We start from the raw sequence: 138,475 nt of genomic DNA, 5'->3' as shown, positions 1-138,475 counted from the left end.
CCTCCTGCCACCATAATGCTTGGAACTGGGTGAAAGCCCACTGCTGTCAATCTGGGGGATGCAGGTGAGGACATAGTGATGGTGGTTGGGGAAGAGTCCTGGCTTTGAACTTCTCAGTCTGTGGTCACTCCACTAGAGAGGAGACGGGCTCACGCACTCATTCCTTCATTCCACAGAAATATACGGACTGTCTCCTTTGTGCCAGGAACCACACTAAGTACTAGAGATAAAGTGATGGGAAAAAAACAACGGTGGGGGTACCTGGTGGGCAGTCAGTTGAGCATCCAACTCTTGGTTTCAGCTCAGGTCATGATCTCAGGGTTGTGAGATCCAGCCCCAAGTTGGGGTCGTGCTCTGCTCAGAGTCTACTTAAGATTCTCTTTCTCTTGGGTGCCTGGGTGGCTCAGTGAGTTAAGCCTCTGCCTTCAGCTCAGTCATGCTCTCAGGGTCCTGGGATCGAGCCCCAAGTCGGGCTCTCTCTTCAGCGGGGAGCCTGCTTCCCCTCTCTCTCTCTGCCTGCCTCTCTGCCTACTTGTGATCTCTCTCTCTGTCAAAAAAAAGACTCTCTTTCCCTCTCCCCGGCCTCTCCCCGCCCTTTCTCTCTCTTGAATAAGTAAATAAATCTTTACAAACAAAACCAAAAACAAACGAAAGGGCATAATTCTTGCTCTTGTGGTGCTTCGATCTACTGAGTGCGGTGGAACTAAACCAAGCAGGCTGCCGGGAGGAAGAGGCAGGGTTCCGCGGAGGAGGGGTAGGGATGAGGAGGCCCTGCGTGGACCGTCCTTGGACTTTAGCATCTCAGGGGAGTTCACTTGCTAGACTCTCTGCAAGGAGCAAGGAACAGGCTGGCTATCATCACAGATGACCCCGACTCTCATAGCTCAGACACTAACAGGTCCTGGATCATTCCAGAAACGAGCCACCTCCATCTCCCCCTGACTGGGATGACCATCAAGAAGGAAATGAGTGGGGCACCTGGGTGGCTCAGTGGGTTAAAGCCTCTGCCTTCGGCTCAGGTCATGATCCCAGGGTCCTGGGATTGAGCCCCACGGCAGGCTCTCTGCTCAGCAGGGAGCCTGCTTCCTCCTCTCTCTCTGCCAGCCTTTTAAAAAAAAAAAAAGAAGAAGAAGAAGGAAATGAGTTTGCCATGCCCAGATGGTGTCCACTCATGAGCACTGCAGATGGCTCTGCAGGGTGGCATCCTCAGTGTTCCCATCTGAAAAGGGGGCACAGTTGGGCCGGTTCAGATTATCTCTAGGCACCACTATCAGGGACATTCTGCCGAGTCCCTGGAGGCTGTGCTCAGACTGTGGTTTCACGAGACGCTGCTGCCACTTCCTTCTCAGGAAGGAGTGAAGGGCAGGGGCCCGTGAGCTCCACCTCTTTGCTAGCCCCTCCCCTCCCTGCCCTGCATCCCACCTCACTCATCTGTTTCTGGCTCATTCCTACCACCACAGGTGCAGATGCAGCCCAGCTCATCCAGGAGGCTGTTCTCCTTCCCTCCACAGCCACCTGGAGTGAAGGCCGGGCAGTGGCTGACAGTGACGCTGAAGAACCACTGGATCTTCAGGGCCTTGCAGCAACCCGGGTAGGGAAGCTCCAGGAAGAAGGTGGGCCACAGGCCTGCGGGGTTGCTGCTCTGGGTCAGTGCTGAGGTGTCAGCACAGCTCCGTCTGCACGGGGCACAGCTGAAACAGCCAGCATGTCTCCAGATAGAGAGTGGAAGGGGATGGGGAGGGTGAAATGTACAACCTCCATTCGGTGGCCTGGTTTCTAGGGCATTATTATTGATTTTGTTAGATGTCACAATGACATGGTGATCATGTAAAAAATTATATATCCTTAATGAGGTGTTTATGAATTCATTGGCATGATGCCTGAGATGAGCTTTGAAAAAACTCCAGGGGAAAAAAGGACATACATAAGCAATATTCTCCATATGTTGATAATTGCTGAAGCTGGATGGTGGGTGTGTGGGCATTTATTATACTATTCTCTGTATTCCTGTGTATGTTTGAAAGCTTTCCCTGTTTTAAAAAAAAAAAGTTTTAAAAGAATCATGCTGTAATGAAAAAAAGCATGGAAGAAAGCATACCAGTGTGTTAACTGTGGCTGTCCCAAGGGGTTTAGGAATAATTGGATATCAAGGGGGTGTGATGTTATGATATATAGGAAATAGATATTTGATCATCCTCCTTTTCCTGGCACAAAGCTCCTAAAACCCTTGGATTTCCATAAATGATGGAGCCATAAAAGTGTCTTTCACTACCTCAGTGAGGTAACTTTTGGAAAGCCCCTAGCTAACCAAGAGAGAGGGATTCCCCTGGCAACAGTGTGAGGGGAACCAACAGTGTGATTTAGGGTTGGAAATGTCAGCCCCTTCCCCTGCCTTAGAGGAGGGGGAAGGGGCTGGATATTGGTTTAATCACCAATGGCCAATGATTTCATCAATCATGCTATTGTGCTGAGATTTCTATTTTAAAAACTCCAAAAGGACAGGATTCTGAGAGCTTGAGGGTTGGTGAACACATGAAGGTTGGGAGAGTGGCATCCTTGGAGAAAGCATGAGAACTTTGCACCCTTTCCCATTACCTTGCCTGATACATCTTTTGTATCTGGCTGTTCCTGAGTTCCATCTTTTTATGATAAACCTGTAAGGTACTAAGTAAAATGTTTCTCTGATCCTCTGGCAAATTAATCAAACCCAAAGAGGGGATCATGGGAACCTCCAATCTGTAAGTAAGAACGGGTAAGAAATACAGGTAACAATCTGGACTTGCAGTTGGCATCTGAAGTGAGAGAGGAAGGTGTGCAGTTTTATGGGACTGAGAATTTACCTGCAGGATCTGCCACTATTACCAGGCAGACAGTGTCAGAGTTGAGTTAAATGGTAGTACACCTAGTCAGTATTCACTGAGAAATGGAGAATTATTTGTTGGTGTTGGAAAAAAACAAACTCTTACCAGTGGAGGGTTCAGAAAAAGTCTTCCCAAAATGTGCCACTTTGACATCTGGTCCATTTTAAGTTCAAGGCAGCTGAGACCCTGTGGGGTCAAGAAATTTTTACACCTCCCTTAACTACCTAGAAGAATCTAAATTGGGGATCTTTTACAGAATAAGAGTTAATACCAGAGATAACTTATCTGCCTAACTCATCTGTATGACAGGACAAACATCTAATTACCAAACATCTGCCCTTCCTCATATTGTCCTGTGACTTGCCCTCCTCCCTCTTGAAGCCCTGGGCCCTTATCCCATTCCTTAGCCCAGGAGGGCCTACAGACCTCGTTTTGCCTTTTTGTCTTTGAACTGTTCATGGATGTTGGGTTCCTGTAAATACAAAATTAAATTTGATTTTCTCCTATTAATCTATCTCATGTCAATTTAATTCTTAGGCCAGCCAGAAGAACCTTTGAAGGACAGAGGAAAATTTTTCCTCCCCCACACTGGCGATGGAGTCTTAAAACTTTATTTACACATCTTTATTTCCTTCCACTAGTTATAATAAGCATATATGACTTTTATAGTTCAAAAATAAAGAAATATTTAAAATAAATATGCCACATTTTTTGCAACAAATAAGTAATATTGTAGAAGAATATTGACATTGGGAAATGGCTGCAGGATATTGCAGGTAAGAAAACATGGCGTCCAGCGACATCCTGGTATTTTAAAGAACAGAATATGTGCTGTGAGGATGAGGATGCCAATTCTTTTTTGTAGCAGATCCCTTCTCTCAAATGAAATACTACTGAAAGAAATCTGTCTGGTAAGAACCTGGGTGTGGGGTCTGGAGTCCCATCTTCAGCCCTCTGACCATCCCCCACCTTCCCACTCCTTCTTACCCCAGTACCCCCAAGGCTCAAGGAGCCTCTTATACAAACCGGACTTCATTTTCTTTAAGAGTTTAGCAATTCCACTCACGGGCTGTGTGATTTTAGGTTAGAAGATTAACCACTCTGAGGCACAGTAGCCTAGTCAGTGAAGTGAGCAACCTCATAGATTTGTTGAGAGGATTAGAGATGATGTCTATGAAATAAGTGACAATGAATCATATTCAGTGTTAGTTATGTGAGTAGATATTCAATGAACTTGATAAATTCTAATTTAAGGCTCCTGGTTGATATTCAAGCTATAAATAACCCAGGACAAAATTGTCCATGAAAAGCCCTTGAACCTCACCCCAACCCATCAAAGCACAATAGACTCATCCCCAGTGACCCTCCACCCAGAGACCAACACAGCCAGATTTTCCAATAGTAGCGTAATGGTAGGATGCTTCTTTTTTTTTTCTGCATCAGATTAAGTAAATGGCTTCCTTTTAAGGATTGCTATATATAGATTTTATTTTTTTTAACCCACACACATATTATATGCCAGCTAAAGTTCTAAAATGTATTATCTATTCAGGAATCAGAAAAATAATTATCATATATTTTACATCTGAGTTATCAAAATGTATCTTTTTTTTTTTTTTAGATTTTATCTATTTATTTGAGAGAGAGAGAGAGAGCATGAGAGGGGAGAGGTCAGAGGGAGAAGCAGACTCCTCACTGAGCAGAGAGCCCAATGGGGGACTCGATCTGGGATCATGACCTGAGCCAAAGGCAGTCGCCCAACCAACTGAGCCACCCAGGTGTCCCCAAAATGTAATATTAAGTCCTAAGTCTGTATTATTCAATGTGTTTATTTAGCCACAGACTTTTTTTTTTTTTTAAGATTTTATTTATTTATTTGACAGACAGAGATCACAGTAGGCAGAGAGGCAGGCAGAGAGAGAGAAGGAAGCAGGCTCCCCACTAAGCAGAGAGCCCAATGCAGGGCTCCATCCCAGGACCCTGGGATCATGACCTGAGCTGAAGGCAGAGGCTTTAACCCACTGAGCCACCCAGTCACCCCTAGCCACAGACTTCTTAACCCCTTCAATAAACTATCAAGTCAATAGGGAGAAATTTCCTCTCCAGAGGGCAAAGGGAAAGCTCTCATTTATGAGAAAACATGTACATCGATTTAGAAGTTGCTTTCGTGCACATAAGGGACCACAATTCTCTATTTAAAAGATTTTTTTTTTTTTTTTGACACTGGAAATCAAAATCTGATAAACATCTGAACTTGAAATCGGGAATGACTCCTATTCAGGTCTGAATGGAAAACTCTTGGGTCTCAGCGGATCAGGGCGGGAACTGGGGTGAGGCAGGATCAAGCAAGTCCAAGGGCAGCTCTTGTGTTTTTTGACAATGTTGATACTTTCTTCATAAAAAGCTTTTGGCATTAATTTTGATTTTTTTAAACTATTGTATTCAAAAACAACTTATCTGGATTATTAAGCTTTTTGGCTTCTCTTAGATTCTGTGTGAGAGGCAAGTGCCTCCCTCATCTCACCTCTGGCCCAGCCCTGCTCCTGAGGTGAAGAGTAACTTCTCTCATGGTGGGTTTCATGCGCTGCATATTCTTCTGAGAGTGACTTGATAGGGACCTAGAGGGAAGGCGGCGGCACCGGGTGCCTGGTTGTGGGGGCTGCCCGGCAGAAGAGAAATAAGGAAAGGTTGTGGTTCTAGAGGACAGCCTTACCTGCTTTGTGGCTCTGCCTGCCGCTGCTACTGTCCCCCCTTCACCTTTTGATGAGTGAATCAATTCAGTCACATCCAGTAAGAACTCAAAGGAGAATGGTTTATCTGCGATCTTTAGGTCATAGGGTTTGGAAATCTTTATTTTTTTATATAAATTTTTATTTTTTATTAACAGGTCTGTGAATGGCCAGGTTTACACACTTCACAGCACCCACCATGGCACATACCCTCCCCAATGTCCATAACCCCACCCCCCTCTCCCTAGCCCTCCACCTCCCCCCCTCCCACCGCCCCCCAGCAGCCCTCAGTTTGTTTTGTGAGATTGAGAGTCTCTTATGGTTTGTCTCCCTCCGGATCCCATCTTGTTTCATTTATTCTTTTCCTACCCCCCAAGCCTCCCACGTTATCTCTCAACTTCCTCATATCAGAGAGATCATATGATAATTGATCGAAAATCTTTATTTTTTTTCCTGATTTTCTTTGTCTTCTAAGTTTTCTGTAATGAACACATTACTGCATTTATTATCAGAAAACAGAAAAGGAAAGACGTTTAATTACTCACTTGAGGAACAGAATCATTCCCAACTAAGCAAAATACTTGTTTTATTCAGGAGAACTGGATAGACTGAGGGAGTCACGTATGTCCACATTCCATCACTGTTCGCCTGGACTATTGCAGTATCCTGCAATATATGGTCTGCAATATATGGTAATATATCCTGCAATATGGTCCCTCTGTCTCTGCCCTTGGCCCCACTGGACTCCACTCTCCACTGCAGTCAGAGGGATCTTGTTATCACTTTAGAAGTATTGGATTGCTCCTACATCCAAATGCTTAGCAACTCCCTGTCTCTCTCTTAGAGCCAAAGTCTGAGTTCTTATAAGGTCCTACAAGGCTCTGCACGACCTGCCCACAGGACCTCTCTGTCCTCATTACGTTCCACTGTCCCACCCCACCCGCTCAGCTCCAGCCACCCTGACCTCCTCACTGCTGCTCAAACACACCAGGCAAGTTCTTCACACCTAGTCCGCTTCCTGCACAGCTGGTCACCTGGCATGCTCTCATTTCCCCCCAGCTCTGCTCAAACATCTTTTCACAGAGGGTTTCCTTGACCCTCTATAGTACTGGCATTCTTTATCCCTGTCACTCCCTATCAGCAAAACACTAGCCCTGGCCTGCCATCTGACCCTCTTTCTCTATTGTCTGTCTCCCTCCTGCCGGGCAGGCTCTTTGTTGTGTTTGGTTTACAGCTGTGTCCCCACACCAAGAACAATGCCTTGTAGGTACCTGACAAATATTTGTCAGATGAATTCATCTCCCATCCCCCGTTCACACGGATACACGGCCGCTGAACGGAATGAATATAACGAGATTCCTGTTAATAAAATATCTGTTTGATCAAGGGGCACCTCTGTATAATTAGGAAGCTAGCTCTAACATTCTGTATCCTCAGAGGATGACAGAATAATATCAGACACGGGTGCACAGAGAAGGGCCTTGGGTTATTTTATTACTAATTTTCTAACAGGCTGGGAGAAGCCCAGCCTTCGCCCTCTGGGCAAACTCCCCGGAAGCGCTGCATTTCTTGCTCTCTGTCTCCTCTTGCCTCAGGCACAGCAGAAGCTCTGTTCAGCGGCTCCAGGCCCTTCTGTTTCATTTCAACAATGGAGAAATAAAATCATTGTTTGACACCTGACTTACTTTTTCCTTGGGGAAAGGAGACAGGTAGACAGTCTTTCAGACTAAGACATTGTAGTGGATAATGGACATCATGGGCCATGAAGCCTTACTAAATCTTTGTATTCATGGTTGGTAATCTTTTCAAAGAAGCTGTGTGGCAGGTACCCCCATACAAAGGTGAAAAAACTGAACATAGGTGACTTGCCCAAAGTCACATGGCTATTAAGTGGTAAGGTCAGGACAAGATCCTATTCCAACCCAACCCCTATAACAAAACCCCCGACTTCTGTGGGAAATTGTTAAAATGCAGATAACTAGTAGAAATGCAGATAATAGGACTTTGAGGGCATTGCTCACACCCATTATTCCCCTGTCCCTGAGCCTCACCCCACCCACCAAAGCACAGGGATTAGTGAGTCTGGGTTCTTTCCCTGGCACCAAAGATGTGCTGTCTCTACCAACATCAATCAATTGTCCAACACCAACTGGGCGTCCTACAAGTCTCTTCACTTCTGACGCTAAATCTTCAGAGTTAGTACAGACCCCACAGGTTAAGGGCTCAGTCCCACAAGACTGCCCCCTATTCGGGTGCCAGTCACAAGTCCCTGGGATGACCCATAGTTCTGACCAGCCAGCTGTAAATTCAGAGCTTCCTTGACCACCGGGGGCCCAGGTTCCATAATTCATTAGAACGACTCACAGAACTCAGGAAGGCACTTTATTTACCATTACCAGTTGATGATCAAGGACAAAACTCAGGAACAGTCAAATGGAGGGCTGTATACGACAAGTGGGGGTGGGTGGGAGGACTCAGAGGGTCACCCTCACAGCACCTCCATTTATCACCAACCCGGAAGCTCTCTGAACCCTGATATTGTAAGGACCTATTTAGCTAGAGGCTTCCATCCGGGTTAAACAATAACCTTGTTGTTTAACCCTTAAACTGTCCCTGTCCCCCTTCCCTCAAGGGACTTACTCAAGAACAAGTCCCTGAAACCAGCCCCAGGTAACAAAGCCCAGATACAAGGGTGGGTCAGGCCAGATGGAGACATCCAATCAGCGGGGGGATGCGTACTGTCCCCTAGCTACCAAGGAGTATGGGCCCCGCCCTTTGGGAGGCTTTTGGGTGCCAGTTCTAACCAAGGTGATAGGCTAGGTCAAATGTCTACTATAGGGTAAATTATAATTCAATTGGTCACTTAGGTGTGACCTAACATGACTGTGGAGTTTCCTCTATGTGTTACAATCTCATTGGCCACCTGTGCGTGGCCAGGCCCAACCACATGGCTTTTGCCCTTACAAGCTAGTCTGTGAAATAGAGAAAGGTCGCTCTCTCTTGTAAGAGGGGCAGCCCCAAACGTTCCATCTGATTCTTGATGCTTGGCGCAGAATGAAGCTTTGCTTGACCTTAGCTTGATATCAGTCTCGCTCCTTTAATCACGGACCCATTATTGGGAGATCTAACAATATGCAGGAATTTTTGTTGAGGGTTCTTTACATAGGCATAGTTAGATCTTTGGCCATCGGTGACTGAATTCCCTCAGGAGGCTCCTCCTCCTCCTCCTCCCCAGAGGTTGGGTGAGGGTAGGGGCTGAAAGTTCCAACCCCCTAATAACATGAGTGGTTTTATGGGCCCTAGCCCCTCCAGAAGCCATCCAGGGGCTCCTGCCTGTGGCCATTCATTAGCATCCAAAAGACAGTACATCCCAGGTGTTTCTAGAGTCTGGGCTGGAAGTGGGACAAAGATCTAAGAGCTTTTGTTTCATTACACTACAGTGGGGTTCAAGGGGAGAGGCAGAAACCAGGAACAGAGAATCTCAGAGATGAGGATCAGGTTCTGGTCGGTGAGCATTAGGCAGGATAATGTTTTAAAAGCTGAAAACGTGCCGATTTACTTTTTAGAGTCATGAAAAGTCCCTGCCATTAAAACTTCCTACCTTCCCTGAAGCCATGCAGTGGTTTGGCTCCCCTCACAGAATTGCCCTCCTTTCCAGGTCCCAGCCTAGAGAGGACAGGCGAGCAGGACTTACTTGGGGAAGAGGTACTGATTTCATCCCCCTGGGGGGTGCTGGCTACCAGGGGGCTCAGAAGAAGGAGGAGGACTGCAGGGAGGCAGAAGGAATCATCTTCAAAGCCTTCAGAAGGGCTCCTAGGGAAACCTAGGGTCTGACAGAGCTTTTCACATCCCAGCAGAGGGGTGGGGACAGCCGGGGGAGAAAGGGGATTGGGAAAGGGAGAGGATTGGGGAAGGGGAGAGCCTGGGGTCAGTCCTGTTCATTGCATAACCTCCCCACCTCCCCAGGCTTCTGCCTTCAGGGGACAAAATGCTCAGTAAATAGCCTTCTCAAACTTTATCACATCTGTGAGTCACCTGGGGATCTTGTTGAAATGCGGATTCCTTTCAGCAGGTCTAGGGTGAGGCTGTGAAGGAGAAGCTGCATTCCTTATGGGCTCACTGCTATAGGGTGGCCCCAGCTCCAGTTTCTTCCCTCTGAAATGGTCATCAGAACCACACTTGGGTTAATCGATTAAGAAGTTCTGACTGCTTTGACCAATGGCACATTAATTCTAAGTAGGCTCAAGTCATAAAAAGCCTTTAGGGCAACTTCCACTTTAAAGAAATCTTCTTGTGCAAGGAATAACAGATCAATAGCAGATGGGAATCTCTGATGCCAAAGCGGGAAAACTGGTGGGCGTGGGCCAAGCACCTTCGAGCTGTGAGAATGAATGCTCACCACCTAAATCCAAGGTTCCTGTTTGAGGCTGAGTTGGTCCTGCCCATGTGCCTGACCACAGTAGAAACCCTAGACACTTGGTCTTCAGCGAGCTTCCCTGATGGGCAACACTTCAAATGTGTTGGGCTGGGGAAATGAAACACATCCTGTATAACTAGGCTGGGGGAGGGAAGCCTGTGCCTGGTTTCCTCCATTCTTCTTCACACCCTATGCTTTTCTCCTTTGTTGATTTTAATTTGTATCCATTTGCTGTAAACTTAACTATAACGACTTCTGAGTCCCATTGATGAGGGAGCAGGAGGCTGGCTGAGGACAAAGCAAAAGCTGGCACCTTGCACCCCCTCTCCATCCGCTCCCCTCGGTAGTGTGTGTAGCATTCCTCAGGCACCCCTGACCGCCATAAACAAGAAACAAATAGTTCCCCTTGGTTTACAAGTGTCCTAGAGAACTACAAAGAAGTTACCTTGTGCTATTGATAATTTCCAGAGGCAAATAACTCAGTTCCTCAAGCCCTAAGGTCGCCCTCCCCTCCATATACAAAACTGAAGAAGGCTGAGGTAGAAGGAAATGTAAATATAGTTAAATCTCTTCTGAACCTAAATCTCACTAACAAAGATGCTTGATAGCAGGATTGTGACATCCCACCAGGAATCTCCCAACTATCTTGATGTTCATGGCTTGCCAAAAGACAACAGTGTTCAAGCCAGGAAGACCTCCCGGTATCCCCACCCCACCCCCCACCCCCACCCACCCCCCACCCCACCCCCCACCCCCCCCACCCCACCCCCCGCCCAAGACCTCCAGGAGTATTCCCGGCACTCTGTAGGCCCTCTTTAGCATATGAAAACTCCTTTGAAGCCTCCCTTCCCCTCACCTTCCCCCAACCACGAGGTACATAACAACCTGCCATCCCTCATAACCTGGGGCAGCAGCTCTTTCTCCCCATGGGTCCTGTCCCTGTGCTTTAATAAACCACCATTTTGCACCAAAGATGTCTCAAGAATTCTTTCTTGGTCATCGGCTCCGGACCTCAGCCCACCAAACCTCACCTAGGTTCTAGAACTTCATCACCATGAGTCCTTTTCATGAGTTGAATCTGAGCATGGTCTTGGGGACTTCAAACACAAGGAGTTTCCATTCTTTTCTCCAAATAGAAACTGAAGTCCAGAAAGGTTAAAGAGATGGGCAGAGGTAGCACAGAATGTGAGTGGAAACGCTGATGTTTAAATTTGTCTGTCTCCGGTGGCCATACTTTTAACAAGTACTAGAGGACAAGTGAAAATAATCTGACACAATTCATGCCTCTTAAGTAGAAAACTCAATAGTAGGGACAGAAAATTTATTAAAAGCATAATAGAAGAAAATTCCTTGCCCTATCCAAAATCTGTGTGGCAACTGTATGGCTCAGTGTGTTGAGTGCCCAACTTAATTTCGGCTCAGGTCTTGATCTCAGGGTTGTGAGTTCATTGGCTACATCAGGCTCCATGCTCAGTGTGGAGTCTACTTGTCTCTCTCCCCCTGCCCCTCCCCCCACCTCACACTCTTCCTCTCTCTCTTTCTCAAATAAATAAAACCCTCTTAAAAATTTGTAGATTTGGGGCACCTGGGTGTTTCAGTGGGTTAAGCCTCTGCCTTCAGCTCAGGTCATGACCTCAAGGTCCTGGGATCGAGCCCCGCGTTGGGGGTGGGGGGGTCTCTGCTCAGCAGGGAGCCAGCATCCTCCCCCCTCTGCCTACCTCTCTGCCTACTTATGATCTTTCTCTGTCAAATAAATAGATAAAATCTTTTTTTAAAATTTGAAGATTTTTAGCACTCCATGTCCCATTACAAATAAAAAAAGGAAGCCTGGGTGGTTCAGTGGGTTAAGCATCTGGCTTCAGCTCAGATCATGATCCTGACATCCTGGGATCAAGTCCTATATCAGGCTCCTTGCTCAGCAGGAAGCCTGCTTCTCCCTCTGCCTCACCCCATGTTTGTGCTCACTTTCTCTCTCTCTCTGGCAAATAAATAAATAAAATCTTAAAAAAAAAAAAAGATGCAGAATGATACCAAAATAACATTGTTAATTTACTGGATCTCAAAGAGAAGCAAAGAAGTCTTTAGACATTCAGGTAGGAAAAGAGTAACCCCTAAGGGAGAAAAACTTTCAGGCAACGTCTTAGCAATGTTCCATGGCAGAACTCAGTGGAGCCAGGTCTGCCCAGGTCCCAAGTTTTGGGAAAAGAAAACATAACCTAGGATTTTTTTTTTTTACCCTATCAAATTTTCTTTCAAGTATTAAGGCAATACGCAAAAATTCTCAGAAAATAATACCTGCAAACTCTAATAGTTACTTTATGTGGTGGAAATTCATTGTCCAATATGGTAGTCACTAGCCACATATGGCTGCTAAGTATGCAACATATGGCCAGTATGAATCATGAGGTGCCACAAATGTGAAATACACACCAGATTCCAAAAGCTTAGTATGAAGAAAAGTAAAATATTGCATTAGTATGTTTATTACATGTCGACTGTACATTGCAATGGCAATATTTTGGATATGTTAAGTTAAATTAAGTATTATTAAAAGTAGTCTTGGGTACCTGGGTAGTTCAGTTGGTTCAGTGTCTGACTTATGATTTCGGCTCAGGCTGTGATCTCAGGGTCGTGAGATCAAGCCCCACATCAGGCTCTGTGCTCAGGGAGGAATCTGCTTGAAATTCTCTCTCTCTCTTTGCCCTTCCCCCTACACACTCTGTCTCTCTAAAATAAATAAAGATTTTTTTTAAAAAACTAGTCTTACCTCTTCTTTTTAGTTTTTTAAATGCAGATACTAGAAAATTATACTGGAATGTATTTCATTATATTTCTGTTGCACAGGACTATAGTAGAATTTGGGGAGGGATTTGCTTCTTTTTACTATTCACTATAGCTTGATCTTTTAAAAATAAGTATGTTGATTTATATAAAACAATAAACTCATTGTTTCTAAATTAAATAAATAAAGCAGTGAACAAAGAGCTATGTTTTCTCTCCTGGGATGTCGAGACAACTAGCTGGAAGGATCTGGATGGGAACCAGTAATAACAGAATGGAAAACAGCTAAGTTGGTTTCTTAGTGACTGTGTTGTCCAACCCACTTATTTTACAGATAGGAAAACTGAGGCCACCTAAAGTCACTTTAGGTGACTGAGGCCACCGGTCCAAGCTCACACAGGAACTCAAGTCTGGAGTAGATGAGGCTAGGGACTGGCATTCCAGATGCTCCAGAAACACTGACTTAGGACACTTGCCCAGTAGCCTCCAAGAAGCCCTCCAAGCCAAGTGGCAAGGCCTCCAGGTAGACACCCACTTCCTCTGGGCCCACACTCCTTGCCCAAGGTGCTTCCTTTTCCAGGTAATGAAAGGCCAGGTACTTCTCTCAACTCAGAGGAATAGGGCCCTTCTGCTTCAGTTGCAGGTATAACTTTAGCCTCTGGCCGGACCCTAGAAAACTCGGCTACTGGCACCATGAAGTTCAGACCGCTCCTTGTCTTCTGCGTCCTCTTCTGCGTGGTGAACATCACCAGCTCAGGTGAGCTGAAAGGTTAAGTAGAGGGTCCCTGAGACCCACAGCCTGTGACTGGGGTAGGGGAGGTATAAGGTGGGGAGGCTGGCTCTACAGGGCCACCTGGTCACTTCCACCTCAGGTGGAAACCAGGGCCTAGGCTCGGGAAGAGGCTTGTCTATCTGGAGTCAGACCTCACAGATGTCTATTTGATTGAATTCAATCCTCACCAAATTTAATTTTTATTACAAAGCAATACATGTGTTGGTCTTAAAGAGACAAACAATATGGAAATGGGTGAAGTTAAAAATGAGCCTCCTATTTTACAGAGTCCAAATAATCCTCCTTCTTCTTCTTCTTTTTTTCCAAATAATCCTTCTGTCCAGAATCCTGCTCCCTGGATTCTTATGAGAAAAATAAATCTTCATACTGCTTTAAAAAGGAGGTCAAGTTTTGAAACTTGGCTGTACTCTGGAGTCACCTGGGGGCTACCTGGGTCCCACGTTCCCAGAATCTGATTTAGTCTTGGGTAAAACCTGGGCATTGAAAAGGATTCTAATGTTCCACCAAGATTGAGAATTGCTGCCCTAATGAAAGACCTTGAATTCCCTTCCTAGAATTCTAGCTTAGGGTTCTCCCAGGAAATGCAGCATGTCATATCAATTGAAGATTCTCAAAATGGTACCAGGGAGCAGAGTTGACACATGAACTCATTGTCTGAGGGATGCTATCTTTGTCAGGGAGTGTACATATCAAAGCAGGGTGTATTGTACCCCATGAAAGGATACATTGGGATCCACAGCCAATTAGTAGGTAAGGGTATGTGTGTGTGTGTGTGTGTGTGTGTGTGTGTCGGATAAATCACTTGTGATAACCAGAGCCAGATGTGAAAGGAGTTAAAATAACAGGTGATTCGGTAAAATATATCCATTTCTTTATTTTTTCATTATTCATGGAAACTGAAGATTTTTTACTGTAAATATCTTTTTCCTAGTTATAAAAAGTGATATTTGTTCATTGACATTTAAATACACTAAAAATAATTAGAACATAAAAATCATTTGAAATTCCACCACCCAGGAAAATTACTACAAATATAGTGGTGAACTACCTTCTAGTCATCACTACATGGGTTTATAGCTGTATTTTACATCAACAAGACCATTCTCGATCTTGTCTTTTGAAATTTGATTTTTGTTCCACAAAATTATGAACCTCCCTCCATTTGATTAGCACTATGCTTATCAAGGACTATATGTAACCTATCAATCCCCTGTTGATGAACATCGATATCTTTTCCAAATTATATGTTTTTTTTTGTAATCATAAACAAAGCTACCTCAACTATCTTGAGTCAGGTTATAAGAAACTGTAGCAGGCAGAACCTGGGACTTGAAATCAGAACTGGGTTTAAACCCCAGGCCTCAGGGCGCCTGGGTGGCTCAGTGGGTTAAAGCCTCTGCCTTCGGCTCAGGTCATGATCCCAAGGTCCTGGGTTCGGACCCCGCATTGGGCTTTCTGCTCGGCGGGGAGCCTGCTTCCTCCTCTCTCTCTCTGCCTGCCTCTCTGCCTACTTGAAATCTCTGTCTGTCAAACAAATAAATGAAATCTTAAAAAAAAAACCAAAAAACCCAAGCCTCAGTGATTGGTTTTATGAGTTTTGGAAGATGACCAAACCTCTCTGAAACTGTTTCTTCATTTGTGGGGCAGGGACAGTAATGTCCGCTCCAGAAGGTCACTTAAATCATGCAAAAAAATGGCAAGCACTAGCACAGTGCTTGGCGTAGAAGGTGTGCTTCTAAACAAAAAAAACTAACAGCATGTGTCAGTTCCTTTAAAAGACACCTAAGTGACAATACATGTCCTTCCTCACCCCTGCAGCCCATCTCAAGCAAGGGGCTCCCTGGGAGCTGTCCCAAATTCTGCCTGCCCTGTGCCAGCTCCCCCCAGTGAGGGGCCCCTGCAAAGGCCTCTTCTACCGATACTTCTACAACGACACGTCCAGTGAGTGTGAGCGTTTTCCCTACAGTGGCTGTCAGGGCAATGCCAACAATTTTGAGACCACGGAGATGTGCGTGAGGATCTGCAAGCCCCCTGGTGAGTCCTCTTGTAGAAACAGGAGAAGCAAGGCTGGTGACTGGGGCAGGGTGTGCTCGCGGGAAGGAAGACAGTGTGGTGGAGGATGGTGGTGATGTCCTGATGATATTACTGTGAGAAGTGATGGGGACGGAAATAATCAGATGCATCACTGAGAGGCACCTGCGTGTTTGGCAATGGGGGTGCTGGGGAGGAGACAGCAAGGATGTGGTTGATGGTGGTTTGGAGGGTGAAAATGAAAGCAGTTTTGGTGAGGAGTGAGGCTTTTCATGAAAGTGGTGGTGTTGGCCAAGGGGAAGATAGTTGTGTAACCTTCCAAGGGGACGATGGTGTTGATGGAAATGATGGTGTTGGTGGCGGTGATCAAGGTGGGAGATGAGATAGCTGAGGAGGCTCCCAGGATGGTGTTTGTTGAAGGCGGTGGCTAAAGAGTCCAGCTGATGGCTCTGGCCCTAGGTCACCAATATGCCGGCCAAGAAAGAAACTGACTGCCATCTCCATTACAGAGACGAGGTAAAGGACAGCTGAAGACCATGCCTGCATCCTCCCAGCCTTGTCTGAAAGCTACTGGGCCTCCCTTCCTGGGCTTGGTCCCTGCTTGGAACCCATCCTGTTACCCTCCAGGCCTGGATCAATAAAAGATTCAAAGTTGGTGTGACCTGAAGCTTTCCTATGAGGGTCCTGGGCCTGTCCTCATGAATTGCTCACAACCACCTCAGCTCTCAAGGGTGACCAAACCTGCCTCACCCCTCCCCCTACCCCCTCAGGTCCTCATTGTTCTGTGCTCTCAGAAGAAGGCTAAGGACTGGGGTGGCTGGGTGGCTCAATTGGTTAAGTGCCCAACTCTTGGTCTCAGCTCAGGTCATGAGTTCAGGGTCCTGGGATCAAGCCCTGCATTGGGCTCTGTGCTCAGCGTGAAGTCAGCTGAGATTAACTCCCTCTCCCTCTGCTCCTTCCCTGTTTCTGCGTGCTCTCTCTTTCTCAATAAAATAAATTTTAATAATATTAGAAGAAGAATGAGGAAGAGGAGGAGGAGGAGAAGGAGAAAAAGAAGAGGAAGAATAAGAAGGGGGAGGTGGTTCAGGACAAAAGACACAAGTTTCCTACCACCAGGGAGGCATGGAAGCCAGACTGAATGCAAATTTGGGGACCTTGCACGTCTGTCTCCAAAGCCCGGCCACCTGTTCCTTGCTGCCTGGGGCTCTGCTAATAGGTCTACCTCTACTCTTCCTGTCCAGCAGATTATCCTAGTGGGTGGAAAGGGCTAGAAAGTCAGGGAATCTTGGTCACCCAAATGGGAATTTCCCTCCATGTAGAGGGATCTCGGAAAAATGAAGATTTTATATGTTCTTTTAATTGTGGTAAAATATATACAACATAAAATTCACCATTTCAGGGCAGCTGAGTAGCTCAGTCATTAAGTGTCTGCCTTTGGCTCAGGTCATGATCCCAGGGTTCTGGGATCGAGGCCTGCATTGGGCTCCCTGCTCGGAGGGAAGCCTGCTTCTCCCTCTCCTGCTCCCCCTGCTTGTGTTCTCTCTCTCGCCGTGTCTCTCTCTGTCAAATAAATAAATAAAATCTTCAAAAACAAACAAACAAAAAAGCACCATTTTGCCCCTTTCCAAGTATACGATGGAGTGGTCCTAAGTATACTCACATTGTGGTGCAAGCATCGTGACTATCCAGTTCCAGAACATTTTCACCTTCCTAAACTGAAACTTTGTGCCCATTAGAACTAACTCCCCTTCCCCGTCCCCTTCCCTAGGCTCAGGTCACGGCCATTCTACCTTCTGTGTCAATTAACTGACTACTCCAAGTACCTCATATGAGAGGAACCATACAGTAGTTGTCCTTTTGTGCCTGGCTTATTCCAGTCAGTGTAATATTTTCAAGGTTCATCCCTGTGGCAGCCTCTGTCAGGATTTCCAGAATATTCTGGAAAAAAAAGAATATTCTGTTGTTACATAATTTTTGGAATGCTGGATGGCTTCTTCCCTGACCATCGCTGCCACCACCTTCCCCCGCTGCCCTAGGTGTAGTCCAGCCACTTCCCCTTCCTTGAAGGAGACAGTGCTGCCCGGGACCAAACAGCAATACTAGAATCCAGAACCTGGGATTCCCAGACTAGACCCCTATCTTTGGTGATATCATTCGTGTCCTTGGTGTGCCCATCCCAAAAATATATCTATTTGAGAGAAAAGGTAGGTTTCCCCTTTAATTTCCCCATTCTCTTTCATGTTCTTAACTATCTGAGAGATTGAGGTCTGGAAGACTAATTGAGGAGAGCCTTTGACTGGTATTTGAAGTTGTTGTCTATGCTCTGAAATGTAGACATTTAAAAAATACTATTACAAATAATTTTAAAGTAAAAAATATAAATACACGCGCGACTCAAGAATTTAATCAGTTGCTCAGATCGTCATGGGATGGGACAGTAACTGAGCACCTTCGTGCAAGTCATATTAACCATGCTTTTCCTCTCCCTTCCCTGGGTTTCCTGGATCTCAGCACTTATTCCAAAGTGTTTTAAGTGTGTTTGTTTATCTCTGCCTCTGGGCCATGAGCAGCGCAGGGACCGTGTGGAATGCATGTTTTGTAAAGAACTTAACATATAGTAAGCAGTTAACCAGCAAGCACTGAATGAATAGTAATTTGTGACTTCATTCTTGACTGCATGGGTTCGTAGAAACCACATGAAGCCACACCCAATCCAATGGTCTGGCCCAGACTCAATCACCTTCTCCTGCTCTGCTGGGATCGGTCCAGTCTGTGCCTCCTGATACTCCCACCTCCTTGCTGGCCTCCCAGTGTCCGTTCTTACCTCCCACAGCCTGTTCTCTTCACAGCAGCCAGATTGATCCTTTAAACAGCAAATCCTTTGCTACCATGTGCTAGTTTTCCTGTTGGAGGGTAGGTTCCTGAGTCCTTACTGCACCGAAATACATGGATGAGTAGGTAAGTAACACACAAAACGGGCCACACACGGACCAATGATGAGAGAATGATGAAGCAAGAATTAGTAACCTAACCTGCATCAGAAGGCCAGAAAAGTACATAAGCAAATAAGCAAATGCAAATCTGATAGTGTCCTTGCCTCCAGGGGTCTCTTCCTCCTGCCCCAGCCAACCTGTGCAAACTCACCCCAACCACCACCACCTGCCCCCATCCCCAGCTCCGGCTACTGGGACTTCCTTGTTTTGCAGACACACTCAGTGAGCTCTTGCCACACAGAGCTAGCTCTTGCTCTTTCATTGGATTTCATGTGATTTTCTCCTTCACTTTGCTTGGATCCCTGATCATTCTTCACCTTAGAGGTCTTGGCCATTCATTTCCTATTCCCACTGCTTTCCTTTTTTTCGGGGCCATAGCGCTACAAGGACATAGTGGGATTACACTATATACCTTTTAGGGCAGCCAAGCTTTTGTCTGCCTCCCTAGCTAAACTGTAAGCACCACAAGGCAGGGGTTTCCTTTCTTGTTCACTAGTGCCTAGAGGAGTCCTGGGCACAGGACAGATACCTGACATGTATTTGCTGAATGAGTAGACAGATGGATAATAGAAGTGCCAGACAGACAGGTCAGAGGTTTAGGTGAGTGAATGAATGAATGAATGAATGAGCATACAGCCTCAGTGAGGAAGTGAAAATGGCCACAAAAGACTTCATGGAAGGAGCTCGAGGTCAGGTACAGAGGCAAGGAGGCATGAAAGGGAAGAGCAGGCGCTGAGGCAGGGAAGTCGGAAAATGCAAGGCTGATTGACTTTACCTTCTCCCGCTTGCCAGCACCCCTAGCTCAGGGCGGGGGGCTCCGTCTCTCAACCCAGTTCTCAGTGTGTGAACAACATGCCTGTCCCACTGTGGGTCCACAAGGCTGAGGCCTCCCTGCCACCTCTCCAGATCCTGGTCACGGGGGATGGGGAAGGGGGTCGGGATCTGGGTGCCCCACTGCTCCTCCCTGAGCCCTCGGAACGCACCAGGCAGGCAGGCAGGCCGTAAACCTCTCCGGGCAGCTGTTGCCAAAGCCTGCCTGACCCCCAAGCCAGCTGTCTCCCAGCCTTCTTCAGAGAGGACGGGCCCTGCCGTGTCCCAGAAGTCTCCCAATCCATGTGCAGTGACTGAGTGATAGTGAGTAACAGCGATAGTTGGTCACAAGGAACTGTCCCTGGTGTTGAAGGAAAACTGGGAAAGGAGACTAGTTCTTCTGGTATTTCTGCTTGTGCAAATCTCCTTCATTTACTCACTCGCTCACTGCTTTCCCCGAGGGAGCCCTCAGAGGACAGAAGTTCCCCTTTCTACCCCCAGTGCTATGCCCACGGCAGCTCCACAGACAGCCTTGTGAGGGGAAAGCAGACTTCACAATGCCTGGGGGACCCTGACTGGCCTGGCCTTCAGCACCTCTGGCCCTCCCCCTGGAAATGCGCAGGCCCTGAGTGCATGGACAAGGGAAGATGGTCCTGGTGTGGGCACAGCAAGAAGTTCAGGGCTCAGAACCCCGATGTTTGGGTGACCTGGCTTGCTTAGCAGTCAAAATACTGCGTGATACTGGTACATTCATGCACTTGTTCCCTCGGCAATTACTGGAATGCAGACCGCATACCAGGCTCTGTTACAGACACTGAAGCCGCAAAAGAGGCTGCAAAAAGCAGGTAGGCAGGGGGGTAAATGAATCTGGAATTCAGGGAGGGGCACGAGACGTGGTGTTGCCAGCGCACAGATTATGTATGATGTATGACATATGTCGCGGCAGCCGAGGTGGTCCCAGTGCCTGCCCCGCTGGGGGTATAAGGCACAGCCAGGCTCCATGCTCTCTGGGCATGGCAAGCATCCTGCTCTGTGCGGGAGCCTCGGATATCCACCCGCCCACCACATGCTCATCTCATTTGCACCCTGCCTATTCGTGCCTGGAAGAAAAACTCAAGTGAAAGCATCTTGACCAAGTTGCCTTTGCCTGTGGTCTAGATGAGCTTATCACCTGCTTCCTACATACACATCCCTCATGTGTCCTGGGAGCTCTTGGAAAACCCTCAGAGGCGACCTACCAATCCTATCTATACTGGCTGTACAGACGTCGCCAGTACTATCGTGCTCAAGACTCTGCCCTCATACTCGTGGGGTTTCTCGGTGCCCCCTTGCCCTTCCCATTCCTACCCTTGAACCCCAGATCCCAGGCCAGAATAGCCTGTACCCAGTCATACATACATAATGTCCTGAGCTGGATCCGGTCCGATGGAAGAGACAGCCCCTGTGCCTCCAGGGAGCTTAGAGTTCAATGGAAGTTAAAGAACAAGAACAACGAGGGTGAAAGGAACCTGTAAAGGTTAAGTCCAGGGAGCTCTGGGAACAGAGGGAAGGGGCATCTACAGCAGCTTGGTGTATCAGGGAAGACTTCCTGGAGGAACTAACTCTCTGGTTTTTAAGAGTGGCTTTAAGAGTGAACCAGGCAGTAGAGGACAGTCTCTGGTTGGGGGGACAGGACATTCTAAGCCAAACCGTTCCGATGGGAGAGCTGGGAAAGGGACGGGCAGATGGCAAATACTTATTACACTTAATGCCAAGTGTGCCAGAGGCAGAGACAGAAGATGTGGGCAGGGAGGGGCATCTGCCTAAGGGCCTACCACAGGAATCCAGGGTTTTATAACCAGAAGGGGAGGTGGGCAGGGGCAGGCCTTCATCCAGTGGACCTGGCTTCAAAGCCTGTGGGAGGTCTAAGGAACCACCCAGAACACAAGCTCATGAAAAGCCTGACAGAAACTCCAAGTCTGGGCTACGACTGAATTCACGGGGTCTAGACCCCAGAAATCTGCATTATCTTCACAAGCATCTCAGGGGATTCCAGGGCACAACAGAGAAAACCAACACATGAAGCTCATCCCCCTCCTCACCTCTACCCCTGGTGACAGGTCACTGGTTCCCAGGGCTCCTGAGAGGCAGGAGGATGGTTCATGGTCATGGTCATGGATACACTTCTATAAATACTCCCGGCCAAACCCAGGGAGCTCTGGGAATCACCAGTGAGGAGGAAGCAAGAGAGTAGAAGAAATTTTTAGCAGGAGGAAGAGGAGCTTTGTCTGTTGGGGTTTTGGAGGGGGCAGTTTAGGAAGTCTTATGCAGGTGCTCAGGAAACAAACCCTAGCTCCCTCTTCCTGGGCCTCAAGGACAGGAGGCAAAAACCAAGGAAGCCGCTTTTATTCCACAACCGGTAAGTCCCAGCTACCACAGTGATACGAGTTCTTCACAGCATATCTGGGTCAATGCTGTCCTAGAGCTTTCTGCCGCGATGGAAACATTTGTCCACACTGTCCAAGAGAGCAGCCACGAACCACTGTGGTTACTGAGCACTTGAAATATGGCTGGAATAGCAGAGGAAATGAATTTTTAAATTACTTTAAATTGAAATGCCACACCTGGCTCAAGGCTACGGAACTGGACAGCACAGCTATGCCCCAGCCTCAGGCAGGGCCAGTTTGGTTTACAAGCCAACTCTGGAGAGAGCAAGTGGCAGAAAGAGCCCTTGGGGCCATCAGCAGCCCTCTCCAGGGAGCAAGAGCAGCCCCGCTGTGCAGGGGGCAAATCTCAAAGTGGGGGGACACCACGGGCACGCCGGATGAGGTTGGCCAGCCGCTTGGCCAGGCCGCCCGTGCTGGGCTCCTCGATGTGGAAGGTTCTGGTGAGGAGATTGTAGAAGGAGCCATAGCACACGGCCACCACAGTGCACGTGAGGCAGATGACGTTGTAGGGCATGCTGAAGTCCGGCGTGGGCAGGTTCACCAGCAGCGGCTCCGTGTACAGGCGCACAAAGTAGCTAGAGCTGTCGGAGACCGGGTACCTGGAAGTCAGGAAGGAGAGGTAAGCGAGACAGGCCTAGGATGTCCCCGTTGCCTCTCCAAGCTGCACCGGGCCCATACCCGGTGGGAAGGGCATGCAAAGCCTTGTCAGCCTCAAAACCTTTTTGACAGAAGACATCTCAGGTCAACACAGAAACACGAGACAACACAGGAACCTGATCAAAGACGAGCAGCCTGTGCTGAAGGGAGGGATGGGACCCTGCCTTTGCTCGCTGCTTCTTCCTTAGCCTCTGGTCTCTGCCTCGAGGCTGTCTCCTCAGAGAAGCCCTCCTGGATAAGGCCCTTGATTACTTCCCAGCACCCCTGGCCCCATGACCCTAGACCAAAATCTCCCCTTCAGCCTCTTTACATGAGCAGGAGAGGGGCAAAGCTGTTCTGTGTCCTGTGAGACACCCAGTACTCTCTGAAGAATTCGGTAAGCGCTCGGTGAAATATTCGTGACGAGAAACAACGAATACGTGCCGGCTCTAAGTACAGCTCTTCTTGAACCACTTCAGAATCATTTCCTAGAGTCTGGACAAATATTATAGACCACTAGGATTTTTTACTGGGATTGAGTTAACTCAGCACATTGCTTTGGAAGGGGCGACACCCTGCCTTGACCTGGTCACCCACGTGACTGCCCACCCCGAAACCGGCCACAGAGGTCACACTTACAGGGACGTGAAGAGGGGGCTTTCCTCCCAGTCCACGGGCTTGGCTGCCACCATGCTGGGCACAAGGGCACTGAGGACAGACGGGCTGTGGAGAGGCAAACAGGCATTCAGTGTGTGTGGCTCCCTCATTGGGGTGAGCGGCATGGCGGGCGGCCAGGAGGCTGGGGGCAGACTATGAGGGGAGCCCACCTGACATAGAAACCGTGGTTGGGGTCCGGGGTGTACTCAGTCCACTTGAGCAGCGCCCGCTCAAACTGAATGGAGACCTTGGTGGCTGAGTTGGCCGGCAGCTGGATCAGCATCTCCAGGAGGTGTGGCTGTAGCCGGTCCTGAGCCGGCTGGTAGTGGACGTAACCTAGGGACAGACAAGGATCACCCACCCCTTTCTGCGGCTGTCACTCTACCCCTTGAGGCCTGAGGCTCTGGGTCACAAGAGCCAGGCAGGTTCAGGGAGGGGAGCAGGGTCTCGGGAAAGGGCAGCTGTCCCAAGCGCATGTTCAACCCAGTTAATCCTTCCATCACAAAAACTGGGGCGCCCAGCGTCAGGCGCCTCATGTGGCGCAATGGGAAGTTCACAGAACCACCAGGAAGTTTCCTGGCCAAAATGTGGAACCCGAATCTAATCAAGTTTCTTGATCTAACCACCAACACCCAAGAAATGCAGGGGAGAGAAGGGCCCATTAACCACAGGCCCAAGGAGAGATTCAGAATGTAGAACATTCCATTCCATACAACAAATGACCAAGTTTCTTCACAAACAGATTCAAAGAGAGAGAGAGAGAGAAAGAGAGAGAGAGGGAGGGAACTGCTAGAGATTATGAGCCTTAAGAGCAAACAGCCCAATGCAAGATGTTGCTCGTGGGAACCTGAGTGGCAGGAGAGGGAAGAGGACACGAACTCTCTGCTTCTGTTCGGTTTTCTCTAACCCTAAAACCACCCTAAGAAAATGAAGTCTATTAACAAGATCAAGCAAATGCAATACGAGGACCCTGTTTAGATTCTAACTCAAATGAACTATCAAGTGTTACTGTTCACTGGGGCGAGTGGGCGTGCTAAGGACCGGCGGTGTTTTGGGGAGACCCTCTCCCTGTTAGAGACGTAGACCGAAGCACTGAAAGGTGGATCTGCATCTAGGATCGAAAGAAACTCCAGCAGAAAAGTAACAAAACCGAGAAAACGAATCAAGGGCAGAGATGACACACGGAGCGGGGGAGCCAGAGACGGAAGCCGGCCCCGTGGGAATGTGTCACGCTCCCTCAGGTGGGTGTGTGCTTGACACTTTTCAGAGCCAAAGGTTAAAAAACAAAACAGGAAAGCCTACAAAATACAGGCGTAAATGTTCGAGGATTCTGAAGGGGACGCAAACAGTGGTGCTGAAGGTCAGAACAGCCCGGGTCAGAACGTGCAGACAACGATAGGGGTAGTCACGGACGGTGAGTCTGGATGTTTGGAATGTGCCAGAACCTCCTCCTGACAAGTCTTCGGGGTTAGGTCTCCCACCACTCCAAACCACAATGGCTTTAGTACTATGCTAAACTCCTCTTCAGAAAAAGCGTGGCAAATAAAAATAAATTTTTAAAACGCCTCTTTACCCCTCCCGAAGAGGCAAAAACCATCTATTCCAGCTTTATCTTTTTGGTTTCCAATACCGTTTTCCTTGCTGCTAACCCATTCTCCACTGCAGGCCTACAAATCCGCAAAAGGACATGTCCGGGGCACCAACGAAGAAGGGGCAAGGAAATAAAAGTCGGGAAATCACTGCTCTCACAAAGTCCTCTTAAGAACCACCAGTCCTGGGGCGCCTGGGTGGCTCAGTGGGTTAAAGCCTCTGCCTTCGGCTCAAGTCATGATCCCAGGGTCCTGGGATCGAGCCCCACATCAGGCTCTCTGCTCAGCAGAGAGCCTGCTTCCACCCTGTCTGTCTGTTGCTCTGCCTATTTGTGGTCTCTCTCTGTCAAATGAATAAATAAAATATTTTTAAAAATAAATTAAAAAAAAAAAAAGAACCCCCAGTCCTGTGTGTTTTAATTATCTCTGCTTTATAAATTACTTCTAGGTCTGGCACAGTAAGGCTACCCTCCCCACGTTTCAAACTCTTCCAAATTCTGCCTATGTGCTTTTTCAAGGTACGTGAGGAATCACTGCCCTGAGAAAGGGGGGTCTGGGGGACCTGGAGGGAGAATAAGACGGGGCAGGGGAGGGGTGGCGGCTGCGGGCCTTGGCTCTCACTCGGTTTGTTCTCCTTGCCCTTGGAGGTGATGGAGAGGGTATGCACATAGAGCCGCAGGTACCAAGGCACGGTGTCCAGCAGCAGCACAGGGAAGGCCCGGTACGGGTGAGTGTTGTACAGAAGCGTGTTCAGCTCCCCGCTCTGCAGCCCGTAGCCGCTCACGTATCGCTGGGCGTGCAGGAACGGCGCCGGAGGGGCCTCTGTGAAGACAAGTCTACAGTTAAGAGCTTCTAAAAGAAAGGGTCACTCCTCACCCACACTTCCCTGGTCATGTCCAGAGTCTCACAGCCAGGGAGGCGACGGGGAAGAGCGTGGCCTCCAGACCTGGGAAGCGTGCATCCCGGGATCATTCCTGTCTTCCCCTGCCCAGAGCACGACAGAGTCGCTCTTCTGTACTAAGTACCCATATGTGCCGAGCCCTGCGCCTCCAACCCAAACCAGGTGCCCTCATGATAGTCTGCACTTGGCCTCAGGAACAATGAATGCGCTAATTGTTTCAGACCTGCCTCAATTGACAGACATTACGTCTCCTGAATGCAGGGCATCTTCAGTCTTCAAAAAATATTTGCTAATAATTAAATGAATGTGTGAATAAACTCTGTGTTTTGCATTAATAATCTCATCCAATCTGCTAGGTAATTATGTCCCCATTTTCTAGATGAGGCAGTGAGGTTAGGAACCTGCGCAAGGTCATAGAGCTTAGAAGATGTGGAGTTAGAATCAAGACATCGACTCAGGACCTGGGTCTAACCACACGCCTCGCATCCCAAGTAGGAGTCTCCCCTGAGACGGAAAGCCCCGTAGCCCAAGGCCCTGCTGGCCCATGAGTGCCCACCATGCTCGGGAGGGCTCCGCCACTTGAGCTGGAGATTGAGGTTACGGGAGTTGTTGATCACGGCTGTGTCAAGCAAGTCGTAGACGGCGTAGGTCTTCCGGGTCCCCAGGGTGACATCCTGGTATGTAGTGGTTGGGGGCGGGTTCACCTCCAACGTCTCATTGTCCTGGGGGCACAAGGGCAGGGCTGTGAAGTGAGCAGAGGCACAGACTGGCCTTGGGTGGAGGGGAACGACTGTGATTGGAGACACGGGTACCTGGTTGTGGCTGGTGATGTCCACATAGACACGGCTCTCTGACGCCAGGGGACAGGGCTCTGTGAGGGTTCGGGAGAACATCCGGAAGAGGGACCAGTCTGAGGAGCAGAGAGGAGGGTTGAGCGGGACTGAGGATTAGGCCTGGTCCGCAGACATAGGGTGGGACCCGTGACGGTGGGTACCCAGCAAGTTGCTGAGGCAGCCTACCTTTCTTCCCCTGTCCTGTGATGAAGGCATCGTACACCACGGAAAGGGTCTGCCTCAGCTCCCAGGAGATGCTGGTACAGTGCGCGTTCTACCAAAAGGGCCAGACAGCAGCAGTCAGGACGCAACCCTCCCCACGCCACCACGCACCGCCCCAGGGACTCCCACCTGGGCTTGTCCCTTGTCTGTCGTGTACCCTCCCACCCACCCACTTGCTTCCGTTCACTACTGAGCATGCGGCCCTGTGCCAGCAGGGGGATGTGCACCAGCCAGAGAAACCGCCACCGCCACCCACAGGCACTGGCACTCCTGTTATTCTCACTTGACAGATGACGAAATCAGGCTCAGGGAAATGAAACGATGTGCTCGAGGTCATGCCCGCTGAGTGACCGGGCTGGCCGCTGCGCGCACAGCTTTGTCCTCCACCACGATGCCCCATGACATGGATTTTCTGAACGCTTGCCAGGCAGCCACTGCGTTTCCACGGTGTGTGCCAATGCCCCAAACAATCGGGATCCCAGCTAACGCTTTTGGCGCGGCCCGCAAAACACACCGGACAACTTCATCGGCACGTTCTCTTGGAATCGCCTGAGGGCACCTGCCCCCCAACCCATGACTTACTCTGCACACAGGACGGATGTGCACCGCCTGGGAGTGGTAGCTGGTGTGGAACAAGCGGTCAGCCTTCAGCAGCACAGACAAGCCTGCCTGGAGGAAGCAGGAAGAGAGGAAGAGTCAGGGCCCCTCACCGTGGGACACCTGTGCAGGGGCCTGGAGGTCAGGCAGGGAAGCGGCGGGTGCTCAGAGCACTCTGGCCTCACCTTGGAGCTACAGGGCAAGAGCTTCTTCCACGGGGTGAGGTTCTCCGTGCAGACGACCTCCCGCGGCAGCACAGCGTAGCGCAGGAAGGAATGATCAGTGCCTGAGGGAGACACGAGTCTGTCTAGGGTGGGCCCTGTGGCCCAACAATTCAGGACCCACACTCCTAAGACAGTGGGAGAGGAGCCCCCTCCTGCTCGCCATGCAGCTCTCCAGTACCACCACCCTAATGGTGCCAGCTGGGGGTGCCATGGGATGATGCCCCTCCCATCCTTGGGAGAAGGCAAGTTAGAGACAACATGGTCTCAGGAAGCCTTCCTCCCGGGTCTGCACACCCAGGGGATTTAGGATCCGGCCCAGCTGAAGGAGGAGGAAGCTGAAGATAAAAGGAGGCAAACGTTCGGGCAAGAGGGAGAAGGAAAGGGCCACGGGGCTATCTCACCATTGGCCAGCCCCAGAGGTTTGAAGGAGGCAGTGGGAGTGACCGTGTTGGTAGAATCGATGAAGTTCAGAGAGGCGCAGAAGATCCCCGAGAGGACATTACTGAGCTCCTTCCAAGATTTATCCACGCTGGATGGAGACACAAACCCACTCACTGGCGCGGGGCTCCCTCTCTCCAAGCCTGCACTTGACAGACTGGCTAGCTGATGCAGCTGCCGTGTACCCCCTGTCCTGCTCAGCTGCCTCCTGGGTCTTGCCCTACCCACCCCTTCCTCCTTACTCTCTTCATCCCGGCATCCCCAAAGGTCTGCTCAGGCGATTCCTCCTCCTGCCAGGCAACACGCTACTCGCCCCTCTCCACCCACAGTCAAAGAGGCTCCCTCCTCTAGAAAGACTTTCCTGCCTTCCACACCCACAGCCTCCTCCTGAGCTGCCATCTGACTAGCTGAGCCTCTCCTGAGGTCCCTCCTGGGACATGGTGAGGGAGCGGCAGCCTCTTGTTCTAAGCATCTCTTCTCCTCCAACTAGGCTATGAGCAACCTGGGCATGGGGAACAAGTCTGGGTCACCTATGTATATCCCACAACACCACGTAAAGTGCCCACATCTTCAGAGGCTTAGATCAGCCTGCTGATCCACTCTGAGGTGTGCCCAGCTAGGCAAAAAAGACAGACTTCCTGGTGCACACACCCTGGCCATGAGAGTAAGTCCTGCCTCTACCCTCAGAGCGGGAAGTCCTACATCCATAAAGGCTCACTGAACAAGGGAAAACAACCATTCTAGTACCCTACAAAAATATCAAATTGGAAAGAAAAGTATCACAACAGATTTGCTCTCCATATTAAGAACAGAAAGTATAAAATCAAAATTCTAAACACCAGCTCCATGTTATAGGAAATTATGAGCTGAGGGGAGACAGTGATAGCCAGGCAGAGGGGGGCACTGGGGGGAAGGAGGGACAAAGGAGTTAGAGTTCAGGCAAAAAAGAAAGACTCGGCAAATCTAGAAGTCACTGCTTGCACCTTATTTGGTAACATCTTAGCATTGTCCTGGGGTTTTTTGATAACCCTCCGTTCAGAGCTTTTCAATTGCCCCAATAGTTAAGACTCATGTAAAGACTGCAGAATTGAAGCCTGAAAGCTCTATACAAGCTGTAATCATGTTTCACGTGGTGAGCACAACACTGACCCACGCCGCTTTTCTTACATTTTGAAATTACTGATATTTAAGTTTGCCAATTTTCACACTAAAATCCAGATTTCTGGCATCTCTTGAAAATCAGATTACCTGATGACAGTAAGCCTCTATTCCCAGATGGCCACAATCCACTGGGGGTGAGTGACAGCTGTCCTCTCAAGCTCTCTAGCCTGCCACAGTCCCCACCACTCCCTATTATGTCCCCCTTTTAAAATCATGTTTGTCCTACAGATTTCTCATAGTGGGATTAAGAGCAAATTGTGGTACAGCAGTGGTACCTAAACCTGTCCCTCTCCCAAACAAAAGCCAGTCCTCCAATGCCGAGATCTGGGATCCTGTAGGTCAATTCTAGCCCACAGATGTTTTGTTTGGCCCTCATGGTATCCGTATCATCATCATCATCATCCTCATCATCATCATTATGTGAATGTCTTTTAAAAGGTCACCCAGTTTGCCACAGACTTCTACTGCCTTATATCCAAGTAAGCTTCAAGTTACTTGTCACCTGTCTCTGTAGATACATCCATGTGCCATCTCAGGTCTGGAAGCATCAGGGAAGTGAAAAACACCAAAGTAAAGAATGCCACTCAGTAATATGGTAATATCGTTTCTTATTTCCGATGCTACCTTTACCCCTCAAGGAACTGCTGTCTGCTGGAACTGCTGCCCCCCAAGAGCAGTGGCAGGATGACAACACCGGCCACTGCCACATTCCCTCCATTGCCTGCAACAGGACTCAGGGTGGGCACTCACTCAGTGACGGTGTCCTGGAACCAGACCCAGAGTTCTGCACCTGATGGGGCCTGCAGGAAAGGTGGCCCCCAGTACCGCGTCCTCCAGAAGCCTTGTGTGAATGACAAGTGCAGCTCTCGAAGAGAATACTTGGAGATCAACTGCCCCAGGGCTTTGGGAAACAGCCTATAATGAGACACTGGAAAAGGGGAGTAGGTGAGTGATGATCCGGGAGGACGGGTTCTCAGCCACCCCAAAGCAGCAACAGACCCCGAGCTCTGAGGCCAGAGAGATCTGAATGCAGGATGAAACTGCCACTCACTAGCGATGTGATCTTGACCAAGTAAGTGCCTTTATCTGTCTACATCTCCAACTTCTTCCTCACAATCTCTTACAGAACTTAGCTCTGTGCCTAGCCCCCAGGCTAAATGGCAACAGCCAACAGCATCATCATCGGTGGCATTGTCGACAAAGGGTTCTAACTAAAGGAAGGGAGTAGCAGCCCGGACCTGAGGAAGGAGCACCGGGTCTAGGAGTCTGGAGGAGTCAGCGCTCCTCTCCGGGCCTTAGTTTCACCACCAGTACAATGGGGTTCTTCAATAACTATCCCATCTTCCCCAAATAGCTAGTGTATCCAGCCCCAGGCCCAGGAGCCGGAACTACCCCCCCACCCCCCGGGACCAGGCTCCGCCCCCGGGATCCTGCCTCCACGCCCCCTCCCAGTAGGTGCCACAGCTGTCTTTCCCCAGTCTCATCCTCTCACCTTCTTCCCGCTGCAAATCCGAATCCCACCGTGTGCGGAACTGGAATGTGGCGGCTACGTCCCCAGACGGCAGCGGGGTGATAACGAGCTCCTCCCGCAGGGTGTCGCGTGGGGGCTCTGCATGGCCCCTGCCCCCCGGCCCCAGGAGCAGCAGCACGAGCACAGCGAGCGGCAAGGCCGCCGCCATGCCTGCGGCTGCTTCCGCCTCCCAGCGGTGCCCGCCCCCACGAAGGCCGGCCTCCAATGGGAAGAGCGCAAGAGAAATGACTTCCGGTGCTATCCCGGAAACCGGGGCGAGGTTACCAGAGAGGCGGCCGGGCTGGGTCCCTCAAGGCGGATGGGTTTGAGGGGGCACGAGGGGCGGTGGACATCTGGCTCGACTGGGGGCTAGATTGAGGACCCCCCCCCTTTGGGGTATTCGTGTCCATTCGAATGTGCTTAATAATACCGAGCGCCGCCGCTGCCGCTGTGCCTATGTGATAGTTGAGGAAACACTGAAAAAGTCTTTCGCGCGGGTCACATGGCAGGGCTCGTGCACGCGGCTTCCTCAGCTTCTAGGTGTGTCCATTCGCCCAGTCCTAAGCCGGATGCAGGGCTTTCCTGTAAAACCCCCAAATAACTGGCCCCTTTACTATGAAAAATGTCAAACATCAGCAAAGTTGAAAGAATGAACACCTGTTACAATGAACACTTATTTCCCCATCACAGAGACTCCCCCATTAACATTTTACTATACTGGCTTTATCACATTTTGGTCTGTAAGTCCCTCAATTCCTCTTATGTTCTGACACATGTCAAGGTAAATTGCAGACATAATTACACTTCTCCCCTAAATATTTCGGCATGCATGTCACTAAATAAAGCTTAATGTTCGTTTACATTTTGGTGTAAAATTTATACACAAATGCACAACTCTAAAGTGCACATTCACGGAGTCTGACAAAAGCATACACCTGTGTAAACCAAACTCCTATCAAGATATAGAACATTCCTAAAACCCCAGAAAGTTGGTTAATGCCCATTGCCAGCTGATCCCTGGCCCCTCATACCTTCCATTCGCTATCCATTTTTCTCCACAAAATAATCTGTTCTAGAGGTTCATGTGAGTGAAACCATCATATAGAACATGTATTTTCTTGTGTAAGAGTTCTTTCACAGAAAGAATGTTTCTGAGAATCATCCGTGTTCTCGCTTGTATCAGCAGTTTCTCTTTAGTGCTACGTGGTCTCACATTGTAAGAATACACCTCAGGGGCACCTGGGTGGCTCAGTTGGGGGGGGTCCTGGGATCGAGTCCCGCATCGGGCTCTCTGCTCAGCAGGGAGCCTGCTTCCCTCTCTCTCTGTCTCTCTGTCTCTCTCTCTCTGCCTACCTTTGTGTCTACTTGTGATCTCTCTCTGTCAAATAAATAAATAAAATCTTAAAAAAAAAAAGAATACACCTCAGTTTATCCATTCTGCTGATGATCAACACCTGAATTCTTTCAAGTCTTTATTATGAAGTCGGTTGCTGTATACCTTATTGTCCGTTGGGTAAATAGTTAGGAGTGGTCAAAGGTCATAGATAATGTTTAACTTTTTAAGTAACTGCCGGATCTTTTTCCAAAATGTATCATTTTATACTTGCACCAACCATATATCAGAGTTTTGGTTGGTCCACATCCTGCTCAACTTTTGTTTTTAATTTGAGGGTACTTTTTAGCTTGAGCCATATGGTATATGTAGTGGTATCTTACTGTGGTTTTATTTTATTTCCCTGATACCTAATGATGTTGAGCATCTTTTCATATGCTTATTGGCCATACATATATTTTTTCTTGTGAAGAGTTGAAATCTTTTTGTATCCCCCATGATTTATATTGGCTTGTTTGCCTTGTTACTGAGTTGGTGGAGTTCCGATGTTAAATTCCTGCTTTGGTTTTTCCAGATGCCCTATGAGGAACACATTCATGAAGGATTTCGCTCATAGTCTCTTGGTAAAACTCACAACGATACTTCTACAGAGAGTCAAATTTGGTTTTGGACAGGTCTGCCCAGATATACCCCAACCAACCAAAGAGGAAGTGTCAAAAAGATGTCTTTCTGTCATTATGCCCTCATTCTACTTCCAACTAGTGTTCTTCTCCCACTCGACATGGAATAAAGGCCATGAGTTTAGATGTCAGGAAAACCCCCAGACCAGCTTTTCATCCACAGGAGCATGAGCAAGCTGAGGATTGCTTTTCATCCTTAAAATGGATGAACCTCCTTTCAGGGTCGTTGTAAGGACTAGAAATTATGTATATGTAGGACCTAGAATGTAGTAAGTGCTTAATAATATCGACCATCATCGACTCAAACAGTTCTTGGAGGTAGGGTCTGTGATCTCCATTTTGCAGATGGGAAAACAGGTACAGAAACTCAGATGTTGCCTAAGATCACAGTCTGTCGTGAAGCCAGGACCAGAGTTTATTCCATCAACCTCAAAAAAATAAAATAAAATAAAAATAAAAATAAAAGAGGAGCTGCCATCATTATGATTATTTTATATTTCTATGCTTTGTCTTCTTTTGAAATTGCCTGTCCTCATCATTGAAGACCCAGTCGCCTCCAGACTTAGCTTCTCCCTTCATACTGTTTTACAGTTTTCTGTGCACTTCTGCTACAGCCTGTGTTCTCTTTCTGTTATCTGTGGCCACATCTGCGCCTAGGAGAGCTCCTGGTCACCTTTGTATTCCTGTTGCCTAAGCAAGGAGGCCAGCACAGACCAGGTGCTCAACAATGTGTGGATGAACGAGTCATAGCACAGTTCATACTGTCCCCACACTGCCATGCTGTTCCCAGTGTCAGGTTCTGTGCATTCTTTAGGAACTAGTGTGCACCTTCCAGGGAATCTTCTCCCAAGCAGCGGTCCCTCCTATTTCCTCCATAAATAGGATTCTATGGGATGAGTCTGTCTTCTTCCCTCCGCAATAGCCACACTGTGGCTTGGAGACTGAAAGCTGGGCCGCTTGCCTCGGAGCTGGCTCCAGATCATCCTCTCCTCTCCAGGGGCACTGCATGGCCTCAAGAAAGTCAGCTGGAGCTGCTGGCTCTGAAGGCTGGCCAAGCCCCTGTGGTTTGGCAGAAGAAGAGATCATTGTCCAAGCAGGAAGTGGTCCTGGGGTCTCTGCTGACCCTAGACTTTTCCAGGCAGGGCTAGGGCTCATGACAGCTGACCTGGAAGCTCCCCAGAGGCTCACACACAATTCTGCTTCTCCAGACAACTGGAGATCCCTGTCCCCAGGCAGGCACCCTGCCCCAAACCTCACAGATCTTAGCATCACGTGCCTGGAGTACTAAGAGATTTGTCGACATATTGACAGCAACCAAGCTAGTCTAGCTTCCCGTCATTTGCCTTGGAGGGGAGTAGGGTGATCCTGGGAACTGAGAAGCCCGGTAGAACAGAGTCACGGACTTCACAGGCTGCAGCCCAGAGAAGGCTCAGCCACAGTCAGACAGGTGGTTGAGCTTTGCTACTCCAAAGGCAGGGAGAAGGCACAAGGACAGGGCCAAGCCTGTTATGTGCAGCAAAATCATAAGCAACCCAGAAAAACTGCAAAATTTCACACGAGACTGAGCCCCGGCCCAGTTTAGTAGATGATCTCAACTTGGACACAGAGGTTTTTAGACAAAAGGAGCACAAAACTCCCACAAGTTTCTCACCAGCGCTAGGAAAAGCACTTCAGAGCTGTCACTTACAATGGCCTCCTACAGGGGTGGAAGCAGGCTGGGACTATGGGAAGACTGCAGGCCTGTCACTCACTCAGCCTGGGTGGCACAAAGAACTTTGGGATTTAGGCTGGAGGCCACTGATCCCATGGGTTGTGTTTGATGTACAAAGGGAGGTGGAATGGTTTCTTTTTTCTGATGTGAGAAATGACTAGATGCCCTTACAGGCTGGGTCCTAGAACCCTCCTTTCTCCTTCCACTCCCCCTCCCTCCCTGGGCACGCACACTCTCTCGCTTACCACCTACACACTGGTTGCTCCCATCTATTTATTTTCTCAGCCTAATCCTCTCTAAATCCAACACTCCGAGTGCCCACCCAACATGTCTTCCTGCAGGTCTCAGAAGTACCTCAAGTTCACCATGGCCAAAACCAAACTTGCAACCTTCTTCCAAGACTTGGCTCTGCCCAGCACTCCCCATCTGGGAGAACAACCCTCCACATCATCCTGTTGCACAAGGGAGAAACAATGGTGGCACCCTGACCTCTTCCTCTCACCTACCTGTCAAATCTTTTGGAACCTGTCCCCTAAATCTCTCTCTTCATTCCTTCTACCTTTCTACAACCCGTCCACCTCCATGCTAGTCCATTACCCCGCTATGTAGCTGCCATCCACTCCTGGTTCCCAGGCATCCAGGCTGGTGCTCTCTAGTCAGCACTCCACAAGGAGCCTCCCCCCTCCCCCCTGCGTCCCTTACTCCCCTTCCTTGACTCCTTCTTATCCTTCAGGGCTCAGCTCAGATGCTACTTTCTCAAGGGAAATGCCCCATGACTCCTCTTAATAGGTTATTAATTCCTTCCTCGCACTGGTCAGAGTTGCAGTTTTGCACCTGGACCCCCCACTAGACTCGACTCCCATAAAAGCGGCACTTTCTTTTTTCCACTCTACATTCCTCACTCAATGTCTTACAGATGTTTAACACTGACATTTAATTTAATAAATATTTATAGAATGAATGTCATTTATTTTTTATAGCCTGCCTCAACCCAGTCAAGCTGATCATTGTCTCTCGCACGGGAGTATCGTGTTAGGTGTCTGTCCTGAGCCTGTCCTCCTCCAGCATATTCCCTACACTGTGGCCAGAATTACCTTTTTAACAAGCAAATGCAACCACTTGTAGTCCTTCATTACCTCCCATAAAGTTCAGATTCATTAACGTGGACTCTAACGTGTAAAGTGCCAGTTACCTATGCAAAGACTATTGTCCTCTTGTTCCTTAGAAACATAACCCTGATTTTTATCAACACAGCAGCGTGCTCTACTAAAGCCCCATCCCGACCTCTCCAGTAGCCATGGTGCTTCTGAGAGGTTTGAAAGGTAGGACAGAAATCAGATGCACTGACTCAAAAAGCTTATTGTCTTTCCAAAGGCCAGAATTTTCTTTCTTCCAGGTAACATTGTGTCCCTATGTCTATAAAACATCTGTGAGACGTTGCTCACATTAGCAAGCTCTGGTCAGTGGGATGAAAGTGGACGCCACTGGTTAGAACTTCCAAGGACGCGTCCTGAAGCGGAAATCGACAGCAGGCTGTGCTTTGCTGGTCCCCAGTTTCTCTCCCACTTTCTCCTGGTTTCAAGGACACGATGGGCAAAGCTTCAATAGCCATCTCAGACAGGAGCTGTCAATGGGAATTCGAGCCCTGTGGCTGGGACAGCTGAGCAAAAAGAGCCAAAAAGGACCTCGGAGCAGCCACATACCCCTGCACTTTGGACTTCTTTTATATGAGGAAATAAATTAAGCCTCTGACCTTTTACTAGCAGCCAAATTGAAACTTGATATAGGCTTACAAGTATTTCACGAGTAACCTTGGTCAGTGTCCCCTCTCTCACCTACCTCTCGTCCCGGGTTGCCACAGTGCAGCCCCGCTGAATGTCTCTCAGTTCCTCAGAGCTATTTCTCTCCATTTACCGTCTGCCCAGGCTGCTCTTTCTGCTGGGATTACAGCCCCCACTTGGCAAACTCCTACTCAGCCTCTGGATCTCAGCTTAAGAATCAGCTCTACGGTGGCCAAATGAGCGATTTTCTGATACCAGAGTTGTTCTTCATCATGCTACTGATTACCCCGTGAACCGTGGTGTTTACCTGGTTTTCTCCGCCAGAGAGAGAGTCAGGTACTGAAGGCAGGGGTGCAGACTGTCTTGTTCAGAACTGTTTTCCAGGGGCGCCTGGGTGGCTCAGTGGGTTAAAGCCTCTGCCTTCAGCTCAGGTCATGACCCCAGGGCCCTGGGATCGAGCCCCACATCAGGCTCTCTGCTCAGCGGGGAGCCTGCCTCCCCCTCTCTCTCTGCCTGCCTCTGCCTACTTGTGATCTCTCTCTCCATTGAATAAATGAATAAAATCTTAAAATAAAGAAGAAGAAGAACTGTTTTCCAAACGCCCGGCACATGTATTCAAGAACTATTTCCTGAAGAGATGGAGGGACAGCGTTGGTTGGACAGAGTGGGTCTGAGATCTCCGCAACGTGACACAGGAAGGGGAGCGGTTGGTGGATTATTTTTTATTATTTATACCGTGCCCTTTTCCCAAACAGGATGTGGGGGAGCAGGACGGCTGGAGTACCACTACTCAGGGCGTGCTAGGAGCTCACGTCCACTTAGAGACACGGGTTTAGGAGACACTATCAGAAGACGGCAGGATAGTGTGGGGGAGGGAGGGGTGCTAGGGAAAGCAGTAGCATCTTGTCCTGCCTCATCTCCCATCTCCTCGCCTGTAAGCCCTACCTCCGGGGAAGCCAAAAACTGGTGGGAGGGAGGTGGGAGCCAAAAACTTGTAGCAGGAAAGGTTAGCAGGAAAGCAGGAGGGTTAATTCCCAGAGAGGGGCGTTATCCCACTGTCCTTGCCTCCCCCCTGGTGCCTACTCCAAGTAAAGAGTCTGGTCTTCTCTGAAGGGCTCTGGCTGGGCCTATGGTCTCCTGTGGAGAAGAGCCGGCTCGGTCAGTCTGTACAGGGAGGCCCACCGCTAGCTGCAAGCTCCAAGCTCTGCCCCTCCATCAGCCCCATCCTCTTCCTCATCAGACTGTGCCAAGGGCGTGTCTGCCCCGCCGTCACTGGGATTTGGGCTGTGCAGGTTGGTGGAGTCGTCAGAAGATGAGGAGGACGTGCGGGATGCAGTCCTGTCTGGCGTCGGCATTGGAAGGCTCAACTCCTCTGGGTGCTCATCCAGCCCTGCCCAGAAAGAAGAGTTGGTCAGGTCCACAAACGGGGCTCCAGGGCACTCTCGGAGATGGTCTGGCCAGGAGAGGCTGAAGTCCAGAGAAGGGCAGGGGAGTGACCAGCCACTGAGCCAGGCCACAAAGAGCCAGGTCCCCGGACTCCCAGTTCCTTCTACTTCACTGCACCATGTCTGGGCCCTAGAGTCGGGTCGATCAATCCGAGTTCAAGCTCTACCTACGTCACCTACTTGCAACTCAGGGGCTATGAGCAAGTCATTCTCTCCCTCAAAGACCATATCTTCTCTAAGAATGCGATATGCACCTATATTCCAGAAGAGTTTTGAGAATAGGGGCGCCTGGGTGGCTCAGTGGGTTAAGCCTCTGCCTTCGGCTCAGGTCATGATCTCGGGGTCCTGGGATCGAGCCCTGCAGTAGGCTCTCTGCTCAGCGGGGACCCTGCTTCCCCCTCTCTCTCTGCCTGCCTCTCTGCCTACTTGTGATCTTTCTCTCTGTCAAATAAATAAATAAAATCTTAAAAAAAAAAAAAAGAGTTTTGAGGATAAAATTGAAGAATGAGTATAAAATATCTGGCATGCAATAGGCCATCTATAAAGAGCAGCAGTTTAAATAAGAGAATACCTATCCTACAGGCTCAACAGATGGGCTTTGGACTGACACAGCCATGGTCTGAACCCAGCTTTTCCACTTTCTGGCTGTGTGACAACATCTGAGTCAAATTTCCTCCTTTATAAAATTGGAGTAATACCACCTGCCCTAATAGGACATTGTAAGGGTTGAACTAATGGACCATTATATTAGCAACCTTAAAAAAAAAAAAAAAAGTGCTCAGTAAATACTCATACAAAGATGGCTAAAATGGTTTAAGTTATCTAATATAAAAATTTATATTTTATATTATTTTAATTACATGAATTAATCAGATTAATTTCACAAATGCAAAATTAACAAAGCCTAAATGGGGCTGGGGCATTCCCAGAAATTTTAGATTGGAAATCTGTCACCCAGTTCCCCTTGGGATCAACCTCCCTAAAATCAGAACAGACAGCTGTTTCACTGGTAGAAACACACATTTCAGGGCACCTGCATGGCTCAGTGGGTTAAAGCCTCTGCCTTTGGCTCAATCATGATCCCAGGGTGCTGGGATGGAGCCCCGCATCAGGCTCTCTGTTTAACAGGGAGCCTGCTTACCTTCCTCTCTCGCTCTGTCTGCCTCTGCCTACTTGTGATCTCTATCAAATAAATAAATAAAATCTTAAAAAAGAAGAAACACACATTTCTAGCCCGTATGAGTACACTTCCCCAGCCCTGCCTTGCAGCCTCACTCCAGAGCCTGCCACTCGGTTCTGGCTAACTGGAGCCCGAGTCCTCAAAGCCAAGAGCCATACCAGATGTCTGGGAGGCTGGTGGAGGGTCCTCACAAGGCAAGAACACATCTGCTCCATCCTGGTCTCCAAGGTCAATAAGTTCTACCTGCTCCAGGGCATCCACGTTCACTTCCATGGAAGAGATACTACCTATGGGGGCTGTAGATCAAGAAGGGGACAAGTCAGGAGGAGGCAGGTCAGAATCCCTAGGATGGTCAAAGGTATATGTCGGGTCCAGAGACAGGAGTCTCCAGGGCCAAAAAAACAAAGGGAAGAGGTTCCCAGGATTCAGGACCTATGAGACCTATCCCCCCACCCCACCCCCATCCCTCTCCCCAGGACTCAGAGCTTACGTCTCTGCGACTCGAGATGCAGGTGGGACAGGGGGAAGACAAACTCTGTCTCCGGCTGTAAAATTTCCTCAAAGAATTTCTGCCGCTCCCGAAGGCGGAGCTGCTGGCGCTCCAGGGCTGCCCGAGGATTCGGGTCCATGTCAGCTCCTGGAACGTGGAAGAGCACATACAGCTATGAAGTTGAGCGGGAATACAATGGGGGCCTGGGTTCGGGGAACCCCTCTGCAGCCAGCATCCTAGCGTTGTAGCCTGGACGCCACCGGACTTGGCCACCTCCTTCCCTCCCTTGAAAGAAAGTCTGTTACTACAAACTTCAAGTCTCAGAGAGAGGCAGGGCTGAGCCTGGCTCCACAAAGGGGATGCTGGTTCCAGGCACGGCAAAAGAAGCTCCTCTGTATTCAGGGAACCGGGCCAACAGCCAAGTCTCACTATCACGGCCTCGTGAGAGGGGTTGGAGGGATTGGTCCAGCCTCAAAGAGGGAGGCACTTCCAACAGACCCAGCCTCCCCTCAGAAGGCCATGGAAGACAGTCAGATGGGGATGTCAAGATGCTCAAGTGTTGCAACTCTGGTTCATGCCCAGCCTTCCAAACCCAAAGACTAAAGCAGCCCCTCTCCGGCCCACACCCCATCACCACCATCCCCTCCAAACCCTGCCCTGAAGTCACAGACCTGACTTCCAGACTCGGCTCTGTCCCTAAGGAAATCATCTTTCCAGCCTCAGTCTTCCCATCCGAAAATGACTTAATAGTCCTACCTGCCTCAAACACAACCCAGCGGCTGCTGGAGCAGGTGCTCTGTAAAATGTAAAGCCCAGACATTGTGCTCTTTCGAGGCGGCCACCCAGCCCCCTCTCTTTCTTCTCCCTACTCTCCAGCCCTTTATTTGAGCATCTCTCTCCCCTGACACATCTCAGGCTTCTATCCCCATTAGTCAGTGAGTAGCAATTGGAAGGGCGGGTCCTGGGTCCAATTTAGACCAGGCCCCCGGGTCCCCATTGCGGAGAGCTTTCCAGAACACCAGAGCTCTGGGCCAGCCCAGGCCCTATACATCCACTCGCAATCACTCCATATCCTTCCGGCGCCGCGCTCTAAGCCCATCACCAGAGGCAAGGGAGCATCTGGCTTGAGGACCAGCTCGTCATCCTCTTTAGCCTGCCTCCCTTGATTCATGGGACTCAGTGTCGGAGACCCCGGCCCGCGCCACAAGGCGCTGCTGCGGACGGCGAGGGATTCAAACCCAACTGGGCCAGCCAGGGCCAAAGACAGTGTGCTGAGACCGGGTGGCCGCCGGCTGGCAGCGCGGGGGAGGGAGGCGCTGACGCCGATTCCTGGGAAAGGCTCTCCGAGCTGCCGCCCAGGTCACAGCGCTAAAAATACCCGGGGCCCCTGGGGCCGTCTGCTCCAGCGGCCCAGCGGGGAAGGGAGAGGACGAGGGTGGGGGCACCCACGGGCCGGGGGTGCCAGGACGCCCCCTCTCCCCCTCCCCCTAACCCCATCCATCTCCCGAGACCCGAGGGGCTGTCCCCAGGAGGGCGCAGAGCCGGGGCTGGGGAGAAGAAGGGAGTTGTTTACGCGACGAAAGGCGCTGGAAGAAGGGAGACGAGGTCTAGGGAGCCCGGGTAGCCCCAGAAACGCAGAGCGCCCTGCCAGTCTCCGCCCCACTAGCCCTGGATCCGCGGGAGCGAGAAAATTCCCTAAAAAGGGCCAGGGCGCGCCCGCGGCCGGGGGAGGAGGCAGCCGAGGGCTCCCGGGCTTTCAGCTAGTGCGGCCGGCCCCCGGCCCTGGTCTGCCCGCCGCCTCTGTGCCCCCGCCGCCGAGCCCCTACCTGCAGCGCCCCGCACCCCCGCTGCCTCGGTCGCTCGGCTCCGGCGAGACGGCGGCGGGGGCGTGGGAGCGAGCCTTGCCGGCCGGGGTGGGGCTGCGCCGCCGGGGCTCCCGCGGGACGGCCGGGCCCTGGGAGCCGGGAACGAGGAAGCGGCGGGCGGCGGAAGTGGGGGAGGGGCGGTGGCGGGCACCCGCGCTCGCCTCCCTCCCGGCGTCCTCGGGGAGCCCCCTCGGGCGCGGCCGCTCGCACTTCCAGGCCGGGCGAAAAGTTCCCGGCGCGCATCGTTGCCCCGCAGCTGGCCGCGCGCGTCCGCACTCCGCCCGCCGCCGGGGCGCTCGGCTCCGCACGCTCAGATCCACTTGCTGCACCGCGCTCAACCGCGCAGCCCCGCCGCGGGGACACGCGCGGGTTCTCGACCCACGCGCACTTGTTCCTCGCGACTCCCGGGCAGCCCCACGACAAAGCACCGGCACCCGCACCCTGGGCGAGAAGGCACGGCGGGGAAGGGGACCCGCTGGAGCGGGGAGGGCACTGACCCGGTGCCGCCCATCAGGACAGGTGCGCCGGGGCGGAGGGCCCGCCTGACCCTGGGACTCACCCGGCAGCCCCGGGTTCTGGCTCCGGGACCGCACCGAACCGCCGCCCAGCCTTCCAGCGCGCTGGGCGGGGTGGGCGCCCGGCCGGGGCGGGTCAGGGCTGCAGGGGTGGGCCGCCGCGCCGCACCCCGAGACGCCGGCGTGGAGCCAAGTCCTCCAGCGCGCGAACTGGGGCGCCGCGCGTCCAGGGTGGCGGGGGTGGAGGGACGAGGTGCTGACTGCGAGTCGACAGAGGAAACTCTTGCCCGCCTCTCCGCGCCTCCTGCTCAAACCAGGGCCAGAAGTGTCTAATCTGGCAACTACTGTACTTAGATTCTGTGCCCATTCTTCTCCTCCTCCCTCCCACCCATCCACTTGTGCTCACAGCTCCAGAAGCCGCGGGAACAGGACGGGGTCGGGGGTTTCTGTCGGGAATACTTCTAACATGGGGTCATTCGTTCATTCACTCAACAAGCATCCGCGAGCAAGCCAGGATTCCTCCTTAGCACCTCCCTGTCCTATGCTAAATATTCCTCCATTCCTTGTCGATTCTCTGCCCTAAATAACTTTTCAATCCACCATTCCTCGCCGTTTCCACCACCCTCTCTCCCTTGGCTCCTCTGGTAGCCTTCGATCTGGGTTTCCCGTACTCGCTCTGGCCCTGCTGCATTCCATCCCTCTCCCCTCCCTTCTCCTCCCCGCAACACACAGCAGTCACCATTTCAAAACGCGTCTGCGTTCAAAACACTACCCCCGGCTTAAATCCTTCCATTGTTAGAATGAAATCTAAGTGCTGATATCTGAGCCGAGTCTTCAAGAAATGAGTTCAACAAGCAGAGAAGGGGGGGCGGATGGGAATGTGCAAAGGGATGGAGCCATGACACATGCGAGTTCCCTGTCAGGGGACCAGCCCTGTACAAATAGCCAAAGCACTGCTTCTTCTATTGTTAGTGGGATCTCAAAACAACCCTGTGAGAGAAATACAGCAAACAGCGTTCCCACTATTTTACAAGCAAAAAGTTTAGTTTGTGGGAGGCAAGTGGTTAAGAGCACGGGCGTGGTAGTCTGAGCCTCCGGGGTTGCAAACCTAGCTCTGCATCTAGCCAGCTGTGTAAACACTTAATTTCTCTGTTCCTTGATTTCCTTACTTATTAGGTAGGAATAATTAATCCCTACCACTTATGAGATAATTCATATAAAATGCTTAGTCCAGGATGTGGGTACTTTGGAGATGGTCAATAAACATTAGGTGTTTTGATTGTAATGGGTTCTGAGAAAGGGAGGAAAGTGTTTTCTTCCTTGAATTTCTGAAATTATAGGAAGTACACCCTAATAGTTAGTACTTCTACAGAGTTTGTTAAATATCTGTTGCTTTTATAAGTACTTTGCATATATTAACTCTTTCAATCGTCTTAACAGCCTTGTGAGGTAAATACTATTATGATCTCCATTTGACAGATCCAGAAACTGACAGATGGAGAGGTGAAGGGACTTGTCCAAGGCCATACAGCAAATAAGTGATAGAATTCAAATCCACGTAGGCTGCTTCCGGAGGCTATGCTTGTCACCACGGCTCCTAACCTGTTCCCCTTCTGTCCTGTTGCAGTTTTCATCTCCCAAGAAATGTTTTAGTCAGTTGGATTCTTATTCCTCACTAATGGATGAAGTAGATTCTTGGTCCTACTTCCTAGCACAGAGGAATGAGGCCAGCTCAGTAGGATGGTGGGTGAGAGCTCAGCTCCCAAAGCCACTTCCTCTCCCCATTCCAGGCTTATCCCTAGGAGCAGAACTCCAAGGATTGTTTTGATCTGTCCTCAAGATGGTGACAGATTTGGAACCTCCATCCCTTCTCTTTGTCCGATAGTTGCCACATGAAGGGGTAGAAAGGGAAAAGCATCCAAGCTAGAGATAATTCAGGGGGCTAAGCTGGAAGGGCATCAGGCAAGAGAAAGACCCAGGTAGCAGCCTTTGGAGCAGATGGCAAAGAAAGTGGAGGGAGCCACGGCGAAGTAGATGGCGGAGACTTCTGGCTTCCATCCAGGATGCAGAAAGCTGGGAAGAGCATCATTGCCACACTGATCACAATTTTTAAAAATTGTTAGGTAGTCTATAAAATTACAACTTTCGTCAAACCCATCAGAGAACTGAGGCTGTAGAGCAACCAATTAACCTGAATTCCAAAGAAGGACAGGAGCCTCCAAGAAGAAATGGGACGCAGGCACTGGCCCACTTGTGAGGTGGGAGGAAGACGGGGCCTCCGTGCAGAAGGGTAAGAAAAGTTCATTTCCTTATATAGATCCAGGTTTCTCTCTGGTATCATATTTTTTCTGCCTCCAGAAAGATCTACATAAAGAAGTAAAGATCTCTGGGAATGAACAGGTAATAAATAAAGGTATAATAATAAAGGTAAGTACATTTATTGTGGTGAGCATTTTGTAATGTATATAATTGTCAAGTGACGATGTTGTACATCGGAAACGAATGTAAAATGGTATGTCACTACACTTGAGTTTTAAAAAGTAGCAATAGGTTGTGGATAGATAGCGTACACTAAAGTAAAATGTATAACAATAACAATAAAAATGATGGGATAAGTAACTGGAAATAGGCTGTTGAAGGGTCCTCTGCTATGTAAGAAGTGGTAATAACATTATTTGAATATTGACTTTGATTAATTGAAGATATATATTATAAATGCAAGGGCAACCACTAAATTTTTTTTTTTAAGTATAAATAACAGGCCAATATGGAGACAAAGTGGGATAATAAAAATATGGGGAGGCATTCTCCCTGAGCCTTTTTTTTTTTTTTTTTTGACAGACAGAGATCACTAGTGGGCAGAGAGGCAGGCAGGGAGAGAGAGGGGGTAGCAGGCTCCCTGCTGAGCTGGGAGCCTGATGAGGGGCTCAATCCCAGGACCCTGGGATCCTGACCTGAGTCGAAGGCAGAGGCTTAACCTACTGAGCCACCCAGGCACCCCTCCCTGAGCCTTTTTGTGTTCAACGGTGTCTTGCTGACTATGTCAAGATTGCAAGGATCTGACTTTTCTTTCACCTGGGCCCTTGCCCAGGGTTGCTGATTGTTTATAGAGCTTGAGAGATCAGATCATGTCTTTCTCAAATGAAGGCAGGCTTGCTTACTACTTGCTATAAAAATTCTGGGTCTGGCTCCTCAGCCAGAGTGTAAACCCACTGTGTCTGTCTTGTGCATCTGGGACCACCATATCAGTTGTCGGACTTGGGGCCAAAGGAACCAATGAACACACAATTGTGCCTCTGTTCATGTTGCTTGGTGTGCTATGAGTAATCAGCTGTTTCGATCAAATGCAATAAGTCTTATTATCTATTTTTGGTACCCAACAGATGGATGTTTTTCCCTGAAAAATGTAATTATTCCAAAGTAAGGAAGAAAAAGAGAAAAAGTGAGGGGAAAAAAATGTTAACTATAAAACAAATAGCAGGATATATGTTTTTAATCCAACTGTCAATGAAAGACAACCAGTTGAAAGACAGACTAGTAGAGTGGGAAGTAAAGCAAAAGGCAATAATGTACTATCTACAAGAAACCCAATTTAACTATATAGAAATATATGGGTTGAAAGTAAATGAATGGAGGGGGCGCCTGGGTGGCTCAGTGGGCTAAAGCCTCTGCCTTCAGCTCAGATCATGATCTCAGGGTCCTGGGATCAAGCCCCACATCAGGCTCTCTGCTCAGCGGGGAGCCTGCTTCTCCTCTCTCTCTGCCTGCCTCTCTGCCTACTTGTGAACTCTGTCTGTCAAATAAATAAATTAATTTTTTAAAAAAGTAAATGAATGGAATGAGATATACCATACAAACAGTAATCAAAATAAATTGGAGTGGCAATATTAATACCAGACAAATGTAAACTTCAAAAAGACTATTGCCAATGATGAAGAGGGATATTCATAACAATAAAAGGTTCAATTCACCAAGAAGACTCCACTATTATAAATGTAACTACATCTAATAACAGAGTTTCAAAAATAGATGAAGTAAAAACCAATAGACCTAAAATAGAAAGACAAAAATCTATATTTCAGTTAGAGAATGCAATACTGCTCTCTCAGTAATCAATAAAACAAGTAGGCAGGACAGAGAAGGGAGCATAATAGGAAGCTTGAACACTATCAACTGACTTGTTCCAACCGATACTTTTAGAACACTTTACTAACAACAGTAAACATTCTTTTCAACTGCACATAAAACATTCACCAAGATCCATCAAGGTTTAGGCTACAAAACAAACCTCAACACATCAAAAGAGTTTAAATCATATAAAATGTTGATATGACTATACGAGAATTGAAATATAGCTATATAACTAATAAAGATACCTGGAAAACACCCCCCCAATACTTGGAAATAAAATGCAACACTTCACAATAACTCATGAGTCAAAAATGAAGTCCAAAAGAAAATTAGAAAAATATCCTGAATTGAATGAAATTGAAATGCAGCAGCCAGCCACCCAAATAGCCCCCAGTACTCGGTGCCTTTTGTTAGCCATACCTTTGTGTAGTCCTCTGCTACACTGAATCAAGGTTACTCCAGGTGACCAGTAAGAAATGATGGTGGATCCTGTCCAAAATCAGGATTAAAAAAAACAAAAGACCACGGCTTCCATCTTGGGTGTGTGTCCTCTGTTGCTTGGATCCCTCACTCTGGGGGAAGCCAGCTACAATGTTGTCAACAGCCACGCAGAGAGGCCCACGTGGCAAGCAAGAGAAGATTCCAGCCAACAGCCAGGAAGAGCAGAGGCCTGCCAGCAAACGGCATGAGTGAGCAGGGAAACAGATCCACCAGCCCTGGTAGTGCCTTGGGAGGACCGCAGTCCTGGCCAGCAGCTTGCCTGCACCCTCGTGAGAGACTGAGGAGACTGAGGCAGAACCATTTCAGCGAGAGCATTCCTGGATTCCAGCTGTCCAAAGTCTTTGCGATACCGAATACTTGTATCAAACTGCTAAGGTGTAATGCCATGCGGCAATCGGGCAATAGGTATGGTGCAGAGACTTTAGGACTGGGCTAGAGCGCTGCTGTTTCAGCTCCAGAGTGTGGCAGTGGCGTTAGAACTGGCCACAAACCGAGAAGAGTGCTGTCAAAAGGCTTTGGAAAAGCTGCTGATAGAAGCCTCAGGCCTTTAATAAGGCCACAGCCAGGACAGACAGGAAAGTGGGTAAACGCTCCTGGAAACCATGGGAAGAGGAAGCTCATTATGTCAGGACCCAGAGGTTAACACACCTGAGCCTAGCAGACCCGTGCCGGCAGTAAAGAGGAGAGCAGAGAGTGTGCCAAATGAACTGGGTGATCGAGCTGCGGACATTGCCAAGCAAGGTGGTCAAGATGCCACCTAGTTTCTTCTTGCTGCTGACAGTAAAATGCTAGCAGGGAGAAAGGAATAAAGAGGCAGTTCCCAAGTGACAGCAAGGCCACCTCCCGGGGGAACATTGGCAATGTCTGGAGATGCTTTTGGTTATCAGAATGGAGAGGTTGCTATTGGCATCTAGTTTGTAGAGGCCAGAGATACTCTTAAATATCCTTTAGTGCACAAGACAGGCCCCTCTCACCACTACCCTCCAACACAAACACTCATCCTGCCCTGAGTGTCCGCAGTGCCAAGGCAGAGAAACCCAGAGCTAAAAGGAAGCATTGTTAAATTTGAGGGAATTGGGACTTCGTGCTACGAAATTCTCAGCCACTCCAAATGGCCAATGATCAAAACATTAAGTGGTTTCCTAGCAAACCTCAAATCCAGGGCACTGAAAACATCTAAAACAACATGGTCCAAAAATGAAAGTGAGGGGGCGCCTGGGTGGCTCAGTCTGTTAAGCATCTAAGCTTAACCTTAAGCATCTAAGCTTAACCTTCGGCTTAGAGCATGATCCCGGGGTCCTGGGATGGAGGCCCTTGTTGGGCTCCCTGCTCATCAGGGGAATCTGCTTTTCCCTTTCCCTCTGCCCCTCCCTTCCCTTTTCTCTCTCTCACTCTCCCTCTCAAATAAATAAATCTTAAAAAAAAAAAAAATGAAACTGAAACTATTGCTACAAAATCTTGAGTTTACATCTCAGGGAGATTAAAGGCAATGCCTCAGAGTACTAATTCAGTCAGATAAAAGATCTCTAAAGAAATTATAGGTGTGCCTCACTAATCCTTTGACTCAAACAACAGGGGTTCTAGAAAGCTTGGGGGAGTTGTCCTTAGCCATTCCAGCAGAAGCCTAATGCAGAGAAGGGTTTATTTCAAAGAAATTGTGGGCATGGCTTTTGTCTATTAGAGTGCCCTGAATAAGATTCAGAGTGACCTACAAGTTCTTAAAAGGATTATAGATCGAGAAACATCTCCAGCTTGGATGTATAGGGATAAAGAGAGTATAAATAAAAACAGGATTTTTGGTCATGAACGAAATGGAGTAGATGCATTCCTCTCTATCCCTCCCACTAAGTACAGCTTAAAATGCTGGTCATTATACCTCAAACAAACATAAGAAGGCAGATCAGGAAACCTAGTAGGTTTCCTTTTTGCTGGGGTCTGGAGAAGACTGCAACCTGGAAATGCCAAACAGGCACAGGTAAAAATTGTCCCCATGAAAAGCCTGTTTTCTCTTGTCAAAGGACTGAGAAAGGGGCACCCTAGCAAGACAGAAATCTTCTGACATTAAATGTCCTACTCCAGCAATACTAGAGGAAAAACCATTCCCAGCCTCGATTAACAAAAACGGGGGAAAGCCAGACTTCAATATTTGTCCTTTAACAAAGGTAACAGGGCAACTCCCCCACTTCACCTCTGAGTGGTGTGAGAGCTCGGAGACCAGGTGGGAGACTGGGCTTCATCACTGCCCAGCAGTAACAAGCACCCCTCCTTAAAAGTCCCTCCCCATTTCCATGGTATCAGAGGAGACCATGTGCAGAATCACACTGCCATCCCCAACCAGCAATAATGAGGCAACACTCCCTTCCCCCAGTATAAAGGAGGTCAAGTGTAGAGCCTAGATGTCAATCTCTGTCTGGCCATAATGAGATAACCCTGCCCTTGCCCTACTGGGTGGTACGAATGGGGTCACGCACCTAGCCTCAACTTTCACTCTCACCTGGTGGTAAAGAGTTGGTACCTCTTGTCTCACTGGCCCAGGTCATCTGAGCCTGCTAAAACAGAAGATTTAAATGAGATCCCAGAGTCTCATAACATAACTTCCAAAATGTCCAGGTAATAACTGAAAATAATGCATCATACCTTAAACCAGAAAAATCTCAATTTGGGTAAGAAAAGACAAACAACAGATCACAGCATGCTGGCTTTATCTGACTCTGATTTTAAGACAGCCACTATAAAAATGCTTCAACAAACATGCCTGAAATAAATTAAAAAATGAAAAAAACTCAGGGGGAAAAAATAGAAGACATAAAGAAAATAGAAATCTTAGAACTGAAGAAAAAATTACTGTGCTGGGTTGAACAGCGTTCTCTAAAAATTCATGTCTATTCAGTACTACAGAACATGACCTTATTTGGAAATAGAGTCTTTGCAGAAATAATTAGGTAAAATGAGGTCATACTAGCTTAGTGTGGGCACTAAATTCAATAACTAGTCCCCTTTGTAGGAAGACTATGTGAAAACACAGAAAGATACCCACCATGTGAGATGGAGGCATACCAGGATGATAGGTCTATAAGCCAAGGAACACCAGGGATTGCTGGCAATCACCAGAAGCTAGCTAGCCATGGGGCAGAGTCTCCCTTAGAGCCTACAGATGGAATTAACACCTTGATTTTTGGACTCTTGGCTTCCAGTACTGTGTGAAATAAACTTCTATAGTTTTAAGCCATCAAACCAGTTGTTACAGCAGGCAGGTCTAGGAAATTAATATAGAAACCAAATTTTAAAACAACAAAAACCTTACTGGAGAGGCTCAGTAGAAGAATGGAGATAATGTATGAAAGCATTGGTGAATTTGAAGAGAGAACAGTAGAAATATACAATCTGAAAAAGAGAGAAAATTATATTAAGAAAGAACGAACGAACAAACAGAGCCTGAGGAACCTGGGAGACAGTAACAAAAGACTGAACATTTCTGTCACTGGAGTCCCAGGTGGAGAGGAAAAGGAAGTGAGGCCGAGAAAACATTCGAGAAAATAATGGCTGAAAATTTCCCAAATTCAACAAAGACCTGAACCTACAGGTTCAAAAAGGCTCACTGAATCTCCAACATAAACCCAAATGAATCCATGATAACACACACCGTAATCAAACTTCTGAAAACTCAAGTCAAATGCTATCTTACGGAGATAGAGAAATGCTATCTTATGGAGAGGAGAATTGCAGTTCGGTTGCAGCAGGTTCTCCCCACCCATGGAGGCCAGAATAAAAGTAGCACAGCAGTTTGAAGCCGTGACGGCAAACAGTCGATCCAGAGTGCTGGACAAAGACTCTCCTTGACCAAGCTCTGCCCAGGATCCTCTGAGCCCTCTTTTTGACCAGGCCTTAACCTTGGTCTATAAAGATTTAAACAAACACTAACATAGTTTTTAACAGCTCAAGACTTAATCCCTAGGATGACCCCAGACCCCTTAAAGTGACTGCCTGAGAAAATGCAAGACTGCCAATTGAATTCACTGTTTGTTCCCACCAACCCCTGAAGATAGGACCCCTGTCTGCCAACAGCAAGATACACATCTTCCGTGGGAGGGTAGGAGCCTAACATCAATAGTGCCAGTTAGCAAACCTAGATGGGTTTCACATGGACCAATATCCCCTTTCTGCTTTCTGCAAATTTTCACTTCCTTAACTCTACAGAGCACCCCCCTCAACCCCTCCCTATTCCCAAATTCCTTAAGATGCTGAGTCATCTTTGTACAAATCAAAGTTGACTTCAGTTTACACTGGGTTCTTTTTCCTATTACAACAGTGTATTTTTTTTTCTTAAGATTTTATTTATTTGACAGACAGAGATCACAAATAGGCAGAGAAGCAGGCAGAGAGAGAGGAGGAAGCAGGCTCCCTGCTGAGGAGAGAGCCGATTCGGGGCTCGATCCCAAGACCCTGGGATCATGACCTGAGCCGAAGAGGCTTTAACCCACTGATCCACCCAGGCATCCCTGTCCTTCCTACTTTAAATAATTTGTTTATCTCTGACATGCTATACCCAGTGAGAAGACCTTTGAGGAATGAGAAATCAAGGCATTCTCAAACGAAAGAAATACTAAGAGAATTTGCTGTCTGAAGACCTACCCTAAAAGAATGACCAAAGAGGGCCCCTGGTTGGCTCAATCCATGGAATATGCAGCTCTTGATTTCAGGGTTGTGAGTTTAGATTACTTTAAAGAACAAAATCTTGGGGCACCTGGGTGGCTCAGTGGGTTAAGCTTCTGCCTTCGGCTCAGGTCATGATCCCAGGATTCTGGGATCGAGCCCCACATCGGGCTCTCTGCTCAGCAGGGAGCCTGCTTCCTCCTCTCTCTCTCTCTCTGCCTGCCTCTCTGCCTACTTGTGATCTCTGTCAAATAAATAAATAAAATCTTTAAAAAAAATAAAGAAAAAATTCTTTTTTTTCTTTTAAATTGACAGTTTTTCCCCCTTATTTTTTTTAAGATTTTATTTATTTATTTGACAGACAGAGATCACAAGTAGGCAGAGAGGCAGGCAGAGACAGAGAGAGGGGGAAGCAGGCTCCCTGCTTCTTAAGCCCGATGTGGGGCTCGATCCCAGGACCCTGGGATCATGACCTGAGCCGAAGGCAGAGGCTTTAACCCACTGAGCCACCCAGGTGCCCCTAAAGAACAAATTCTTAAGGAAAGAAAGAAAACACCATAGATTAAATAAAAAACGGAATCCTAGAAAATATTTGAGTAACACAGGAACGGTGGAAAAATGGAACAGAGGAATGAAAAGCAGAGGAAACAAACAATAAAATGGCAAATGGAAGCACTAAGACACAAATAATTATATGAACAAGAAATGGCCTAAATATATCATTTAAAAATGAGAGAGACCTGCAAAATAACATATGAAAAAATGACCCAAATAAAAGCTATCAACAAGAAATTCACTTCAAGTATAATGACATACGGAGGTTGAAAGTAAAAGGATTGAAAAAGATATGCCATACAAACAGTAATCAAAAGACAGCAGAATCTGCCATCTTAAAATCAGATAAAAGAAAATCACCAGGAAAAGAGGTTACATTACATAATGATAACAGAGTCAAACCATGAGGAAGACAAAGCAATCCTAAATGTATAGGCACCAAATTGATAGACCCGAAAGGAGAAACAGACAAATCCACTACCAGAGTTGGAGACTTCAACACATCTCTAAAATACTGATACAGGGGCAACTGGGCAGCTCAGTCAGTTAAGCATCTGTCTTCGGCTCAGGTCATGGGTCTGGGTATCGAGCTGTGCATCGGTACATCCGGCTCCCTGCTCAGCAGACAGCCTGTTTCTCCCTCTCCGTCTGCTGCTCCCCTGCTTGTGCTCTCCCTCTCTCTCTCTTTCTCTCTCTCTGTCAATAAATACATAAATAGACAAAATCTTAAAAAAAAAATAAAATACTGATAGAAATACTAAGCAGAAAAGCAGCAGAATACGTAAGAACTTAACAAAACCATCATCCAAAAGGATCTTGCTGACATTTAGAGAACACTCCACCCAACAACACTGAGATACACATTCTTTTCAAGTACCCATGGAATATTGACCCCAACAGACAATATTCTAAATTCAAAGACAACCTCAAGAGACTTAAAACAATCAAAATTATGCAGTGTGTGTTCCCTTGACCACAACGGAATCAAACAGATCCAAATTAGTAACAGAAAGATGACAGGAAAATCCAAACACATGGAAATTAAACAACATACTTCTAAAAAATCTGTGGGTCAAAGTATAGATCTCAACAACACTTTTTAAAATTTAGCTGAATGCAAAGTATCAAAATATGTGGGGCACAGCAAAGCCATGCTGAAAGAGAAATTTACAGCAGTAAACGTTTACTTTCAGAAGAAGAAAGACCTCCAATTAATAATCTAAGTTCTTGCCTTAAACTAGAATCAGAGCAAAAATCCCGAAGAACTGAAAATAGAAAAACAATAGAGAAAATCAAAGAAACAAAAAGCTGGTTCTATGGAAAGATTTATAAAATGGACAAACCTCTAACAAAATTGAACAAAGGGGAAAAAAGAAGACCTAAACTACCAATTTCATGAGTGCAACAGAGGATATCCCTATGGGCTCCCAGACATTAAAGAGATAATAAGGGTCTACTAAGAACAATTCCACACACACAAATTTGGCAATTTAGATGAAAAGGACCAAATCCTCAAAATGTACAAACTGCCAAAACTCACCCGACATTAAATAGATCATAAAAATAGCCCTATAATGATTACATTGAATTTGTAGTCAATGCAAAACACACACACACACACACACACACACACACACACACATCTCTTGAAAAAGAAATATCCAGCACCAGATAGTTTCACTGGAGACATCCACCCAATATTTATTAGAAGAATTAATACCAATTCTATACAATCTCTTTCAGAAAACAGTATACGAAGGAACACTTCTCAGTGTAATTTCAAGAAGTTAGTATTACCAAACCCAGACAAAGACAGTACCAAAATAAAAAAAACAACACAATAGACATATTTCATCTAAGTTATCAAATTGCAGGGCACAGAGTTGTTCATGATATTCCTTTATTATCCTTTTGATGTCCCTAGGATCAGTAGTGGTGGCCTCTTTTAAATTTCTGACGTTGTTAATTTGTGTCTTCTTTTCTTTTTTCCTTGGTTAGTTTGGCTAGAGTTCTGTTGATTTTATTTACTTTTTCAAAGAACAACTTGTGGGGTTCATTGATTTTCGCTACTGTGTTTGTTTTCAATTTCGCTGATTTCTGCTCTAATTTTTATTATTCTTCTTTTGCTTGCTTTAGACTTAAACTGCCCTTCTTTCTCTGTTTTATAAGGTGAAAACTTAGATTAATCTCTGATCTTTCCTCTTTTCCAATATAGGCACTAGTGCTATAAATTTCCCTTTCTAAGCACAGTTTTCATTGACCCTACACTTCAGATAAGTTGTATTTCCACTTTCATTTAGTTCAAAAAATTTTAAAGATTTTATTTACTTATTTTCAGAGAGAGAGAGAGCACACATGGAGGGTTGGGGGGGGTGGCAGAGGGAGAGAAAGAATCTCAAGCAGACCCCTGCTGACAGCAGAGCCCTCCATAGGGCTCGATCTCATGACCCCAAGATTATGACCTGAGCTGATATCAAGAGCTGGACACTTACCTGGCCACCCAGATGCCCCTAGTTCAAAATATATTTAAGGTGTTTTTGAGATTTCTTCTGTGATTCAGGTATTATTTAGTAGTGTACTGTCTAATCTCCAAATATCTTGGACTTTTCTAGCTATGATTATTGGTCTCTAACTTAATGCCACTGTGGTTTGAGAACATACTTTGTATGACTTCTATTCTTTTAGATCATTCAGGTGTATTTTAGGGCCCAGAATGTGGTCTATCATGAATGTTCCATATGAGATTGAGAAGAATGTGTATTCTGCGGTTTAGTGGATGAAGTATTCTATAAATGTCAGTTAGATCAAGTTCACTGCCGGTGATGTTCAACTCTACACTTACTGATTTTCTGCACATTTGATTTATATATATTGAAAGGTGTTGAAGTCTCCAACTATAATGATGGATTTGTCTATTTCTCCTTGGAGTTCTACCGGTTTTTGCCTCACATATTTTGACACTCTACTGTTAGGGGCATACATATTAAAGATTATTGTGTCTTCTTGGATTATGGACTCCGGTATTATTATTTAATGATCCTCTTTATCCCTGAAAATGTTTCTTGTTCTGAAGTCTGCTTTACCTGAAATTGATATAGCTACTCTAGCTTTCCTCTGATTAGTGTTAGCATCCTAACATGTTAGCATGTCTTTTTCTATCCCTTTATTTTTAAACTATCTTTGGCTTTATATTTAAAGTGGGGTTCTTTTAGACAACATATAATTAGGTCTTGGTTTTTTGTCCACTCTGACAGTTCCAGTCTCTTAATTAAAATATATTCAGGCCATTCACACTTAAAGCGATTATTGATAGAACTGCCATAATATTGATCATGTTTATAACTATTTGTTGTACTTGTTCTTTATTTTTTTAAAGGCTTTATTTATTTATTTGACAGAGAGAGAGACAGCAAGAGAGGGAACACAAGCAGGGGGAGTGGGAGAAGCAGGATCCCCACTGAGCAGGGAGCCTGATGTGGGGCTTGATCCCAGGAGCCTGGGATCATGACCTAAGCCAAAGGTAGACACCCAATGACTGAGCCACCCAGGCACCATATTTCCTTTTCTTTCTTCGCCTGTTTTTCTGCTTTATTTTGTTTTGAGCATTTTATGTCGTTCTATTTTTCTCGCCTTTCTTAGCCTATCAATTACACTTCTTTTAAAAAAAAGTTCAGTCATTTCCCTAGTCTATAATATATATTTACAACTATTTTAAGTCTACTCTCAAGTAACACTATACCAGTTCAAGGGTAGCATAGGTATTGTATAAAGGACCCAGAGGCCTTACAGAAACAGACACAAAAATCTCCAACAAAATATTAGCAAAAATTCAATCCAGAAATAAATAAAAAGAATTAAACACCAAAACCAAGTGGGATTTGGGGCACCTGAGTGTCTCCAATGGTTAAATTAAGCATCTACCTTCGGCTCAGGTCATGATCCCAGGGTCCTGCTCTGAGTCTGGCTCCCTTCTCCGCAGGGAGCCTGCTTCTCCATTCCCATCTGCCTCTCCCCCTGTTCATGCTCTCTCTCTCTCTCTCACATAAATAAAAATAAAAATTAAAAAAAAAAACAAGTGGGATTTATTCAGGCATTCAGGCATAGTTCAACATTCAAATATCAATTAATATAATCTACCATAGTAAAGAACTCAAGAAGAAAAATTCACATGACCATATCAACTGAGGTAGAAAAACATTAGACAAAATCTAATGTCCATTATTATGAAAACTCTCAACAAACTAGGAAAAGAGGGTAACTTTGAACTGGATAGAGAGCATCTACGGAAAACCTACAGCTAACGTCATATTTACTGATGAAAGATAAGATCAAGCCAAGGACGACTGTTCTCATCACCTTTACACAACATGGTACTGGAAGTCCTACTCAGCAAAATAAGACCAAAAGAGGAAATTCAAGGCATATAGATGGGGAAAATATTTCAAACCACGTATATTACAAAGGACTCAAATCTAAAATACATAAAGAACTCTAAAAACTCAACAGCAAACAAATAATCCAATTAGGAAATGGGCAAAAGACCGTAATTTCATCAAAGAGGATAGAGTGGTGGCAAACAACACATTAAAATATGTTCAGTATCAATAGCCATTAGGGAAATGCAAATTAAAACCATGGTGTATCTACACCGCACTACACTACACTACAAGTGTAGTGTAGATATCACTACACACTTACTAGAATAGTTTTAAAAAATAGTGACCACACCAAGAGCAGGTCAGGGTGCAGAGAAAACAGATCATACATATGTTGCTTGTGGGAATGTAAAATAATATAGTCACTATGGAAAAGAGTTTGTGTCTTCCTAGAAAACTAAGCAGACACTAGTGATCTAGTGATTGCATTCCTCGGCATTTACTATAGAGAAATGAAAACTACGTCCACACAAAACCTATACATGAAGGTTCACAGCAGCTTTTATAATAGCCCTAAATTAGCAACGACTCAAATGTTGTTCAATGAGTGAATAGTTAAACAAATTGTGGTACATTCCGTACTGTGGAATAAAATTCATCAAAAAAAGGGGGGGGGAATTTATTGATACATGCAACAACTGGGTGGATATTGAGGGCATTATTCTGAGTGAAAAAAAGCCAAACTTGTAATGTTACATACTGTAAGATTCCATTTATATAACATTCTTGAAATAACAAAATTAGAGAAAGGAAGAGGGGTTGCCAGGGGGTAGGGTGGGAGGAAAGAGGGGTGGGTAAAGAGAGTGAAGAACCCTTGGGAGGACACCACAGCTCTGCATCGTGATTGTGGTGATGGTTGCATGGATCAACAAGTGGTTTTGATATTATAATGTAGTTGTGTAAGATGTTACCATTGGTGGAGAATGAGTGAAAGGACATAGGCTCTCCATGCATATTTCTTCTTGGAATTTTCTATGAATCTATAGTGATTTTTTAAGTTTATAAGGAACTATTGATACAGCAACAACATGGGTGGATCTCAAGAGCATTACGCTGAATGAAAAAAGCCCCTCTCAAAAGGTCACATGCTCTATGGTTCTATTCACATAACATTCCTGAAATGACAAAATTATAGAGAAGGAAAACAAATTAGTGGTTTCTAAGGATTAGGGATGGATGGCAGGGAGAGGGGCGGATAGCACAAAGGAGGTCTTAGTGGTGATAGAACATACACACACAAGTGAATGCATGTAAAACTGCTAAAATCTGAATTAGGTCTGTGCATTGTACAACGTCAGTTTCCTGGTTTTGGTACTGTATATGTTGTAAGGCGCCACCCCTGGAGGAAACTGTACTACTTTCACAACTCCCTACAGAGCGACAATCATTTCAGAATTTACAAAAATAATTGAGAAAAATTAAAAGAGGCCTTTGAACCTCAAAATTTTATTGGCAGGAAGCATGTTGAGAAAAATGACTCAACCGCAAATGTGCCCAAAAAAGAAAGGATAACTCAGAACAAAAAGTCTAAGGAACAGCGTCAAAATCTTAGTAGGATTTTGTGCAGAAATCCACAAGCTGATTTTAAAATTCATAAGGAAAGACAAATGAAGCATGATAGCCAAAACAATTTTGAAAAGAACAGAAGGGGTGCCTGCGTGGCTGGCTCAGTCAGAAGGCATGCCGCTCTTGTTGGGTGTAGAGATTACTTAAATAAACAAACTTGGGGGAAAAAGAACAGGAAAGTTGGAGAACTCACTATGTAATTTTGAGTGTTACTATAAAGTGCTATAGTAATCAAGACAGAGTATAAGACTTACTGTAAAGGAATCCAGACAGTATGATATTGGCAAAAGGATAGATGCATAAATCAAAGAAACAGAATCTAGAAGTAGACCCATACGAATATGGTCAACTGACTGTTGAGAAGAGTGCAAAGGAATTCAAAGGAAAGAGGACAGTCTTTTCAACAAATTGTGTAGAAATAACTAGATATCCATATAGAAGAAACTTGATTCATACCTTACACTATATATAAAAATTAATGCAAAATAAATATCCAAGGGACGCCTAGGTGGTTCAATCAGTTAAGTGTCTGCCTTCTACTCACGTCATGATTCCAGGGTCCTGGGATTAAATCCTGCATCTGGAGCCTTGCCCAGTAGGGAGTCCTTCTCCCTCTGCCTGCTGTTCCCCCTACTAGTACTCTCTCTGTCTGTCAAATAAATAAATAAAATATTTTAAGAAATTAATGCAAATGAGTCATTGACCTAAATATAAAAACCTGAAACTATAAAGTGTTGAGGAGAAAACACAGGAATAAGTGATTACTAACTTGGTGATTTGGGGCTAAACAAATATTTCTTAGACACGACACCAAAAGCATAATCCATTAAAAAAAACTGATAAATTGGACCTCATCAAAATTAAGAATTTGCTCTTCAAAGGCCAGTTAAGAAAATGAAAAGATAAACCAGAAACTGCAGAAAATACTTGTAAATCATATGTCTGACAAAGGGATCCAGAATTTACAAAGAACTCTCAAACATAACAGTACCAAAAAAACCCCCAATTTTTATTATTTTTAAAAGTAGGCTCCACACCCAGTGTGGAGACCAACTTGGGGCTCAAACCCACGACTCCAAGATCAATACTCCAGCCAAGATCCAGAGGTAGACACCCAAATGACTGAACCACCCAGGCACATCAAAAACAACCCAATTTTTAAAAAATGGGCCAAAGACCTGAACAAACACTTCACCAGAGGAGATAAATAGATGGCAAATTAGCACATGAAAAGATGCTCAAGATTATTAGTTGTTAGGGAAACGTCAGTTAACACTACTGTAAGGTACCACTATATACCACTAGAATGGCTTTTTTATTTTTATTTATTTATTTTTTTTAAAGATGTTATTTATTTATTTGACAGATAGAGATCACACGTAGGCAGAGAGGCAGGCAGAGAGAGAGAGGGGGAAGCAGGCTCCCTGCTGAGCAGAGAGCCTGATGCGGGCTCAATCCCAGGACCCCAGGATCATGACCCGAACTGAAAGCAGAGGCTTAACCCACTGAGCCACCCAGGTGCCCCTAGAATGGCTTTTTAAAAAACACAACCTGGGGCACCTGGGTGGCTGGCTCAGTCAGTTGAGCACCTGAGTTCAGCTCAGGTCATGATCTCACGGTGGAGAGATCAAGCCCTGTGTCGGGCTCTACACCCAGTGCACAGTCTGCTTCAGATTCTCTCTCTCTCTTTCCCCCTCATGCTCTCTCTCTCAAATAAGTTAATTAATTTAAAAAACACAACCCAACAATACCAAGTTCTGCCCAGGATGTGCAGTAAGTAGACCTGTCCCACACTGCTGGCAGGAATATAAAAAAAGGAATGACTACTTTGGAAAGCGGTTTGGCAGTTTCTTATTAAGTTAAACACACAATTACCATCTGATCCAGTAGTCCCACTCCTAGGTATTTACTCAAGTGAAATAAAAACTTATATTCCCACAAAAACCTGCACACAAGTGCTTTTGGTAACCTTAATCAAAACCGTAAAACACAGTCCAGATGTCCTTCCATGATTAGGAAACACACAGTCGCATACTCATTTCAGTAGTGAAATATTACTCAGCAATGAAAACAAACTACTGCCTGTTGAGATGTGCTTATCTGAGATGCGTTGTGTGAAGGGAAAGAATTCCAGATTCAAAAGGGTTTGCAGGGGCGCCTGGGTGGCTCAGTGGGTTAAAGCCTCTGCCTTTGGCTCAGGTCATGATCTCAGGGTCCTGGGATGGAGCCCTGCATCAGGCTCTCTGCTCAGCAGGGAGCCTTCTTCCTTTCTTCTCTCTCTGCCTACTTGCGATCTCTGTCTGTTGAATAAATAAATAAAATCTTAAAAAAAAAAAAAAGGCTCTGCACTGCAGGAGTCCATTTATGTGATGGTCTGGAAAAGGCAAAGTTGTAGGGCCTGAAAATACATCAGCTGTTTCCAGGGCCAGGAAAGGGGAGGGGGTTAACTGCAAAGAGATTGCATGGGGTGGGAGGGAACTTGAGGGGATTATAAAACATTCTATATATTGATTGTGATGGTTTGCACTTGTCAAAACTCATGGAGCTGTTCACTAAAAAGAACTAATTTTACTGAATTAGAAGATATCCCAATAAACCTGACTTTAAAGAATCCAAAGCACAAACTATGAGAGGAAACAAGAGCGGGACCTCACACCCTATGGATGGCTGCTATCTGAGGAAGAAGGAGGAGGAGGAAGAGGAAAGAAAGCAAGAGGAAGGAGGAGGAGGAGGAGAAAGGAAAGAGGAAGTGGAGGAAGAAAATAAGTGTTGGTGAAGATGTGGAGAAACTGGAACTCTTATGTTCTGTTGGCGGAAATGTACAATGGTGCAGCTGCTACAGAAAACAGCACGGCAATTCCTCAAAAAATTAAAAATAGAATCACCGTATCATCCAGTTAGTTGTGGGTATATACCCAAAAGAATTTAAAGCAGGGTCTTAAAGAGATATTCATATACCCATGTTCCTAGTAGCATTATTCACAATAGCCAAAAAAGGTAGACGTAATCCAAGTGCCCATGGATAGATGAATAAGCAAAATATGGTATACAGTAGAATATTATTCTGCCTTAAAAAGGGAAGAAAATTCTGACACAGGCTATGACATGGATGGACCTTGAGGACACTGTGCTAAGTGAAATAAGCCAGACACAAAGGGACAACTATTGTATGATTCCACTTACAAGGGGTACTTAGAGCAGTCACATTCCTAGAGGCAGAAAGCAGAAGTCTGACTTCCAGGGCCTGGGAGAAGGGGGAGATATAGGGAGTCAATGTTTAATGGGTATTGAGCTTCAGTTTTGCAAGACAAAAATGAGTTCTGGAGATGGATGGTGGGATGGCTGCCCAACAGTGAGAATGTGCTTAACTCTACCGAACTGTACACTTGAAAATGGTTAAGTCAGTAAATTTTATGTTATGTGTATTTCACCACAATGAAGGAGAAAAAGAGTGGTGGTTTTCTTTTTTTTTTTTTTTTAAGATTTTATTTATTTATTTGACAGAGAGAGAGATCACAAGTAGGCAGAGAGGCAGGCAGAGAGAGAGGAGAAAGCAGGCTCACCTGAGGAGCGGAGAGCCCGATGCGGGGCTCGATCCCAGGATCCTGAGATCAGGACCTGAGCCGAAGGCAGTGGCTTAATCCACTGAGCCACCCAGGCACCCCAAGAGTGGTGATTTTCCACTCTAGAGCCTTGGAGTTGGTCCATAAGGCTGGGTGTCACTGGATAAGTCTCCCTCCCCACCAGCAGGTTTCCTGTGTGAATGGAAGGACCAGACAAGATGGAACATGGGAGCTGTGGGAGTCTCTGCTGGAATAGAGTCTGGGCATGGAGAACTCCCCGCCCTGTGGAGGTGAAATGCTCAGAGAGACACCAATTCTGAGGGAGGTGAGCGCGTGAGGGGGAAAGCGCGGACTAGAACGGAGTGGAAGAGCTAGCAGGCCAGGCCCCCAGCACCAAATCTAGCCACTTTGCCTTGGCTGCCGGAGCCCTTCCAGGGCATCTCTGGAGCCTCAGAGACTCCAACCTCCAAGTCTCCTGGTGGGAAAGCCCCAAACAGTCAGCCACGGCACTCTGGGCCCCTTCTTTCTACTCTAGCAACATATAACTGTTCATAATTCTTTTCCACACCTATGTTTTCAAAATTCCCTCTTTTCAGAACAAGCAGCCTAGCCTGGACAACTTCCACTCCTTCATTCCTCGTTACTGTGTCTACGAAGACTTGTCCAACCTCCAGGGGCTGGTCTTCTGGAGTCCACCAGTCCCTGGGATTACCTTTGTCATTGGTAATACTGTTTACTTCACTTTTTCAAAAAATACTTATTTTGACCTACCAGGCTCTGGGGGTTTATCGATGAATAGAACAGACAAAACTCTCTGTCACTGGAAAGCCCATATTCTAGCGGTACCTCCCCCCGGGCCCATGAACTTCCTGAGAGGAAGCATGCTCTGCCTGCAATGTTGCTCTCCCGAGTGTGTGGCACACGGTGGGTCCCCAGGCCCTTGACACCCGGGCGCTGAGTGGCCATTGTAAAGGACCCTGAGACAGCCCACCAGAGTCCACGTGGTAAGGGCTGAACTCGTGCCGGCAAGAAGAAGAGCCAGGAGTAGTGGTTGGACAGAAGGGAGAAGGGGAGAGGGAGTATCCCCCACTCTTGAGTCACCTCCAGGTTTCTCCCCTGGGTCACAATACGTTAACCTCCCCCCTTCACCCTAATGATAAAGGACACTGACATGGACAAAGATGTTCTGTAGCCTAGGCTTGGTCTGTCACCCCTAAAAGGCAGAGCTAAGCAGCCCCTATGCCTGCACACCCCCCTGCCCTAGAGGCGGTATGGTGGAGAGTAGTTCTCACTCCACTGGGTATCGGACTGGCTGAACGACTGGGGCCTGGGAAGCTGTTTTCCACAGGCTCTTCCAGTTACCCATGCAGCCAGCTAGGCATGTCCTTCAGAGCAGCCCTCCGCTGCCCCAGCCCTTCACCGCAAGCCCCCTCCCCACCCTCATGTCCTGCTGCTTCCAGTCTGCCTTCAGGTCCCTGCTCAAATCTCATCTGCTTGGTGAATGCTGCCCATTCCACCCTTTTTAATAATAGCAAACCTTTTACTTTGCTTTCCCTTGGCTCTCTGCCCTGTTTACGTTTCTTCCCATACTTATTTCCCTCTGCCATGACAGTGGTGTGCTGGAACTGACTCATAAGGGCTTGTAAAAGCCTATTATGCTTCCACAAACTCTGCTGACCGGTCATTAAGCATAGCAATCTTAAGAATTAAACTATGCAAACTTAATTAAATTAATGATGTTAAAAACAAAGGTGAAAAATGCTCAAACTCATCACTTTCCAATTGCTTGCTACCTTTTGCTACTGTCTATGCTCTTGAGAATCTTCCCATCTGTAGGACGACAGTGGATAGAATGGTAGGCTACTGTGCATTTCCATTCAACTGTGTGTTCGGTGACATCACACTGGTAGCCTGAAATCAGCCCTGGTAGGAGTTTTTAACCCTAGAGACACAGGTACTTGTTATAAATCAGGTTTTGATTTATTATTTTATTGATTGTCTACACCAGGGGTTGATCATGGGCCAAATCCACTCCAACTATTTTTGTAAATAAAGTTTTATTGCAACACAGCCATGCCTACTCATTTGCTAACATCCGTGGTGGCTTTCACACTCCAGTAGCAGAGGGGAGCAGCTGTAATGATACAGTCTGCGAAGCCTGACATATTTATGATCTTGCCCTTTACAGAAGAAATTTGCTGACCCCTGGTCTAGCCTTAAGAAACTAACGGAGGAGATGTTAATAATGCAATTAAGTGTAAACACATATGTCCCGTCTGTAGCTAGTCCACTATAAACAGCGCACCGTGAAAAAAATCTGAGAAAATACACTTTCGGTATTTGAAAACTCTGATCCAATACAGCAGATAAGTCAATATGTCACGGATGAATGAGTGAACTTCGACCATTTTTATTCTTTCACTTTTGTACCTTCTTCTTCCTGTTTAGTGTAAGTGAAAATGCCAGCATTTATGTGGGAACTCCACTTGTTCATCCTTTGCAACCATAGGTCGGTTATGGATAGGAGTTAGGCAAAATCCAAGAAAAGCATATTTTAAAGATGAACTGGGGCACCTGGGTGGCTCAGTGAGTTATGCCTCTACCTTTGGCTCAGGTCATGATCTCAGGGTCCTGGGATCGAGCCCTACGTCGGGCTCTTGGCTTGAGGGAGAGCCTTCTTCCCCTCCCTCTCTGCCTTCTGCTCTGCCTACTTGTGATCTCTCTCTGTCAAATAAATAAATAAAATCTTAAAAAAAAGAGAATGAACTGGTTCTTTGGAATTTATAACAACAAAGAGTGTTGTAGAATTTTATTTTAGATTTCTATCAGTAAAATTGATAATACACACACACACACACATTTTGTTTCAGAGAGCCAAATGTAAAACAGTCACAAGCACACCCACTATTTCATTTTCCCCCACTAGAATGTACGTTCCTTGAAGGTAAGAACTGTCTTTTATTTCAGTGCTTAGAATAACAAATGTAGCAGGCGCACAGTCAACATATGACACGAATGAACAGATGGGCATAGCTGGGAATGCCTGGTTTCATGTGTTGACGGCCAGACCTTAAATTTCCAGCTCCACCACTAACCAGCTGTGTGGCCTTGAGTAAATTATTTAAACTCTTTGAACCTTGGCTTCTTTATTTAAAAAGAGGAGACAATTCTCCTACCTCACAGGAAGTGTTGACAGTGTATGCCTCTGTCTGGTACCTATTGGGTTTTTCCACAGATGGGAGTTTCCTCCTCACCCTCCACCCCTGCCACACACATACTCCTTGGAGACCCAGCCCTGCTGCTGTCACAAATTTCAGTGATGTCACAGCTCCCCTAGCTGGAAGCTCCAGCACAGCCACCCTGATGGCCAGCCTGAGTGCTGGCCCAACCGAGAGGGGCAGGGAGCAGGTGGTGTCTGGTACCAGTCTTGCTCCATCTGTCTCTGAGGTCTCACAGCCCCAGTATGAGTCCATCAGCAAAGAAGAGGCCCAAGAATAGAATGGTTTCCAAGGTTGGACTTGGGAGTGGACACAGAGGGGGCTGGACCACACGCAGAGCAGGAGCTATCCAACCTGGGGTGAGGGGAGAGGAAGGGAGAGCTGAAGGGTGAAGGGAGGTCAGGAGAGTTAGAATGGCTCCCCATTTCTGCCCCCAAACCAAGGTGACAAAACTCCCAGAGGTTGGTCAATCCATGCTCAGCCAAATGGAGCAGCACAGTAGAGGCGTTCAGGGGGGATTTCTCCTACGTTCGCATATTCTCTCCCTCTGTCTCTCAGATACAAGATGAAGAACCACAGGACAAGATACCACAACCTGTCAGCAAAGTAATCGGCCGGAACCGACTTAAGATGGTGAGGGGCCCCATTTTGGTCTGGGATTGCCAGGCTTGTAGTGACCCAGGAGTCACCAGGCCCAGCATGGAACTGAGCTGAGCCAAAGTCTAGGTGGGGTGTGGGAGGCCACCCCAAGAAAGCTGAAGCTTCTGTTTTCCTGGTTTCTCAACCCTGGCAGGTATTAAAAAACTTGTCGCTCTTGAAGCTGCTCAAGAGCTCGAACCCCCGGATCCAAGAACTGCATAACCTGGCCAAAAGGTGTTGGAATTCACTGCTCAGAGTTCCAAAGATCCTTGGGATCTCCACTGGGTGAGCTCGGCACACCCCTGGCCCCCAACATGGACCCAATGGCTATCTTCACTGGGAACAGGCATTGTCTGTCTATGCTGACAAATTTAGAAAACCTAACTTTCACCAGGGATCTATGATAAAGGCATCTATTAGCCCCAGCTCACTGATGGGGAGCTGAGACTCAATAGGGGCAGTGACTTGTCCGAGCTAACTAAACCGGTAAGTGACAGAGCTAGGATTTGAAGCCACCCCTGCGTGGTATCAGAGCTGTGATCCTAACCATTGTCACAATCATCCAATTATGGGACTAACCACTAACTGGGCACCACCCAAGCAAGAGGGGCCCCTCCTCCTCCTCCTCCCCACCCTCAAATCCACACAACCCAGAGATTCACGTGCAGACCAGCCATCTTGCTAAGGCTCTGCTTCCTCAAAAAACATGTCAGAATATTAAGAAAGTTGATATTTATTTGGCACCTGCTAAGTACTTCACAAGCATTTCCTGTCTAGTTAATTCTTCATAGCAGTCCTATTAGGTGAACAGAGATATCCCAGTCTGACAGATGAGGAAACTAAAGCTTTGAGAGGTGAAATTTCTTGCCCCAGATCAGACAGGCAGTAAGAGGCACAGGCAAATTTGAACCCTGGGCTGTCGGTCTTGAAAGCCTGGGCTCACCAAGCCACTCTGTCCCTTCACTCCCTGCTACTTCGTGGGGCTGGTGTGAGGGTCCCAGGCCTGATGCACCGCAGACACTCAGTGGTGGCAATTATCATCGGTACTGCCATTATCTTGAGCCTGAGTCCTCACACACTCAGCTAGGACAATGCTGCCACTTTACAGAGGACTCAGTCTATTACACACACCCCTGGGGCAAGTCTCCTAGCACTGGAAGGCTAACGCCCCCTCTCAGAGCTCCTCTCTCTGAGCTGGCCTCCTAGAGGCAGGCAGTCAGTTAACACTGGGCTGGACAGGTCAGGCCTCTCTCGTCCCATAGTTTTCCAAACTGTTTAAAGCAGTAGACCCTCTCTTGGAGTATCTTTCCTCAGGCCTCAATTGTGTTGGGCAGAAAAGGATTCTACCCTCCCCCTGCCCTTCCCCAGGGTGGGGAGAGCATTTGAGAGATCTCAAGAAACAAGGTTTCTTGGAGCACAATTTGAAAACAATGGACTAGTTCACCCCATCAACTGCAATCCAGAGAGGCAGAACCCTGGCCAGCAGCCCACACAGACAACATCCAGTCCTGGATGTCCTAACCACGGGTCACTGTCTCTCATCTCCCCAACCTCTCCTGGCCCTTCGCCAGGCCTTAGCACCTCCCCTGCCTCCAGGCACAAAGCCTCTGGTGGTGAAGTTTCCTTTCTGGTCCTCTCCAGCTTTCTCCCCTGAGCTGGTTGCATAGCAACAATCTCAGGGCGAGGCTGGAGGACCAGAGCCTTCATCCTGATCCGCTGACTGCCTTCCTTCCCTGTGCCAGGAGCAGCAATGTCTGTAATAGAGTGGAACAAGGTACCGAAGAGCTCCCAGATGCTGGGTGCCCCAAGAACATAATGGAATCCAAGAAATTAGAGTCCACAGGGGAGCCCAAGGTGGGGCTGGAGGAGGAGAACAAGGTCCAGCAGTCACCCAAAGCAGCACACCAGAGCAAGGCGCAGGTGGAGCCCGAGCTCCCCAGGACCTCGAAGGACCATGGCCTGACCACTTGCCCTGGAGCTCAGGGGAGGCAATCACCCACTGGGGACCCCCGAATCGTCTTCCTGAAGACCTACCAGCATAGGACTCCCGCGGGGGACAAGCAGCAGCTGGAAGCAGCTGACCAGTGGATCTGGTTTGAGGGGTTGCCCACGCGAATCCACCTCCCAGGGCCCCGGGTGATGTGCAGACCGTCTGCTCTGCGCTGGGTCAAGCGCTGCTGTACCCGCTTCTGCTCTGCATCACTTGAGCTACCCATGTGCCATCCATACAGAGTGTGACACCACCACGGCCCGGCCAGGGTGAGACACGGGCCCCGAGCCAAATGTGGAGCTGGGCCCCAGCGTCAGAGGCCCAGGATTCAGACTTTTGGGGGCTATGGCTATCTAGCAGTGCTAAGGGGACCCCCCCCCAATGCCCAGAGAGGGGGAAATCATGGATGGAGGCCGCACAGCAGGGTGGTGGCTAGGCTGGGGCCTCTCAAGGCCCAAATAGGGGTTCTGGGGAGGAGCACTGGAAGTGGGGGTTCTGAGGTGGGGAGTCTCCCTGCCTGGAGGCCTCAGGAGGGTCCATAATTGCAAAGGCTCGGAATCTCAGTCATGAGTCTGAGTAAAGGAATTCAGGGATTTCCAAATTCAGGGGAAGGCAGTCAGGTAGAGCTCTGCCGTATCCCATCCCCTCTTAGACCAAATCACCACCCCACATTTGTTTCGTTCATTTATGTTTCAAAGGTTTACTCTGAACAAAAAGTTCCTTAGGGGGTAAAAAAAATTTAGAAGAATAAAGAAAACAAAATACTCCACCCTTCCATGAGAGAACCGAGGTCCCAAGAGAGGAAGAGATGGAGGGCTTGGGGGGGTCCAGCTGAAAGGGAGTTTTCCCCTTCACAAAACCCAGATCTCCATCACGCTTGACTTCAGCAGGCCCTGGTCCCTGAGCCCTCTCCCCGGACGGCAGCGCCCCCTGGCGGCCTTCTTTGCTCCTAACACCGAGGTCTCTGCTCACAGGTGGCGCGACCTGGGACGGGAGCCAGACGTGTGCGGCGCAATCATCCGAGCGGGAGGGATGGGTGGGCAAATTCACGAGTCTACAAATAAAATCTCCCATTGGGAACTGAAGAATACTACCGCTGCCTCTGCCTGTTTGGGACTGGAAAGGATGGAGGAAAGAGGCCCTCGACCGAGGTGGGGAGGGAAAGTGTGCATCACGATTTTAGGTTTCTTCCACCCCATTCCCAGGCCCCTCAGGTCAGCCTAGAACGTGGCACGCAGAAACGAGCAAGCTGCACCCCTCCCCATCCCTGCAAGCTGGCCTGCCGACAAGTGCTCTCTATGCGGTCACAGAAGGGACTTTCCGGGTCATTTGTCAGGTACTTTCTGGGTGCCAAATGCTTCACAATGGCCCTGCAAGCCAACGAGATGACAGCCTGTGGCGCCACCGAGGCAGAGGGGACTTGGCCCACACGACGAGGAAGTGACGGGGCCAGAACTCCATCTAGAACTGCGGGCTGCTCCCCATTCCATTTTCCGAAGAAAGGAAAATGGCACAAGAGCACATCCATCCAGCCTGTCATTCACGTGCATTGTTACTGAGGCGTTGGGTGTCAACAAATGGGTGTCAGCTGGGCCTTGAAATGTCAGGCCTAATGTCAGGACTTGGGCTCTGCAGCTCCCGTGGGACACCACACGCCCAAGCCCCAACCCCAAGGCCCGGTCGACCCCATGCAGTCGGGATCGCCCTCAGTCGGCAGGAACCATAGCCCTGAACGTGCAGTTGGGAAGAGGGAAAGCCCAGGGAACCCGGGCTTTCTGGGGATCTTCCCCTGAAGGCAGGTGCGCGGAGTGGCGCCCTCAAGAAAACAGCGCAGCGACCAAGGGGCGCAGAGCCCTCTCGCGAAGACCCCAGGCGGTGGAGCAGATACCTGGTGCGGGAGGGAGGAAGATGGCAGGGGTTCCCCCGAACCCGCCCGCCTGCACCCTCTTCCTCCCCGGAGCTCTCGGCTCTGAGACTGCGCCTCCCGGGTCGGCGGGGCCGGAAACGCACCGCGTTAGCCCTGGGCGGCGCTGCCAGCCTGAGCCTGCCTGCGCGGGGCCGCTCACTGCTGCCCTGCCCCGCTCCACTCCTGCGAGCCTCGCGCGCCTCCCCCGTGCCACCGCCTCCCCGCAACCTCCACCCCAAGCTGTCTTCCCGCTTGGCCGGCACCTCGCCCACCTCCTGGGTAGTCGCCATTTCGGTTTCCTTGCTGGCCATCATCAATCCCACCAGTCTTCGACAATCACCCCACTCGCTCTTTCACCCCCAGCACCCACCATTCCATCAACCTCTGCGCGAACGTCTGTCTGTCTGCGCGCAATCAGGGCAGTGCGCACCAACCAAAACACACCGGGCTGACGACCCCCTGCACTATCTTCCTGAAAGCCTGTCCGGGGAGCCTCAAGTGAGGACCTGAAAGGCGTGGGTAAGATTGGCAGCTTCCACTTTCCGCAAAGGGAGCCAGAGTTGGGCCCAAGGACAGCAGTTGGACGGGCCGTGCCTGTGTGCTGAGGCTGGTGAGGCTGGGATCCCGGTACCGCTGCGGGGAGGGATAAGGATGCAGGCTGCGGTGTGAATGACTCCCAGCAGTGCACTCTTTCTAGACTTACCCCAACCTGAGCTGGCGCTTGGGCCTCAACCTGTCTCCCACAGTCCCACAGCTGAGGTCCTCCCGTTACCATCTTCCCTGTGCTTGACTACTTCAAAGTAAGGCTCCTCTTCTGGGGTCAGTTAAATCCTGCTTTGGGCAGGAGTTTGCAACAGATCTCAGCCTTCAGAGAACACCACCCCCAGAAACGGCTCCCTACCAGTTAACTGGGGTGGGGGGGTGAAATGTTTGATTCAGAGTGACTTTTAGAAGTCATATGAGCTCTCTGAGCCTACTTCATCAGTTTCTAAAATAGGGATACTAATATCCATTCCACAGGCTTCGAGCAAATCAGGCTTGATGTAGGTGAAGCCAGTTTGTGTGATGTTAAACAAATGTCTGTCCTTTTTCTCCTGCCTTCTCCCGGCGCTGTGCCCCAATAAAGCCCCTTGTTTCTCACTCATGAGCACCCGCCTAACTGCTCACCTTTATGGGAATTAGCTGCTTGTTAAAAAGCCAGTCTTATGTTCACATTCACGGCCTTTTGTTATAATGACATCTGGATTCCAGAGACTGTCCCTCTCCTACTCTGGATCACCTACCACTAAACATGACTGGAACGTGCAAGGATGAGGCTGCTGAGGCAGCCAGACCTAGCTTCTCATCAGCTGTGTGATGTTAGGGCAAGTTGTTTACTCTGAGTCTTCAGTTTCTTTGTGGGCAAAATGGGAAAATAATGGTGTCTATCCCACTGGATTGAGTGAGAATACACAGAAGTCACTCTGCAGTGGATGGCACTTAGAAGCGCACGCAGTACTTGGTAGCTGCATCCCGATCATGGGCAAACCTGTCCCCCATCTAACAGCTGAGAACACTGAGGCTGGGGAGAAAGGTGTCTCCTTTCATTACGTCCTTTCACAGAGGTAAAACGAGGAGAGATGGGGCAGTGGTCCAGTAACTAGAACTGCCAAGATTTCTGGATCACTTCCTACACGCCATGCACCGTGCTAAGTGCTTTACACGAAGTATCTCATTGAATCTTCATAACTGCTAGCTTATCCCCATTTTACAAAACAAGGAAACCAAGGTAAGGGGAAGTCAAGCAGCTTATCTAAATCCTCACAGCTAGTAATGGGACCCAGGATTTAACCCTGCACTCCCTTGCAGCTCTCTCAAGTCCTATAGCCTCTGGGTCCTGCAACCTTTTTTTTTTTTTTTTTTAAGTAGGTACCACACCCAGGATGGAGCCCAACACAGGGCCTGAACTCATGACCCTGAGATCAAGACCTGAGCAGAGATCAAGAGTTGGACACTTAACTGGTCAAGTCACCCAAGTTCCCCATGCCCCCTACAATTCTTTCTTGGCCATAGAGTAGCAGGACAGGGATCCAAACTCTCGGCAACCCCTACCCATTCCTGTCTCAACGCTGTTTTCACCACCACTTGCTACTTTCCTACAAAAAAACCTCAAGCAAGGCTTTAATTCCCTCTACGCAGAGAGCCTCTCTTGTGCCCTCAATCTGCCCATACTGCACCTGCTCCTGAAGCTCTGTGCTCCTTGGGCTACAAATATAGGGAGGAGATCCATGTCTGTGCACAGACTGCCCCCTGGGCCCACTAGAGGAGGCTACTCTGATCTGGGAAGTCACTGAGCAGCCGAAGTGCTTCCAGGGGAGCATGTTTGAACTGTGCACCCAACAGGATTCATGCCGGCCTTCCCACCCCACCCCCTGGCATCGGCTGGCTGCCATCCCAGCCCCCATTTGGCTCCAATCCAGACAGGGCTGCCTAGAACTGGGAGCTAGGGGCACCCTCTGAGCTAGACATCCCTTTCTCCTTTCCCATTTTCCCTCTGGGTCATAAACTATTCTGAGCACCAGCTATGAACTAGTCTCCCCCTCTCTCTCCAAATGGAACCTGAGGTAGTAGGGGGCTAGGGGGTGGGGAATGAAAGGAGGTCCATGCTTCAGATCCCCTAGAAAGTCAAGAGATACACCAACTCAGTGGCGGGGGTGGGGGTAGAGCTAACTTTCCTTTATCCTTTGGAAATAAAACCATTTCCTACATTCATCTGTTCACTTGGAACTCTGTGGCCATATGTAATATAGTCTACAGTTCTTGGAAAACTCAAGTGTTTACAAAGCACTACATATTTTTTGTATTTAAAAAAAAAAATACAGTGGAAGGCAGAGGCAGTTTTCAGACTAAAACTGAAGAACTTGCACATTCTTTAATGTTTTCAGAATGAGTTTGTTAGAACCAGAGCCTGAATCCTGGGTCTGACAGTTCCGAACACATAACCTTGGGCAAATGCCTTTGTTTCCACATCTCTAAGATACGGATGATATTTCCTACTTCTGAGGGTTGTTGTGAAGATTAAGAAAACATCATGTAACACACTTAGCCCACTGCTGGACATCTATGAAGCACAGCTATTTATTACTAAAATGACAAACAGGGGCACTTGGGTGGTGCTGCCAGTTGGGCATCAGACTCTTGCTTTCAGCTTGGGTTGTGATCCCAGGGTCATGAGATCGAGCCCCCCATCGGGTTCCCTGCTCAGCAGAGTCTTCTTGGAATTCTCTCTCCCTAAAATAAATAAATACTTTAATAATATATTAAAAAATAAAATAAAATGACAAACATGTCCCTGCCACTGTCCAGTTCTCTCTGGAACTTGCCTCTAGACACTGCTTTTATTATTTTAGAAAATCAAAATTTCAGGGCAGCTGGGTAGCTCAGTTGGTTAAATGTCTGCCTTCAGCTCAGGTCATGATCCTGGAGTCCTGGGGTTGAGCGCCACATTGGGTTCCCTGCTCAGTGAGGAATCTGCTGCTCCCTCTGCCTCTCCACCTGGCTGTGCTCTCTCTCTCTCAAATAAATAAAAAAAATTTTTAAAAATAATTTCATTAAGGTCACACATTTTTCACTCCTGTCATCTGGTTCTGTCACTGTATTGTTGGAGGGGAAAAGTCGGCTCCCCTGACTTCTGGCAGTTTCTAAAAACCCAATTACCACTCAAGGGGCAAAGTTTGTCATTACAGAAGATATGCAGAACAGGCACAGGGCTCTGAAGGAAACTCCCAGAGTTGTGTGCCAACACAGCTGGAGCAACCAGCCCCCAGCTGACCAAGGGAGACAGCAGCCACATGACCTGTGCTCTGGTGACCTTCCCCAAAAAACGTTAGCCACATGCCTTTATGGTTTGTGGTGTCTGGGGGAAATCCACCAACCCAGGGGAAGTCACCTCAGTTGGCCTTATCTGCTAGACTGCGCAGCCAGGATTCAAGCCCCATTAACAAGCTGCTTCCTTCCAGCTTGGCCAGAGCACCGAGTTACTGAAGTGCCTCACCCTAGCACCCTTCCTGTCTCCCACAGACATGTTCGCTCTTAAACCTTCCTCCTGTCAGCCTCACCTCCCTACTCTGCAGTGCTGGGAGCCAGGAAGCTAGAGAGGCTTCGTGGGCAGAGAGTAAAACTCATCTGTGAAGCCCTAACACTGCAAGGCTGAAAGACCACGCTCTTGGCAGATTCCAGATGACCCGAAGAGGAACACTGACGGTTTCAGTACAGAAGTGGGTCTAGACCAAGTGTGTTCCACCGGACACGTTGAGAAATCACTAGCTAGAAAAAGGAAACTCAGTCATGGCAGTTCACCCAAGGCAGAGCAGAGGTGGCCGTAGATGGAGGGGTAGGACAGGAATTCCCCGCACCTCGTATTTTAACCAAATGGAAGAACAATCTGGGGTCTAGAAGAGGAGGAGGTGGCCTAATCATTCTTTATAGCTACCCTGTCTGGCTGTGCAGGTCTCTCACCAGCCCAACCACAGCAGGACAAAGTAGGCACAGGCAGAACCGTGGAAAATACTGTATTTATATACACAGGAGGGACAGCTGCAAGCCCCTCACAGAGGACATGCCACCCCAAACAGAAATCTTAGCAGCAAACTCCTATCTGCCTCAGCACTATCAGCGCAACCCAAGTTGGAAGGCTGGGCTTCCTGTCCCTGGGCACCCATCATACCCTTCCCACTGCAGAATTCCCAGGAAGGCAGGAGAAAGGAACTATTGCCAGAAGTGAGGTCCGGTGGGAGCTGGGGTGCCTAGTCATTCCTAGAGAAGAGGCAGTGACTCTGTCATGAAGGGTGGACCAGGAGCGATGCTGGGACTCTTCTCTGGGTCCTGTGGCCTGCTCTGTTGAAAGCTGGCAGCAGGTGGGGACCCGGTAGAGAGAACTGGAAGAAAGTTAGTCATGGGTTCATGGGTGTGTGCACACATGCGTACAGCAGGACACAGGCTGTGCATTTTTCTTGTGCTTGATGCCTCCATCTGCTGTCCTCTCCCCGACCGCAGCCTAATACTTTGTACCTCTGTCTCTTTCTGTGGCTATGGATCCAGAAACCGAATGGTTCTCCAAACAGAATAGCTGCAGTTCAGCAACATGGCAAAGGTAACAGCTGTCCCGGGAAGGTGAGACAGATGACTAGAAGAGTGGTTTGCTCCAATCAGATATCCTTGATTTGGTTCTTTTTTTAAAATAACAGGCTGGTGACAGGTATGATGGCTCAAGAATGACATGGTTCCAATTCCATTATTACCCTGACAGAGATCCCCTTGCTGACCTCCCAGACAGCCAGGCTTCAGTAGACAGAGGCCATTCTTGCAGCTGTGGTCCTGACTGCTACCTGCCTTCTTGACGGGGCCTCACTATCTCTCCCACACCAACAGAGACTTCACATTTCCAGGGTTCCCCTCAGACCTGGGCTGGACCTCATCTGGAGGATCTGAGCAGCCCAAGGTGTTGGGGGAGGTGGGGTGGGAGGGTGGGGCCAAGTGCCCAGCCAGGTGTCCAAAGGACCCGATTCTAGACATTGGATTTAGGGGCTGAGTTGAGGGGGATCTCCTTGAGCTCCGTCCGCATGCACAGGTACTCCCCGATGACAGCCATGAGTGCAATGCACACGGCTTGGACCAGCCACCAGGTCAGCGCCGAGGGGAAACGGGAGCTGTAGAACCAGCAGCCCAGGAGGTGAAAGAAATGGACAGTGACAGTGAAATCCAGACACTGCTTCCCTCGCCGGATGAAGTACAGCAAGCCCAGGGCACTGTGGGGAGAGGACAGCAGTGAGTTATCACTGGGTTGTCCTGGCCTTAGATCATTTGGGGAGTAGAGACAATTAAGATAACAGCATAGTGATCAGAAGCAAGCAAGAGAAGTGTGAAGCAAGGGTTACATTGTTAGATGCCTAGAGAGAGCTGGCAGGTAATGCTGGGAGGGAATTAGGCTGAGTAGAAGAAAAACAAAAGTACAAGCTTGATGAGAAATAGTAACTGTCACTCAGGGGAATCCTAGGGACTGTGGGGATTGTGGCACCCTGAAGCATACACAGGCTACTGAAAGTGGGGACAACAAGCTACTTGCTGCTGGACAAATCCTTATGTTGGAAGGTTGGCCTGGAATCAAATGATCTTCCCATTTCTCAAAAGAAGCCAGAAATCTGGATTTTATATATAAAACATCCTGAATTTCAACTAAATGGAAAAATATTTTAAACACCATTTGTGGGATGCCAAACAGAACATATCCAGGAGCCAAATTCAGGTCATAGTCAGCCCACCCATTTTCAATCTCCAGTTTAAGGTCAAGAATAGTAATGTGCAAGGTGTTGTTCCAAGTACTTTCCATGAATGAAATCATTCAACCCTTACAACTACGAGATGGGTAATAGCATTTGCCTCGTTTTACTGATGAGGAAATTGGGGCCTAGATAAATCAACTGTCCAAAGTCCCTAGATTAGTGGGAAAGCTGAGATTCAAAGCCAAGTGAGTCTGCCTTCGGAAGCTGAGATCTTAATCACTATGCCAGACTGCCTCTCAAGGGGCAGGCAATGGTCACAAGTGGCCTTAAATGTTACCCAGTCAAAGCTCTCAGGTGTACTGACGAGAAGCCCGAGGCCTAGAGAGGGAAGTAATTTGGCTCATGGCACACAGACCAAGAACAGAACTGACTTCTCCTGACTACCGGTCCAATCCCTTCCTCACCTCGTTCCACAACAGGGAAGTGATCTGAGATGGAAGCTATCCCACAGGCAGCATGCAGAGTGATGTAAGAGCTTTCCAGCTAAAGCAAAATCATAATGGAAGGAGCCCTATAATGAAGCCAGTCCCAGAACTGGCCTTTGCCACCCAATTTAGTCCACCACTCCCCAGGAACAAGCGCCAGCCTGTCTCATGTCCAAATTTAGGAAGTTAGTTCCAGTGCTAGGACCCCAAAAGCTGGAAAGCAAAACTGGTGATACTCACCAGGTGAGGGCGTTGAGGATGAAGGACATCATGGAGAGCCGGCCTGGAGGGGTGGAAAAGCCCAGGATCTGAGGGGGAATCACAAATGGAAATATGCTGGAAGAGTGACTTGGCTTGGCAGAGCTCCAGGCTCCAGGACCCCCTAAGGAAAACGCATTCTTCCCACAGCACAGAAGACAACAGGGCCCTGTATCTGTATGGCAGCCTATTTCCAACAAATAGTCTGTGCTTTCACAGACATCCACTATGGTATCTCGTTTGACCCCAAACAGCAGCCAAGAAGAGACTTACAAAGGAAAAGCAAAAGTTCAGAGACATTAAGTAATTTGCCTAAAGTGATACAGTAAGTAAACGGCAAGAGTAAGGACTAAGACAGAGTTTGGCAAACTGAGGCCCCACCAGTCAGACGCGTAGTTTTGTAAATAAGGTCTTACAGAAACGCTACCACACCTATTTGCTTAGTACTGTCTCTGGCTCCTTTTGCACTGCAATGGCGGGGTCCAGTAGTTGTGACCTAAAACCTTTACTATCTTGTCCTTCAAGGTCCACCAACCCCAGCTCTAGAATCCAGGTCATGTGCGTGAGACGGCTCTTCAACAACGCCCAGGATTCCCAAAGGTCCTTCCCAGGAGGACAGAGGCTCCTAATAGGCTACTACTGGGCACCCAGTGTGTGTGCAACTTCCACCACTCCTGAGACAATACTACTGAATACCAAACATCTGCCCAGCACCGTCAGCTTACAAAGACCTCAGACTTCGATAATCTCCTGTTATCCTCATAACAGCCTCGCAAAGCTATTGTTAACATTACTGTTACCCCTTTTCGGATAATACCTTGCCCAAGCGCCACACAGAGAACAGCAGCAGGAGCAAAGATTGTGTTCCCGATCCCCCGGCTCCGAGAGCTGTGCTCATTACCATACACCACAGCTGCCTCTCAGATGCAACCATTTCATAGCCCTCCGTTGCTTGCTAAAGCACTTTCACGTTCCTAAATACCTCTAGGGTCTCTGGACCTCATAACATTGTGCTGAGAATTATTCTGCCCAGTTTCCAGGAAAGAAAACACGCTCAGAAAGGTGAAGCAACTTGCCCAAATCCCCATGGTTAGTATATTTAGACCCAGATGGGACGCTGAACCTTTCTGAATCCAAAGTACAGGCTCTTCTTTGTATTGCAGTCCACGAGCTCTGCCATGATTTTGCAGACAGGAACACGTTGGTTCAGAGGGGACAGCACTTGCCCCATCACACAGGTAGTAAGAGGAATTTAAACTGAAGCCCAATTCCAAAGTCTAGGCTGTTTCCATAATACCTCCATGAATGCTCTTTCATCCTCCCTCTCTTCAGTTTGGCACCTGAGAATCTGCGGCCAGGGAAGTGAAGTCACTTTCTCAGAGTGTCAGAAAGGAGATGCATCACGTTGCCAGGAATGTAGGACTGTTCCTTAGGATATCTAGGCCCTTTCCTCTGTACTTATAATCCGCCTTTGTTCTCAGTGGTTTCATTTTTATGGATGGGGCACCTGAGACTCAGAAAGAAGAGGTCCCTTTCCCTGGGTCACAGAGTGAGACGGTGGTCCAGCCACGTCTAGATCCCGGGTGTCGGACCCACAAAGCACACCCCATGAAGCCGAGACTCAGACCGCGCAGTCCAGGGGACCCTACCTCGGCGTCGAACATCTGGTCCAGCGAGGGGCTGCTGCGCACCAGCCCGTCCACCAGCGCCAGCCACAGGCCCAGCGAGCCGTAATAGACGGTCTGCATGAGGACGATCTGCGACAGGATCAACAACGGGTCCCACACGTAGCTGCGGAACTGGCCCGCCATGCCGGCCCTCGGGGCACGGCCGCCACCCGGGGCCTGGGTCAGCGCTGCCGCGCCATGGGCCCAGGGCCGCCCTGGCACCTGCGAGGACACACGCCGGGCCTCAGCCAGCCGGCCGTCACCATAGCAACGCCGCCCCGCCCGGGAGGAGGGACAGAGACTGAGGGGGCGAGCCCATTCCGGGAGGGGGGGTTAAGGGCGGGGCGGACAGACCCATTCCCAGAGTGAGGGAAAATCCTGCCCATTCCAGCTGCTCGGGCCCGCCCGTCCGCAGGCTCCGTCGGGGCTCACTCACCGGTGACCGATTCGAGAGTCGAAGCGTCCGAGCGCGGCCCAGCCTCACCGGCTGGTTCCCCAAACAGCGCTGACAGACAGGACCATGGAGGAGAAGCCCTACCGGCCTAGAGAGGCAAAGGTCCAACGACGACGGCTGCAGCAGCAGCGACGGCGTAGGAAGGAAGCGTTTCCGGGGACGGCGGTGGAGGGGGCGGGGCCGGCGGTGGAGGGGGCGGGGCCTACAGTGCGCAGGCGTAGTGGATGCAATCTTTGACCCCAGCCAACTCCGCTGGTGTACAGGCCGCCGGGAAGGGAAATTTGCACATGCGCAAGATGAAGGGTGAAGGCCAACGGAAGTGAGGCACAAGAGCGGTAGAGCTTGCGTGCCCTCTGCAGGGGAATCTTGAAGAAAAGAGCTGCAATCTGGAGAGCAGTAGGGAGAGGGGTAGGCAAGAGCCAAGTAAAGAAGTTTAGGAATTAATGAACCTCTAAATATAGGTTCTATTTTCTTTCTCCTAGTAAGTGTCTGGGATAACTTTAAATGACCCTGCTGCTGGGTGCCAGGAAGGTTTGGACACGTACGACTGGGACAATCCCTGCCCTCTGACACAACCTGATTATGAGGAGGCAGTGTAGTGGGTGCTTTATAACATGGGTATCCATTTATATTTATATATACATATATATTCAAAATAGAATAAAGGACAGGTTCTGAAGTCATACCTGGAAGCACATTCTGACCCTGCCTGCCACCGTAACTGTTTTCCCTCCGCCTTCTCCTCTGAGTCCACAGAGTGTACGCAGTCAGTAAATATTTGCTGAATGAGTCAAAACAGAAAGAGTAACAGCAAATTGATGAATCACTTTATTCCTGTCCCAGCCGACCCAAACCCCTCAACTTCATTGAGCCTAGATCCCCCTTCTCCAGAATGGAAAGAAGGGAAGTAACTGATTCTGGGGAAAGAATGTGGGTTTTAGAGCCAGCTCTATGAGCTGCGTGACTAGCAAGCCACTTCCTTCTTAAACCCCAGCTTCCCTGATTACGAAATGAGGAGTTAGACAACATTAACGTTTGCCAACATTCAGTCTACCCTCCACTAATTAGTTCCCCATTAAAAAAACTTATCAAAGACACATGTAACTGCCAATCAGAACTCTGAACAGCATGTGATAATCATATTATCACCTTGAGTTGATACTATTCCAGACAAAAGTAAAGAAAAGTGAGACTATATCAAGAGTAAGTAAGTGGTTTCCCTTATCGTTTAGAAATACTGTAAACAGTCCCCTTGAACTCCAGTTTGGAAGTCCTTAAGGCCCAAAGATTTGAGGTGCTTTCCAGCTCAACCATTCTTTAAGGCGCCTCAATTTGGATCAACAAAATATATTCAAATCCCTCTGGTCCACTGATGACCCATTTTCTGAGAAAACCTTCTGATTATCAAATACGTACGTGATCTTGTTTAATCCTCACGATCCGAGAAAGTGGGTATTACCCATCTTTTTTAAAGGTGAAGAAACAGAGGCCCAGAAAGGGAGTGTGACTCTACGTAGGTAAGGCAGCTCCTAAGAAACTGAGCAGGGATTTGAACCCAAGACACCACACTCCAAAACCCCAATAACCATCCCCAAAGCGGGGTGAGGTGGGGGAGAGAGCACGAAATAAGTGGTGGAATAGGGAGAAGCTCAGGAAAAGTGCTTGAGAAGTTTGACTCCGTTCCCGCAAGCAGCTTGGTCTTTCAGGTTCGGGAATGTTTGGTTCCTCCTGAGTCAGGCTCCTCCTAGCATCACAGCTGGGCCCTCTTCACCCGTCACCTCCCACAGACAGAAAGCCCTCCCTAGCCATTCTCTGGCAATGGAAAACGCAGGTAGCCTGAGGCGATAGGGCACTGAATAGCTGGGGTCTGACGTCATTCCTGGAGCCTGGATCTTGCCCTTGGGAAAACCCCATGGGCCTGCAGGACAGCCTGTTGCAGTTTCCTTTTACCTGTAGGATTTCAGCTCTTGAATTCCATCTTTCCAAGCTTGGGAAATGGAGCACCATTCTCTGTCTTAATTTGGGTTACAACAAGGAAACCAAGAGCTGGGGAAAACCACAGTAACTCCCTTAGCCAAACTCCTTGGCCCATTTTGAGAATCTGACCACAGGAAGCCTAGAGAAGAAGAATGATCACAAAGCCTAAACTAGGGCCCCAGTGACCTGCCATAAGACCTTGGGCAAGACCCATCTTAGTATGCCAAAATATAAAATGATGGAGGAGAATTGGACTCCAACTTCCAAATGCAGTCCCTGGCCTTGTGCCATCTGAATCAGCCGACGAACATATTACATTGTCCGATTCCCAGGCCTTGTTGCAAACCAAAATCTGAATTGCCAGAAGCAGAACACAGAAATCTGGATGTATGAAGAGCTCCCCAAGTGATTCAGAGGTAGAGGCAACATTTGGTAATTACAGAACAAGATGATCTGTAATTGACCTCAGACGAAATCCTTTTCTAACAGAAAATTGTTCTGTGACCTTGCCATGTCCACGGCTCTCTTTAGGCCTCAGGGTTTTTTCCCATCTGTAATCTGAGGGCATTGGACTAGAATAGCTGATCTCCAAGGGCCCTTCCCACGCTGCTGGGTTTGTGGTTCCAAACTTATGAATGAAATTTTAAACTTCAGGTCAGAGACCGAATGACAAACCAGCCACAAGCTGGGACAAACTGTCCTCCGGGTGCAGAGAAGAAGAGTGCCTCTGGTTACTTGGTCACTTTCGTCATTTCTACACCAAACTCCCACTGTGGGTTTATAAGGTCAATTCTTGTTGGGATCACGTTCCCCATAAATCCCTTGGGAGTTGTCCTCATACAGGTCTGTGGGCTTTGAGCCCCACTTATATTCGAATCCTAGCCCCACTACTATCTTGCTAGGTGACTTTGGGGAAGCTACTTCATTTCTGACTCTCAGTCTCCTTCTCTATTAAAATGATGATAAGAATAGTACCCATGACTTGGTTTGTCCTGAGGATCAAATATGTGCTCACATTGGGGCACCTGGGTGGCTCAGTGGTTTAAGTCTCTGCCTTCGGCTCAGGTCATGATCTCAGGGTCCTGGGATCAGGCCCCGCATCGGGTTCTCTGCTCAGGGAGGAGCCTGTTTCTCCCTCTCTCTCTGCCTGCCTCTCTGCCTACTTGTGACCTCTCTCTCTGTCAAATAAATAAATAAAATATTAAAAAAAAATATGTGCTCACATTACTACTACCTGATAGGCAGTCAGCATTAGGTAAACACTAGCAATATTAATTATTATTTCTTCCCTTGGAATGCGGGAGTGGTAACATCTGATATCTCAGATTTATGGGGAAGATCTAAATGGGTGTCAGATAGCGTGAGCCCAGTGCCTGGCGTACAGTAGGAGTTCAGCAAATGTGGTACCTTCCTTTCTTAATCCCACCCCACCTGCAGGGTTCTCCAACTCCCTCTCTTTTCTCCTTTCCTCCTTCCCTAGGCCCCCCACTCACATGATCCCTTTCAGGGAATGTCTGATGAAAACACTTCAGGAGAAATACTCTCAGGGACAGGTTATGCAACTCTGCGCTCACACTTTTCGGAAACTCCATGTGGAGTTTCCTCCACATGTGAGAGGACATGTGCCTGTCCTCTGCATGGGTTCTGGCCAGTGATTACCTCTCTCCGAAGAGAAACCGGAGAGAAAGAAATCATCGTTGTCTGCTTTCTCCTTCAGACTAAGAACACTTTGTTACCCAGAGTATTTTTTTTAGAGAGAGAGTGGGAGCAGAGAGTGGAGGAGGGGCAAAGGGGGGAGAGGGAGAGAGAGACAGAATCTTAACCAGGCTTCATGCCCAATGCAGAGCCTGATGCAGGGCTTGATCTCATGACCCTGAGATCATGACCTGAGCCCGTATCAAGAGTCGGACACTTAGCCTACTGAGCCACCCAGGGTATGTTAAGGGCTGTGTGTGCCTCTGAGGAACATTTGCTGAGTTACCCACTGTGAGCCAGACACTTATATGATCTCACTTGATTCTTACTGAACTTCCAAAACAGGCTTGGAAATTGTAGATACAAGTCATGGTCCCACTTAACAGATAAGGAAGCCAAGGCTCAGAGAAAGGACACCACTTACCCAAGGCCACACTGCCAGTGAGTGGTAGAGCGGGAAGGCCACCCCAGGCCAAACTGACTCCACATGCTCCCTCTTCCCGAGGCATAGTAGGAAGTGCACTGGACAGTACGGTTCACACAGGGCTTTCACCTACGTGATCTTCCTGTCATCCCAACAGCCCTGGGGAGGTAGGTACGTACATTTTCCCCACTTCACAGATGAGGAACCTGAAGCTCAGAGAGGAAGCTCAAGGGTCAGTGCTTTTCTGCAAATCTTCTCTCTGTGAAGGGCAGATGCTGCCAGGGATACAAGCAGGTGGCTGGGCCTCCGGGGACATTGTTTCTCTCACTCTCTCTTTTTAAAAGATTTTCTTTCTTTCTTTTTTTTTTTTTAAAGATTTTATTCATTTATTTGACAGAGATCACAAGTAGGCGGAGAGGCAGGCAGAGAGAAAGGAGGAAGCAGGCTCCGTGCCAAGCAGAGAGCCCGATCTGGGGCTTGATCCCAGGACCCTGGGATCATGACCTGAGCCGAAGGCAGAGGCTTTAACCCACTGAGCCACCCAGATGCCCCTAAAAGATTTTCTGTATTCATTTGACAGAGAGAGAGCCCAAGCAGGGGAAGAGGGAGAAGCAGGCACCCAATGCTGGGACTCCATCCCGGGACTCCAGGATCATGACCTGAGCCAAAGAGAGATGCTTAACCGGCTGAGCCACCCAGGCGCCCCGGTATTGTTTCTCTAAAATAAAGAACTCTTTTTCAGGGGTGCCTGGGTGGCTCGGTGAGTTAAAGCCTCTGCCTTCAACTCAGGTCATGATCTCAGGGTCATGGGACAAGCCCCACATCAGGCTCTCTGCTCAGCAGGCAGCCTGCTTCCTCCTCTCTCTCTTTCTCTGCTTCTCTGCCTACTTGTAATCTCTGTCTGTCAAATAAATTTTTTTAAAAAATCTTAAAAAAAAAAAAAAGAACTCTTTTTCAGGTATTGGTTACCAGGTCTAAGACACTCCCAGAGAAAGAGAAGTGAGATTTTCTGAAAACAGTTGCTCCACTCCCCAGGCTTCCTGACCCTACCATGTACTATATTCTCTGCTCCTTCCTAGAAATTATTCCTTGATCTGACGTGAAGAATTCAGGGCTTTATTTTAAAAAGAAAAGCTGTTTTTTTCACCTCCCTTTTCATCAATCAATCAATCATTTGATAAATATTCATTGAGCACTTACTATGTGCCAGAACTGAATAAAGTAAAGAAAAACTCTGACCTCACGGAGTGTATATTCTTATGGAGGAGAAAGCCAATAAACAAGTCAACCAACAATGTGAAACTTACCATCCAGTCGGGAGAAGAGCTATGAAGATGGGGATAAAGGCCTAGTACTCTGTGAATGGTTGGGATTTTTATTATCTGTGCTTTTCTCCAGCCGTCAGAGTTGGGGACTGCAGGGGAAGCTCAAGTTTAGTATGCAGGAGGTTCTCAGGGACACATCTCTCAATCTCTTTCCCAGCATCTTTCTCTCTGCTCCCGGGGACGAACACCTCAAAACGTTTTTGTGGGGACAATGAGATACCACCTCACACTAGTCAGAATGGCTGAAATTAACAAGTCAGGAAATGACAGATGTTGGCGAAGATGCTGAGAAAGGGGAACCCTCCTACACTCATGGTGGGAATGCAAGCTGATGCAGCCACTCTGGAAAACAGCATGGAGGTTCCTCAAAAAGTTGAAACTAGAGCTACCCTGTGACCCAGCAACGGCACTACTGGGTATTTACCCTAAAGACACAAATGTAGTGATCCAAAGGGGCACGTGCTCCTCAGTGTTTATAGCAACCATGTCCACAGTAGCCAAACTATGGAAAGAACCTAGATGTCCACCAACCGATGAATGTATAAGGAAGATGTGGTGTATACATACAATGGAATATTATGCAGCCATCAAAAAAAAACCAAAATCTTGCCATTTGCAATGATGTGGATGGAACTAGAGGGTATTGTGTTAAGCGAAATAAATCAATCAGAGAAAGACAATTATCATATGATCTCACTGATATGAGGAATTTGAGAAACAAGACAGAGGATCATAGGGGAAGGGAGGGAAAGACGAAACCAGAGACAAACCGTAAGAGTCTCTTAATCTCAGGAAACAAAATGAGGGTTGCTGGAGGGGAGAGTGAGTGAGGGGAATGGGGTAACTGGGTGATGGGCACTGGGGAGAGTATGTGTTGTAATGAGGACTGGGTATTAGATAAGACTGATGAATCACAGACCTGTACCCCTGAAACAAATAATATATTATATGTTAATTCACTGAATTTAATTAAAAAAAATTTTTTTGTGGGGAGAACAGGTATCAGAGCTATCAACTCAGTGGGACAACACAGTGAGACTGAATCAGAGAAACCTGATTGAAATCCTGTATCAGTCCGCTGTTGCTGTAGCTGCACATACAGAGAAAATGCACATAACGCTGCCAGTCCAGAGCTTGGGATATCATAGGTCCTTAGCCACTGGTGGTTACTCTTCCCTAATCAGGAACCTGCTGGAGAGCAAGGGCAGTGTCTCATCCACCAGGATTTTTCAAACAAACCTCTCACACAGAAGGTGTTCATTAAATGCTGGATAGATGAGCAAATGAGTGAATGCTTGTGTCTGAATCTCTAAGGACAAACAGCCAAATGGCGTTCATTCATTTATCTATACAACAAACATTTACTGGACACTGACTTGGGCCAGATCTTGGGCAAGATGCTAGGGATCCATCCATGCACAAGACCATGTTCCCGCTCTCATGGAGCTTACATCTGGTGGGAAAACAGATGATAAATGAGGAAAAGGATAAAGACATGATGTCAGGTGAGGAAAGTGTCATGACAAAAACAAATAAATAAAACAAGGAGAAAGTGATGGAAAGGATGCGGCTATTTTTAGAATTCTTTACCATCCTTCCCGTGGGTGCTGACTCACTGTGTGGGCCTTGGTTTGCCTGTCTTACAATGGGGGTGCTGTTCGGGTGAACGGTTTGGGAGGGCCCTTCCTTGTCCGGTGTTCCCGGGTTCTGTGGTTATGCAAGGCAGTGGCTGGACATTCCACCGCCTCTGGAAACTCCAGGCTGTCATTATCTGGAGCTGAAGAGAAATTTGCATGGAGTGAGGAAGACCAAAGAGGGTTGGCACCATGCTGGGAGAGACAGCCCCACGCCCACTCTCTCAGCTGTTCTGAAAATAGTGACATGATTACCTGTTATTTACTTTGTGTGAGGAGCTTTTTGCAAGAAAGCTCCCCAACTCAAGACTCTTAGAGGGAGACCTCTGTGATCATAAAAATGGGTATCCTTTTGTGGTGGGTGTTGTGCTAAACACCATACTGTCAACACACATGGCTTCCAAGTTACTAAAGAGAAACTGAGGCACAGAGAGGTAAAGTGTCTTGTCTCGGGTCACACAGCGAGGATTAGAGCCCAGATCTCTCTGACCCCAAAGCCTGGGCCCTTAATCTCCAACATACGAGAGAAAGGCATGGTTTCCCAAGGAGAGGGACAGAGTAACAAGAGTCTCTGGGGAGGGAGAGAGGAGAGCTAGAAGGAAAAGGGTAGAAGGTTTTGAGAAGCCTCCTAGGAGAGGAGGCACTTGAGCTGAGCCATGAAGGAGAGGACCAGTCGTAGTTTCTTGGGCTGGACACCTCTGGATGCTCCAGGTGTGTGCCCAACCTCGGTGACCTCTGGCCTAGGAGGCCGGAGGAAAGGGAGAGGGTCAGGTTTACCCCAATTATAGGCCAGATCTCAGGCGCCTGCTGCCTGTTGACTCCCCGAATCATGTTTCGTTGCTTGAAAGGAAGCTGGAGCCTCCATCAGAACGGATGAACACCCAACTTTTGTACCAACATGGACGGGACTAGAGGAGATTATGCTGAGTGAAATAAGTCAGGCAGAGAGAGTCAGTTATCATATGGTTTCACTTACTTGTGGAGCATAAGAAATAACACGGAGGATATTAGGAGAAGGAAGGGGAAAGTGAAGGGCGGGAAATCGGCGGGAGAGACGAACCATGAAAGACTGTGGACTCTGAGAAACAAACTGAGGGTTTGGGAGGGGAGGGCGGTGGGGGGATGGGTGAGCCTGGTGGTGGGTATTAAGGAGGGCATGGATTGCATGCAGCACTGGGGAGGTGTGTAAACAATGAATCTTGGAACCCTGAAAAAACAAATTAAATTTAAAAAATAAATAAATGCAGTTAGCCAACTTATAGTACATCATTAGTTTTTGATGAAGTGTTCAATGATTCATTAGTTGGGTGTAACACCCAGTGCTCATCACATCAAAAATAGGTTTATTTGGGGGCGCCTGGGTGGCTCAGTTGGTTAAGCCTCTGCCTTCAGCTCAGGTCATGTCTGAGGGTCCTGAGATCTGCCGGCATCCAGCTCTCTGCTCAGCAGGGAGCCTGCTTCCCCCTCTCATTCTCTGCCTGCCTCTCTGCCTACTTGTTATCTCTGTCTGTCAAATAAATAAATAAAATATTTTTTAAAAAAATGTTTATGTTCACAATCCGTATTGAGTTGCATAGGATTGAGCAAAAGTCATAGACTAATTTTTGAGTGTGCCATATGTGTAACCTATCAAAAGTATTCTACAAGTATTCATCTATTTTTTATCTCTAAGGCTTGCAACAAATTAAGCCTTAAGCATCTGTGAAGACAAATTTACATGCAGCATCCTTAAAAAAATTTTTAAAAAATAGAGTTATATAGATTAAATGAAATAAAGCCATGGGAGCACTTTGTAAACTGTTAATTACCTTCTCTCTCTTTTGTTTTTAAGATTGCATTTATTTATTTGATAGACAAAGATTATAAGTAGTCAGAGAGGCAGGCAGGGAGAGAGGGGAAGTAGGCTCCCCGCTGAGCAGAGAGCCTGATGGGGGACTCCATTCCAGGAGCCTGAGATCATGACCTGAGCTGAAGACAGAGGTTTAACCCACTGAGCCACCCAGGTGCCCCTGTTGATTACCTTCTTTAAAAAAAAGAAAAGAAAGGAAGGAAGGCAGCTGGCAGGAGGATCTGTGTGGGGCCCATGCCATCCCCTAGACTTCCTCCACCTCAGGGGTAGAAAATAGGGAAGTGCCATAAATGTAGAGGGCATGGACTTGGTACCCAGAACTTCACCTTATTTCATCCTCCTAAGTACCCCAAAAGGTAGGTCTTTTATCCCCCATGTCACTGAGGAACAAAGGGACTTTCAAACTTTCCTCTAACTGGCAAGCGCAGGACACAGGATTTTAATCAAGAACTTCTGGCCCTTTATACGGGGTAGAGGGGAGGTTTGTTTGCTTGGTTGGCTTTCTGTTTTGTTTGTTGTGTTTTACTTCAGTCCCATGTAGGGAATTGGGGACTTTAATTAAGTTCTCTAAACCTTTGATTACTGCATTTTGTTTTATGAAAGTCAAAGAAGAACCTATTAAGACGTCTTAAAAGGCCTCGGTCTGTTCAAATTGTTCTTAGCCTCTTGGGGGTCAGGGAGAGAGAATCTGAAGTTTTGTGTCCCAGAAATTTGCATAGAGACACCTACCCTATGGAAGTAGTAACCATCCATGTTCCTCCTCGTCCCCAGTCCAAGAAGCACCGCTTAAAACCCCACCAATCTACAAATAACCATATTCAAATGTTTCATGCTTCAGAGAGATTCTCAGAAATCAGAGAAGGGAAAATCAATTCCTTCATTTCAGGAGGTTGGGATGGTTTTATGGAAAAGCTTCTGCTGTCTAAGCTGTCAATAGTCAATCTTTTTTGTTAGTGTGCTTCCCAAATGATTATTGAACAACTATGTACTTTCCGGCACATTTTTTAGTTGACGGCTAACCTTTTACCATCAAGAGTTTAAACAGGTACAAAGGCTGCAGTTTCTGACATATTATAAATTCATACACTCAAAAACAAATGTTTATGTCATTCTTTTAAACATAAAATGTTTATGTCTGTTGAATTAAATATCCTAGCAATTTGATACCTACAACCATCCCTTTAAGAAAATACATGAATGGGGCTCCTGGCTGGCTTAGTGGGTAGAACATGAGACTCTTGATCTCTGGGTCATGAGTTTGAGACCCATGTTGGGTGTAGAGATTACTAAAAATCAATCAATCAATCATGAATAGACTCTTCTCTAATGATGGTTTCACATCATTCTTTTTTCTATTCAAACTCAAATTTTCACCCCATGTTTCACCACATAAAATTTTACCATAATGTATTTTTTATTTTATTTTAAGTAGGCTCCATGCCCAATATGGGCAGCTTGAACTCATGACCCTGAGGTTAAAAGTCACATGCTCTACCGACTGAACCAGCCAGACATCCCACCAATAATGTATTTATTAATGCCTAAATACTTTATTGATAGAGCTATCATATTTCTCTGCCTAAAAACACATATATGTCAATGGAATCATTATTTTACCTTCTACGACCATAAGACTAGCTTTAAAATTTTCAGTCATTACAATTATCATAAAAATGCAATTGATCAAAACAGTGTAGATATGTTCCAATTTTTTGAAGTCCCTTGAACCATTAAAAATGTTTTTTTGAGATATAACTAAAATAAAATAAACTGCGCATATTTAAAATGTGCAATCTGATATATGTCTACAGTGGTAAAACCAGTTCTAAAAATTTTGATAAATAATTAAGCAAAAAAAAGTAAAACTGGGTAATGTTTCCTTCCCCATTAGTCCACGTGTCCCTGGAGGGCTACTACTTGTGCAAGAATGAGACAAGCTTTAGCAATAATATTATTCCAACTTTTGATTGTTTATAGCTGTGAAGCAGTGGTGTACCAGAGTCAGATTGTACTGCTTCAATTTTTAGGAAATTTGTGGGTGATCTAGGCACCCACAGAGGCTAGGTACCTTAGGGTCCATGATTATTACTAAAAATGAAATTATGTCAATTTACAGTTATTAAAAACAAAGGAAATACTTTGTACTCAAGACTCATTACTTCCTAATTATTTCACTGTCTTCTTGTTATCTGTGCTCTTGATATTATCGTGCCTATTATTGTGCACTGTACGTGGTAGAAATATTGCTCATCTCTAACCAACTCCGTGTTCAATGACATCACACTGGGAGCTTGAAATCAGCTAAGTGGGAGTATTTATACCACAGAATTGGCAAATGGTACAAATTAGCACTTCCTGCATCCTCCAGCTTATTGTTAAACATTTACCAGCACACCACTGGCTCTAAGAAGTTGGTGGGAAGAAAAGGAGTTTTGTTACAGCGATGTGTTGACAGATAACCAAAATCGCACAGTGATCTATCATCAAAAATTATTTTAATGATCTATGTACTGACAACTAGATTAGGCCCTCCTTCAATTGTGTGGAAAGCAAAGATTGCAAAAACCATCTGACTTGCGAAAGGATTTCTTATTCTGAGATGAAATTCACTCATTTTCTCAGTTTATTTCACAATCCTAAGGGAGTAGCTGGAAAAATTTGCTTACCTTTAAATCCGTGGGGAAAGGTATGATCGGCATTTGAAGCTTGCTTTACTGTCAAGGATCTCTGCAGCACGAGATTTTCAACCTTTGATAATAATTAAGGGAGGGAAGAGGAGAGATCACTCCCAGCTGTTTACTCTGCAAAGTGTGTGAATTCACAGTTAGCCAACAGAGACCAAAATACTCTGGTTATGAAACCATGCCCCTGCCTTAGAAAGATACATATAATACAAATCAGTCAGGGTGAGAGGTAAGTCTAGGCACCTTTGGTACTTTGATTATCATGGGAAGCTCCCCCTTAATAATTTCAACAACATCTGTATCTGGGAGCCCCAGAGGATTCCCACCTCCAGCCCTTCTCAACTGCTTGGGAGGATAAGGGGTAAGGCAGGCACACAACTTTCTTTCACAAGGGTGGAAGCAGATCTGAGACAGACTTGCAGACCAGTTAGAGAGATCAAACTTTTTCTGAAGTTCAAAATCTGGAAGAATCCCATAACACAGAGGTCAGCCATCCTAAGACCAAAAATTCTGCCCATGGGGTTTTTTTTTTTGTTTTGTTTTGTTTTGTTTTTTGAGCCTGCTGCTAAGAATGGCTTTTACGTTTTTAAATGATTGGGGGGGCGGGTGGTGGATCAAAACAAGGATGATATTTCGTGACGTGTGAAAATTATATGAAATACAAATTTCTGTGTTCCATAAATACTGTTATTAGAACACAGCCACATTCTTTTTTAAAAGTATTTATAGCTGCTTTCGAGCTACAGTGCTGGAATTCGAGTCAAGTATTCTAAGAGATTGAATGGCCCGCAAAGACGAAAACATTTAGCTCTTCAAAGAATAAGTTTGCTGACCCCTTAAAGTTACGCATGTTCACGTCCCATGCGGAATGTGTTCCGTACCCGCAGAGGGGAGCTCACCGCTTTTGAGGAACGCGGGTCTAAAAACTGAAGACCCTGGACAAGTCCGTGTCCTCAAGTTCCCCAGGTATAAAATGGGTTTAGACGCAGTGATCTCTCGGGGCCTGCCTGGCAGGGCATCAAAGAAATAAAGAGGACAGGGACTCGGGGTAGATCTCGAGCTCCGGGCGCGAGCCGGGCGGATCCCTCGGGGTTTCCAGCCGCGTGGGCGGGCGCAGCGCCCCGAGGCCCCGCTTTCGCAGGGGAATTCCGGGCGGGGCGGGGCGGGGCCGGGGCGGGGGGCCGCCCACCGCCTATAAGAGTGGGGGCCACACGCTGGCTCTGGTCATTCGCCTGCGCGCCTTCTGTGGACCGCGGTACCATGGCCACCGCCCGCCTGCTCGCGTTGCTGCTGCTCCTCGTGGGCGCCCCCGCCGCCGCTGCCGAATCGGTAGGTGCTTGGAAATCTCCGGGGGGGCGGCCCGGTGCCTCCTTTGTTCCTGGGGGCCTGGGATGGGGGGCTCGGGGAGCCGCGCCTCCCCCAATTGGACGCCGAGGCCAGGGAAACTTGCTGGAAACTTGGCTCTGGGGTCACGGGGAGGTGCCGGGCCCGGGTGGCTACCCCGCGCGAACGTGCGCCCCAGCCTGTTGCTCTTCCCGCCTCTGCTGGCCTCGGCCCCGCGGCGCGCTCCAGGCTCGGACGTGACTAAGCCGGTGTCACCTCTTCTGTCCCCACACTCGCGCCCTTCGCTGGTGATCCTGGGGCAGGCTCCGAGTCCTGGGTCCCCCTCTGCTCGACCTCCGTAAGCGGCGGCTCTAGAATCCTACAGGGCCTGGGGACGAGGGGGCTGCGTTTACTCGGAAGGGGGAGGGGGACCGTTTGTGCGGGGGCCTTGTTTCACACACCAGGGGGTGAAGAACTGAGCCCTGACGGGTCTGGCCCCAGCCCTGCCACTGGCTTGTGACAGGGCAAGCCCATGGCCCTTCTGAGTGTCAGTTTCCCCATCTGCACATTGGGCTTGGGGGAGCGCAACTGGAGATGACCAGTGCTGCTTTAGGGCCCGCTCTGATCCTTCAAGGGCAGAGGGGAGGGATGATTTGGGCTCAGCACTTCACCAGGAGTTGAACCTTAGCCTTCTGCGAGAATACTGTTTATTTTTGTCTAGCTGCACAGGGGAAATCGGAGCATGCATCTTGAGTGGGGTAAAGGGGGTTGGGGGAGAGAAGGCCTCAGTGAGATCCAAGAAGCTCTCCTCTCAATGCCTGGTTGTCCCTGTCCTAGTTTTACAAAACCCTAGGCCACCAGAAGCTCCATTCATCCCAGCAGCCAGTGGGGGAGGAGGGTGACAATCTCATCTGGGAAGTTGGAGGAGTGGGAATTGATGGGAGAAGCTGTCTGGTCCCCAGGGACCCCAGCTCTGTGCCCCCTTCATGCCCGTAAGCCCCCCCATTTGGGGGGAGAGAAAGTCTGTAGAGTTTAATCATTGTTGAATTCTTTTTTTTTTTTTTTAAGATTTTATTTATTTATTTGACAGAGAGAGATCACAAGCAGGCAGAGAGGCAGGCAGAGAGAGTGAGAGGGAAGCAGGCACCCTGCCGAGCAGAGAGCCCGAAGCGGGACTCGATCCCAGCACCCTGAGATCATGACCTGAACCGAAGGCAGCGGCTTAAACCACTGAGCCACCCAGGCGCCCCTCATTGTTGAATTCTTTATGGGGTTCCTTTTTCTTACGGGCTTCCGGGAAAGTCCTTTCTGCCTGGCAGGCTTCTGTTGAAGAATGAGTGAGACCCGGAGAAGAACCTGCCAGCATGAGTTCAAGCAGGCAGTGATGAAAGCAAATATTTAGCACTTATGGTGTGCCTTATGGTGTTCTAATAGCTTTCTAATGGCTATTCTAATAGTCTGTTAACTAGCTTAATTCTGACAACCCCGCAGTTTACTGCTCTTAAGTGGGTCCTGAGGCTGAGGAGGTTAGCTAACTTACCCGAGGTCCCACAGCTAATAAGGGGCTGAGTCACTCAAATTTAGGCAGCCAGGCTTCCAAGTTTCTGCTCTTAACGATGATAAACTGCAGTCCGATGCTTTCTGAGTGGCTGTCCTTGTGTCTCATCCTCAGGGCTGGCCAGCCTCAAGGAATTCTGAGGTGGAAGGGAACGGGGGCCCAGAGTGAGGGGATGACCCAAATTAAGGGCAACCTGACCGGAAGGTTAGTGTCTGAGCCGGACCCCAGCCTACGCCTGCTGCTCCCTAGGTCCCCGAGAGATGTGTTGGAGTCAAGCAGCTGGGGAGACCGTTGAAGGCGTGTCAAGTTGGGTCCAGTCACACAGCAGTCCCAGTTCAGGGGCTGCTGAGTCGGCAGGTGCTTCATGGTGAGGAGCAGACAGCTGGGTCCTGGGGGCAGTTGGAAGGATACGGTTTGGGGGAGCGCAGCTGTGTCAGTCCTGCGAATGGTGGCCCATCAGCTGGGGAGGAGTAGGCCCCGAGCAGCTGCTTCCCTTCCACAGAGAGGTGTCCAGAGAGGTGCCTGACCCTCTCATCCTGACCTTAGCACTCCCCTTCCTGGCGAGTGTCACAGACCTTCCACCTCTCATTGGGTCACAGGACTTACCCTTTTGCCTCCCCTCTCCCCTTCCTGCCAAGGTTGTGGCGGGAAAAATCAGACCTAGTCATAGCTGAGTAAATAACGATGGAGACGCCTGCCGTCTTTTTGCAGGTGGAGAAAACAGGCCCAGGGGGAAGGGGTTTGCTGATGGCAGTTAGGATTTGTTGAGGGCTTTCCAAATGCCAGGTCTGGTGCATTTTATCCTCATGAAAAGCCCAGCATATGGGGATTGTATTATGCCTACTTTACTGATGGGGGAACTGAGGTCTCCCTCCAGTCGTGCTGTTGAGGCCCCTCCCCAAGTTTTAGGTTTAACCAAAGGCCTGCCCTCCCCTTGCGTGGTATCCTACCCCTAACCCCAAGGGCTTGGTGCCACAAGTTTTGGGAAGGGAACCCAGTCTGAGCAGCCAGCCTCTTCCTTGGCGGGGCTTTCTATCCCAAACCAGTTCTTCCTGTCCAGCTGGGAGCATTCCCCTGAACTGCTTTCCTGCCACTCCTTCCCCAGCCAGTTAAAGACAGCCTTGTTTTGGGAGCTGGACGCCCCCCCTTCACCCTCCCCTCAGGTATTGCTGCCCAGGGGCACAGCCTGCCGATGTGGCACCAGGCCCAGTGGGTTCTGGGAAAGTGTATTTTAGCTTAGAGATGTTTCTGGTCTCCTTAAGAATTCTCTCCCTTAACTGCACCAAGGTAGGAGTGGGGCAGAAGCCCAGGGGCTCTGGGACCCTTGAGTGGCCAGTGAGAACTCTTTGGAATTCTTAGAAGCCCGGAGAGCTGCCAAAAAGGATATTTGGGCCATGGTTCTGTGAGATTGAGATTCTGCCATCTGTAAAATGGGGTTTGAAACAAATGACCTTGAATGCCCTTTTCAGCTCAAGTATTTCCCCATCCCCACCACACATAACCACTTCCACCCATGGCGGAGGGAATTTCTGCTGTTTTCATCTTCAGTGAAATACTGGTCCCTTAGGACTCAGCGAATCCTAAGTGAATGAATACATGTATGTATGAATGAATTAATGTATGTAACGTAATTCTGAAAGGTGCACCGAGTTTGTTTATCACGAATAGGAAGGTCTTCCAGGGAAACCGCGAGGTAGGTTTTATTACCTCTATTTTTATAAGAAACTGATGCTCAGAGGAGGATAGTGGCTTGCCCAGGTCAGAACCAGGTCTCTCTGATAATACAAAGAGTCTGATTAGAGCATCTTCAGAGAACACTCCATATGAGGAAATCAGCTGGGTTTGAAGGCAGATACCTTGAGTTCTGCCTCTGAACTGCCAGGTGACCTTGAGCAAATGAGCTCTATCTTTAGTAGGACTCCATGTCCTTCATGTAATAAGCCCATCTTGGGCTAAAGCCCTCCAAGGGTCCTTCCTGCTCTGAAAACACACCGCTGGGGGGTGGGGGGGGGGTAGGGAAGGTTTCTTGGCCCCCTGGGTGAAGATCCTAAACAAGAGAAGCTGGGGGGTGGAGACATTCAGCTCTTGCCATCCCCAGCTCCTGGAAACAGAGGGCTTTTCCAAGGACTTGGAGTGCTGGGCCGTCCTGAATGCGGAGCTGGGAGAGCCAGGCTGGGCTTCCAGCCCCAGTTCCCCCTTGGGAGGAATGGGCTTCTGGTTGTTCTCAGCCTCCTGGACTGGTGGGTGTGATTTCCAAATGACCACTTCAAATTGGGGGAAGGGGCTGGACAGGGCCTGTGAATCACAGAAGGAGAGCGGCGGCCGGCCTGAGTCACCCATTTCCTGGCTAGTGGGATGACTCTGGTGGGGGTGTTGGAATGGGCTCCAGAGTTCTACCTTGTCCTCTGAGACCCTATTCGAGATAGTGACCGAGCACCCCGGACTTCGAGGGGCTGTGCAGGAAATGCCGGTCCTAGGCCTCGGGCCTTCCCGTGCCTTGTGGGTGGGTGGGCTCTGACACGGTGCGAATCCAGCCAGCCTTCAGAATTGGGCTTGGGACCTGTGCAGAGCAGGTAGAGCTGTTTCCCAGAAAGTTCTGAGCAACCAGAGCAAAGCTGGTGCCGTCCAGATAGGACGGCACCCCAGGAGGCTGATTTTTCTGACACCCTCTCCTTGCTACCTGGAACTGGCTGGAGAGCTCTGGAACGGTAGTTTGGGCCCAGACTGACCTGACTTGCAGGGGTGTGAAGTCCACCTCTACTAGCCACGGGGCGGTGGGCACGTCGGCCAGTCTCCCCGGCCGCTGCTTCCTGGGCGTTGTGGTGAGGCTGCAGGTAAATCTTAACAACATGTGCCTGGGAGGGAGGTCGCATTCTTAGTGACAGGACACCAGGTGGTCGTTTACCTTGGAGGATCCCAGTCCCAGGGCTCCTGGAACACTCTCTTCCTTCCACTCCCCCCGCCCCCCAACAAGGTGGGAAGGGAGGAGTCCAGGGTGGGGCGGATGGAGTTCAGATCTCCTGTTTGTTTATTTTAGAAGTGGACTGTTCGCTAATTATCCGATGGGTTTATATTTAAACAAGAACCAGTTCTCAGCAGCCCCACCCCTCCCGCTGGGATCTGTGGGAAGCCCTCTCTGAGCTGTTTGCCAGCAGCACTGGAGGGTGGTGGGGGTTTGCTAAAGGCGTGGGACCACCTGGACAAAGCCCCAGCAGGTCCCCTTCCCCAGTTAGAGGCTCAGAATTTCTAGGCCTACGGAGGCTGAGTACATTGCAAGTAGCACTCTGGCCTTGCAGAAGGGGCGTGAGAGGTACAATGTCTGAAAAAGCCAGTAGGTTTTCAGTGCCTGGAGAGGGAGGAGAAGGCCTCTGTCAACAGTTGGGGCCTGATTTAACCCTAGAAGGACTGGAAGCCTGACTTCTTGGGCTGGTTAGTTAGTAACTCACGGGTGACCTTCAGGCACGTCCCTGCATCTGGCCAGGCCCTTTGGCCCTGTCTGCCAGAGGCAGGGTGACTAGAACTCAGGGTTCCCCAGTGGGTCCATTTCACAGCCAGAAAAACCTGAGTCACCATCGCAGCTCTGCTGCTCACCCCGGGACGTGTAGTTAGTTAATAAGTCACTTCGCCAATGTGTCCTCAGTTAAACACCCGGTGTGTCACTTAAGGGTCATAATCGGTGTTTGGCAAACTTGTAAAGTGCTGGCGTGATCTTAGTTTATTGTGAGCAGGTAGACGAGGGTTCTTCCCCGGGCCAGATGTTGGCTTCAGGGAAGTGGCATCTGAGTGCATGCTGAAAATGTAAACCGATAGTTAAACAGTTCTTGGGGTTCAAAACTTGCTGTCCTGTCCAGAGGGCTCCAGGAGTCCCCGTGGATCGCTTTTTGATTTGAACAGTTCTTCCCAGCTTAGGCCTTCTACAGTCCCCCCACCTATCCCTGCTACTTTGACCCTGTCTGTGCCCCCAGTTACTCACCACCCCCACCCCCTGGCCAGTCCCTCTTACTTAGCCTCTCCCCTCCCCCACCCTGCAGGCCCGGGGCTCTGCTGCCCCAGTTTTCTCTGGCACAGTAGAAGAGGCTGGCTAGTCAGGTGACACCTGGGGTAATGGAAAGGGGAGGCAGGGAGAGGCTGGTATGTGTGGAAACAGTGACTTGGTGGAGCCTGTTGGTTGTGGCCAGGCCTGTGGGACTGGCTGTACCACTCGGACCTCAGGCCATGGGGGCAGGGATGAGCCGTGGCCGGTCACAGGGAGCGAGTGGGACACTCCTTGCCCCGGGAAAGACCGGCTGGGAGAAGTCTGTGGGACAGACTGACCCGGTCTGGAGCAGTGGCTTCCCCATGTGGGTGTGTGTGTGAAGGGGGGAGCCTGGGAAGGGGCAGGAAGCCAGCACCCAGGGCTGATCTAATCAGCTGAGACAAGGCTATCGACTCTGCTCTGGAGAACATGGGAGGCTTGTTTACCTCCCGCCCATGGATCCAGCAGGGACTTCGGATCTGCTGCCTAGATTACACGCCCCAGCTTCAATACACCTCTGTCTCTCTGGCCCTCGGGGAGCCAGCCCCCCTCCCGGCTGTCTCCAGCAGTAATCGGAGCAGTGCCCAGCTTGGTTACCAGGCCCTGAGACAGAGGGAGGCTTGTCTCTTTGAGAAGCGTCTTTTACAGGTGGGCAGACAGGCAGTGGGGAAAATCCCCATCACCTGCTGGAATGCAGGAGACCCCCCCCCCCAACTCCCATCCTAGCTGGCACCCCAGGATCCTGGAGCCCTTGCTGTGGATGAGATGCCCTGGGGGGTTGGTGAAAAGTTGGCTGCTGGCACTGCCAGGCCTGGCTTCTCTCCGGAGTGATTGTGTTCAGAGTAACCCGACCTTGGAGTGGGCAGAGCTGACATTCGAACCCCAGACCTGCCTTAACCCTTCAGTTACCAGAGCACCAGGCTGTGGATTGGTGTGTGGTTTCTTTCTGCCTTTCAATATTTTTTTTTTTTCCCCAAAGCAGGTCAGGAAATACCCCGGGGGGTACAGGTCCCTCAGTAGAATGTCAGGTGTCTCTGGTCACTGCTTTTTGCTTCTTTTTGGAAAAATACCACTGAGTTTCTTCTGCTCCATTCTTATTAGAACGGGGACTGCCAAGTTGTATGGACCCATCTCTGGGTTCTTTGCAGTTTCAAGGGACCTGGTTGGTTGTTGAAAAGTCTGGTCCCAGAAGCAAAGTAAACTCATTATAGGTATTTATTCATGATTTGCAAAGCACACTCCCCCCAACCCCCATCCACTGACCACTTTCTAGCAATGGAACTGTTTCCACAGCTTTTCCCTGGTCTCTCTGAACCCTTTGAGCGCTAATCCCTTTAGCCTGAAGGAAGGCAGGTGGGGATTAATAATAGCTTTGACTCATTGAGCACCTGCTGTGTACCAGGCCTTATGCTGGGTCCCTTGCACACACTGATGCATTGCACTTAATTCTCATCTTCCTGCAGGGCACTCCTAGCCCTGCTGACCAAAAGAGAAAGCTGAGAGTTCAAGATGAGATGTATACCCCAAGACTCCGTTAGTTAGAAAGTGGCCAGACTCTGCTTTGCTTGTGGGTAACCACGGTGCTGGCAGATCCTTCATTTCAGCCGTCTAGAGCTCTGCTTGTGGCTCCCCGGTTTGCTCCTTCTGTGGGATACCTGACCCTTCTGAAGAGGGGATGGGGGAAGACAGTGATTGTACCAGAGGCCCCTTCTGGGGAATCTCTGGTCAGAATCACTGTGGTGGGTTCAGTAGTCGGAGCCCAATGTCCTTGCTACCCGCCCCCCCCTTCCCCGCCGCCTTGAATTTGGCTTGCAGGATTGTCCTTCTGGTCTCACCTCCTGAAAGAAAGGTCAAGTGTGTCCCTGACCCTACCTCTGCTGGCGAAGGAGCCTGAGGGCAGAGTTGGGGGAGGGGGAAGCTCTCCTCGCTCTTTTCCTCCCACCAGCTGACCAGGCCTTGACCCTGAACTTCTCACTGGTGCCCCAGCCAAGTTTTTCTTCTTTTGTTCAAGCAGTATCACTTTCACCTTTGTTCGTGCCCTGACGGAGCCTGGCCTGGCAACGTAGGGCTGGGGTGGAGAGGTGACGCGTGGGTGGCGGTGAGAACTCTGGTTGTGGCTGAGGCATGGTCTTGAGAAAGATCTGGGTTCAAATGCCAGCTCCGTTGCTTTCTAGTTGTGTGACTTTGAATAAATGACTCCGTTACACCCGAGTTCCCCTGCAGAATGGCCAGAGCACGTTTCAAGACTATTGGGCTGGACAGATGAGCTCATAAAGGGGAGAATAATCCAGCTTGGTGCCTGGCACAAAGTGGATATTTCAGCGAGTCACCCCAGACCCTGCGTGTGCTTTTTTCCCTGAGGACTGAAGCTGGAGGACTTTGGGCTTGGGTTGGTGACCTTTTCCTAGCTCCGTGACTGTAGTATAAGGACTGGATGTGGAAATGTCTGGAATGACAGCTGCAGCCTGTGGATTTGCTGAGACCCTTAGTTTTGCAGTCAAAATCCTTGAAGCGGGGCGGGGTGGGGGGACAACGCCAGCTTCAAGCATGGAGACCTAGGTTCTAAGTCCAGCTCTACTGCCAAGTGCTTGGGAGTCCTTGGCAAAGTCCTTTGTCTTAATGTTTGCCAGGTTATAAAATGAGACCATACGGCTCTATAAAATGAGACCATACGGCTCAGCGGCCTTGGTTACCTTCTGGTGGCAGGTGTTAGTTCCTTTGGAACAGAAGCGCACCTCCCCCCCTCTTCTGTGGCTAATCTGGGGAGGCATCCAGCATCTCAAGCCCCCGGGCACCAACCCCAGGTGCCCACCAGCCCCACGGCAAGCAGGGTCTGTGGGACCCAGGCCCACGGACCTATTCAGCTGGTGATTTCTGTTGCGGTTTGTGAGAAAGGAGACCCCGAGGGCCCAGAGAGCATGCCTGTGTGTGCACGCTTACCTGTGAACACACGGTCCGCGCAGGCAGGGATGGCGGTGAATGGGGAACAGATGGGTAAGCACCTCTGGGGGCACGGTAGGTCCTCTCTGGTCAAGGCCGATTCTGGCTGCTGAGTGGCCTGGTTCTTCAGATCCACCCCAGCCTGAATGGGCCTAGTCTGCAAAGCGGGTGAGGCAAGGGCCGGCTGCTGGCATGCCCCTCACCCCCGTACACACAAAGGGATGCTTGCCCATGATGCTTGCCCATTGCTGAGCTAGTCTTAAAGGGTTCCCATTTGGGAATCTCCCTCTTGTCAGGAGTCAGGGGCAGAGAGGAACAGAGAGAGGGTGCTTCTGGAAGAGGGATTTGCTTTCCTGTGCCCTCCCATGAGCATGCCCCCCAGAGCTTCTTCCAGGCCCTGAGACTTGCTGGAGGAAGGCACATTGGCCCCTCTAATGTGTCCTGAGTGCCCTGGGATAGGTGTCTGACTGGGTCGACAACTGGCCATGCCGCTGACCCCTGGTGCGATCTTAGCCAAGCCGTCTATCCTCTCCAGGAACCTGGTCTAGAAAGGAAAGGGGAGGGATCAGCAGGCAACCCCTGAGAGGGCTGAACTGCCAGTGAATCTGGGTTTCAGCTTTGGTTTCGAGACCACCATTCCTCTCTTAGTCTCCATCTAGCTAATGAAAAACTGAGCGAGTAACTCAGCCAATCAGCATGCTAATTCTGTGGGTTGTTTTGAAACACCCCTTAGCACTTTCACATAGTAAAAGAAGGGCAGGACGAGTAAACAACATTCCAGGGCTCCAGGGGACAAGAACATTACCTGAAACTGCCCAGTGTTGGGACCCCAGACCCTTTCTGGGGGACTTGGAGCTGTGACTCGCACAGGTGGTCTGGTCTCCGGGCCAGGTCAACAAGTAGCCAAAGGACCATTTTTTTTTTCCTCCACTGGGCTGCATTTGACCTCCACTCACTAGGGCTCCCGCCTAGCTTGGGTGGCTGGGCATTCTGTGTGCACGTGTGTTCCTGCAGGTGTTCGTGCGCATGTGGTGAAAGGCTCAGGTGACCTGTGCCTGGTTCTGGTCCAGCGTGGCCATTTTCTGCCAAAGTGACCTTGGGCAAGCCACTTAACCTTTCTGAGGCCCCGGTTCCACTTCTGCACAGGATTTATCAGGAGAATGGACTCCCTTTGCTAAGGGCTTGAGAGGTCCTGCTCTTTGCGATCTGGGGCCTGGGGGAATTTGGGGCAGGAGATGAGGGTGGGAGCCCAGGGACCTCGCCCCAGGGACAGTTTCGCAACCGCTGTGAGGCAGCCTTCCTCCCAAGCTGCCAAACCGAAGCCACAGGCACGGGGCTGTGTGCGGGGGCTGGAATTCCAACACCAGCAGCTCAGCAGCTCCTGATTCCCGAGTCATGAAGTCATCCCCAACCCGGGCTTAACCCCTTCTGGCTCCCCACCCCCACATGTGCCCAGTGTTTGGCAAAGACTGTCCCATCCGCTGGAAGAGGGCTGCGTGCCAGCTGACTTCCCCCTAACCTGACCCTCCTCCTCCCTTCCCGGAATCCAGCATCTGCGCTTCCGGGGGTGGAAGAGGGCATTGGAGTCAGGTCCTGCCCACCTCGCCCCGGAAGCCAGTGGAGGAAGTTCTGACGAGCCTTGGCCTCTCCTGCAAGGCTTACCTTGTTCTAGGAACAGATATCCACCCCCCCCACCCCCACTCCCATCACTGACAGTCTCCGCTGGCTGTACAGGGACAGCCTGGGGCAGTCAAAACGACACTTGGCCTCTCCACTCTTGAATTGTCTGGCTGACTCAGTTCTGTGACCTTAGGCAAGTCACTCCCCTGTCCAGAGCTCAAGTTCTCTCCGGTTCTGTGAAATGAGAGGACGGGGCCTCCCTGGCCTCTGTAGCTGGTATTCTGGGGGTTGTGAGCAGAGCCCCTGTCTCCTTCAGTTAGAGGCTCTGGGAAAGAGGAGGAGAATGTTTAGAGGAGGGGTGTGTATCGAACTTCCTCGAAACCCCAACTCTTTTGGCAAATTGTAGGCACTTTAGTATCTGAGTAAATGGCGGAGGGGGGGATGAACTTTGCTCAGGGTTGTTGTTCTTTGGGAAGCCTTAGCCCCAGAGCAGAGAGAAAGGTGGTAAGCATTCTGAATGTTTCCTACCCTTGTGAGCTCTGGGAGATGGGAACAGAGTAGCTGATGTTCTTAATCGGACCTTGGGGAAGCCTTTGCCTCCCTGGACCTTCATACTTTTTCCTTTGAAAGCTTCTTGGTGGAAGTGGACTTAAGATTCTGCTGTGATGTGATGGGCTGGGCCCCCGTGGGGTAGGGACGGAGGACATTTGTGGGTGCTGGAGGGGATGATCCGTCCACAGGGTGCCTCTCTGTGCCCTCTCCTGGGCTGGTACAGAACAGATCTGTGGGAGATGCTGGAGAACTGAGTAGAAGAGTGTGCTAATGGACTTGGGAGTCACCAAGTCTACGCAGTGCCTGGCCTGAGGCTGCCCTAGGGTGTGGGTGAGCCAGCTCTGTCTGTCCCAGCCCAGTCTGAGTCAGCTGGGAAGGGTGTCCTAGACTGGGCAAGACCAGGGCTGGCAGCCCTTTCCCCGCTTGGGGTGAATCAGCCGTGACTCCAGGAGCATCCTGGAAGCCTCGAGTGTTAGACCCTCCAGCCAGTGTGCTTCTGTCGTCAGGCAGCTGGATGCTGAATCCTCACACTTCCACCTGCTGCTGGTGTGAAAAGGAAATGCCCAGTTTCCTTGGTTGTAAAATGAGGTTAAAGACATGCCTTAGGTGTTAAGAACAGGGACTGACACATAGTAACTGTTTAGTCAGTGGTAACTAGTAATATTTAATGTTGATGAGTTTTAATAAATAAAACTCGATGAGTTTTATTAGCCCAGGTTGGGAAAGAGATTTATTTTGCCTAAGGTCACACAGCAAGTTGGGGACCAGGAGGGGTGGTCTCCAGGTTCTGGTCTGATTACATTCCAGCACCCCGGGTTATCTTACTGAATGCCCACTTCACTGTGTTTTGGGGGCCCGGGGGCTGTTACAGAGCACGGTGGGGGGGGGGGGGGCTACTGATGTGGCTGATGTGACTTCCTGTTTCATTCTAGATCCGAGAGACCGAAGTCATTGACCCCCAAGACCTCCTAGAAGGCCGATACTTTTCTGGAGCCCTACCAGATGACGAGGATGTTGGGGGCCCTGGGCAGGAACCCGATGACTTCGAGCTGTCTGGCTCTGGAGATCTGGGTATGGAGGGTGTGTGGTGGGCTGTCTGGGGTCCTAGGGCTGAAGGGAAAGTGACCTCACCGAGCACAGGGTAGTGAGCTCGCCTGGAAACTTGGATTTGGTTCCCGGTGGTTTCCTGCAGTGCTCCTCCCCTCTCAAAAAAGAGGAAACAAAAGTTAACTATCAACCCTTTTCCATTCCTGGCAACCCTCCTTGGGCAAGTTATTTGTTGCTTGGAGTTCATTTGTAGCTCTAGGTTTTCTGAGCACTGGCCTGGACCTGTCTGCCTGTGGCTGGGGGCTTGGTGGGGGTGGGGCTGGAAAGACCTGACAGTGTTTTCTTCTGAAAAGGAGAAGGACCTGCTCAAAGGCCTGGGAGCATGTGTGGGCAGAGGTGTGGGTGGGGAGCCAGGAACAAGCTCCTGCTTTGGGGGGTGGGGAGTGGGTGAAGGGGCCCAGGCTTCCAGGCCCTGGATGAGGGGGAGCTAGGGCTGTTACTGGTCATCTTTGACTCCCTGGCTCCTCCAGAAGCATCCTTCCTGGGTGCAGAGGGGTGTTGAAAGTTGGGAAGTTGGAGCTTCAGAGTCGCATAGTCTTGAGTTCACTCTGCCTCCCTGTGACCTCTGAGCCTTGGATTCCAAATCTGTAAATGCTATGAAAGATAGTCTCATATTTATTTTTTTAAAGATTTTATTTATTTATTTGATAGAGATCACAAGTAGGCAGAGAGGCAGGCAGAGAGAGAGGGGAAGCAGGCTCCCTGCTGAGCAGAGAGCCCAAGGCGGGGCTCGATCCCAGGACCTGAGATACTGACCTGAGCCGAAGGCAGAGGCTTTAACCCACTGAGCCACCCAGGTCCCTGAATCCAAGAGCAGGGGTTACAGAGCAGGGGTCTGGAGCTCACAGAGCATCTGCTCCGCTCCCTGCCCAGCATTCTTGTGAAAGAACCAGGGAGCCCATTTTACAGATGAGGTAACTGAAGGTGGGGTGGGAATGGCCACTTGCTATACCTTGAGCATAGGAGGGTTGTACATTAGGACTCCCACCAGCCGTGGCTGATAAAGGGGGAGGTCCTGTATTTAAGGAGAAGTGGCCTCACACTCACACAGCCTTTCTGACCTTCCAGATGACTCAGAGGACCCCCAGATCCTTCCTAAAGTAATCCAACCCCTGGTGAGTAATTCATGCTTTTTTGCCTCTCCCCACGTGCTCCTCTTTAACACCTATGGAGGGGTCCATAAGTTGAGGGTCTGACCTCCCGCTGCAAGAAAGCTTTTATTTGTGGCCTTGGCTTCCTAGGGGCAGGCACAACTGTGGGTCGTGGGTGGGCCATCCTTCCTGCAGGGATAATCACTGTCAACACTTAGATGTGTTTCCAGCCTCCTTTCTGTGCATTCCTAGGTATTTCCCAGCACAGATATCAAACTGTAGATAACAGTTGTGTGTGCTGTATTCTTCACTTAAAGTGGTCAGGAGTTTGAGTCTGTTTGCCCCCATAATTAAATGTGCTTCCTGGGCATTTGTATAGGCTGCATAATCCTACCTAGTTCACTGTTTCTCCCTTATTGATGAAAATGTTATTTATGATCTTTTGACTTCCTGAAATTCTAACACTAAGCAGGCGTCTTTCCCTCAAATCTCCGATTAGCAACTTGGGACAGAGTCCCGTAGGCAAAGTTACTGCCTTAAAGGGCAAGCAGTTTCTGCCTGCAGCTTTGCCACACTGCCCTCCGGGTGGTGATTCTCAAATATCCACTGACCAGCAGTGAATGCCTAGCACCCCGGTGCCATTATTCATTCCCCATTTGGGACAGATCTGGAAAGGTTGAGGGTGAGCATTCGATGGCATAGTGCTTGAGAGGTTGGTTGGTGCTGCTTTCTGTCCCAGGCCCACCTGGTTCAGCCAGCAAGATGGCAGAAGCAGACTCCCTCCCTGGGAGGGAGGGAGTGTTCTTGTCCCCTGCCCGCGGTGCGTCCCGAGGCCACGCTGAGTGTTTGTCTCTCCTCCTCCTGCCCCATCCAGGTGCCTCTAGATAACCATATCCCTGAGAGGACAGGGCCTGACAGCTGGGTCCCCACTGAACACAAGGAATTGGAGGAGAACGAGGTCATCCCCAAAAGGATCTCGCCGTTTGAAGGGGACGAGGACGTGTCTAACAGGGTGTCCATGTCCAGCACTGCGCAGGGCAGCAGCATCTTCGAGAGGACCGAGGTTCTGGCAGGTGAGGTTCTCACTAGAGACTTGGAAGGGGGAGGGGACCTGGGGGAGATGGTGCTGCAGACACAGATGCCTTGGGCTCCTTGGTACCCCTTCCTTCCCACTACAGGGTACCCTGGAGCCTTAAGGACTACCCCTCCCCAGGGGGTGGGTCTGACCGGGCTTGTAGCCTGCCGGAGGGGGAGGAAGAAAGGAAGAATTGCATATCAAAGGTTTCTGAAGAACAGCGTGAGAGTAGTCACTTGCCTTATTAAGTCCTTCTGTCTTGCTTTCAAAACGTTTGCACAACCTGGGGGGTGGTTGGTACTGGGGAGTTAATTATTAAACATTGACTTCCCTTGAAAGTCCCTTGAAAGTCCCAAGACTCCTTGGATTGGGTTGTCTCCCCATCCACCCGCTTGGTCACTTGACAGCCTTATGACCTTGGCTGAGAAGCTTTCCAACCCCATTAGAGGAGGGGAGTCTCAGTTTCCTCCTCTCTGAATGGGTACAATGCTACCCCTTCGATTAGTGTCATAACTCCTTGAAAATTAGAATCTGAAATAATTTGGGCACCCGGAAAGCACTTTCCTGATTTGTTGGTACAAGCTGTCATTGAGTCCTCACTGACTAAATCCTGGGTGGCATATCGAGGTCCTTCCTATGACAGATTAAGACACCGAGGCCTGGAGAAAGAGGTTCAGGATTGGCATGATGTGAGAGTCACAAGGTTCTCGACTGGTGTGCCGTCCTGGGAGCTCTGCCCCAGGGTGGGGCTTCGGGCGACGTCTTCATCTGGGGTGGCGACAGCTCCCTTTTCCCCTCCCTGGCAGCTCTGGGATCACCAAAGCTGGGGCTGGGTTGTCAGAGGGAACTGTCTTTCTGGCCAAGTCTTAATAGGCCAAGGGCTGCCTGCATGAACCAACCTGGTGAATGGGTGCCTCGGGCCCAGGCTTGGTTACTCCTGTCTCCTGGCAGCCAACTGGGCCAGTACCTCCCTGGAGGTTTGCAGTGCAAGGGAAGAGCCCTGTGCCCTGCATTTTGCAGATAAGGCTCCTGGGAGAATATAACCCCAGGTGACCTTGGGCCCAGCTCAGCCTTCATCCTGGCCTCCTGGTTGCTGTGCCATGTAAGAGGGGTAGTGGGTGCTGTTGGAACCAGAGAAGCCCTTAGAGACCTTTTCACCTTCTAAGCTTCTGAATATTTGGTAAAACCTCCCCCATCTTTTTCAACCACAGAGTTTCGCTTTTAGCTGGCGTACGTGGGATCAGCATAGGGTTTTTCTTGCACCAGCTAAGGGTTTTGCTGCTTTTAAAGAAAAATGTTAAAATCACTGATCTAGTCCAAGCAAGTGTGTCTTATAAATGGGAAGACTGAGGCCCAGAGAAAGCAAACCACTTGCTTGGGTCACATAACAAGAGACAGAACCAAAGCGAAGTCATCTCTTAATCCTTCCAGTTGAGAATTAGGCACGCGTAAGATCTTCATGTGAGAAGTGGTGTACTGTTGTGCTAGTTGGGGTGAGACCGTCCATTCTAGTAGCATCCCGGTGGCACCTGGGAGTTTCTCAGGTGCTTGCTAGATGCCTTCTGATCCGTGTGCCTCCCTCACTGAGTCCCCACAATCCGATCAGACAGGTACATCCGGCTGTCTGGAGGCTCAGGAGAAGCCAAATCACATGTCCAAAGTCACAAAACTAGCCCTGGTATTTGAACCTAGGACCACAGTCACTTTTGAGACTGTCCTTGAACCTTAACCTTGTGCAAAGAGAGGCCCAGGGCAGACCAATGTCCCGATCAGAAGAGCCAGGAGGTTATCAGTGGGGAAAGGTGATAAAAAAACAGTCATGGAATTGAAACCTCATTCCATGTGCTTTTTCTGTATTTTGGGGAGTCACTTTGTTGTTGCTTTTTCATAGAGTTTTAGCCAAGAAAGAACCTTCCCGAGCTGCTCTGTGCCATTCTGCCCCTGTTCTGTGCATAGATTGGGAGTATGTGCAGGGATGGACAATTAATCTCCTTAACCCTGGTTAAGACCGAATTAGGGGACTCAGTCTGCCCCAGCAAGGATTCTGTGACCTAACCCTGCCCCCTCAACAAGCAGGATAGAGCCCATCAGGCAGCCTGGCGTTCTGCAAAACAGCTGTTCACCTGAGGTCAGCAGCCCATGTCTGCCTGACCCCAGCAGGCACCTTTGGCCAGTGCTCTGCTCTGAGCTGAATGGGGAGAGTCATTTCTTAAGCACATAACTGGCGTGCCAGACCGAGTTCAGGGTGCTGGGGACACACGTAACCACCAGAGTTTACAGTTGGTGAGTACTGAGCCTCCACCGTGCATTGTTCTGAGTATTCACGGTGGGTTGATTTATTTAATCCTGAGGACCCATGCGTGAGAAAGGTCCTCCTGTTTCCATTTTGCAGTGAGAGAGATGAAGGCGCTTGCCCTATGGCACAGCCAGCGATGAGTAGCAGGAGTGGGTTGTAGGCTCAGCCCCTGAGCTGCACACGGAGGAGAGGAAACCACAATATGTCATTGCCTGTGACACAGTAGCATGGCCCCACGTTCGCATGTCCGAGCTGGGTTTGGTAGCGTGCCCGTGTGTGGGTGGGGCGCTTGTGTACCTGTCCGGGCAGGTGTGCGCGCACACAGTCTGCTACGCAGTGCGCCATACTCGGGCCTGGCGGGGGGGGCGAGTATGTAAGGCGGGTTGTCGCAGCCTGGGGGTTTGCTGGCTCCCGGCCATGCGGTGCTAAGCTGTTGCAGGGGCATGCCTGGCTGTGGGCTCCAGCAGGTGCAGGTTGGAATGGTGGCTTTGCCACGCTGGCCCTGTGGTCTTCAGTGACTTAACAGTGACCCCCCACCACCACCCCCAGGCTTGTGAATGAGGTCGTTCTGAGCACAGGTGACAGCAAGGGGGAGGCTAGATGGGATGGAAGAGAGCTGACTGGGGGGACTTGGCAGTGTGTCCAAGGTCCTGACCTACAGTTGTCCCCATTCTTCCCCTGCAGCTCTGATCGTGGGTGGCGGCGTGGGCATCCTCTTCGCCGTGTTCCTGGTCCTGCTGCTGGTGTACCGCCTGAAGAAGAAGGACGAAGGCACCTACGACCTGGGCAAGAAACCCATCTACACGAAAGCCCCCACCAACGAGTTCTATGCCTGAAGCGCCCGCCTGGGCACTGATTGGCTTGGACCTCCACGGGGGAGGGAAGCCGAAGGATTGAAGGGTGGACGTTAGGGTAGGGGGAGGGCTACCTAATACTGACCTTTCAGCACCTCCAGCTCTGATAATGTTTCAAGTGTCGGAAGAGACATCATCTTCTGTTCCTGCCTCCTCTTGATTCTCTGGGCCTCGGTTGTCCTGGCAGAAAAATAGGGTTACCCTTGGCCTTGCTGAAGGCAGGTCTGGGATTGGATCCTTTCTTGATCTTAAACTTAAAAATGTGGGCCCAGCGTACAACCTGTCCTGAACCTGCCTCACCCAGAGCCCCTCTGAAGCTGGGACGGGAGTCCTGCTGGAGCTCTGCCCCCAGCAGCCTTCTCCCTCCCTCTTGTGAAAAGGAGCCAGGAGAAGGAACTAGAACCATCTGCACCTTGAGACGTGTCCATCCAAGGGCACTTGTGACCACACTACAGGAGTCTGTGGCATACCTTGGGCCATTCTCGGCTCTTTCAAGTTGACTTTTTGGAAATCGACCTTTTTTATTTGGGGGAGGGCGTGGGGAAGGAGGGAGGGTGGGGAGAAGAATTGAAGTTCATACTGGAATGGATTTGCAGAGTATTTGCAAGTCTACCGTAAGCGGGGTAGTTTTTTCTGATTGGTTCATTCCTTGGTGTAGGGCCTCTGCCTGGGCAAGAGTGTGCCGAAGCCGAGACATTCTCCGCTCTCTTGCACTTTCCACAGTACCTGCGAAGTTTGTATTTAATGGCTTTTTTTATTTTTGTTTCTCGAAGATGAGAGAAGAGACGGAGATACGATTTTTATTAATTTTTTTTTTTTTACTATTTATAGCTTCAGATAGGGCCCTCTTTCCTCCTTTTCTTTAAATATCCTCCCCCCCTCTTTTTTTTTTAATACTTAACACTCTCCCTGCTGATGACCTTGGCCCTTTCTGAAGCTGCTTCCTCTTAAGGAGTAGCTTTTGCTGAAACAGTTTTCTAGCAGATCCCAAAATATAATGTAGGGGATGGTGGGATATTTGTGTCTCTTTTCTTGTAATATATTATTATTCTTCCTTGGTTCTAGAAAAATAGATAAATATATTTTTTCAGGAAATAGTGTGATATGTCCCATTTGAGGTTGGCTGGATGGTTGAGTGAGTGGATTTTCATGTGGCTGAGTGGGTTTTTGCCTCTCTTTCTCTCTCTCTCTCTTCGCTCTCTCCCGGTTCCTGGTGCCTTCTCCTGATTGGGCTGGAGTTGTTGAGGGTAGGCAGTTCTGTCTTGAGCCCAACTGGTGTTTCTTTGCTCTCTCCAAATTTCTGAGAAAATTGGAGAGCTGTGCTATCCACTACGGTGGCCACTGGCCACATGTGGCTATTCAAATCAATGAAAATTGCGTAAAGTGAAAAATTCCTTCCTATTTACACTAACCACATTTCAAGTGCTCATTTGCCACATGTGACTCGTGGCTGCTTTAGTGAACACGCAGGTAGAGACCATGTCCACCTGTTGAACCACAGACCTAGAGAATGAAACTGACTTAACAAGTCCCAGCCCCAGCCTTGCGGAGGGGGGGGGGGGGAACTTATCTCCCTGGGCAAACCGGGAGGATGGTGAGGGCTGATGGGGCCCTGGCCCTGAAGCTTGTTATCGGTGACCCTGCTGCTCCACGAAGAGGCCTGGTGGCCTAGCCTGGGCAGGCCGCCTCTTCTCCTGTCCCCACTGGCTGGGGTACAGGGGAGTCGTCCTTGCCTCCTGCATCCTTCACCCCTACAACCTGGGGTCCCAGCTGGCTGGGTCCTGTGCACTGCCCTCCTCCCCCTTGCCTGTCCTTTCCCCCTGGCTGTGTTGGGAGTGAGCACATCAAAGGGTCACCTCACACTGTTGTCTGTTACTTAATTTTTTTTTTTTGATAAGATAATAAAACCTGGTACTTTCTAGATTGCCCGTCTCTGTCATTTTTAAAGTTTGTAAGAAGTCATCCTTTCGGGGTTCTGTATCCCTTGATAGCAGTGGAGCCTGAGAGAGTTGCCTGACCAGATCCCATTCGTGGGGCCAGACACCAAAGGCAGAGATGTACGAAGCCAAGGAAGGGCCTGGAGGGGAGGAGAATCAGAGAGTGCAAATGGCGGGCTCCTGGGTGGCTCAGTTGGTTGGGCAACTGCCTTCGGCTGAGGTCATGATCCAATAGTCCTGGGATTGAGCCCCACATTGGGCTCCCTGCTCAGCAGGTAGCCTGTTTCTCCCTCTCCCTGCTCCTGCCCTCTCACTCTCTGTCTCTCTTCAAGAAATAAAAGTGCACATGGCAACCTGTGGGCTTGTCGTGCCTGCCTTGGTGTTTTGTTCAGATGGTACCTTGTTTCAAACAAGTCCTTGGATCAGGTGTCAACTATAGAAATGAGAGTGTTTCCCCATGTAAATCCAGATTCCCCACTACTCTGGGGGAAAACTCAAAAGATTTGGCTCCTCTCCAGCCACATGGCCGCAACTGGAAGTTGCTCACAGGCAGGATCCTGTCTAGACGTGGGTTCTGTAGGTTCCCATAGTCTTCGTCCACCTGCTGTCACTCTGCTTGGCCTCTGCAGGCATTGTGGTAGGCAGGTCTGGACAGAGCCCATCGGTGCCTCTCTTGATCCTGGTAAAAGCCTTTTACCAAGGGGGAAACCTGCCCTTAGCTTGTCTGCAGAGTTAAGCCTGAATTCCAGGGCTTTGGTGGTCTAAGCTTGGTGCCGTGTCTCCCAGTGCTTAGCTGGGGTGAGGGGAAGGACGCAGAGGAACTGGCAGTAGAAGCAAACCCTCAGGTCACATGCCTGTGCCAGAACCCACTCTGCTTCACACCAGCACCCGCTCTTTGGCACAACGATTCCACAAAGTGGGTGCTGTCCGTGTCCCCATTATAGAGACGGGGGTGCTGCAGCTAAGAGGTTACAGGACTCGGTCCGGAGTAAACCAGCTGACCAAGCATAGAGGTGGGATTTGAGCCCAGGCACTTGGGATCCGGAGTCCACCCACAGCCACATTGCCCATCAGAGCTTTTGTGTGGCCCAAGGTCCTTCACTGGAGGCCGCTTGGGACTGTTAACCCCCTCTGAAGCAGCCAGCCTGGCCTCAAGTCCCTCCCGAGGCCCAGGTGGCTTGAGCGGATCTCTGTTCCTCATAACCGGGTTCTCGAAGAAGTTCCTCACATCTGTGAGACCTGGTAGCTGGTGGCCACGTGGCTGTTTCAGTTGAAAGTAATTTTTAAAAACAGAAACAGTTCCTCAGTTGTCCCGGCTGCATCTCAAGGGGTCAACAGCCACGTCCAGCTGCTGCCGCTCTGGGCCATGCAAACACAGGCAGAGCATTTCCACTGTTCCAGAAATCTCTGTCAGGCCTGTGTCGGGTGATAGGAGACGGTGGCTCAGGACCCCTGGACTTGGATTTCAGCTTTTACAAAGCTTGTGTGCCAACAGCCTGCAGAGGGGAAGGTCAGAGCCGGGGATCAGAAGGTGCTCAACAAAAGGCACCCTATTCTCCTCATCAGCGCCATCCTTTGGGTAAGCTTAGCTCCAAGAGGCCCCTCTATGACCTATTACTGTGCAAAATTACCCCTGATGTAGGGGCTAAGGACCACGATCTCGCAGAGTTTCTGCAGATCAGGAATGTGGGAACAGCTGAGCTAGGGGGTGTGGGGCCTCACGAAGTTGTCGTCAGAATGCTGATGAAGGCGGCAGTCATCTGGAAGCTTGACCTGGCTTGGAGGATCCACTTCCAAGGTGGCTCACCCACATGTCTGGCAAGTTGGTGCTGCAGGCTGTTGACAGGAGGCCGCAGTTCCTTGCCATGTGGACCCTCAAGGGCCGATTGTGTGTCTTCATGACATGGCGGCTGCCTTTCCCCAGACAGTGACCCATGAGAGCCAGGTGGAAAGTACAATGCCTTGTATGGCCAAACCTCGGGTCCCGCTCTGTCACTTCCACGAAGTAGCCTCTTGGTCACACAGGTCAGCCCCATTCATTGTGAAAGGACACTCCAGGAAGCAAGACCCCTTAGAAGCCATCTTAAAGGCTGGGTTCCATATATCCTGGCTGCTGGCCAACTCTGGACAGGGCTTAATTTCCCTAAGTGTTAACTCTGAGTGCAACTTGGGATAATATTATTTCTGAGGATTGGGCACAGGATGCAAAGTAGATTTTAGACAATATTGAGCCGTTTTGTTCATGATCTTGCCATTTTCCTGAAGCAGTAAAAACATGGACCCCTGTATGGGGCAATTCCTCCATGGGGCATGGGGAGGCCTATAGGCCCAAAAGATTCCCTCTTGCCAGGAATTTGCTACGTAGTTTTGGGGCGTGAGAGAGTCAGAATTCTAAGGTGGCCCCCGATAATTCTGCCCCCTGTGGTAGACACCTGTATATTCTTTCCCCTTGAATGTCGGTAGGACCTGTGAACATGATGGAGGCCACTTCTATGACCAGGTTACATGAGATAGGAAAGGCCAAGGGGTTTTGCAGAGGTAACCGATGTCCCAAATTAGTTGATTTTTGAATTAGTAAAAAGGGAGAGGACCTTGGGCGGGCCAGGCTTAATGATTTGAAAGCACAGATAAGAGGGTCTGGAACCCTCCTGATAAGAGAGATGCTCTCCTGTTGGCCTTGACAAAGCAAGCTTCCATGAGTTCTACAGCTACAAGGACATGAGTTTTGCCAACTGTGAGCTTGGAATAGGACCCTTTGCCTCAGACAGACTGCCCTGTGAGCTCTGGCTCACACCTTGATTATGGTCTGGGGAAACCCTTAGCAGATGTACCAGCTAAGCAATTACTTGGACTCCCAATCCGTGGAAACTATGGGACAGTAAACAGGTGTTATCTTCACCCATTATCTGTGGTAGTTTGTTACACAACATAGAAAACTAATACAGGGGGCGCCTGGGTGGCTCAGTGGTTTAGGCCGCTGCCTTCGGCTCGGGTCATGGTCTCGGGGTCCTGGGATCAAGTCCCGCATCGGGCTCTCTGCTCGGTAGGGAGCCTGCCTGGGTGGCTCAGTGGTTTAGGACGCTGCCTTCAGCTCGGGTCATGGTCTCGGGGTCCTGGGATCGAGTCCCGCATCGGGGTCTCTGCTCAGTAGGGAGCCTGCTTCCCTCTCACTCTCTCTGCCTGCCTCTCTGCCTACTTGTGATCTCTGTCTGTCAAATGATAAATAAAATCTTTAAAAAAAAAAAAAAACTAATAGAGGAAGGTTACCTGTCTCTGGGTCACCACTTTGCCCATCCGTGAAATCGAGCGGGCACAATGTCTGGATCACCTCTAAATGTACTTCTGGAGGAATGACAATGACAGCAAGGCTCCCATATAAAGTGGGGACAGTGGGTCAGGTCTTGTTGAAAGTGTTTTACATATATTGGTTATTTTACTCCTCGTGATGCCTTGTGAAACCAATACTTCCCCATTTACAGAAGGGGCAACAGAAGCACCGAGCGTTTAAGCGACTTGACAAACCTGCCCAGCTTCAACATAAAACTTTGCCTCCAAGATGGCTGTTGTCTGGAAAGCGACCATTTGTATTCCTTGATTTTAAGGTGATCCCTCTGAAAATACACATGAATCATTAAGCGTGAGGAGGGAATATATATATGTGTATCAGGACAAAATCAGCCAAGCCCAGGATACTCCTTGCCAGGATGAGGCGTGATTGGCAGGCACCCTTTCAGACACCAGCTAGGGCTGGGGAGGAGAGGGGGACAGTTGAAAGAGATGGGGGCTGGGGGATGAGCAGAGTAGGCTCCCCATTAACCCCCATCATCAAAGTGACTCCATAAAGAAGTTGGTCACAGGGCTTTGCCTTCCCCTAGAACTTTGCCTGCCTCTGGCGCCCACAGCCAGCTGGAGCAGGTGTTTACCCCTTCGGCCCCTGAAAGCATTATTGTGCCACTACTGCCCTGCCTGCCTTTTTCCCTGGGGGTTGGGAAGAGAGCCAAGCCTGCCTGGAGGGCCTTTTTTTGGTGAGTATGGTCAGAGATGACTCTTAGAGAACTTAGTGGACATTATCTAATTGGTTTCATTCTCCTTGAAGCTGTTTCCTCCCTTCCTTGCTGTCTTCGCGGTCTGTGCCTTCAGCAGTCTACAGTCTTCCCCAGGGAGGAAGGTGTCTGAGAATTCTACCCACACTGCGGTTTTTTTTTTGTTTTTTTGTTTTTTTTTTTTTCCACACTGCGGTTTTAATAGTTCCTCTGAGAAAACCCCACTTAAAAGAAACAAAAGAGAGAGAAACCCAAGAGTCAATGCTCAAGCCTGTAGACTAGGTTGGTTATGGCGGAACCTCAGGCAACGTGAGCCGGTAAACTAGGAGATTTTAGAACCGAGATTTTGACTTTATTCTTGCTCTGAGAACCCCAGAGTCCCAGATTTAGCATCAAGAGTATAGGATTTAAACTGGGCTCTGCCATCAGCCAGTTCTTGGAGTTTCGTGGGCCTTCTCTCCGAGCCTGTTGCCTCGTCTGTAAAACTTGGAGAAATATGGACTCGAGCAAGGATTCTCAACCCTGGAGTTCTGATCCTGACAGTGTGAAAATGTTAAGATTAGGTTTTAAGACCCGAATAGTTCTTGAATGAGAAGTAAATGAAAACGTAACTCTTGGGCGGGAAACAGTGCCACCTGCTGGCCTCACTTTGCACTTGCAAATCTCCTAATTGCGAATGCGGCGCACAGCTTTTGGTTATTTGTTGAGCCCCACTCAAAGTTCAAGGTAGGCTAGTGTGCCCTCTAGGACACAGCCATGAGCCTCTTTGCCCAGGAGCTCACAGTCTAGAGGGGACAATCAACACGTACATAAAGCCCTTTGATCCAGGGTGGGTGGCTACAGGGTCCCGGTGAAGTTCTAGGGAAACACGGGGTGGGGCCAGGGTATGTGAATTGTGCGGTCATTCGAGACTCCGTACTTAGAAGGGCCTGCCTTGATTTTTATGCTCGGTGTTGCTGTCTTGAAATTCTTAATGTTTGAACAAGGTACCATACCTTTTCATTTTCTCCTTTTATCCCCCCACATACTTTTTCATTTTGCACTGGGTCCCACCCATAAGGTATGAAGCTAGCTAGTCCTCCCCTGGGGAAATCTTGGAAGAGGTGCTATTTGAGCTGGATTTGGAGAACAGCATAGTAGGTGGAGGGAGAGGAAAGAAGGAAGCCTATTCTAGTGTAAGAGACACGGTGGAGAGGTGGAGCCCTTAGGCCTCCATGACGGAGAGGTGTGAGGGAAGAAGCTAGGGAATGGGGGAAGGTGGACAGCGAGGGGACAAGATGTCAGAGGGATTCAGGTTCGGGGCTAGGAGGACCTCCAAGCACAGAACAAAAGCTGGAACTCAGAAGCCAGGCCAGGGCTGGAGCTGTGAGGTCACCGACTTCCACGCGGGCGCACAGGTGGGACCAAGGACACTACGGTTCCCTGAGGGGAGTACCAAAGAAGACAGAGCTGCACCGCTGGGCCTGGGCTCTCAGGACAACCTGGGATCTTGGCTTCCAGGACTCCTGCCTGTGGAGTGGCAGAGGAAGTCCTTGAGGGCAGAGCTGAATGGGCCCTCGTGCCCCAGTGCCCTGTGTGGTGTGCTGTGAAACTCAGTCTCTTACAAGTGGCTTCCTTCTTCAACAACATCACGGGGCCATGAGAGCAAACTCTCGTGAGGCGGGCTCTTGAGTGAGGGCCATTTCCCATTCAACTTGTTTGCTGCATTCCTGGGACAGGATGCGTTCTCAGGGGCACGAGGGCCCTTCAGCAAGCTTCTCCTTCCTTGCCATAGCGGGTTTTAGCCGGCTGATGGCGGATGACAGAGCTTCCTGAAAACTTTGGGAGGTTTAAAGAGCAAAGGTCACCTCCTCCCCTTGGGAAATGGGTGCTTGCTCACAATTCAAGGAAGGGCCGAGAGGGGTAAGAGCTCTGAACCTGCATTTCAGATCAGTTCTCTCCACGGGGCACCATGGGGACTGGTTCCGGACTCTGGCACCCAAGGTATATCTACATCCTTGGTTCCAACGGCCAGAGCCAGAACCCTGCCTGGTTTTTCTGCTTCCTTGTAAACCACAGACTTGACAAAGTAGGGGTGGGTGGATCAGGATGGACTGTGATTTGATCCCCAGACCCCATGCAGAGTGGCCTGGTTTTTGCCCAGTTGATCCCAGGAGTTCTGCCCGGAGTCAACCTGTGTTTTGTATCCTGTGTTTGTCCCTGGGCCTGGGGAGCATCTTTGCATGGATTGTGGGGGGGCATAGCTAAGAGGGTAACTTATCCCCAGACCCAGCAGGTGGGCCCTGGGGCAAGGACAGGAGCTCCGGGATGCTAGCTGCTTCTGAATGCCATTCCTTCTCCAGAAGGGGTCAAAAAGGCAGGCTCTCTGTTCCATCAGACTTGTGGTCCCTTCTGTGTGTGTAAGGGTGAAAGGGAGTACACTAAGCACCCCACTCTTTGGGGAGGTGGGTCATGCAGATCAGACTCTCCCTTGGCATAGAGGAATCCCTGATCTGCAGGACTGCATCCCGCTGGATCTGCAAGAGAAGTGTCTGGGGGGACAGTTAAGATGGCAAGACCTGACCACTGTCCCAGGCACTGAAGTCATAGGCCAGAGAGCAGACACAGGCAAGGGTACTGTGCCTGGTCCAGCCATCGCAAGTTTGAGGAGGGGCAGGCCTTTGGGTTCCAGGGTGGAAGCCAGCTCTCCAGGGCAGGATTCTCACGCTCCAGGAGGGCCTTGGTGCTTCCCATGGGAAGCAGTGTTCAGTGTTCAGGATCGTACCTGGTGCTCCAGCAAGCACCTGACCAGGTGGGACTGGGTGTGCTGGGGGAGCCCAGTGCTCCAGGTAAGACCCGGTGCTCTAGCAGTGACCTACTGCTCCAGGTGGACCCCAGCACTCCAGGCATTTCCAAGTGACCCAGGAAAGAGCCAGTGCTGTGGGCAGGCCGCGGGGCTCTAGGCAGTTGGTATTCCAGAGCAGGTCTAGCACTCCAGACAGGACATGATGCTCCAGGACGTGTCTCAGGAGCCCATGCTCCATGCCTGCGTGGGTGGCACTACGTGTCTTCTCTTTAAGAGGAGACACAACTGCATGGAGGGTAAACACGCTAGACCTGACCTCTGGGAGTATGTGAAATCCTAGTGAGACTTGGAGGAAGAGAGAGAGACAAAGCAGGAGGGATAGGGACACACAAGGAGGGAGCCGCGCATAGTTACTCCAGGAGAGAGAGAGAGAGTGAGATTGATTGCTTGATTTAAAGAGAAAGTCGGACAAACACAGGGAAAGCCACACTCGTGTCTGGACGCAGACACACAGCATCACTCAGGTCATGTCTTGTTGGATATACAAAGACGAGTGAGTGCCAGTTTCTACGGCGAGAGCGTCCCCAGACCCAGGCTTTGGCCTTCACTTGGCAGCAAAGGAGCAGGCGCCAGGGCCTGGGAGCCAGAACACGGCCCTAGCGGGCCGTGGGCGGGGACCTAAGTCTGGATGAAAAGGTGGAAGTTGGTGCGCGTGAACTCGTGGTGGATGCTCTCGAGCAGCGCGTCGGCGTCCGGGGCGGGCTCCGGGGCGCCCGGGGGGACGGGCCTCGCGCTGTACTCCGGGGTGTAGGTGAAGGAGAAGGCGCTGGGGTAGAAGAGGCCATCGGCGCGCACCAGGCTCACGGGCACAGTGATGGGTGTACGCAGCCAGCGCCAGTCGCTGCCAAAGGCAGCTATGTCGGGCACGACGCACACCAGGGACCGCGGGCTTCTGGGGGTGGCACCGAGGTTAAGGCTGCAGTGATTCCGATGACGCGCACCCGCCCCATCCTCCGCGGCCCAAGGGAGGCGCCCGCTATACCTGTACATGGTTTCCGCCTCCACGTCCCCGAACCACACCTTGAGCCCCGCGTGGAAGTTCTCACCGTGGAGTTCCAGCGTGGCCACGTCGCCCCCACCACTCAGCTGGGGGAGGAAGGGAGGGGGTGCCGTGGCCGAGAGCCTGCTCCTCTCCATCGCACCCCCCTCCACCGCACCCTGAGTCAGATCCCCGCCCGCCCGCGCCCGCCGGCGCCCAGAGTCACCTCCAGGGTGCTGATGAGGGGCACCGGAGTGACCGGCTCCCGCGTCCACGCCAGGCTGGTGCTGAAGGAGAACTCCACTGCCTCGGTGCCGATAATGGTCCAGCAAGAGCTGTCGTTGAGCAGTGTCCTGTTTGCCTCCTTGGGGCAGGGGGAGGCCTGCGAGGAGACGAGGGAATGGTGGCCACCGGCATGAGGGAGCCAGCATAGTGCCTGAGCCGTTGCCTTCTGGGGTCCAGTCCTAGGCTCTGAGTTTTACCTGCCCTGTGAGCTTGGACAAGACCCTTATGTTCCCAGAGGCAAATAAGTTCGCTGAACTAGCTAGTTTCTAATAGTCTATTTTCTTTCTTTTTTTTTATTATTAAAATATTTTATTTATTTATTTGACAGAGAGAGGTCACAAGTAGGCAGAGAGGCAGGCAGAGAGAGAGGGAGAAGCAGGCTCCCCACTGAGCAGAGAGCCCGATGCGGGGCTCGATCCCAGGACCCTGAGATCATGACCCGAGCCGAAGGCAGAGGCTTAAACCACTGAGCCACCCAGGCGCCCCTCTAATAGTCTATTTTCTTTTCTACTTGTTTATTTTATTTTTTAAAGATTTTATTTGTTTATTTATTTGACACAGAGAGAGATCACAAGCAGGCAGAGAGGCAGGTGGAGAGAGGGGGAAGCAGGCTCCCTGCTGAGCAGAGAGCCCGATGTGGGGCTCGCTCGACCCAAGACCCTGAGATCATGACCTGAGCTGAAGGCAGAGGCTTAACCCACTGAGCCACCCAGGTGCCCCATTTTCTTAGGATTTTAGAATGTTATTTTTTAACATTGTGCAATTCTATTCTACATTTTGTTTATTTATTTATTTTAAAGATTTTATTTATTTATTTGACACAGAGAGAGAAATATCTCAAGTAGGCAGAGAAGCAGGCAGAGAGGGAAGGGGAAGCAGGCTCCCCACTGAGCAGAGAGCCCAATGCGGGACTCGATCCCAGGACCCTGAGATCATGACCTGAGCCGAAGGCAGAGGCTCAACCCACTGAGCCACCCAGGCGCCCCTATTCTACATTTTAAAAAAGTTCTTTGGGAGAGATTATTGCTCAATAATAATGTTATTTTCTACATAATTATTTTATTTCAACATTCTATAACAATATTCTTTTGGGAGTTACACTGCTTAATAATAATAATAGTAGCAGTTAAAATAATAATAATAGTAATTTCCCACATTCTATAATTCTGCACTTGATCTTAGCCAAAAGGCCGAGAAGCGATCATTCTATACTTCTATGGCTTAACATTTTATGATTCTAATGCTCTCTGCACAGTAATACTCAATACTTTACTTATTGCCAATTTAAGTTTCATTCTATAACCTTATCTCCAAACATTCTATGACTCTTAGTATTCTCTGGGAAGGAGCATGACTCAATGATACCATTACTATTTTTTTCTTCATTCTTGGATTCTGTCCTGATAGTCTGCGGTTCCAACATTCCACGGGAGGTAGTGTTGCTCGGTAAGCAGCAGCCGTGATGGTGATGATCTTATGACCTATGGTTCTCTGTGTTCTGGCTTTCTGGGATGCTTGGTGGCAGTACCCTACCCCTCACCTGGAATTGCACCACCTTGTCTGTAGCCAGGCATAAGTAAGTGCCCACCCCTCCGGGAGGATCACCAGGAAACTGGAATGCACACTTGTGCAGTTGGGAGATGGGCTCGTCCACGTCAAGGAGGGCGCACTGTTTGGCTACTTTGCGGATGATCTATAACGGAAGGGGTGCAGGGCAGTAAGGTGCCTGGGTGGCCAGAGGCTGCCCTCCCAGCTAGCTTCCCGCTATCCGATAGCCATGCGGTCACTGGTAGGCTCCTCCTACTCCGCGCCCCGCCCCGCCCATCCTTTACCTCCATCCCGCCCAACAAAGCCCCTAGTGAGTATCCAGAGTGAGAACAGGAGTCTTTATGTCTTGGGCTCTCAGCCTCTAGCCGTGCCCTTGTGGGTCACACCTCCCATATGCACCTGTGGGGATCCTCCCCTCTCCCCCCAAGTATGCCCTCCCTTCTCATACCATTGGAGGTAGTGTGATGCCTGTGACAGTACAGACAAGTTTCACTAGGGAGCCATAGCGGACATAGCCTTCTCGAGGTGGGAAGTCCCCCTGAGAACTGTGTTCATCAGCTGGGGTAAAAAGAGGGAAGAGAAGAAAGGAAGATTTCAGGGGTTTCAAGCTTCTGCCCCCAACCCTGCCCTCCTGGCCTCTAGCTCCAGCCCACATCACACATGGGTCTTGTGGGTAGGGTCGGCATGCAGTCCTGGAGGGGATCCTCTGTGGCTATCTTAAAAAATGTTTCCTCCTGGGACCGGGTTTGAGATGAGAGGAGAGGGCTGGACATTGGAGCCAGAATGGCTTGGACCAGTCACAGACTCACTGGGAATTTTGGGCAAGCCTTAATTCCATGGGCAAAGTATAGTTTTCTCAAGGGGTTATAGGGAAGGTGGCGTGAACTCATGCATGCGAAGCGCCCAGCCCCGGGGCCTGCTGCTGTGGTTACCCAGGTGGAGTGTGAAGGCAGCCCACTGGCGTGCGCTGGCCACAAAGGCCCCGTCCTCCACAGAGAGGTAGCGCGTGGACACGGTCTGGGAGCGCAGGCGGTTGAAGAGAGAGACCTTTGAGCCCGAGGATATGCACACTGTGAGGGGAGGTGAAATCAGCACCCAAGCCTGGCTTGGTTCCTTGTACTTGCCAGACAGTTTCTGGTCCCCTGTCCCCTGTGTCAGTCCCCTCATATGCTCACTGGCCTAGACACACTGGGCTGATTTTATGGTCATTTACCTAGCACCTGTGGTAGTCCTGCTTTTGGACTTTTGCCTGTTCCTTCTTTGCTGCCTGGGCATTCCAGTTCAGCAAGTAATATTACCAACTGTTCACCAAGTGCCTTCCTTCGGGCGGGTACTGGACACCAAAGGATGAATTAGACCCAGTTTTGCTCTGGAGGAGTTCACGTTCTCAGAGAGGAGGGACATATATATAAAATTTCAAAATGATGTGGTAAGGCTGGGTGAAGGAGGGCATCCTGGAGGAAGTTATACTCTCAGCTGGGGAGCAGGAAGTAGGTAGGAATTGCTCAGGGCCTGCGTAAGCAAAGATCATGTGGTGTGAGACAGCAGTGTGATCTTTCTAGGGCTTGGCACTGATCTCTTCCTGCTTATCACTCATGCTCAGAGCCATGGTTTTGTTTTCTGATTGAGCTCTGACCACCTGGGGAGAAAGCACTGGGTCATCTCCCTCTCTTGCCTGCTAGGCATACCTTAGGTGCTCAATTTATACTTAGTCCAAGTTCCCGTCCATTGGATAATGATGATAGCTAACATTTGTTGTGTGTCAGGTATTGTTTTAAATGCTTTTTATGTGTTAGCTGACTTGATTCTCTCAACAGAGCTCTGGGGCAGACATTATCTCTATTCAGGAGAGCTACCTTCTCCACATCACAAGGCTGGCTGGTGCCTAGCGGAGTCAGAATTCAAACCCACCCACCCAGCTTCAGAATCTGCACTCCTAACCACCACACTATAGCACCTACCTGATACCAAGGGCCGGACAGAGCCTTGCCTGGGTCTGAGAGGTTCTACAGGTTTTTTTTTTTTTTTAACAGACAGAAAGTGAATACAAGGTAGGGACAGGAGCTGGGCTCTGGAGGCACAGTGACTCAAGTTCAAATCCTGGCTGGGTCTCTTCCTAGCGGGGCAATCTTAGCCGATTCACCTGGATTGTCACCTGGATTGTGATAGGCCCCAGGAGTTCATTACATGAATGGATGAATGTTCCAGACCTCATTTTCCTCATCCCTGACATAGGAACAATGATAGTACCCACTTCAGAGGGACACGATGAATATCAAATAGGATGATTCGTGTTAATGTTGGCCAGGAAAGCTCCACCTTCCCCTAGGTCTTCCCCCACCTCCCTGCCATTGTAGTGGTGATGTCATCATTGTTTTTCAGCACCACCCCCTTCTCAAAGCCCCCAGCCCTGGGATTTGTCACTTGGCATCTAAGGCAGTACTTATTTCAAACTGTCTCTTTGATAATTGATGTGTGTCCTTCTCCCCTGCTAGGCGGTGGGTTCCTTCAGAACAGACACTTGTCCTTTCTTTACAGGGACGCGGCAGCTAGAACAGAGCCAGGCCTACACCAGGCACTGAATTGGTACTTTTGACTAAATTTCCGTCACTTTTAATTAATTTGTCTTTAGCTCAGCACCGGCCCGCCATTTTTGTCTGCTCTGAACGCCCCCTGCCGCCTCCTTTTCCAGGGTCTGGGCTCTGTCCTCTTTCCTCTCTGCTCCCCTAGCTTCTCTTTCTCGGACCTCAGCCGCACCTGCTCCCCCAGGCCCCGCCCCTCTCTCGGCCCAGGCTCCACCTCCCCCGCTCTGGCCCCACCCCTCCAGTCTAGGCCTCCGCCCTCCTCAGTTCCGCCGCTCCAGACCTGGTGGCCCTTCCCCGCCCTGCCCGGCGCTCACGCCCCGCCCGGCTCACGGTCGGTGTTTTTCAGCGACTGCTTCTTCTGCGAGGGCTTCGAGATGACCTTGATGTGGCGGCTGTGGAAGGTGCCCAGCTCTCGGCCCCCTCTGTGCACCAGCCGCAGCACCAGTCGGAAGTGCTTCCTCTTGTCTGCGTCCGAGATGTACAGGGTCTTGGCGCAACCGAATTCCTACGGGGTGCGCGGGCGCGGGGCGGTCTCATCCCAGCTCTCCGCCACCAGGTCTGCCCCATCAGACGTGACATGAAGCCCCACGATCCCAGCTCCCGGGATCACCCTCGAGGCAGAGCCCCGGTCCTCCCGCCTCTCTGCCTATCTCTTGGCTTCTTCGGGGAGGGTGCTGGGTGTAAAGGACCCCTCCCCGCCGAGGGAGGGGCAGGGATGGGAGCAGGAATCGGACCTTGTCCCGTGCGCTCTCACCCTGGAGTCCGGCTGCTCTTCGAAATTCAACTTTTGCGTCTCGGCGGCGCTGCCGGACGCGCCGTCCAGTCCCATGTAACCGCAGACCGTGGGTCCGGTTTCCCCTGCTTGGTGGGCTGGAAAGGGACGCGAGCGGGCTCTGGAAGGACTCAGGTGGCAGGCAAGCTGAGTCCTCGCCGCCAGAGGGCGCGGCGACACTGTGCCTGCGACCCGCCCGGCTCCCAGGCCCCGCCGCGCAGTCCCCCAGCAGGGGGAGGCGCCCGGCAGCTCAGGAGTCCGCTCTTACCTTGGCCCTGCACTGGCTTCACCCTCCAGCCGGGACCTGCGAGGTAGACACAGGGCGGGGGGCAGAAGAACCTGCGGAAACATGCAAACAAGCGCTGGACTCGCACGTCCGTCCCCCACTTGACCGTCTCTAGACTTCTCAAAGGCAGCATCAATGGGGCAGGATCCTTGATGGTTCCTCTACCTTTCCCACCGCCCTCCCGGAGCTTCTTCATGACTGTGGACCCCATTAACATCTGAACCTTCTTTTATCACTTCTTGCACTCAACCCATTAATCAGTCCTGTCTCCTCCACATTCAAAACACATCCAGAATCCAAGGGTCTCTTAACGACCTCCACCTTAATCCCAATGGCTGTCAATTTTGCCTGGATTGCAGCATCAGCCTTCCGTGGCTCTCTCCGCTTCCACCCCCCCCCCCCAACCTGCTTTGCACAAAGCAGTCACATTGTCTTTTCCTTTCTTTAAAAGTACTAGTCAATCATGTTGCTTTTCTTCCTAAAACCCCTTGGTGGTTTAAATTCGAACTCCTCACGTATTGTGACCCCCGCTTTACCTCTCTGACTTGATTCCCTGTAACATCGCTCTCCTTTTCTAATTCCAGCCCCTCTGACTTCTTTTGCACCAGAATAGGCCAAGCTGGTACAGCTTCAAGGTGTGCGCATTTTCATTTCTTGTTAATGGGAGCACACTTCTCCTGGATTTTCTCCAGTCTGGAGTCTCTTTCATGTTCGTCTCAGTTCAGCTGTCACCTGCTTAAAAGGCCTGCCCACCATCTTGACATTTCTAGCTCAAGTGTCCCCACACTTCGGTTTCTGCTACATTATGCTATTCTGTCACTCCTCTAGCTCTTCTCACGATCTGGAAGGATCTTGATCACTGATCTGTGGGGAGTTTGTGGTCCGTCTCTTGCCCACTACAGTGAAGATGCCTTGAGAGCAGGGGCTGTACCTGGCATCTGGAGCTGTTATGTGCTGGGCCCAGTGCTGTCCAGCGAGCCTGGCACCTGATAAACATCCACTAAGTCGTTCGTGAATGACAGAAGTAATGAATGGATGGATGGATGAGTGAGTGGGGACTAGATTCACAGGGAAGTTCCAAAGTGGGAGCTAGTAGGAGCTGATGAAAAAGACTCGTGATTGGCCAAAAGTTGAGCCCTGAGTCCTTCCCAGGGTTCTAAAAGGCACCAAACTGGGAGGCAAGCACAGAGTGGAAGGTGGCTGCTTGGAGGGGCCGCTGAGGCACCTACCGCTTCTCATTTCCGTAGGACTTCTGGGCCACCTTGGCGTGCAGGATCCGCACAGTCTGTGCACCCTGTTGCTGCAGGCACTGGCGCACGCCTTCCCTCAGGGCCGTGACGCGCTCTGGGGAGGACCTGGGAGTGGGGGCAGACCGGCGGGGCAGCAGCGATTTTTAGGGGAGAGCGGGCATTGGCCCCAGCAAGCAGGTTGAATGAAATGCAATGCATGGGCGGTGAGGGACTAATTTAGTTCTGCTCCCCTCCCCGCTCCGGCCCCACAGGGGATCAGGGAGGGGAAGCGTTAGGCAAGAGAGGGGATTTGGGTGTAAGTCATGGGTTAAATATTTAGGTTGCCAGGTACTCAATGAGGCCAAACGGAACCCACCGCCCACCAGGACCACCCAGGCACCACTCCGCAGGTCTGGCGTCGTGCCCTTGCCTCGTGCAGCCTGAAGCACTGGGGAGAGGCCCCAGCGGCACAAAGGCCACGCTTGTGCCCGCCTTGGGATGGAGACTGAGTATGGGAGGGTGCATGGTTTCCCTCCACTTTGAGGAGGCCCACCCCAGTGACAGCTTGATGCGGAGGAGAAGAGTTTTGCTGGATCCCCGGGGCCCAGAGTGCTCTCTTGCTTTTCCTCAGAAGCTTGGAAACATGGAAGCTCCCCCCAAGTGTCCCCAGGATCCTGGGGGGAACATTTGAGTCCATCAGGGGTCAAAGCACCCCTCCTAACCCCCTTTCTCGAGAGAGAAGGGGCCTGTTACTGTCGTAACCTTCCTTTCCGTAATTACAGGACTTCCATAATCAAGGGACTGGGCCAGTCAGAGTCCAGCGGCCTGGGGGTTTTGAGGAGGGAGGGTGGTGGGTGGGCCCAGGACTTGAGCAATAGCAGAGATCCGGTGGGGGAGTCTGCGAGGGCAAAGATTTGAGGGACCACCAGCAGATGGGGCCTGGGGAGCCATGACCCTGCGGCCGCCCTTCTGAACCCTTCACCCTTGCGCAGGACCAGAGTCCGGGGTTTCTCCTCCCTCCTGGAGGGGGCAGCGCAGGGCAGGAGCCGGGCCGCGCCCTCGAAAGCAGGACCCGGCAGCCGGCCGCGGGAGCCAGGCCCCGCTCCGCCCCCTGGGGCTCTACTCCGGGAAGGGCCTCAGAGGCTTCCGACACATTCCCGCGGCCGACAGCGGAGCCCCCCAGCCTCCCGCTGGGAGCCGAATTCCCACCCCGCAGCTCGCGCCGCAGGCTCCCGGGGTGGCAGGAGCAGGGGCGCCGCGCTGGCCCCGCCCCAGCCCTCGGAGGAAAGGGGAGCGCTCGCTGCCGGTGGGAGGGGTCGCTGCCCGCGCTCCCCCTCCCCACCGCCAGCCCCGGGTTAAATGCGGCCGCCGCCTCGGCTCGCTCCAGCCGCCTGGCAGTCCCCACCTCGGGCACGCTGCCTGCGCCGTTACCTGGTCCAATTGCCCGGGAGGCTCCGCCCGTGGGCTCCGCTCTGCGGCCGCGCCTCCGAGCTGTCCGGCAGGCTCAGGTGAGTCAAAGGGCCTGGGGGCGCTGAGGGGTCTGCGGGGGAGCAGGCGTCAAGCCAGACCGGGCGACCGTGTTTTACCACTGACGGAGCCCCCATCTGACTCGCAGTGCCCTTCCTCATTTCTGTGGGGTCCTTTCCAAGTTCAACCTCCACCAACAAGGCCACCATGGGTAGGGGGACTTCCATCCAATCGCTTCCCTCGAGGAACCGCCAAGAACGTCCCCGCGGTGTTAATTCTTCAGCCAACTCTCGAGGGGTTCTTCACAGACCTCTCCCTCTTTGGATCCCGGTCTCCCTACCCTCAGGCATTTCCGAATCTTCCCAACTTTAGGATTAAGCCCTCAGAGGAGTGCAGGGCCCTAGTGTCAGACCTGTCACCACACTACTGTGTGACTTTGGGCAAGACACTAGTCTCTGGACCTTACTTCCCCCTCCGTGGAATGAGAGGGTTGGAAAGGTGATGGGCTTTGAGGCAGTCGCTATTTTAACTCTCTAGGATTTCTGGGGTGGTGGTGGGGGCCAGACGTGGGCTCAGGCCAAGAGCAGGATAAGGGGGAATCTTAATCAAGATTTGGGGCCCCTGAGGCTTCTGCAGGTGGGGAAGAATGGGAGGTGGCAAAGGTCCCTTCTCTTGGGCCTCTCGCGCCCCAGAGGTGCTGGGCCTGGCTATGGCCCAAGCGAGGGAAGGCCTTCCGCACCCTCCAGTTTCCAGCGGCAGCTGACACATCTGGCTTACTCAACCTCCCTCCACAGGCCCTGCCAGAGGGACTTTTGTTCTTCTACTAGGCCTGAAAGGCGAGGGCGGAGAGGATCCGGGTCGGAAAGGCCGCCTGGAGTGAGCGAGCTGTAGGCACCCGACCTTGCTCAGAATAGGCCCATTCACGGAATTGGGGGAGGGGGGTAGAGGGGCTGCGGTTGGCTTAAGGCAGCTGGTCCTCTCTGCCAAGAAACAAGCAACAGAAAAATGGCTAAGGCAGCTTCAGCATGGGGCGGGGGTGGGGCGGGGTACAGAGCAGTAGGAGGAGAGGTAAGGAAAAGAGGTTTAGTGACTCTTAGGCGCCAGGTTGCTAGGCAGCCAAGCAGCCCAGAAGGGAGAAGGGAAGCCAGGAGTCCCGGGTTCTAGTCGCAGGTTCCTTTGCAGCTCGGCGGGCAGCCTTCTTGGGCCTCAGTTTTCCCATCTGTACACGGGAATCCTTCGGGATTATCGAGGGCCGTCGCCAAGGATAGTGGAAGAGTGAGCGCTCACCTGTTGCCCGTACAGGGTCCATGGCCACACTCGGGCCCCACTCACCGCCCTCTGGGCTCATCCAACGCAGCTGTCCCCGGAACCCTGCGCGCCCCTGCTTCCTGGCCCTTGTGCGGGATATATCCTGCCCCGGGCTTATCTCCAAGGCCTCCGGGCTCCCGGCCACTGTTTGCTCTGGGCAGGGGCACCTGCTAGGCAGATGTGGGCTTCCCACGGCCACCTAACCAACGCAGCCAGACCCAGGAAGACGTCCCCTGGCGGCCTCTCCTGAGAGCAAGAGGGAAGCGGAGGCGCCAAACTTGGCGCGGTGGGTTTTGGCCTCGGTGCTGCGGGTCCCCAACCCCCACAGACCCGTGAAAGGGCGCGGCTCTCCCCGGCGGCCAGAGGCTTGGCGGTGCATGTTTGAGTGTGTACGTTCGTGTGTGTGCGCGCGTGCGTGTGTTGGAAGGACGGCCACACAGAAGAGCCTTATGTGAGGAGGGGAAGGGGGCGAGGAGGGGGAGTGGCTGCCTTTGGGGAGTCTGCAGAGGTTCCACCCGGAGGAGAGCGCGCGGAGGGGAACACGCCGCTGGTTTTTGGAACCGCTTCAGCATAGGACTGTATCGTGGTGAGCCACTTTCTTGCCAAGCGACTTTGGGTACCAGAGTTTACCTTTTCTGAGCCTGTTTCCGTATCTGTACAATGGGAACAATAACGGTCTTAGTCTCATAGAATTGCCAAGAAGATTAAATGTCCGAGTGCATAAGAAGTCTTAACACGGTGCTCGGTATTCAGAAAGGTCTTTTTTCTTTTTCATTTATTTTTGTTTTTGTTTCTTTTAGAGGGTCTTTTCTTTTTAAATGTTTTATTTTTAAAATCTACTTTCTGTGTATTTACTATTCTGCAATTCGGCAGAGTAGAATTCCTTGTATTGCCCAATACTGTAAATGCAATATTTTTTTATTACGACAAATTTCAAACATACACAAAGGTAGAGAGATTAGTAAAAAAAAAAAAAAAAAAAAAAAAAAAAAAAAAAAAAAAAACCATAATCCTTCTCCCCCTCCAAGTGCCCATCACCCAGAATAAGAGTTCCGTAAACATTATTGCTTTGCTTTTTTCCTTATACCCTCCAGGCTCCAACACTTCTGTTCCCTGCCACTCAAGCACCATGAGGGGCCTTCTGTGCTTGCCACTGCTCATGTTGCTGCTTTTTCTCCAGCCCTGGGAAACCCAGCTCCAGTTTGCAGGTGAGTGGGACTCAGCCCTCACCAACAGGGGGAAGGGAGCAAAAGCTGATTCTCCTTCTCCTTCTCCATCTTCTTCTGCTAGGTCTGTTGGGGAGAGAAAAAACAAAGGTTCTGAAATCATAAAGGGGCGGGGTTCTAGTTCACAGCTTCCCCTCTCTGGGACTCAGTTTTCCTTATCTGTAGGATGTGGCTTAGAGGTGCTCATGCAAAACTGTCCATTGGTGTTTAATTTAATTTTTTAAAGATTTTATTTATTTATTTGACAGACAGAGATCACAAGAATGCAGAGAGGCAGGCAGAGAGAGAGGAGGAAGCAGGCTCCCTGCTGAGCAGAGAGCCCCATTTTGGGGGCTCTATCCCAGGCCCCTGGGATGATGACCAGAGCCAAAGGCAAAGGCTTTATTTAACCCACTGAGCCACGCAAGCGCCCCTAATTCTAAAAAGTTAATTAAAAAATCAGGAGACTTCACATACAAATCCCGATTTGGGACTTCTCTTGAAAAATCCAAGGATCTGTTAACTTGGGGTCCACATTTGGCCGTAGGAGGGATACGGGTGTCCCCCAGCCTAACCCAACCAGTTCACTCATTTATGTTGCCTGCCTGGTCCCTATGGACATTTGAGATTGCCACATCCCTTCACCTACTCCCGAATTGTAGAATACCTCCTCAGAACAGCCCTAAGAGCTGTAGGATAGAGAATTGGGGGAAATCTGGCTCAGGCCCTTAGCAAATGCTAGGTGAATGTATCTAACTCGCATTTGCTAGGTTAATTCTGCGCTAGGCACTGTTACCCCTGGGATGGCACCATTTCGCCCTCGGTTTCTTGGGGATCTCCTCCAAGATGAGGTTTTGCAGACCTAGGAAAGTCCTTCCTGATCTCCTCGAAGGTCCCAGGTGTCGGACAGGACCCCTGGATTTGGTGTTCGTGATTGACAGCTCGCGCAGCGTGCGCCCCTTTGAGTTCGAGACCATGCGGCAGTTCCTGGTGGGCCTCCTCCGCGGCCTGGACGTGGGGCCTAATGCCACGCGCGTCGGCGTGATCCAGTACTCGAGTCAAGTGCAGAGCGTCTTCCCACTCGGCGCCTTCTCGCGACGCGAGGACATGGAGCGCGCCATCCGCGCGCTGGTGCCGCTAGCTCAGGGCACCATGACCGGGCTGGCAATCCAGTACGCCATGAACGTGGCCTTCAGTGTGGCCGAGGGCGCGCGCCCGCCGGAGGCGCGCGTGCCGCGCGTCGCTGTCATCGTGACCGACGGGCGGCCCCAGGATCGCGTGGCTGAGGTGGCGGCGCAGGCGCGCGCCCGGGGCATCGAGATCTACGCGGTGGGTGTGCAGCGCGCCGACGTGGGCTCCCTGCGGGCCATGGCGTCTCCCCCGCTGGACGAGCACGTCTTCCTCGTTGAGTCCTTCGATCTTATCCAGGAGTTTGGCCTGCAGTTCCAGGGCCGGCTGTGTGGTAAGTTAGGGGATCGCTGGAGCGCGGCGCACACTCCCCAGCGGCTTAGATGCGGCTTCCCTCCAAGTAAATAACATTCCGTCCCGGGAGGCGCCGCCCACTCTTGCATGAGCTCCGCCCACCAGATGGTGGAGAGGCGCCGGGTTGCCGCAGGCTGTTTCAAATTCCAGCTCTGCCCGCTTTTGCTTAGGCTTCGCCCACAAGAAACAACATTTAGCGTGCCTGCTCACCCGGATCAGCTATTGTGGTTTACCACAGGCCTAAGGTCAAACTCCAAAATCGCCCTCGACACAAAAAGCACCGCCTTTCGAAGCTGAGAACAATCGCCCACCCAGAAGAGTCATGTCCCGCCCACGTGGGCATGGCCCCGCCCACTGTCACTTTAGTTCCTCCCACACTGCCGCAGGTCTGGTCTCGTCACACCTTGAATTAATTCACCCACCTTGATTTAGTACCTCTCCACCTCCTCTGTCTTGTCTCCGAGCAATCCTGCACTATCCATTGACGCATTTAGCCCGTGACCCCTTCTGAGCCTATTCATGGGAGCTACACAGGCTCTGTTCTTTCTCTAAGCCCTCCCATCTGGACTGGCCCTCTCAAATGAGACTTGTCCCCTCTAAAGTTGTAGTTGAGTTTGGTGCCTGCCTCTGACCCCACCCAGCTTTTTCTTGTTGGAGGGTTCTGCCCATCTGTCCGTGGCTGATTCTACTGTTGTGTGTCCTCAGGAAAGGATCTGTGTGCTGAGGGGGGACACGGCTGCCAGCACCAATGTGTCAGCACCCCGGGCACGTTCCACTGTGCCTGCAATCCTGGCTACCAGCTAGCTGCAGATAACAAGAGCTGTTTGGGTGAGAGCTGCCCCTGCCCTGGGTCTTCTGTGGCTCCCTATTGCCCCAGGATCAGACCAAAGAGTCTGGAAGGGCTTTTGGAAGTAAAAGTTCAGTGCCCTTACTTTATGGGTCCAAGAAAGGAACAGTATTGCCTGTGGCCACACAATTCCTTGATGAAATCTTGACCCCACAGTTAAGTGTGCTTTTTACATCATTCTTTCCCTTATTTCAGGCGTATCTCCTACCTGGCCTCCCGAACTTGTTTGTGAATTCTCACATGGATATCTTCGTACTGTTTCTGTTAGTTAGACACTCACTGTTGGGGTCTTCAGTTAGGGTCTCCATACTCCTCCCTATACCTCTATATACACAGTTCATTTCTGCTTCTCCATCTCATCTCGTTCTGGGCTGCCCTTGCTACTTCTTTCTGCAAATGCTTCAAGGCCTGGTTCTTCATTTTTGTCTTCTGAAAAGCTCGGGCACACTCTGACTCCCTTATACAAATGGAATTTGCTTTTTTGTGTGTATGTGTCCACTCCTTTGATCATGATGGCAGCTAACATTCACAGAGTACCGATTTAGTATTAGACAATGCACTTGAAGCTTTCCGTATATCAACTCTCAATCTCACGACAACTGGGGAAAAGAAGTCACATGTTCCCAATAATGCAGATGTCAGCTGGGGTCTTCTTGTTTCCAGAACTTAGAAAAGGCTGGCTTGAAGCCTCATGTGATGACTTCTGCACATTTGAATCTTTCCCCAACATCTCTGGGAATTCCCCAAGTGCTTACATTCTATGGTCACCTCTCACTCTGAACTTCTGGGCTCTCACTCAATCTCTCAACCCGCACATGCTTTTCTTGTTTTATGCATGTAAATCAGCCTCTTTGATTTGCACCCTTGTGCACACAAGGACATGTGTGTGTACATGTAAGTTGTGCATATGTCCATTTTACTAAAGATGGGGGCGGACAGAGGTGTGAGTTACATCTAAGTAAAGTCAAACATACACACATGAAAGAAACATCCACTATTGATAATTGAACATTAGACACCCTTGATCCCCGAAGTCCTGTCGCCCCATTAGAAGTGATTTTTTCGCTGGCAACCTCAGTCCACGCAGGAACTCATGCTCACACTCTCCCTCTCTTGTTCTTCCTCTCTCCACTCCCATCTCTTTTCTAGGAACCCCAAATTCTCACTTTTTTCTTGCACGGCAATCTGTATCTTCCCAGTTCCTATTTTCCAGCTCAACTCTGGGCTATCTTTGCACATCTCAACCATCAAGATACTCAGCAGGCAATAATAGTTCACCCTCCTTAAATAGTAAATAGTGATTGCACTCTTCCATTATATACCCATTTTGCAGATGGGGAAATGGAGGCTCAGTAGGTAGTGGCAGAGCCTGGTCCTCCTCTGTGTCAGTGAACATCTTGAGGGCAGGGGCCCTGTCTTCTGCAATTGTCAATTCTGGTTCTTATGCCTGGCTTAGTAAGGGGCATGTTAGGAGGCAGCTGGGTTTTGAGTCAGGAGAGCCACCTGGTCCACTAGGAAATCGGAGATGCCTGGGTACCACCCCAGACTAATTAAGTCAGGATCTTGGGAGGTTGGGGCCCAGGCATAGGTATTTTTGAAAAGCTCCTCAGATGACCGTTCTGTTGGGGCTGAGAAGTGCAGCCCCTCCCAGGGCACGTGCTGACCTCACCTCTTCCTCAGCCATTGACCTGTGTGCTCAAAGGACCCATGGCTGTGAGCATCACTGCATCAGCTCCCCAGGTTCTTATTTCTGTCGCTGCCAAGCTGGCTTTGTACTCCAGCAGGACCAGAGAAGCTGCAGGGGTGAGCGAGCCCCACCCCTTGCATCCTGGACTGAGGTCCATGATGGCTCCAGTCAGAAGCGAAACCTTGTTCTCTCTCTTTCTTCCCACCAGCCGTTGACCACTGCAGCTTTGGGAATCACAGCTGCCAGCATGAGTGTGTTAGCACCTTTGGTGGGCCACGGTGCCACTGCAGAGAGGGCCACGACTTGCTGCCCGATGGGAGGAGCTGTCAGGGTGAGGAGGGGTCTCTTGTGTTTATGCAGAGGGGCAAGGGATCTTGGCTGGTGAAGCCCACCCTGATCCATCCTGACTCATCTCTCCTTGAAGCCCGGGACCTCTGCAATGGTGTAGACCATGGATGTGAGTTCCAGTGTGTGAGTGAGGGCCTCTCTTACCGCTGCTTGTGCCCCGAGGGCCAGCAACTCCAGGCAGATGGCAAGAGCTGCAACCGTGAGTGACGGGTGGGAGGGTGTTCTGTCTGCCCCTGACCCCCCCCCGCCCTTCTCCCCCCCCTGCTCCCCGCCCACATTCCAAGCATCCTTGATTTTGTGGCTCAAGAGTGTGCTGGGAATGTGTGAGTGTTGGTGACGGTGGGGTGGGGGTGGAGGGTGTGCTGTGTCCTACCTCCATCTCTTTCCCCTCCATCTTCTACCCTGCTGTCCTGGTTAATATCAAAAGTACACATTTGCTCCTATTTCTCCCTCGCTCGAGAGTCTTCTGGGCTTGCCAGTGCCTACCCCGAGTTCAGATGCCTTACCCTTGAGTTTTTCAGATGGTGGGTGCAGCCACCTTAGTGGATAATGAAATCAAAATAGTTTTTTTTTTTTTTAAAGGAGAAAATAGAGCTTACTGCATGTGGAAAGAATATTGTTTCATGAAATTTAATTATACATGCGGATCTGAAGGGTGTCATGTTGTACTATGATTGCGACTATGGGGGTGCGATCAAAATTTTGAAACCACTGCCTCACCCCATCTCAGCCAACCTGGTCAGCAGGTTTCCTAGCACAGCTGTTCCTCCTGGAAGAAAAAATGAGATGTTACCACCTCGAGGCAACCTTCCTGCCCAACTCCAGGAAGAGAGAATTATTCCTACCTTGGGCTCCCTAAATGCCCCTCTTCTAGCACTTTCCTTGGCTGTAGCATAGGGCATGTCTGACAGCTCTGTTCTGGCCTGATTTCCTTAGGATCCCAGTTGTGTTAATTTATTGTTGAACCCCCTTCAGGGCCTAGCGAAGTCCCCAAATCAGAACAGGGGAGGTAACTTTGTAGAGTGTTTTAGGAGCATGGGTTTTGGGGTCAGACTGAGCTGGTTTCAAATCCTGATCAGTCACTATTAGCTATGGAGTCTGGAGCAAATTATCCTTCGAACCTAAGGTTATATAAAGTGAGGATAATACCTAAGATTATTGGGAGGATTGAGAAAAAAATATATGAATCACCTAGCCCAATTCCTGGCACACAGTAAGCTGTCAAATAATAATGTTTTTGTTTTTATTTATTGTTGTGATTGTTTATATATTAACGACATATGTTTTTCAATGTATATTATTTTGATACATTTATTATTGTCATAAAGTTTTTAAAATTTATTATTATTACCATTATTATCTAGTACAGTGCCTGGCACAGGAAGGACTTCACACATGGTACCCGTTATGTAATAAACGTGAATGATCAGGAGGGTAGATGGCAGCTACCAGCGCAGGATGGGGCCCCCAGTTTAAGCTCTTCTCACCGTACAGGGTGCCGGGAAGGCCACGTGGACCTGGTTCTGCTCGTCGATGGCTCCAAGAGCGTGCGCCCGCAGAATTTCGAGCTGGTGAAGCGCTTCGTGAACCAGATCGTGGACTTCCTGGACGTGTCCCCCGAGGGCACGCGCGTGGGGCTGGTGCAGTTCTCGAGCCGCGTGCGCACCGAGTTCCCGCTGGGCCGCTACGGCACCGCGGACGAGGTCAAGCAGGCGGTCCTGGCCGTGGAATACATGGAGCGTGGTACCATGACCGGGCTGGCGCTGCGCCACATGGTGGAGCACAGCTTCTCCGAGGCGCAGGGCGCACGGCCCCGTGCCCTCAACGTGCCTCGCGTGGGCCTCGTCTTCACCGACGGCCGCTCCCAGGATGACATCTCGGTGTGGGCTGCACGGGCCAAGGAGGAAGGTGGGCTTGGCGCGGGACGCACTGGCCTGGGGTTGGGTGGGAGGTGGAAGGGGGTCTTAACTGAGGCCTGGGGCGCCTCCTGTGTCCCCCTGCCCCCCCCCCCGCAAACCCCGACCCTGTAGGCATCGTCATGTACGCTGTGGGCGTGGGCAAGGCCGTGGAGGAGGAGCTCCGGCAGATCGCCTCGGAACCGGCAGAGTTGCATGTGTCCTACTCCCCCGACTTTGGCACCATGACGCACCTGCTGGACAACCTCAGAGGCAGCATCTGCCCGGGTGAGCGCATCTGCCTTCACTCAGTGCTCAGCCTCCGAGCTTCTCCTCTCCTATCCAGCCCTGTTCCCTTGGTGGAGTTATAACCAGGGGGTCGGACTCACTAGTTGGACCCTTGTTATGCCAAGTGTGGTCCCTGGACCAGCGGCAGACTTGTCACCTGGTGGCTTGTTAGAACTGCAGCATTTCCAGAGCTTTCCAGACCGAAAGAATCAGATTCTATACTTTAACCAGACCCTTGGGTGATTCCCAAGGACGTCAGAGCTAAGCGCTAGACTGGGCTGGCTTCCTGCCCCTCACATTAGCGGGTGTTCACAGGAGTTTGAGGAAACTTTTCCCAAGGCACGCCAGAGTCCTTGCTAGCAGAGTCCCCTCACGTGTTCTTTTATAACGTGTTGGAATTCAACTACACGGAGCTGGCCAAGTGACAGGACTGTTTCGAGTCTGTAAAGACATTTTGTTTTGTTTTGTTTTTACAATATCGCCCATAAATTCAGTCCCTCTACTTCAACTGGTGCTCAGTGGAGGAAAAAGGGACCAACTCTCTCTGCGGAGGAGAAGCGGGCTGTTGAACCTGTATACGGTACTCCACAGGTCATATAGGGAACTTCTCGGGGGGTAATTTTTACCACAGAGTCTTCAGACTCTAACCCGGGCCAGATGTGACTCTTTCACATTACCAGGCCCCTCCAGAGCTAGGTTCAGTAGAGCTGGGCTGGCCTAGAGAATCTGTAATTAAAAAAAAAAAAACCTTTAAAAATATATATGTACACACATATACATACATATATAAAATACATATGCATATACATATACATAAAAACATATGTATATACATACACATCTGTGTATATACACATGTAAACACCCAGGTGTATGTCTGTGCTTATACATAATACACATACACACCTACCTACCTCTGTCCCTCTTCCTCTCTCTCCAGGCCAACTCTAATAATTCGCTAGAGTATTGTGGAAGCACTGGATTAGCTGCTCTGTCAGGGCCTTTCCTGTCCTGAAGCTTATGTCCCCTGCAGTGTGACTTTGGGCAAGTCACTTAACCTCCACCCCTACCATAACTTCCCTCTTCTGCAACAGGGGCAGGCCCTGGCTGCCCAAGCTTGCTTCCAGCTCTAAAATTCTAAAAGAAATCTGGGGTCTGTGGCTGAGGCTCTTCACCAATTGGCTGTGTGATCTTGGGCAGATCTTCCCCTTTCTCTGGCCCTTGGTTTCCCCAGTTGTGAAGATAGGCATCTTTGCAGGACCTTATCAGTACCATTGACGACCTATCATACAGCAATCTGCTAAGGGTCCAGCTAGACTAAGAAATCGCTCTTAAATCATAAGAACAACTCTTTTGTGAAGGCATTGTGCTATTATATGAGAAAGGGCACACGTTTACAAAATTTTGGTGAGTCTAAGATACCGTCCATTGTAAGACTTTCCATTATTTTATATAACGCTAAGAAAAAACAGGTGCCAGATTTAATTGTAAGGCACATATTTTGATTTCAGGAATGTTGAAATGTGTGCGGAAATAGAGTTGGATCACTGGTTTTTGTTTGCTTGTTTGGATCAGTGGTTTTTACTTTTTTTTTTTTTTTAAGATTTTATTTATTTATTTGAGGGAGAGAGAGCACGGGTGAGAGGTAGACGCAGAGGAAGAAACAGTCCTTGATGAGCAGGGAGCCTGATGCAAAGCTCAATCCTGAGATCATGACCTGGGGCGAATGCAGATGCTTAACGGACTGAGCCACCCAGGCAACCCTGGATCAGTGTTTTTTAAACATCAGTGTGGATCAGATTCAGCTGGAGGGTTTGTTAAAACACCATTTGCTGGACTCCAACCCCAGAATTTGTGATTCGGTAGGTCTGAGGTGGAGTCTGATAATTTGTATTTCTAATAACTTTCTAGGGGATACTGATGGTGCTGGTCCAGGGACCACACTTAGAGAATTACTGGTCTAATTGAAATACACAATGTATATACTTGAACTAGGAACACACTAGATCTTCCCTCACTAATAAGGTACAGGTACCCACTTAAGTTAATTTAAAAAGTTCAAAATTTTATTTCTTTAATCATATTAGCCACATTTCAAATGTTAAACAGCTGCACGTGGCTTGTGGGTATGGCACTGGCCAGACCAGAAACAGGAGATTCCCATCACCGCATGAAGTTTCATTTGGAGAGTGCCGCTGTCGTTTGGACTCTCGCTACTCAAAGTGGGGTCCACAGACCAGCACACCAGCATCACTCGGTAGCTAATTAGAAATGTGGAGTCTCAGCTCTTTGACCATTCAGAATCAGAATCGGTATTTTAACAAGATCTGGTGATTCCAAAGAGCACTAAGGTTTGAGAAATACGCTTCTAAGATGTTCACACACACACACACAAACACACACACCCCCCCCACAGAATCCTCAGCACCACCAATAAATAGGTTTCCCACTGTACCCATTTTTACACACAAGGAAACTCAGGCTTAGAAAGGTTGCGTGAGTTTTGCAGTATCTCACGCCTGCCTAGCTGGTATTCACCCCAGGTCTGTTTGAATCCGAAGCCCACATACTCAGCCACAGGCGGGTGGAGGTGTATCGAGGGCCTTGCCAGGGCCGGCTGGTCCTCCTGCAGATTCTCATTCCCCCGACTCTCTGTGCCCCGCTGGCAGAGGAGGGCATCGGCGCAGGCACAGAGCTTCAAAGTCCCTGCGAATGCGAAAACCTCGTGGAGTTCCAGGGCCGCACGCTGGGGGCGCTCGAGAAGCTGACGCAGAACCATATCCTTTGAGGCCGGAGGGGAGCGGGGCCTGGGCTGGAGCGAGGGGTGTAGGAACCCCCGAGACCCCCAGCGGCTTCCTTAACCGCTCACTGGCCCAGCTGACGGCGCGCCTGGAGGATCTGGAGAACCAGCTGGCCACCCAGAAGTGAGGGCCGCCGGTGGCCGGGAGCCGGGCAGGAGCGCGGCCCCGCGGACTGTGCCTTCGGGGCGCCGTCGGGGCACCGGGGGGGGGGGGGGGGCCCGCAGGACTTGGGCTGTCGAGAAGGGGGCGCTGGCGGGCTTCCCAGCGCTGCGCTGGAGCTGGCCTCGCCTGGACCAGAAGCCGAACTGCGGGGAACCGAGAGGGGCGCTACGTCCGCACGTCCTCGCTGCGTGCTGCGCTCAGTTCTTTGTTGGATTTCTTTTTGTTTTTTCTTAAAAAAATTTTCTTTTTTTGTTTTGTTTCCACGGGGTCGATTTGTGGGTCTTGCTGGGCCGCCAGGGGGAGGGGAGGACAGACCGAGCGCGCTCCGGCGGCGCCCGGGCGGCGGCTCCTCGGAGAAAGGCGCATTGTGCGGGGGGGGGGGGGGGGGGGGGGGGGGGGGTGTCGGGCTGGGGGGCAGGGGGCTGAGCGCTGCTTTCCCCCCTTGTTTATTCAGCCGCGAACAGACGGCTCCTTATGCGGGCTGCGGGAAGGGAGGAGGGGCTCAGCGCGCACCCTTGGGGTTTGAGCAACACTGCGCCCCTCCATCCCCCAGCGGATGGAGCGCT

The 138,475-nt window shown here is 49.8% G+C and overlaps 8 protein-coding genes and 1 pseudogene across 14 annotated transcripts; 4 read left to right on the top strand and 5 right to left on the bottom strand.

Moving 5' to 3' along the window:
* Window positions 1-1,498: 1,498 nt before the first annotated feature.
* On the top strand, window positions 1,499-16,496 carry SPINT3 (serine peptidase inhibitor, Kunitz type 3). 2 transcript variants are annotated; one of them, XM_045981253.1, is made up of 3 exons: window positions 1,499-1,613; window positions 13,426-13,545; window positions 15,400-16,496. In XM_045981253.1, exons 2-3 carry the CDS (start codon window positions 13,482-13,484, stop codon window positions 15,708-15,710), a joined length of 375 nt encoding a protein of 124 aa, XP_045837209.1. In that variant the 5' UTR covers window positions 1,499-1,613; window positions 13,426-13,481; the 3' UTR covers window positions 15,711-16,496. The 2 variants fall into 2 exon arrangements, with proteins under 2 accessions (XP_045837209.1, XP_045837210.1); XM_045981254.1 differs by lacking the exon at window positions 1,499-1,613 and having other exon boundaries at window positions 12,818-13,545; window positions 15,400-15,615; window positions 16,122-16,496.
* A 5,287-nt stretch (window positions 16,497-21,783) lies between these two features.
* PIGT (phosphatidylinositol glycan anchor biosynthesis class T) lies at window positions 21,784-30,812 on the bottom strand. 2 transcript variants are annotated; one of them, XM_045981472.1, is made up of 12 exons: window positions 30,592-30,811; window positions 29,850-30,027; window positions 27,902-28,029; window positions 27,462-27,562; window positions 27,262-27,348; window positions 26,644-26,731; window positions 26,437-26,534; window positions 26,181-26,346; window positions 25,345-25,545; window positions 23,305-23,470; window positions 23,117-23,200; window positions 21,784-22,440 (listed from the first exon to the last, which is right to left on the bottom strand). In XM_045981472.1, the coding sequence occupies exons 1-12, from the start codon at window positions 30,776-30,778 to the stop codon at window positions 22,188-22,190; spliced, it is 1,737 nt and encodes a 578-aa protein (XP_045837428.1). In that variant the 5' UTR covers window positions 30,779-30,811; the 3' UTR covers window positions 21,784-22,187. The 2 variants fall into 2 exon arrangements, with proteins under 2 accessions (XP_045837428.1, XP_045837429.1); XM_045981473.1 differs by lacking the exon at window positions 23,117-23,200 and having other exon boundaries at window positions 30,592-30,812.
* Window positions 30,813-36,819: 6,007 nt separating this feature from the next.
* Window positions 36,820-39,368, bottom strand: DBNDD2 (dysbindin domain containing 2). Its single transcript, XM_045980918.1, has 3 exons — window positions 39,230-39,368; window positions 38,898-39,035; window positions 36,820-37,504 (listed from the first exon to the last, which is right to left on the bottom strand). The coding sequence occupies exons 1-3, from the start codon at window positions 39,366-39,368 to the stop codon at window positions 37,299-37,301; spliced, it is 483 nt and encodes a 160-aa protein (XP_045836874.1). The 3' UTR covers window positions 36,820-37,298.
* Window positions 39,245-77,581, bottom strand: SYS1 (SYS1 golgi trafficking protein). Of its 3 annotated transcripts, none has more exons than XM_045980920.1 (3): window positions 77,420-77,581; window positions 75,753-75,820; window positions 39,245-39,376 (listed from the first exon to the last, which is right to left on the bottom strand). In XM_045980920.1, the coding sequence occupies exons 1-3, from the start codon at window positions 77,579-77,581 to the stop codon at window positions 39,370-39,372; spliced, it is 237 nt and encodes a 78-aa protein (XP_045836876.1). In that variant the 3' UTR covers window positions 39,245-39,369. The 3 variants fall into 3 exon arrangements, with proteins under 3 accessions (XP_045836876.1, XP_045836875.1, XP_045836877.1); XM_045980919.1 differs by lacking the exon at window positions 39,245-39,376 and adding an exon at window positions 71,705-72,037; XM_045980921.1 differs by lacking the exon at window positions 39,245-39,376 and adding an exon at window positions 73,301-74,553.
* On the top strand, window positions 64,680-67,552 carry TP53TG5 (TP53 target 5; the record flags this gene model as incomplete). The annotated part of the gene is made up of 3 exons (XM_045981630.1): window positions 64,680-64,865; window positions 65,026-65,156; window positions 66,614-67,552. Coding segments are annotated over 3 exons (813 nt in total), but the record flags the coding sequence as incomplete, so codon positions are not given.
* A 13,122-nt stretch (window positions 77,582-90,703) lies between the features above and the next one.
* SDC4 (syndecan 4) lies at window positions 90,704-109,833 on the top strand. The gene is made up of 5 exons (XM_045981121.1): window positions 90,704-90,808; window positions 102,420-102,558; window positions 103,663-103,709; window positions 104,560-104,758; window positions 107,741-109,833. The coding sequence occupies exons 1-5, from the start codon at window positions 90,740-90,742 to the stop codon at window positions 107,890-107,892; spliced, it is 606 nt and encodes a 201-aa protein (XP_045837077.1). The 5' UTR covers window positions 90,704-90,739; the 3' UTR covers window positions 107,893-109,833.
* Window positions 109,834-116,936: 7,103 nt separating this feature from the next.
* RBPJL (recombination signal binding protein for immunoglobulin kappa J region like) lies at window positions 116,937-127,195 on the bottom strand. The gene is made up of 12 exons (XM_045980577.1): window positions 127,174-127,195; window positions 125,851-125,959; window positions 124,420-124,545; window positions 123,173-123,243; window positions 122,887-123,002; window positions 122,463-122,637; window positions 120,480-120,617; window positions 119,996-120,105; window positions 119,540-119,692; window positions 117,941-118,096; window positions 117,718-117,821; window positions 116,937-117,627 (listed from the first exon to the last, which is right to left on the bottom strand). Exons 1-12 carry the CDS (start codon window positions 127,193-127,195, stop codon window positions 117,354-117,356), a joined length of 1,554 nt encoding a protein of 517 aa, XP_045836533.1. The 3' UTR covers window positions 116,937-117,353.
* LOC123927371 lies at window positions 119,114-119,201 on the bottom strand (annotated as a pseudogene).
* Window positions 125,799-138,169, top strand: MATN4 (matrilin 4). Of its 3 annotated transcripts, XM_045981750.1 has the most exons (11): window positions 125,799-125,927; window positions 128,289-128,402; window positions 129,292-129,861; window positions 130,587-130,709; window positions 132,409-132,531; window positions 132,624-132,746; window positions 132,840-132,962; window positions 134,258-134,671; window positions 134,794-134,946; window positions 137,616-137,723; window positions 137,816-138,169. In XM_045981750.1, the coding sequence occupies exons 2-11, from the start codon at window positions 128,324-128,326 to the stop codon at window positions 137,872-137,874; spliced, it is 1,875 nt and encodes a 624-aa protein (XP_045837706.1). In that variant the 5' UTR covers window positions 125,799-125,927; window positions 128,289-128,323; the 3' UTR covers window positions 137,875-138,169. The 3 variants fall into 3 exon arrangements, with proteins under 3 accessions (XP_045837706.1, XP_045837707.1, XP_045837708.1); XM_045981751.1 differs by lacking the exon at window positions 132,409-132,531; XM_045981752.1 differs by lacking the exons at window positions 130,587-130,709; window positions 132,409-132,531.
* The last annotated feature ends 306 nt before the right edge of the window (window positions 138,170-138,475 follow it).

The sequence above is a fragment of the Meles meles genome, chromosome 16 (assembly GCF_922984935.1).
Source record: "Meles meles chromosome 16, mMelMel3.1 paternal haplotype, whole genome shotgun sequence".
Classification (NCBI taxonomy): Eukaryota; Metazoa; Chordata; class Mammalia; order Carnivora; family Mustelidae; genus Meles; species Meles meles.
The sequence above is the reverse complement of the archived record's forward strand: the minus strand, read 5'-3'. Positions and strand labels throughout refer to the sequence as shown.

What these genes read in the sequence shown, in the direction of transcription:
- SPINT3 (XM_045981253.1), top strand. Translation starts at nt 13,482, where the DNA reads ATGAAGTTCAGACCGCTCCTTGTCTTCTGCGTCCTCTTCTGCGTGGTG. An exon ending in GGTGAACATCACCAGCTCAG is followed by an intron (nt 13,546 to 15,399) that starts GTGAGCTGAAAG and finishes TCACCCCTGCAG; the next exon opens with CCCATCTCAAGCAAGGGGCT.
- PIGT (XM_045981472.1), bottom strand. Translation starts at nt 30,778, where the DNA reads ATGGCGGCGGCCTTGCCGCTCGCTGTGCTCGTGCTGCTGCTCCTGGGG. An exon ending in TCTTGCCCTGTAGCTCCAAG is followed by an intron (nt 27,349 to 27,461) that starts GTGAGGCCAGAG and finishes TGCTTCCTCCAG; the next exon opens with GCAGGCTTGTCTGTGCTGCT. An exon ending in ACATCCGTCCTGTGTGCAGA is followed by an intron (nt 26,732 to 27,261) that starts GTAAGTCATGGG and finishes CCCTTTTGGTAG; the next exon opens with AACGCGCACTGTACCAGCAT.
- DBNDD2 (XM_045980918.1), bottom strand. Translation starts at nt 39,368, where the DNA reads ATGGACCCGAATCCTCGGGCAGCCCTGGAGCGCCAGCAGCTCCGCCTT. An exon ending in GCATCTCGAGTCGCAGAGAC is followed by an intron (nt 39,036 to 39,229) that starts GTAAGCTCTGAG and finishes CTTGATCTACAG; the next exon opens with CCCCCATAGGTAGTATCTCT. An exon ending in ACCAGCCTCCCAGACATCTG is followed by an intron (nt 37,505 to 38,897) that starts GTATGGCTCTTG and finishes CTTTCTGGGCAG; the next exon opens with GGCTGGATGAGCACCCAGAG.
- SYS1 (XM_045980921.1), bottom strand. Translation starts at nt 77,581, where the DNA reads ATGGCGGGCCAGTTCCGCAGCTACGTGTGGGACCCGTTGTTGATCCTG. An exon ending in ACCAGATGTTCGACGCCGAG is followed by an intron (nt 75,821 to 77,419) that starts GTAGGGTCCCCT and finishes ATTCCCCCTCAG; the next exon opens with ATCCTGGGCTTTTCCACCCC. An exon ending in ATCCTCAACGCCCTCACCTG is followed by an intron (nt 74,554 to 75,752) that starts GTGAGTATCACC and finishes CTCTCCCCACAG; the next exon opens with TGCCCTGGGCTTGCTGTACT.
- SDC4 (XM_045981121.1), top strand. Translation starts at nt 90,740, where the DNA reads ATGGCCACCGCCCGCCTGCTCGCGTTGCTGCTGCTCCTCGTGGGCGCC. An exon ending in CCGCCGCCGCTGCCGAATCG is followed by an intron (nt 90,809 to 102,419) that starts GTAGGTGCTTGG and finishes GTTTCATTCTAG; the next exon opens with ATCCGAGAGACCGAAGTCAT. An exon ending in CTAAAGTAATCCAACCCCTG is followed by an intron (nt 103,710 to 104,559) that starts GTGAGTAATTCA and finishes TGCCCCATCCAG; the next exon opens with GTGCCTCTAGATAACCATAT.
- RBPJL (XM_045980577.1), bottom strand. Translation starts at nt 127,195, where the DNA reads ATGGACCCTGTACGGGCAACAG. An exon ending in ACAAGGTGGTGCAATTCCAG is followed by an intron (nt 118,097 to 119,539) that starts GTGAGGGGTAGG and finishes GTCTCCTCGCAG; the next exon opens with GCCTCCCCCTGCCCCAAGGA. An exon ending in CCCTCATCAGCACCCTGGAG is followed by an intron (nt 117,822 to 117,940) that starts GTGACTCTGGGC and finishes TTCCTCCCCCAG; the next exon opens with CTGAGTGGTGGGGGCGACGT.
- MATN4 (XM_045981750.1), top strand. Translation starts at nt 128,324, where the DNA reads ATGAGGGGCCTTCTGTGCTTGCCACTGCTCATGTTGCTGCTTTTTCTC. An exon ending in GTTCCAGGGCCGGCTGTGTG is followed by an intron (nt 129,862 to 130,586) that starts GTAAGTTAGGGG and finishes GTGTGTCCTCAG; the next exon opens with GAAAGGATCTGTGTGCTGAG. An exon ending in AGATAACAAGAGCTGTTTGG is followed by an intron (nt 130,710 to 132,408) that starts GTGAGAGCTGCC and finishes CCTCTTCCTCAG; the next exon opens with CCATTGACCTGTGTGCTCAA.